Here is a 144,179-nt window from a genome sequence, read left to right on the forward strand (position 1 = left end):
TAACTGCCAGCCAAGATGGCGGCCAGCAGCCAGGCAGCTTGAAGCGAACAGGAGGCTTGCTTGCTTCAGTGACAGAGGAAGCCAACGTTTCCCGCCTGCTGCTGCTGGCCTCTGAGCTTACAGTTTAAGAAACAATGTTACAAATATAGAAGCTAAACAAAACCCCAGAAACCTGCTTTCAGCCAGCCGGGCTTCAGCCAGCAGGACCGCAACATTGTTTCAATTATAGAACAAACACAGATCCCTGCTTTCAGCCAGCCAGGATCTCAGAGCTGGAGTGAGCAGGACCACAACAGTGTTACAATTATAGAATCCAAACAAACCAGATACCTGCTTTCAGCAGCTGAGGCCTTAGAGCTGGAGCCAAGCCTCAGAGCTAAAGCTGGCCCAGAATAAAGAAAAAAAGGACAGGTTGGGAGCTTCAGTCACCCGTCAGCCTGAAAACGGCCCTCAGCTCCTCACCCAGACTGGCCAGGCACCCCAGTGTGGACCCCCACCCTAAAGGGGGTGTGACCAGCTGCAAACAGCCATCATCCCCTCATCCAGGCTGGCCAGGCACCTCAGTGGGGACCCCCACCCTGAGCCAGGACACCCTTCAGGGCAAACCAGCCGGCCCCCACCTGTGCACCAGGCCTCTATCCTATATAGTAAAAGGGTAATATGCTTCCCAGCACCGGGATCAGCGGAGCCGTGAGGCCTCCCAGGACCGGGATCAGTGTGACAGGGGGCAGCGACCAAACCCCCTGATCGCCCTGCAGCTCTGTGTGTGAGGGGGGCAGGGCCACAACCTCCCTATCCGCCCTGCTCTGTTCATGACAGGGGAAGGCGCCCCAACCCCCTGATCAGCCCTGCTCTGTGCCTGATAGGGGGTAGCTCCCCAACCCCTGATAGGCCCTGCTCTGTGTGTGACAGGGTGCGGTGCCCCCCCCCCCCCCCCCCACGGGCCCTGCTCTGTGTGTGACGGGGTAGAGCCATAACCTCCCCATTGGCCCTGCCCTGAGTGTGACAGTGGCGGTGCCCCAACCCCTGATCGGCCCTGCTCTGTGGGTGATAGAGGGCGATGCCCCAACCCCCTGATCCACCCTGCTCTGTGTGTGACAGGGGGCGGTGCCCCAACTCCCGAATCGGCCCTACCCTGAGCATGACTAGGGGTGGCATCGCAACCTCCCGATCTGCCCTGCTCTGTGCATGACAAGGGGCGGTGCCCCAACTCCCCAATCGGCCCTGCTCTGAGCCCAACCAGGGGCTGCATGTAGGGATTGGGCCTGCCTTCTGCCACCCAAGAGCAGACCTAAGCCAGCAGGTCGTTATCTCCCGAGGGGTCCCAGACAGCGAGAGGGCACAGGCCGGGCTGAGGGAACCCTCCTCCCCCCCCCCGAGTGCACAAATTTTTGTGCACCGGGCCTCCAGTATATAATATATGGCGAATATGCAAATCAACCGAACAGTGGAACGACCGGTCGCTATGATGTGCACTGACCACCAGGGGGCAGACGTGCACTCCCACAGGGGGAGCGCCACTCAGCCAGAAGCCCTGAGCTGGGCTCATGGCTGGAAAGTGCAACGGCGGTGGCGGGAGCCTCTCCCACTTCCGCAGCAGCACTAAGGATGTCTGACTGACGGCTTAGGCCTGCTGAAATTGGGTGCAGGGAGCAAACCTAAACTGTCAGTCAGACATCCTCTGAGGGCTTCTGGACTCTGAGAGGATACAGGCCGGGCTGAGAGACCCCTCCGCCCACCAAGTGCACAAATTTCATGCACCGAGCCTCTCTTAAAATATAATCTGAGACCTTATTGTGGGACAACTCAGTAAAATGGCTTCTACAACTGGACTTCCTTCTCTCTCCAATATTAACTCCCCTCACCTTTGTCTTGATCTTTCTATTCTCACAATAAACATACTGATGCTTTTGATTGCTGTGCCTTTCTGTAGACTATTCAGTTGGCCTAGATTACCCTTGCTTCTTTTGTATTGGGCACATCCATTCAGAGGATTCTTCCCTGGACTCTCCCCACCATTTCAGGCTGGAGTAGCTTAGAGCTCTCACTATGTTCTGAGCAGATTTCTCTCATTGCTTTTAACGACATTGTTATTCAATGATTGATTTCTGTGTCTGTGTCTGTGGGGCTTTCAGGTGTTCCAGGGTAAGGGCCAGGGCTTAATAATATACTCTTTAGTTGCAGAACAGTGTGTCACACACAATACCTAAAAATATCTGCTGCGTGGAAGGATGGCTGAATGAATCAATCTTGCCAACTCAAATGCCTGGACTAGTAATAAAAATGGGTAAAGCAAGTCTGACGTAAAGGCAGGGTGAGTTGGAGATGTAGTGACCTTGAGAGATTGTCCTACCAAAAAATGGCAGTCTCCACCCGGCCCTGGTCAGTTATTATCAGGAGGAACTAGAGGGCTGTGTTCCTAAATCCTCTAGTTTTTAAAGACAACCCAGAAGAAATGTTTTACATGTGGAATGTTCTGACTTTTAAAACACAAAATGGTCTAAAAGGACTATAAGCCAGATCTAAGTCTCAGGCTGACAATTTTTAAAGATTTACAATACACAAAAAGGTCAGTTTCTGTGTATCCCCAATTGTAGGTGGAATAGATTTGCTCACTACTTTACCCTTATAATGAAACATACCACTCTATTGATCCAAAAAAAGAGAGAATGTTATCATTTTTGTCATAAAGGTATTAATTTTGTTTCTCAACTTGGACTGGCATATATTACTTTTACACAAGATGGCCAGCCATTGCTTTACAAAAGAACAGTAAAAGACATTGAATTGATAGTATATATCTTAATGTTTATAAAGCAGTAAATCTTGAAAAGAAATCATTGCATTAAAAATCCTTTCAAATGATCATAAAACTCAGTTAATTCTCTCTTAAAAAAAACAGTTCACCTTTATTTAGAGATATGTCCATGATACGTCATGATTATTAAGGTTTAAACTATGTACTCTGTTAAAAACCGATAGAGATAACTTCCTAGGGAATAAGAAGATGGGATAGTGCTTGTTAAAGTTTTATAAATAACGTTTTATTTATATAAAATTTTCAGCATTTCATATTCTGACCACAGGAAAACAATATGACTGGTTCTCACAGAAATCTGATACAGCCCACTGTAGACACAGATATTCTGTGACATATTTTACATTAAAAGTTTGCATCGTATCCCATAATGTTCCCATGTTTGTCTAAAAAGAATAGTTTCCCACCACCCATTTTCCCAAAGATAACGTCATATGTTTATTCGTAACTTTGTGCCAGTAGGTCTCACCACATTCTTAGGGGTATTCATAACAGGATGCGGAAAAGCCAGTGATTCCCATCGATGATTATGAGCAGGAAATATCAACTCAACCACTCCTCACACTCTGATCACAAGCGAATACACAGAGCATATGGGTCCTTCCTAGACAGGAAGAGGTCGTTAGGGGAGGCAAGAGGAAGATACGTTTAAACAATGGACTAAAGGAAGGTTCCTTTCAGCATGGCGAAAGAGTAGGATGGCGTGTGGTGATGTTGAAAACAGAAGTATTTGAAACGGAAGAAATAAGATGGAGCCTCCCCCCCACCTCTCACACCTGTTCCGTGACCAGTGACACCAAGCCTTTGAATAACAGGTGAAGAAAGCTGATTTCACAAAAAAGAGAGTCAGTTGCATCACCCAGTGAGTGCACACTTCACAGCCATAACAAGTCACAGAGAAAGAGCTCCGAAGCCCGAGTTCAGCAGTACCTCCATGGCCTAGCACAGCGGTGAGCTCAGAGTGAGGGCTCAGTGAGTATCAGGCCTCGCTGTCCTGCCAATAAAAACCATAAACAGTCGGAAACGAGAGGAGGTAAACACTAAATACTAGTACAGCCTGGAGCCATCTGAACCTGTAGACTGGAATCTTTATGGTCTGTTTTAAGACTGAAGTACCGGTAGAGAGAACACGGCAATTTTAGGAAAGACAGTGAGGGCAGGGAGCAAGCTGGCTAGCGCCCACCCCTGGGGTGAGGAAATGGGCCTGCGATTTATGGAGGGAGCATCCAGCTATGACAGCTGGATCTGCTGCCGTCTGTCTGAGCTTGGAAAATAGAATAACTCTTGTTATTCGTTAATCAAGACTTTTGTTGATTGGTAGTATTTCATTTTTTGTTTTTAATTCCTCCCCCCCCCCCCCCCCCGCCCCCCTGCCACTGTCTGGGTGAAGCAGAAAGAAAGATTCGGTGAGATGGATAACTTGCCTCTCCTTATTGCCTGGCCCTGGGCTGCCACAAGCTGAGACTGGTCAGGACTCTGAGGGGTACTGTAGAGGTCAGGGTCTGTCCTGGGAGCCACGAAGACCACCGTATTCCCAGCCCATATATGTTTTATACAGAGTCATGCAGGCGTGGGGAACATGAAGGAGGCCAGCGTACTCGGTCTATTGCCCATTCTCTTAATAGGTTAACTTTTCATTGTTTCATTGCTCAACTTTTGAATACGATTAAGCGCCTAGTTAATACAACAAGCATAACAAAACATGAATATATGCAAATAAAAACTTTTCTGTATGGCATCTCTGAAACTGGCCCCTAAATAAATAGATAGATAGATAGATAGATAGATAGATAGATAGATAGAAATAAAAAGGAACAGTTTCCACTTTCAGTTCTTCCTGTTGAAATGACTCATGCATCCTTTCATTGCACATACTGATGTGTCTGCCTGGAATGCAGCTTCTTCCTTCCTCTTCAATTATGGGACCTCTTTGCCTCCTATCAGAGCACTTAAAAGTCACCTCCCTGTGGAATCAGATCCAACGTAGACCCAGTTCAGTGTGTCTGTTTCTATATTTTCAAGTGCATTATACATACCTCTAGTATCGCACTTAAATCAAGTGTGCAAAGTGTTCAACGTTTCTCCTGCCAAACTATGAATACTTACTACAGCATCTAGTACTGGGCAGGGGTTTACAAAATGCTTCTTTTTGCAAGGGTCTAATTTTCCTTTTATATATCCTCTTGCTATGGGCTTGGCATCTGGAACATGATACATGTTAAGTAAATTTTTAGGGAGAGAATGATGTATGGGTGCATTTACTCTTCTAGAACGCACTACGGGAACCAAAGGGGATATGGTAAAACAAAGGAGCCTTTTCATACATATGTGGTAGACTATTTTATACTTCTTAGTGTACCTGATATACTGTATGCTGAGATCTCAGCAGGTGAGCTGCTTGAGAAGGGAAGGAAGGTGGAAACTATTACAGACTTGATCTGGGGTGATTCTGAAGTATTGATCAGCAGTCCAGATGATAATGTCCAAAGGCATGAGACTAATATTACTTGGTTTACTATTGCTATGCAAAAAGTCTGATCTATTGGCTGGCAAGACAGCAGGAATGAACTGGTAGTGAGATATTGGGATACATCCTATGGTGTCATCTGAATTATTTTTTACTAAAGGCCTGGTGCATGAGATTGGTGCAATCGGGAGGAGGGGGGGGGTCCCTCAGCCCGGCCTACGCCCTCTTGCAGTCTGGGAGCCCTCAGGGGATGTCAGACTGCTCCTTACCGCTTGGCTCACTGTTCCTTAGCACTGCTGTGGAGGTGGGAGAGGCGTCTGTCACTGCTGCTGCCCTCGCCAGCCTTGAGCCTGGCTTCTGGCTGAGTGGTACTCCCCCTGTGGGAGCACTCTGACCACCACTCCTGCATTGAGTGTCTGCCTCCTGGTGGTCAGTGTGCATCATAGTGACTGGTCATTCTGCCATGGGGTTGATTTGCATATTAGCTTTTTGTTATATAGGATTAATTGAGTTTGAAAGAGGATACCAACTATAATAAAGATTCAGAAAAGGGATTACAAAGCCTAGTCAGGGAGAAACAAAAGCAAAAAAAAAAAAAAGGCTTGTATCAGGTTTGGTAGTTGTGAGATAGGCTACAGGGAAGAGTACAGCTCAGGGTGGATTTGGTTTCTGCACTAGGCCTATTTCAATTCTAAACTTCTCAGGCTAGCATATTTGCATTGGTCGAGATTAGCTGACGTTATTGGTCTTGAGCACCAGCAGCTGAGTCAGTCACGGGAAGAAGAGACTGGCTGCCTCTTTTTGGTTATGCTTAACCCTATAACCCTTATCTTACTTCCCATTAATATCCCACTTCCTGAATTTCTGCAAACCCAGACTTCTCTTTTCACATTAACTGAATACAACTTAGTTTATTTGCTATTTTTTTGGAGAAAAGAGTAATTTCCCAGTCCTAATATTTTCATTTTAGTCTTGTTACTCAAAACAGAAAAAACCCCACACTGGGTAGAGTCCAACAGTATTTGCAACTATCATTCTGTTCACACCATCGCATATGCATATATGTTTTTCTAGGCACTGCCCAGAACCCAGAATTTGACCTGATCCTCATTCACTAATAGAAAAATAATAATGCAGGAATCATAGAAAAATATGCAGAGATTGAAACATTTATAATCTGAATCAGACCATTTTTTAAAAATTAGGTAATCTGGTAGCTAAGACTGAATTTCTTTTAGAATTTGTTGCTGGATTATCGACCACCACTCCTTTTTGCTTGGGACAACAAATAAACAAACCTAAATAGAAAGAAGAGATATTTCAAAAGCAAAACTTGGTGTTTCTGGCTCAACTCTTTAGTTTCTGTTTTGTGCCAGAATGGATTGACTAAAGCTTTATTATTTGGTCCAAATACTTATTGGTTCTTGATATATAAACCATGGAGACAGAATGTGATAAAAACATTTAGAGCCAAGTAATTTTTCATAGTTAGAAAACTCTGCCTCATGTCGCTTTATTATTATTATTAGTGACCCGGTGTGCAAAATTGCGCGAGACCCGGGACCCTGGGGCTCCTCGATGGATTGCCCCAAAGAGGTGGGCCAGTGCTGGGGGTCCCGTCTTCTTAGGCTCAGCCACAGGACCCCCAGGCCTCACTGTGTGGAGTGGCCCGGGCCCCGCCCACCTGCACGCCCGCTGCACACCCAGTCTCCTTGTGACAGCATGAGGGCGAGGGTGTGACAACCACCTAGGCCCTCGGTTCTCAACCTGTGGGTCGCGACCCCTTTGGGGGTCTAACGACCCTTTCACAGGGGTCGCCTAAGACCATCGGAAAACACATATATAATTACATATTGTTTTTGTGATTAATCACTATGCTTTAATTATGTTCAATTTGTAACAATGAAATTGGGGGTCACCACAACATGAGGAACTGTATTAAAGGGTCGCGGCATTAGGAAGGTTGAGAACCACTGACCTAGGCTATTATTAGTATAGATTTCAAATGTGGGTCATGTGGATTTTTCTTCATTGTCTGTTTCTCCTGTCTCTTACAGCTAAGGGTGACATGCTGCACAATGGGAAATGTGCACTCAGTGACCCTGGCTTCACTTAAAAGAAAATCATGGCCTTTAAGTCCTGGAAATAATTTATACATTGTAAATAAATTATAAGTTCTTATTGATGTCCAGAACTGTGAAGGGTCTGAGATTTTATTTCATTTGCAGATTTACAAGATAGCCTGTCAGTTTCATGGGTGCTGGTAGGAGACACAAACCTCCTGGGTCAGAGATAAAGGACAGTTTATTACCCTACCAGTAACAGCAGCCAGTGTATTCTCATTAATATATATATATATATCTTAATAGATATATTTAATTAATATAGATATATTGCTTTATGAGAAGAAGGTAGAGGGAGAGAAAGATAGAAACATCAGTGATGAGAGAGAATCATTGACCAGCTGCCTCCTGCATGTCCCACACTGGGGATCAAGCCCACAACCCAGGCATGTGCCCTGACCAGGAGTCAAATTGTGACCTCCTGGTTAATAGGTCAATGCTCAACCACTGAGCCACACTGGCCAGGCTGTATTCTCGGGTGTTTTTTTTTTTTTTATCAGTTCCCAAGCTACAATTTGCACAAAGACATGAGAGGACACAATGGCACTGCACTCACAGTGAACTGTGTTACAGGGAGGAACTCTGAGTTTACGGAACCTAAATCTTTTGTGATGGGCTACAACCATGACTGCCCCTGTGCTCTGGAAAGAGACACTATCTCTGTCTTCCACGGCTGTTTCTAGACCAACATCCTTGAAATTGTAGTTTGGAACACAGGACAATCATTGCCTTGCACACAAGAAACTCCAGGCCCCTCTGTGAATGACTGGACTTTAGAAGTCTTTCTGAGCTTGTAATTGGCAGAGATGATATATTGATGGAAAAAATGATTTAAAAATACTTTGTAACTACAGAAAAATTATAGACTATGACTGTATGAAGAATTAATGAATAGCAATTTAACTTAAGTTTGAAAATGATAAATGTTATTTCTTAGGAGAGTAATTTGAGTAACGACTTATTTTTTAAAAAAAAAGAAGTATGCCAAAAAAGAAAAGTAGTTTAAATGGTCAAACATAACATATTTTTGCTTTCTTTTTGATAAACTATTTATAAAAGTATCATTTTATTAAACTTGTCACTTTAAATTGCATAAATACAGTTCACTCTTTAGTGCTTTAAAGTATGTCATGCTTAATGAGTGCCAATTTATGATATTCACTTAGTCCTTTTAATTCATTTAGTAGTTTCAGTGAATGTATTTACTGATTAAATGCTAAATGCTCATTTCCAGGAAGTTCAAAATGGAACTATTTTTTTTTTTTATAGAAGTATGTTGACATTTATTCCTATACGGAGAAACTATTTTCTGATTACTAAAATTCAGAAGCATTTTCACCCAAACTAAACTATAGGTACTGATTTTGTCTGAAACACTTATGCGTGTGTAGTCATATAGCTGCTCTTAATGGGAATGATTGTTTTAAGTTTTGTTAGGGCAGCACCCAAATAAAACTTTTTATTTTTAAATCATATGGTTCAATTTCTTTTAAATATTACAATTGAATAAAATATAGGAATCATCTCTCCTCCCACAATATTAAGTGAACCTAATAAACATAATTAAGCATGTATATTATTTTCTAAATAAAAATGAAATCCAGCTGTGTGCAATATTAAGAAATACTACAATTTTTCAAATGTACAGCAGTTACATCACCTGGTCTGCATGTATCACATATATTTTTACTTAATCTGTTGGTGCTTTATGATATATTACCTTAGAAAACCTCTAAAAGACATTTGCATATAAAAAATTATGTAGTTATTCAACTGCCCTTTGTCGTTCTATATTAATGCTTATAACAAATATAAAAATTTCAGTGGAAATTAAATTTCCTTTTTCCTTTTTGTTGCTTAAAAATGCTACAATGTGTTTTGAAGTTATTAAAATTGTTATTACTTGCAGAAATATTTTCATAAGAGGATTAACAGAAATTAAATTAAAATTAATAAGTATGAATACACTTGAACTCTAACAAATCAAATTGATTTTCTCTGTTACCCATCCAAATATATGCATGATTCTACATCATAACATATATCTCTGTACTTATTAAATCTTTTAAATATTATACCTATTTTTCATATGTGATACGTATTTTTTATAATAACCATGTTAAAATCCACATAAAGTCCTATTGAAGAACTTTTAATAAAGGACTTATTTTGTGAGTAATAATTTCTTTATTGTTGAACTTGTATAAGCTGATTCTAAACTTCTGTTCTTATACATAATGTTGCCAAAAACATGTTCCACATGGATTGTTTTCCTTTAGATTTTTTTACTAAATTCCAAAATGAAGAATTTCTGAAATAAAAAAACTTAATATATTTTCATAATTCTTAGATCATATTATTAAATTACTTTCCAAAAAGGCTGTTTCAATTTCTGTGTCATCAGTAAAAAGGGAAGATAAAATTTCACTTCAGTCTTGTATAATTTTGGTGATACTCTTTATATTGCTAATTAAGTATATGAAAAGTAATATCTCATATTAGTTTTAATTTGCATTTCATTATTAGTTGATTGACTATTTTTCCAAGTGTTACTTTGCTAATTATATTTTATATTGTGTGAATTATATTTCCATGAACTTTGACTATCTATTAGGGCTATATTTTCCTCAAAATTTTATAAAAGCTTTTTTCATAATATAGTAACTATTTTTTTGCTATCTTATTCAATATTGTGTTTTTCTCTCTGCCACTTTCTCTTTTTGAAATTACTTTATGATAAACTTTTTGAACTTTCTTTTCATGATGGTCTCTTCTATCTCATCAGAGTTTATCCTAGTAATTACTAATACAAGATCTTACAAGTATTGACTGCTTTTTTTCTTACAAAGCAAAATCACATACTTTATACTTTTCCATACCATACTTCCTTTTACTCAAGTGTATGTGTATATTGTAGAACCTTGCATTTTAGCAACTATAGATTTATTCCATTCTTTCTAGTGGATGCATTATATTCCATTGTATGGAAATAATTTCTAAAATGTTTGAATAGTTATTTCATCTCAGCCTTCTTTTTATAAATAAGCATAATTGTTCTGGAAGCAGCAACTCCTGCAATAGAAAGGGTATTGGCTTTGCTGTCTAACTTTGATTAAATGGCTTGCCCCAGCCTGAGACAAGTTACTTTACCTATTTAAATTTCACTTTTCTAGCCTGTGATATAAGTATAACACCTATTTTTTAGGTTATTGGGAAGATTAAATGAGGTGGTAAATTTTAAATGCCTGGACTATAGTACAAGAAAGGAGAGAACTATATATATATTACAGAAAGCCTACTTTGTTGAAATTTACTTGGATTATGATTGGTGTTATAGAAATACTATTTTAGTCCCACTATTGAAATAATAGCTTCAATGTATATGGCAAAACTCTCATGATCCTAACAGCTTTAAGGAATCTTAAAGTCATAATTGGCATATCCTAAAGACAGTTTATTTGTGAGAAATATATGTGTATATACGTATCTGAATGTAGCCTATTTATTGACATAGTTACATCTTGATGTTGGAATCGGCTAGTAGTCTCATTTTAGTGTCCCTTAGTTTGCTTGTAATCCAGATTATTGGAAATTAATGAGTGGGAGAAGAGAGGCAGCAGGCTAGGACCGTATAATGCCTACTGAGACCAAAGGAAATATGACCATTCTCTATGTCCCGTTGTTAGTGTATTTCTGGTCTTCGGACAGTCTCTTAGGACCCAACTCTGAAACACTCACAGAAAGATTACCGTCTTGATTCCTGTTAGGATCATCTGTTTTCTGTGCAAACTTTCAGTACAAACTCACTACTTTCTAAATCACAGATAGGAAAGACAGTCAGAAGACAGATGGTCCCCAGAGGGTATGCTTGGCACAACCCACAAGGGTCGAAAGTTCTTAGATTGAACCAAGAAGGCTTTGGGGATCACTTAGTCACGTACTAGAATTCTGAAAAATGTTCTTGCCTGCAGAAGTTTTTTGTTTTATGCTACTCATCCTATACACACTTTGGAGAACTTGAGCTGCTTTATTTCCTATAAAAAATTACTATATGAATATTTGTAAGCACTTGGAAGTCTTAGGGCCCACCTAGCTCCTAGGTATAAAGATACTTTGGGGATATGGAGAACGCTGGATGTAAAATCCTGATGGGAATAAGTTGAGGAGAATATAGGGGTTAAGAAGATGAAGATAATATGTCTGTACAAGAATTTTTGAAAACTTGTTCTCTGGGGGAAGTGTTTTTAAGCCAAACTTCCAGTGTCCTTCTCTTTCCCCTTTTCCATACACCCACCTCTTGAAAATACAATACAAATGCCCTCTTATCTGACCCTACTGGGACCAGTAGTTAATAGTTTAATTCGAGAGTGATTTGAAGCAGAGGATTGTGAAAAATGCTTTATCCGTAGCTCAATACTTTAAGGGCAAACTTACATTAGGATTGTACAGTCACTAATATTTTAATGTAGTGCCAAGGTTTTTTCTTGAGCATATTCAAGTCTAAGGGCCACTGATTGCTGCTTCATATCTGTCTCCTATCAACCACAATAAAATGCAGAAATTTTGATTTATAGTATCATTTTCTTAATGTAGCATAAGAAGGTAAGAACTTTTCCAAAGCCACTGTAGTATAGTTTTTTTAAAAAAATTCTTTATTGTTGAAAGTATTACATGTCCCCTTCCCCCCGTGTAGTATAGTATTTTTAAGATTCCAACTTTATCGTTGCTTTGCTCAATCTAATTATAGGGCCTTTTTTTTTTCTGAATAGACTCTCCCTTATCAAGTCTTCCCAAAGAATGCAAATTACTCTTCATAGAATTGACAAATCTCATACATTCCTACTCTATTAATTAAAATACGTAATTGATTTTTGTTGGAACTGTAAGAGCAGTACTGTCATGTACATTAGCCGTAAGCATTCAGTGTGGTAAGAACATCAGGGAGTTTGTTTTCTAAATATATAACATTGGTTAATCTAAGGCAGCAGTTCTCAACCTGTGGGTCACGACGACCCTTTCACAGGGGTCCCCTAAGACCATCCTGCATGTCAGATATTTACATTATGATTCATAACAGTAGCAACATTACAGTTATGAAGTAGCAATGAAAATAATTTTATGGTTGGGCCACAACATGAGGAACTGTATTTAAAGGGCCAGAAGGTTGAGAACCACTGATCTAAGGGTAGATAAGAGGAAGTAAGTTAAGAAAGTGTGTTGTATATGGTCATTATATTGTGCCTTTAAATTGGAGAATTCAGATATATTAAATAACTTAGGGATCTGAATTTCTACTGGAAATCTCTGACTGTTGCTTCGTGTACATACATTAAATAGGTTTGTGAAAGAAAAGCAACATTAATTAAAAACAGTGTCTAAGAATAATGATAACTATAATTGTGTCCTCATTCTTTATTGAGAGACATATCGCATATACAGAAAAATAAATGAAACATACACGTACAACTTAGCTAATAATTGGAAAATGAACTCTGTGTAACCAGTGCCAATGTCAACAAACACATTTGCAAAACCCAGAAGACTCCCATGGGCCTCTTTCCAACCTGACTTTTGTAATGATTTTTTTCTTTATTATTTACCATCCATGTATTTATCCTTAAACAACATACTGTGTAAACTTTATGTAAATGGATTATACTATTTGTATTCTTTTATTTCTTGCTTTATTTAGTCATATAATTTTGAGATTCATCAATTTAGTGTGTAGCTCTAGATCATTCAATCATTTTTCATTACTGTGCAGTATCTCATTGTATAAATGTACCGTAATTATTTTATCATTATATTATTGATAGATATTTGTGTTCTTTCTTGGTACTACTATAAACATCATCATCATCATTATTATTATTATTATTATTTTGTAATCCTCACCAGAGGATATTTTTCCCATTGATTTTAGAGAAAGGGAGGTTGGGAGGGAGAGAGAGAGACATCGATGTGGGAGCGACACATTGATTGGTTGCCTCCTGTATGAGCCCTGACCAGGGGCTGGGCATCAAACTTGCAGCCCAGGTACATGCCCTTGTCTAGGACTCAAACCTGTGACCCTCTAGTGTTCAGACCGACACTCTAGCAACTGAGCAACACTGGCCAGGGCTAAACTTTCCTATATGTATGACTTAGTGAATGTTTATTTGAGTTACTGTAAGGCTGCATTCGCAACCACTAGACAGTGACTATTTAAATTTAAATTAGTTAAATGAAATAAAATTAATAATTCAGTTCCTCAGTTGTGTTAGCCTCATTTCAAGGGTTCAATAGCCACCTGTGACTTGTAGCCATACTATTGGGCAGCACCAATTACAGAACATTTCCATCATTGCAGGCAGTTCTACTGAACAGCCCTGCTCTAGGTACATACCAAAGAGTGCAATTGTTAGGATCTGGGACACAGCTCCAGTCCTATCAGATTAAGACGACTCTGGCTTTCAAAGTGGTTGGACTAGTTCATATTCCACTCACCAGTACATGAGAATCTCTCTCCTAACTCTTCTATATCCTCCACAACACTTGGCTTAGATATTATAGTAGTTAGCTAGGGCTGCTGTAATAAAGTACCACAAACTGGGCTGCGGAAACAGTAGACTTTTATTGTTTCACAGTTCTGGGAGGTAGAAATCTGAGATGAAGTTGTCAGCAGGCTCAGTTCCGTTGCAGATTGTGAGGGAAGGTTCTGTTCCAGGCTTCCCCCCTTGGCGTGTCGGTGGCCATCTTCTCCCCGTGTCTTCACATTGTCTTCCCTCTGTATGTGTTTTGGGTCCAAGTTTCCCCTTTTTATCAGGACATCATCCTATCAGATTAAAACCCACACTAATGACATCATTTTTATCTTTGTAAAACTCCTATCTCCAAAGAAGGTCACATTCTGAGATACTGGGGTTTGGGACCTCAGCAGAAGAATTTGGAAGGGAGGTGTGCAATTCAGCCAATAACAGATATTTTAGGTGCTTTAATATTTGCAAATCTGTAGAAGTATAATGGTGTTCCATTATAATTTTAAATTTCCCTTAATTACTAAAGAGGTTGAATACATTTTTCAGGTATTTATTTACCATTTGGTAGTCTTTTTTTTAAAAGAGATTGGTCAAATTTTCTTACCTTTTTCTTTTCCTATTAGGTTGCCTACTTTTTTATATTGCTTTGTAGGCGTTCTTTTACTATTCTGGACAGTGGTGCTTTTTGATTATTGGTGTTACAATCCTGTTCTCTTCTGAGGTTTGCCTTTTACTTATCTTTTTATTGATAGCTCTTATATTTAATATATCTGATTTAATAAACATTCTCTTTATGATTGGTACTTTTTGTATTTTGTGAAGAAATCCTTCCTTATCCTGAGGGTATGAAGATTTTTTCTATATTGTCTTCCAATAGCCTTGTAGTTTTGTTTTTCTCACTTAGTTCATTTTTCTACTTGGGATTGTGTTTTGTTTATGTTAGGTAGGGGTAAAACATGTTGGTTTTTTCCAATTAAAAAAAAACAATTTTATTGAAAATTTTATTCTTTCTTCAAAAATCTATAATGTTATTCCTGCTATAGTGTCCATAGGTTTGTACTAGTATATGCTCCTTATTTTTGGATTTTGTTCTGTTTACCAACCACTGTGCTGGTATTGTACTTTCTTTATTTCCAGTGCCTTGCAGTAGGTCTTACAGGGCAAGTCTTTCTTACTTGTTCTTGTTCTTCAAGAGCTTCTCAGCTACGATTGGCTCTTTGCATTTCCTAGTTTTTTATAGCTATGTTTTGTCAGACTAAGTTCCCTTCTATTCCGGGTTTGCTAAGAGATTTCTTTTTATAAATCATAAATAGAAGTTGAAATTTATCATTTTTCCTGCAGCTGAACTATACTTTTTTTGAAAATTCCCTATTTCACAAATGATGAGCTAGATGCTTTCTATACATCATGTCTAATCTTCAAATCAGTTTTGCAAAGTAAGTGTTATTATTTCCATCTTGTAAATGGAAAAAGCAAAGCTCAGAAAAGCCAAGTAGCTTGCCAACATTTTTGGATACTCAGGAGAAGAACTAGGATTCAAAATCAGGTTTCTCTGGCCACTTCATTCACTCATCCATTAATTTTTGCATGCACTTATTCAATAAAGTATTATGGATAAACCCTTATGTTACCTTGAAATCTTTCTGTCTTTATCACCTGAGTCTGAATATAAGGAGTTTTAAATGTGATCCTAAATTCATCACTTTTCTATTCTCTGTGACCTCAATTTATCTTCACTTTCTCCTCTTCTTTATTGCTCTATTCATAGAATGGAACAAGCTAATAATCCCAGGTAAAGCAGATAAATGGGGTCCCTTCTATGTGGAAACCAGATGGCACTGCAGATGCTACAACGACAAATGGGTCAAGTAAAATTGATGCCTATGTTTAATAGCTGATGTGAAAAATAAAGTTTATCTCAGTAGAATAAGGCAAATGGATAGATGTAGTAGTTAAAGGAAGAAAAATGATAAAGGCCTTCATCATATGCTTAAACATTATTTTAAGCAACGGTGCAAAACTTCTAATGTGTTCGCTAAATTATAAGAAATGCATTGGGGCTGAATGAGTGCTGAATACATAAAGCTAGATGAACGCTTTATCCAACTGTTTGCTTCTCATCAGGAAACTCTGTGATGGTTAACAGTGTTAGATTACTAGTCTAAAGACCCAAGCAAAATATTTTATGGGTGATAGACAGAGGCCAGTGTGCCTTGTAAACATTGATTTTGTTTTCTGTCAAATATGGTAGCAATGTTATGGGTACATATACATGATGTGGATGTGTATAAAGACTAGTACAGACCTATTTCTCATTCAGAAGCACAAGTCTTACAGGAGTCACATACATAAAGGGTGTAAATGTGACCTTCATGAATCTAACCCAATAAATTCCTAAAATACCGATAGGGCAGAGTTTCTCTCACAGAATATTGCTGATGCTCCTACTCCATTCCTTGAAAAGTTCACAAAGTATCAAGTGACTTGAAGACACTAGGCGGCCTTGGCCAGTTTGGCTCAGTGGATAGAGCGTCGGCCTGTGGACTGAAGGGTCTCAGGTTCGATTCCGGTCAAGGGCATGTACCTGGGTTGAGGGCACATCTCCAGTAGGGGGTGTGCAGGCGGCAGCTGATTGATGTTTCGCTCTCATCAATGTTTCTAACTCTCTATCCCTCTCCCTTCCTCTCTGTAAAAAATCAATAAAATATATTTAAAAAATAATAATAAAAATAAATAAATAAAAATAAATAAAAAAGACCAGTAGGGAAATATCTGCCTTCAATAGTATTTTATGGCACTGGGCATTGATGTGTGAGATCCAGACAAGCTAATAATTTGACTTTACTTCAAACATTGCTCTTCTAAATATGTCATTTATTGAAAATAACTGTGTATGGCTCATTGGATATGGATTCATTTACAGCAAGATTCAAACAAAGTAAATTCCCATAGCATTTTAAAGAATTTCAATGAACCAGTTGGCATGGAACATTTTTGAAAAACCTTTTGCTGAGCTCTAAATTATGTACAATAAAATTCACCCTTCTTAATCATGTAGTTGAATGAGTTTTGGCAAATATATGCAGTCATGAAATCACCACTGAAATAAAAATATACAACGTTTTATCACCCTCAAATTTTCCTCTCTTGATCCCAGGCCCCTGCAATCACTGAACTATTTTTTTGTCCCTATAATTTTGCCTTTCCTAGGCTGTCATACAAATGGAATTACACATGCTTTTTCTTTCTGGCTTCTTTAGCTCAACAGAATGTTTTTGAGGTATATCCATGTTATCGCATGTCTCAGTAACTCATTCATTTTTATTGATGAGTAGTATTTCACGGGATGGATGCACCATAATTTGTTTACTCACTCACAAGTTAATGGGCATTTGGATTTTCCCCAGGTTTTTTTGATTTAGAGTAAAGTTGTCTAAACATTGCATACAGATATGTTTTCATTTATCTTGGAATCATAGAGTACATGTAGGTTAACTTTATAAGAAACTGTCAACTTGCTTTTCAAAGTGGCTGTACAATTATTTATTCCCAGGAACAGTGTATGAGTTCCACATCCTCCACACCCTTGACAAGCTTGATATCCTCAGTCTTTCTAAGTATTCATCTGATTATTAAGTTCAGCTTCTTTTTATGTGCTTATTGGCCATTTGTATGTATTTTTTTTTTGATGTGGTGTCTTTTAAATCTTTTGCCCTTTTGTTTTTGTAACATCTTACTGAGTTACTACAACAACAAATGAGTCAGGTAAAATTGATGCCTATTTTTAATAACTGATGTGAAAAATAAAGTTTATCTCAGTAGAATAAGGCAAATGGATAGATGTAGTAGTTAAAGGAAGAAAATGATAAAGGCCTCCATCATATGCTTAAACATTATTTTAAGTAATGGTGCAAAACTTCTAATATGTTCGCTAAATTATAAGAAATGCATTGGGGCTGAATGAGTATATACGTATATTCTGGATACAAGGCCTTTATCACATATGCGTTTTGTAAATATTTCTCCCCGTCTGCAGTTTATCTTTCCATTTTTAAAACTGAATTCATTGGTATGACATTGGGTAATAAAATTATACAGGTTTCAGGTATACAATTCTACAAAACATCATCTGTATATTGTATTGAGTGTTTACGACCCCAGTTCAAGTCTCCTTCCGTTACCATTTATTCCCCCCTCCCTCTGGCAATCATCATACTGTTTTCAGTGTCCATGAGTCTTTCTTTCCTTTTTTCTTTTCTTATTTCCTTCACCCTTCTCACCTAGCCTCCAACCCCCTCCCCTCTGACAGCTGTCAGTCTGTACTCTGTATACATGAATTTTCTCTACTTTGTTTGTTAGGTTATTTTGTTCATTAGATTCCACATATAAGTGAAATCATATGGTACTTTTCTTTCTCTAACTGGCTTATTTCACTTAGCATAATATTCTCTAGGTCCACCCATACTGTTGCACAAGGTATGATTTCCTTTTTTTTTTTTTTTTTACAGTTTAGCTGTCAGTATTCCATTGTGTAAATATACCACAGTTTTTTTTAACTTTATTCTTATTTTCTTAAATATGTTTTTATTGATTTTTTTTTTTTAGAGAGAGAAAGGGGGAGATAGAAATGTCCAGGATAGAGAAACATCATCGATCAGCTGCCTCCTGCACGCCCCCTATTGGGGATCCTGCCCACAACCTGAGCATATGCCTTGTCCGGGAATTGAACAAGTGACCTCTTACTTCCTGGGTCGACGCTCAACCACTGACCCACACTGGCAGGGAAACTCAACTTTTTAAATCAACTCATCTACTGATGGACACTTGGGCTGCTTCCAAATCTTGGCTATTGTAAATAACACTGCAATGAACATAGGGGCACATATATTCTTTCGAATTAGTGTTTCAGGTTTCTTTGGATATATTCCCAGAAGAGGAATTGCTGGGTCATAAGGCAGTTCCATTTTTAAATTTTGAAGTAACTCCATCCTGCTTTCCCAAGTGGCTGAACCCGTCTGCATTCCCACCAACAGTGCATGTGGGTTCCCTTTTCTCCACGTCCTCGCCAGCACTTGTTCTTTGTACATTTATTGATGACAGCCTTTCTGACAGGTGTGAGGTGATATCTCATTATGGTTTTAATTTGCATTTCTCTGATGATTAGTGACATTGAGCATCTCTATTTTCTGAGTGTCTATCAAGGAATAGAAGTTTTTTTTTTAAATTTTGAAATATAGCTTGTCAATTTTTAATGGTTTTAAACTATTTAAGAAATTTTGTCTAACCCAAAGTCATAAAGGATTTCTCATAAGGTTGCTTATAAAGTTTTATCCCTTACACTTGGGTCTAATATCCATAGCATGTTAATCTATTTAGATTCACCTTTCATGTTTATTTTTTTATCATTTAGTATTATACCTATATCACATTTGCTAATATAATGGTTGCTTATACAAATCGAGCTATAAAGACTTGTTCAAAAAAATTAAGATACTTCATGGCCTCAGCAGCAAAATATTTTTACCTTTTAGTAGACACTATTCTGAGATTTAGTTCTTGAATTACTGGGAATACTAACAGGGCAGTGCTGGTTTTCTTCAGCACTGGGAAAAGCTACCCTTTAGTCTAACATTCTTCAAGGTGGTTTCCAGTCTTTGACATAGTAGGCATGAGTGGAAGCCCTAATCAGAAACTGTGCGTGAAGAATTCCCTCATCATGTGCCATCCATTCAGCCTGCTCCTGGCCTAAGCCTTCTGTCTCATAGATACTGTGAGAAATACAGTCATTTTTATATATGACAACTTAGCCAAACAAGAATGAATGTCAATATACTCCAAGCATGTATGATAAATGCAGACATTTAACATTACATAAGTCTGGGGAAAATGTATATGATAAAAATTTTAAATATATGTACTGTGAAAAATACTACTCTTTCTTTCACGTCTTTAAGAATAATAACAATTAAAAAGATAACTGCTTTGAATACCTAGGCCTTCTTAGTTCTTAAATTATTCCGTAGACCCTGCCTTGTTTTCTGTTTCCTCACCTGCTCTTGATCCACTGATACCCTTCCCATTGGGGCTGTTTAGCAGAAGCCTTAGGCAGTCTTTGATGTGTCTACCCTGGTGGTGTCATCTTGTTTCCACTGCTGAACTTTGTTTTAGCGTTCCTAGGAAATAGAGTTTTACAGATATGGACTGCTCAGTGCTAAGAGGAACTGAAAGAGTTTTGAATAATTTTTTCATCTTATATAATTCACTCAGTTGCTGGCTATATACCTTGTATATACCTTGTATATAGCCAGGAACTGAGTGAGTTAAAAACGACTGTATACCTTGTCAAACAGGCTTCCTCCAATCACCAGCCTTATTGTTACTGACGTCAGCTGGTGCTGTAATTGGAGGTGGAGGTGGAGAGTGCGCAGATGCAACAGGGACCGGAGCGTTCTGAGCCCATGAAGATGTCAGAAAACAAAAAGATAAGCGATTGTCTTACTCTGCAAAATTCAAACGGAATGTAATCAGCTATGCAAAAGAGCATGGGAATAGAGCTGCAGAGAGACAATTTGGACCTCCTCCCACTAAGTGTATGATCAGACAGTGGAGAAAACAGGAGGAACAACTCCTTAAGATGCCCAAAAAGAAGAAGGCCTTAAGAGGAAAACCAGCAAAATGGGCAAACTTGGAGCAGAGCCTTAAGACTTGGATTATAGAGCAGTGCCAGGGTGGCTTATGTGTGCCAACCAAGCTGATTCAATGTCAGGCAAGAATGTTTGAAAGCAAAATGAACATTGTGGATTTTATAGGAAAGGCAAAATGGTGCTTCACTTTCATGAGGAGAGAAGGGTTGGCCATGAGAACACGAACAAAGTTAGCTCAGAAAATGCCACCAGTTTATGAGGATGATCTCACATATATAGACAGGGACTCAGAAGACAGCAGTGATACAATAGAAATTGAAGAAATTGATATGTCTGGAACTCATAGTGATGAAGAACAGAACAGTGATGCGACAGATGCTGAATAAAGTAATATGCTGCATAGTATCCTAGCAGTGGTATGTAAACATTACCTGCGGTAATTACTAAATAAAAATGTGTTCTGTTTTATGTTTAAAATATTGATAACTTAATTTTGGGTTGGAAAAGTGGGAAGCGTCTTACACTTGGGGGCGTCTTATACACAGAAAAATACGGTATTTAACAAAACCAAACAACAATGGACAACATTTACAACAAAATTGAGGATAAAGTATCTCCACAAATCCCCCTAGTGCAGGCTAAAGGGATGAGCCAGCCACAGCCACAAGGCCTGCTTGGCATCAGTGAACTGCAGAAAACAGAGGGATGCTGAGTGTGGTATCTGAGAAACCGAGGACAGGGTAGCTCACAGCAGCCAATAGGTGCTTACTGGAAGGCCCAGGCCAAACTGTGAACAGCTGCTGACGCTGGGAGGGTTCTGCTCACTCCAGGAGCAGGAGTGCAAGGAGTTTATGGTAAATCCTAAACAAGAGAGCAGTCTAATCCCTGTAAAATCTCAAAACAGCCTTTAGAGCTCCTTTCTGGAGCAGATCTCAAAATGAGGCTGGGGGCCAACACTCAATGGTGAGGATGACAGAGAGAAAGGAAAAAGAAGGTTCAAGTAAAAGTGGGTGAGCCATGAAAAGACACAGAGGAAACTGAAGTGCATGTTACTGAGTGAAAGAAGACAAACTGGAATGATTCCAACTTTATGACATTCTGGAAAAGGCAAAACGATGGAGACAGTAAAGAGATTAGTAGTTGCCAAGGGGCTTGGGTATAGTGATGGATGAATAGGAATAGCACAGAAGAATTTTAGGGCAGTGACACTACTCTTTGCTCTAACCTTTGCATTTATTAGATCCAAGTGATATCATCTATTTTATATTTAATAGGAATATTTTTATAAGATATTCTCACATTCCAAAGCCATTGACCTGGCTATCAACTTATTTAATCAAGAACTTTTCCAGGTCATTCAATTTACCTGCAAAATATTTCGTTCTTTTTATCTTAAGTTACAAATATAATAAAAGTTGATTAACTTGTATCCCCAATTAATACGGCTTTTATGCTCTATTTGAACAGACTCGTCAAACTACATTGGAGAAAAAGTATATTATCATAGATTTTACTAAAGTGTAAGCAGAACTACTCAGTCACACTTCAGAGTCAGTCCAGTTTTCTACATTTTCTATATCTGAGATGAACATAGATGTTCAGAACAATGACCCCATAGTCCTCTGAAGTCCCAAGTCACACAAAAAAAATTTATCTTGGCACAATGTGGGTAAAATGTAAGTATTCACTTATGAATACTTTCAATAATAAAGGTTAAAGCCAAAAAACAAAATGAAATGAATTATTTGGCTAGTAACTGAGTGAGCCATAAAAATAAGAGAATGTTTCTTCTGAGCACTGGAAACTTTTGGATTCCCCTCTTATGTTATGATACATTTCTTTTTCTTTTTTTTTTTTAAATATATTTTATTGATTCTTTACAGAGAGGAAGGGAGAGGGATAGAGAGTTAGAAACATCGATGAGAGAGAAACATCGATCAGCTGCTTCCTGCACACCCCCCACTGGGGATGTGCCCGCAACCAAGGTACATGCCCTTGACCGGAATCGAACCTGGAACCTTTCAGTCCGCAGGCTGACGCTCTATCCACTGAGCCAAACTGGTTACGGCACATTTCTTAATTGTCTTGACATCCTAAATGATTTTTACGCATTGATTTTCTCACATAAATCTTACAGTGAGGTGTGAACTCTCCATGGTTTCTGCTGTGCAAGTCAGGATTTCCTAATAAACCACTGATTTAATTTTTGAAAAATTATATAAGACTAAAACTTTGCTGTGAGTGGGTATGTTAAAGATGTGAGCCCTCTCTTGCTAAATATATATTGGTTGTTAATATTTCCTTCATTTGGATTAGGAATATATGGAATTATTGATCTTTTGTAGAGAATTATTTGGCCACCTGTTTTTTAAAAACTTCTTTGACATTATCAATTGTAACTCTAGAATTATCTATTGCTTGCTTTTGGATAATGTGGTTTAAGTAACTTTACACCGAATCCTTACTGCTACATCTTGTGATAACTTGAGCGCGGGTTATGGAAGCAGTGAAAGGGAGCTGGGGCTGAGCGCAGAATCCAACACTAGGGAAGGACAGGAACGTGCTGACTGCAGACTTACTACCAAAGAGCAGCTCCCGGAATAGATGGAATGGAAGCCTCCAGATAGACATGTGGCCCAGCCTCAAGGAACCTGGCAGGCATAGAGGAGGAGGGAAGAATTTTTATAGAGAGAAGATCTACCTCAAACACTGGTTAGCCCCCCAAATTTATGAAACAAAGTATGAATTCCTCAAAGGTGGTGGGAGGCAGCCTATGGGACACAAGAGATGCTTTTCATCTGATTTCCAAATTTTCAAACAGCTTCATTGAATTCTACCTTGAAGGTGTGATTAAAACCATAGTTTCAATCAGAAGGCCTAGGTTTTGGGGGGCCTGATACTTGTGTGTTTTAAGGGTCTTGTTTTAAAAAAACAGAATGAAAGTTATTCTAGAGTCCCTTGAAGAGGACCCTGGAAGCTACTTGTGCAAGTGAGAGGCTCTGAAGGTTGAGCTTCTTAGCTTTGGAATGCAAGTGCCCTGGGTCAGTTGTACAGTATGGTTGCTTGATCTGACCTTTGACCTTGCTGCTGCCTTAGCACTGTAAGTGACTGGCCTGATGCTGGTTCTTGTCCACCCAACTGTGCCTCTTCTCTTAGAATGCAGCTTGTCTCACCTCCAACCTGCAAATCTGTCTCCTGCTCAGGTCCCCATGACCAGCCCCCTTCCAGTATGCCTCAAACAGGCAGAGGAGATGGGGAGAACACTTAGGACACTTCTGCAAAAATCTGAGTGATAAGAGTTTGAATTGCAGTTGAGCAGACAGAATGGGGAGGAGAGAGGAAGAACTAGATTGGTTACAGGGGATGAAAAAAGAAAAATAATTATAAATATATGATATACAAGTGATGTATTTTAGAATTGTGTACCCGAAACCTGTATAATTTTATTTACCAATGTCACCCAATAAATTCAATAAAAATAAAAATAATACATGATGTCAATCCTAATTGATGCGGAAAAGAACTAAAAACAACTTAAAAAGAATAGCTATTTAGTTACTTCATTTTAAAACATATCTGATTGTAAATAAATAATTTCATCAAGTTGGTTAATTAGTAAATTTGAAATTGTGTACCATTATTCTTACAAAAGCTGCAAAATGTCCACAAAAATGTCCACAAAAATAATTAAATAAGGTATTACATGCATACTCTTACACACCCTACTTCACAAATACATATGGTCTCCTCTTAACCTTACATGCAGCACTGGGACTCTGTCGTGAAAAAAATGTTAATTGTGAAATCCATATTTTCCCTCAATGTTTTTTAGAACACTTGCTTTCTTAATCCAATTATTATGAATATAAAATGATTAAAAAAAGACTTTTGCTTCTTAAATTTTTCTGAGTGTCCTAGAGGCTTCTGTTTAATTGAATGTAGCAGTTTAAGTGTTGTTTTTCAGGCTTTAGAGTACTTGGTGAAAATATGTTTAACCAAGACTTAGAGGTAGTAGTAATTCAACAGAACCTTGTCAAACCCAGAAACCCCATTTGGCACTCTCAGGGGAAGTGCAAATTTCAGGGGGAAATAAATATGTTACAGGAAATGAGCAAAAAGAAATTATTTTGGGCCTGCGGTTTTCTCTTTAACAATCCTAATGCAGGATCTCTCAGCCTCCTGCCCCGCCTCCTCCAGCCCGGTCTCCTTTGGAGCAAAGGCTGTGTCAAGGAGCCCTACAGGGAAGAGAGGAGAAAGCTAGTCTAGAGCTTCGGGTTGACCTAAACTACTGCCAGAGACACCGCACCTCCCCTAAGTCTGAAAAATAGTTTACAAAGGGCTTCTGATAGATCAGACCATGAACTGCAGGGGAAGGACTTCAAAGAATGCACAGCGTGAAAGAGCAACCTTCAAAATGTCTATCTTCTGGGGGGAAAAGGCAAGAGTGATGAGAAAAGTGGTAGGTAGTGAAAGAGAAAAGAAGCCAAAGGGGGGAAGTCTTTGTCCTGGAAGACAGTAGATAACCCCCAAACTGGATGGGCAACGGGCAACCCCTTCCCCACAGCAAGACAGCCAACAGTTCACCAAAGTATCTGAACTTTGCAATTCTGACAGAGGAGGGTGCCCTGCCTAGTGCGCAAGGGGCCCTTGTAACCTCCCGGGGAAGCTGGAGCAGGACAATGAACCACGCACACTCTGTGTGTCTTATTATCGGAGCTTCCCGTCCATAGTGCAGCAGTGGCAACGTTTCTCTTTCTTTATTTAATGTCAGGTTTGTGCTAATTACGTACCTTTTCCAAACGAATCTGTATTGTTCAAGGTATACAGAGATGGAGACGCTATAAAAATGAAGTTAAGAGAAGGTTTAACACAAAAAGCAGATAGTGGTGTAGTGGTCTCTTGTTGACCTGCAGGGGGAGATAGTAATTCAGAATGGGCACACAGAGGCCTTCAGTTGTCAGGTGGTCTATGGTAACATGGTCTTAGATGGGTTGTGGGCTAGGAGTGGGGCTTGGGGGGTTGGGGGAGGCAAATGGTGTTAATTTTATTACTGAACTTAAATTTGTAGCTCTCTTCAGCATATGTGTTTCACAACCATAAACACAAGATTTGAAAATGAAATATGACAACTGCAGTTCTAAGTTTACAATCTTGTTTTACAATTTGGTACAAGTATGAACTTAAGAATTTTCTATATACCATAACTAGTCCTAGGCATTGTAGAGAGTTCGTTTTTTTAAAGTATTCAATATTAGCTTTTTTTCAGCTTTATTAGAAAAATAACACCTTTCTTTATGTATACCATCCCTGTTTCAAGTCAATCCTCAAACATTTTTTTTTTCATATGTGAAGTGGAAGTAACAAAGCCAGCATCACCAACTACAGTAAAAATTAAATAATAGCATAATAACAATTATGACTATTTATTGAATACTTAACTGTTGTCAAGAGCCAGGATTCCCAATAAAGCATGTTTTCCTTCTAAGCTATGCTCTTCCCAATATTTCCCATGGCTCCCCAGAGTTGCCTCAAGTCCAGATCCCTCAGGACTCAGTTCTCAGCAGCCCTAGATTTATCCTTAATTTTTCTGAACTTGGGACCTTGAATTATGTAGCTCCTAAAGCTTGAGAACAAAACTCCCAGAGCCAAAGACCCAATACATGAGTTCTGAAGCTTGACTCTCCTAAATGGGAGTCTTTAGCTATTTGAGAGTTACCTAAACTTTCACTTTTCAGCCCTAAGGTGTAAGTCCTAAGTGCTGAACCAGGACAGCAATGGAGGCCAGATTCCAGCTCTAACCCTGAGCCCGCAACCTCCAATTAAACTGAGCCAAGAATCAGAAATCCCCTGGAGGAGGGAATTCCAGCTCTAATGGACATCTTTCTGCTTTCTCTGCGCTATTGACTCATACAATTATGGTTCTCTCTGCCTAAAGGGCTTCTTCCATTCTTTCCCCTCTGCTAACTTCTCCGTCATTCTTGGAATAAGAGGCATCTCTTCAGAAGGCTTTCCCTGACCCATAGACTGAGTTGAAAAGTATTTGTTATTCAGTTATATAGGTCATCACACCTTTCCTTTGATAACATTTATTGCCCTGTAATCTTTTGCTTACGTCTCTCTTTTCTACCATATGTAAGTGTCTTTTCCTGGTGTGTCCCTCATGTGTCTAGCACGATGCCTGGAACTGTAAATATTTGAACTAATAACTGAAAGAATAAATACATGAATGAATGAATGAACTGTTAAGATTCTGGTGTGGATCTGAGATTTGATAGTGGTATCTAAAGTCATACTTATCAGCAAAGGAAGGCATTTCACAAATTTCATTCCTGAATAAACTGAACAATGCGCTGCATTGTCCAACTTCCTCTTTCTCTACACTTGAACTCCCTTGAACATGTGGGCTCATATAGACTTAAATCTGCCCCTTGAACAGTGGAGCTAGCCCTGTGGTAGAGGTTGAGAGTATGTTGCAGAGCTATTATTTAAGTTAATTTCCTTAGCACCATTGTCTCTGACAGTCAGCAGCTTGGGCTTGTGCTGTATGCACAATTTTAGTAATTCTGAATGTTTCTATGCCACCACACCCTCCTTCTCACCCTCAGAATCAGAGTTGTTCATTCTCATCTGAGCATCAACCTACAATGCAGATGGATGAATCTTAAAGGCTCGTTTTTAAAGATAATGGACTGCCTGAAATTGAATGTGGGTGTCTTTCCTGACAGCTTATAGAAGGGAGAAATAAGCTCAGAAAGATGAGAACCGATGGTGCATCAGTGACTCATAATAAGACAATTGCACACTTACCATTTTCTTTATGCAAATGTCTTCATCAGTGATTTCTGAAGGAGTTAATCATGGCAGTCAAGTTCACTTATAGAGTGTGTGCTGGGTGTTGTTTTCTTGGCTTCCTGGTCCACTCTCCACCATCTGCAGACTGCCCTCTGCCTCCGGGCATAGCGGTCCTGTGTGGCCCCAGAAGTTTGGTTTGGTACAGAGCATGTGGAATAGCAGAAAGCAGGAGAGTGTGGTCAGGGTACCAGTTCCCCTGGCTCTCTCCTTGAGGGTTGGCTGTTACCCGCTATTAAATGTCAGACACTCTATCAAGCAGCCCTTGCCTTACAATCACCCTTTTTAACTTCTGGCAACTGCTCCCATCTTATGCCCCTTTAGGTGTAGCTTACACTGGCCTAGACCTGGGTATTGCAGGCCACCATGTTGAGTTTCCCGAACTCCTGCCCATACATTCCCAGAATCTCTTGAGTAAACCCCTCAGATGACTCAGGTTAAGTTTACTATCTTTTTCCTGCCTGGACTCTGTCTTACACAGAAGTTGTTTGTGGAATGGGAAAATATGCGTTATGACAACTGTTGATAATAGAAGCAAAGAGTTTAAACCTTTTTATTTGATAAGATAATTGGGATATATTTTGCTTGTATTACACATAAACTTTTTAATATTCCCAAGAGTACTCTATTAAAATAGATCAAAATAAAAGCATGCACCCCGAAATCTGCTAAAGAGCATCTCAAAGAAGAAAGATGTGACACATGAAATAAACCACAACCGCAGTCTGAAAAGAAACAGTGATGTTTTGGACTTAGTTGTTTTACAAAAAGTCACGTTTCTGTAACTGTTCCATTATTTACTCTTGTTTTTATTCTCTGGCACAGTTAGGTTTCTAACTTATACACAAATTGGTGATAAAAATTGACAAGCAAAAACACGCAATATGCACAAGACATTTTTCAGTCATACTCTTGCTGGCTCCCAACTGGAAGTGACCAACAGTTCAGGCTACTTTGCTTACGAAGTAGTAGGCAGTGGTGTGATGTGTGACTGATCAAATGGGAAGTTAGTATTTGATGGAATGAGAGGGGTCCATGGGGAAAATTAGAGCTGCTTGAAATAAAATAATTCCTATCAAAAAAACTATCTGGAGGTTAAAGGGATTTAGTGATGCGTTGTAAAGATGGGTAGTTATGCTCTATATGCAATGTCAAAGGTAGGCAGAGAGAGCAGAAGAGGTGAGAGAATATTAGTCCTGCCTTCAAGAACAAGAAATTCCCCATTTCTGGATTAAAAACAAATTGCAAAGATGTCATTAAAAAAGATGCCTTTCAACTTCTTTCGTTCTCTGAAGAGCTTGCTGCTTATTTGAAATGAATATAAAATACTATGTATACATGGGGGAACGCTGTGGTTCAGCCTTTACGTTTTGTTGCTTTTTTGTTTGTAGGGTTGTACATCGTAGTGATTTGATGTCGGCTTCATAGGGAACAAACAGGCTTTGAACTTTATTCCTTTGACAAGAGGGATTCGTGCCTCTGACAGTTATGTTCAAAGTGCTTGCAATGTTCCTTTCTGCTGAGCACTGGGGATCCAGCAGTGAACGAGGCAAAACAGTCACTGCTCTCAGGCGGCGAAGGAAAACCACTTTAATTGGTTAGTACTCCTTCCACCCTGAGGAAAGGAGATGGGTATGTGACCAGAGATTCAGTAGGCAGTAATAACGGTCTCATTTTTATAAAATTAGAATGAAACTCTTTATCATTCATCCCCTAAAAGTAGTCTACAAAATTACTAGTTGTGTTGATTGTTAATTTCTAGATATCCCAGTCCAATGTTTTCCCATGGGGAAGTGTGTAGGTAATAAGATGCATATTCTGGGGTTTCCTTTATATTCACTTTCCAAGGATGAATTTAAAATCTACTCTTCTGGCTCTTCCATGCTGCCTGGAATAGTTACGTATCGTTTACATCCCTAACCCTTCTGCTTTAGTGGAATTGTACTCTAATTCAAATATTTCAAGTATCCTTGAAGCAAAGAATGAAAGTTAAGCTAGATGCTTCCTATAGTGCTTAGTCTGTAGGCATTCCATCTGGTGAAAGTGCATCAGATTTGAACAGGAAATTACTGCACATGCTCTGGACTCAAGCACACAGTCCATTCGACTCTGAGGCTAATTTGTGTTGCTGGCATTTTCAAGAGAGATGGATTATTCCATCTCTCACTGTCCAGGGCAACAGACACTATTTCACCAGCAGAGAGATTCAGGACAATGAGGTATGCAAAAACTGTTGATTTTCATGATCGAATCAATATTTGAGTACCACGGGGGCAGCTGCTAGTTACGCTGTGTTCTAGAACTGCTATTTACATGTATATTGTGGGTGATTAAACAGATTTTAAAAAATACAGAATGAAAATGTAGAAAACTAAATATTCAACTGTGCTGAATATGGCTAAATGGATGAAGAAACATTCTTAATAAATGCTTTCCTTAAATACTGGTAGAAGACTTAGCAAAAGTGTGCCCTTTAGCTGGAATGAAACTATCTCTTTTGTTGACATAGTGCTCTAGGCTGTTTCTTTTTCTAGCAGATATTTTTTTCTAGGTTACATATGCAATTAATGTAGAATTCTATACTATATAGCCTTTAAAAATCCATTCTCAGACAGGTGCTATCACCTAGCACCTCTAGGTTTGCTTTTCTTTTGCTTTTATGTCCGAAAATCAGGCTTTAAGCAACAGCATTTGTGACAAAATAATATACATAGAGCCTTTTGCTCTTCTTAGGGAGGACACAGAGGCAGCAGAGCATGCATTTTATTCAGTCAACGTGCAAGCAGCTTTCCCGTTCTCTCAGGACCCAGGCAAGGAGTATTGCCTACCTTGTGCAAGGGGTCATCCTCCTAACGCAATCGTACTTGCCTCCACAAACATTCTACATCTGGCTTTTCTTTTGACAGAGTGTTAAAGAGATAATGATAATCTGGGTCTTTTTAAAAACATCATGATGTCACTTCATATGCTTAATATTTGTGGTCCCAATGAAAGAGATAGGAGATGCTTTAAAATCGAAGATAATGCTTTGTGTGGAAACGTCTTTGCTGTTCCTTTGGAAGGATGGAAGTGATAGGTGCGAAACCCATGACTTTAGAACAAAAGAGGAAATAGCTTTAAGATTAGTGGTTTGCTAAAAATAGAACTTGTCCTTATTCAAATCAATGGGCATTTAAATCATAAATAATTACTTTAAGATTTTAGAGTTAACTCAGGCATACATTCCACCTTAGTGTAAATTTAGAGGTGTTATAGGAACAAATAAAACTTTGGAAACCAGATTAAAAATTGAGATATGAGTAAGGCTACTGATTATATTTGTTCTTTCTATAAAAAGACAAAAACCATTCACATCAATTACCATTATAGTTCTTGCTTTTTTGTGGGTCTTCTAATTGAATAACAGCTGAAAAATGGAAAAGTCAGTCTCTTGTTCATATAAATGCACATTCCCTTAGCCATGAAAAACAATGAAATCCCAATTTAAGCATTTTCCAAATTATAATTTCAATTAACCCTGGAAATAATCCTGTAACATAGGCTAGAATAATTATTTCTCCCATTTTTAGGAAGAAAGAGAGCAAAGAGGCTTGGTTCTTGGTATTTGGTACTAATTTGTGTCAATTTTATGTCTTTTTTTTTTTAGTTACATGAGAACTTTTCTTAAAAGTTCTAATTTCAGTACTTTCATCTCACTTTTAGAAATCTCACAATCCTTGCTCTTTTTCCCCTTATTTTTAATAGTTTTTTCCCTAAAGCATTATCTATGTTCAGCAGACACCTCTCCTCTCCCTAATTATTGAACTTCCTCTTATATACAACAGAAATTATAAAATGTAGTACATATAGAAGACAAGAGGGGAAATGAAAGGCTAAAGAGGTTATTAGAAGCCAGAAAAATGTCAGAGAGAAAGGAAGAGAGCTCAGAATTTCAGAAGGAAGATGATGGATGGTTGTTCTTTGGTGACCACATCCATCTGTTGACTCAGAAATAATGCTGCTGTTCTAGAATCTCACCTCCAAGGACTACCTTCTACTAAAATCAACATTAGAGTCTGGCTAATTCTGAGGGAAAATTTACTCTCTTTGTAAAAACATTAGAATTAATCATTATTTTTTAAATGGAAAAGAATATTTAAAAATCACTAGCTATTTGAGGAAAAACTCTAATGCAAAATATAAAGAACAAACAGTAAAGAGCAACTTAGGAGTAAATTCTCTGAAGTGTTCTGATCTGTGTAGTCTTTATCACAATATCTCTAAAATTAGATAGGGCAAGATAGTGTGTTCTTGAAGGCAGAAAAGGTGTTATAAAAAGAAACATTTGAAGAACAAAAAGATGCTTTTGAAAATTAAAATCTTAAGAGCAAAAATATTTTTCAAAAAAAAATGTATAGCATACAATCAAATAAGTATCCCAGAGCATAATGCAAAAACAATAAACAATTGGAAAATAGGAAAGAAAAGATAAGAAAGTTAAAAAGTAAATCCAGACTTCCAACATCCAAAAAGAAGTTCCAGAAACAATACTCAAAGGAGGAAACAAAATTATCAGAAAATAAATAGAAAATGTTTCTCAGAAAGAACACATTTTTCCATTAAAAGATTTACTGAATGCCCAGAACTATGGAGAAAAAGAGATTCCCTCCAATAAAGATCATGTAATTTCAGGTGGACACAAAGAGAATATCCAGAATCATATTTCTCAATAGCAACTATAAAAACTAGAATCTAACAGAGAAAGACTTTCCGAACCCAACGAGAATCTTTGGGGTGATACAAGATTCAAAGACAACATGATTCATTAAATATTTACATCAACCAGTTCAGACTGGAAGATCAGAAGGCTACAGAAGAGATTCCTCAAAAAGCTAAAACTAAAAATAAAAAAATATATATACAGTATGTTGAATGCATTAAAGAAAGATTTACATTGAAGAACAGACTTTTGTTGAATTAGTCATAAGGACCTAGAATGTTAAACATATGAGTACAGAAAGAGCACTTTTAACTCGTGGGCTTTAAGAATAGGGAAGCTATACCTGCAAAGACACCATGGTTACTTGTATAGCTATGACTAGCATTGCCATTGTCGTAATGGAAATACAGTGGGGCCTTGACTTACGAGTTTAATTCGTTCCTAGACCGAACTCATTAAGGAGCTCGTTAACTCAAATCACTCTATCAACTCAATGCAAAAAATCAGCCGAGAGTATCTTAAAAAACTCGTTAGTCGGGACACTCGTAAGTCAAGGCCCCACTGTAGTTATCTAACAATTACCTATAAATAGTTATCTAGTGATAATGATAAGGCTTGTACTCTCCTAGCAAAAAAAAGGCCTTAAGACATAAAATTATGACTCAATAAGAAAAAAACATCCCCACTGTAGAATTTTGATCAGAAGAGGAATCACAGACTGAAGATCCACATTGAAGCCTGACCACTTCTTTGAAAACTGTCTCCATCATAGAATTCCTTCCCTCCTTGATCACAATTGTCTCAAATTTCCAATAATGTGATAACAATACCTGGTAGAGTCCAAGCATGAATGGTCCCTGTCAATGAAATCCATGCCATAGCATGTACTTGGTCCCTCTCCTGGAGAAAACTCTTCACCTGAATCTGGCCCCGACCCCTGTCTCACCTTCCCAAACACACTATCACCTGACTCCTACTCATCCTCCTAATTTTTGCAACTCACTTTCTCCTATAAGCCTGGTTAGATGACCCTGCTATTTAGGTTTATCATGAAAATTAAACAGCTGATAACAAGGTATTGTGCTAATTGCCCATTTCCCGTTAGAATACAAGAGTTATAAGGGCAGAAATGTTTCCCTTTTTTTTCCACATTAGTTTTTCTGGGCCTTATACAATGTCTGGCCCTAGCATAGGAGGGACTCAATAGGTATATGTTGATTTGAATAGATTTGCTATTTTTCCACTTTTTAAAAATATTTTCATACTCTATATCATAATGGTGACTGCCTGTATGTCTTTTTATGCCTATACCATCTGTGATTGAAAAACGTGTATTAATATCTATGTGAATGGCACAGAGAGAATATGGGAATCGCCAGTCTTCACCCCAAACTGGAATGTTAAAATATTCAAAGTGCTTGACTTTCTTAAAGGAGAAGTTCTTGGAATCCATGAACAAATAAATGCACATGGGGAAGCACAAAAACCTGTGTCAGAGTAATCGTTCATCCGTCGCGAGGGGTCTGCTGGTCAGCCCTGGCAAATGCATCTTGATTTTATATTATAGTTGGTCCAGAGACAATGAGACAACATCTAATATACTTGAGGATTGCATTAGATGGCAAGTCATTTGGCACACTAAATTGCTCTTAATATGATTTGTTCACATTTTTTTCTACTTTATTACAGCCGAGGCACCGACAACAGACTGGCCCACCGAAGGCAGACAATTCTCCGTGAGAAGGGGAGAAGGTTAGCTAACCGAGGACCAGCATACATGTTTAGTGATCGCTCAACAAGCCTATCTGTGGAGGAGGAACGCTTTTTAGATGCAGCTGAGTATGGCAACATCCCAGTGGTGAGAAAGATGTTGGAAGAATGCCTCTCACTCAATGTGAACTGTGTGGATTACATGGGCCAGAACGCCCTGCAGTTGGCAGTGGCCAACGAGCACCTGGAAATTACAGAACTTCTCCTCAAGAAAGAAAACCTCTCTCGTGTCGGGGATGCCTTGCTCCTAGCTATCAGCAAAGGTTATGTTCGGATTGTGGAAGCCATTCTCAGCCATCCAGCTTTTGCTGAAGGAAAGAGGTTAGCAACCAGCCCCAGCCAGTCTGAGCTCCAGCAAGATGACTTTTATGCCTACGATGAGGATGGGACCCGCTTCTCCCATGACGTGACTCCCGTCATTCTGGCCGCCCACTGCCAGGAATATGAAATCGTGCACACCCTCCTGCGGAAGGGTGCTCGGATCGAACGGCCTCACGATTACTTCTGCAAGTGCAGCGAATGCAACCAGAAACAGAAACATGACTCCTTTAGCCACTCCAGATCTAGGATTAACGCCTACAAAGGCCTGGCAAGCCCAGCTTACCTGTCTTTGTCTAGCGAAGATCCGGTCATGACAGCATTAGAGCTTAGCAATGAGCTGGCAGTGCTGGCCAACATCGAGAAAGAGTTCAAGGTGGGTCTTTAACAATAAGGACTTCACTCTCCACAGGTCACAGTCACGGTATATTTACAAGCTCCCACTGTGTGCTCAGCACTGTGAAAGTTACTGTGGGCAGTAGGCATTTTACTTTTTTTTTTTCAACAAGCTCTTTGTTATAATTATACGTAATAAAAGTTGTCATGGCAAGCATTTAGAGGTATTCTGATATACAGTGGACGTTTTACAGTTATTATATCTAATCTTTACCACAACCTTGAGAAGCATTGCTTCCTTTTTAAATGGATAAATGGAGGTATAGAAAGGTTAATAAGTAAGGCCCAAGATCCACAACTGGTAAATGACAGCTGGATCAGAATCCAGCTGTGCTGTACTCTGAAACCTAGGTTCCTTCTCCTATAAAACACTGTTTCTGTCTTCAGAGCATGGTGATCAGTGCTGCTGAGGTCGGAAAGATGAACAAGCTGCAGGAGGTCACAGTTTGACTTGAGAGACATAGGCTCGTATTAAAAATATTCTGGAAAGAATTAATTTCACATCTATTATTTGTGCATTTGAACAAAACTGCATACATTAAACATCATTGTTTAATATAACAAATATATACAAAATTTGAAAAGTGAATTTTGAATATATGGCACAACTCTTATTGGAAATGAATTTTTAGTGGGATTAATTGTGTTCACACTTTTGTTATATATTTAATGAAATTAAAAGGTATATCTTGCTAAGAATATCGTGGTGAGGCAGCTAGCATGTTACTTTAGTTTTTGTTAATAAGACATATAAATTATTAAAGATTTTATAAAATAAAATTTAAAAAGCATTGACTATAGGTAGAATAAATATTTCTTGATATGATTCAATAACTGCCTTTCTAAATTACACTTAATGGATCGGAAAGAAATCACATAGAAGTTTTATCCACACGTGTTAGCCTCTGTCCTAGGAAACTTCTGGGCTCTGGAATACATTCCAAGTCACGTTAAAAAGAATCATCTTCACTAATTGTTGTCTACCTTGGCCATTTGAGATGCCTTTTATTCTAGCTAATGATACACTCCTAAAGATGAGTGTCAATACTAGTTTAGGAGAATCACACACACATTTAAGTACATGAACAATTTATTTTTATATTCAGTATTCCCTACTGAAGCCTTCTCTGCCATCGTCTCATTAGACACTCATTCAGTGTGTTTTTTGACAGTTGTTGGAGAATGAAGGGACAAACATATTAAACAAAAGTTATCATTGTTCCTGTCACCACACAGCATCATGCTTCTAAATTCGGAACACCCTAACATGAACCAGCACATTGTGTTTCTATCACTAAGCATTAAGTTCAACAGAGATGTGTATTAGGTCAGGGAAATTCAAGGACCCCTCAGGGTCGATGGGACCTGGATTAATCATTAAAGGGGGATTCCTTATTGCTGGCCACATGGGTGGGTAAGAGTGGAGAATTCTTTTGTAAAAGGGCAAAATATATATATTTTAAGGAAATCAGCTTGAGGAAAATTGAGGATCTGGAAATTGATTCTCTTAAAGCTATCAATGTTCTATGGTCCCTGGAAAGTCTTCGCAGTTTGAAGGCAACTAATCTTTTTTGTGAGTCAGAGTATATGATCTTTCACAAAGATTTTTGTAAGCTCTAATGTATAACTTCCTAAGCTTCTCCCAGACTCTCCCCTCCATAGTAGCCTGAAGTCCAAGCATGTCAAACTCAAAGGCTAACATGGGCCAAATAAACAAGGTTTAAGTTTATGTGGGCCGCAAAAAAACAAAAGCTTCAATTTTCACAGAAATATAGGTTTATTTCGATAGAGACATGCTGAATACAAAGGGCTGAAATAAATGAGTAATCATTAACTTAAAATAATAGAACATTTTAATAAAAATTAATATTTTTGTCTTGAACATTAACTTACCAGACACTGAATAACTGCACAAATTAAAAAGCATAATGCAAATAAATCTATTTTCCTTGTTCTCTGAAAGCAAAATATTTCCTGTTGCACACACCAAACAAGTCAGTCCAAGACTAATGACGTGCCAATCAGCTGCTAAAATATTCGCTGCTAGTATTAGTGGAGAGAAATGATGTGCCTGCGTGTGAGGCGTGTAAGGGAAATGAATGCAACACGATTATAGTAATCAGTCATTAGTGAACGTTGTAGTTCGTTATTAATAATCTACACTAATAAAAGAGAAACATGGTAATTAGCGTACGACCGCTACCCTTCCCATTGGCTAATCAGTGAGTATATGCAAATTAACTGTCAGCCAAGATGGCGGCCGGCAGCCAGGCAGCTGGAAGCGAACATGAGGCTTGCTTGCTGCAGTGAAGGAAGACTTCAGCGTTCCCCGCCTGCGCTGCCAGCCTCTGAGCCGGCAGTTTGAAACTTTGTAACAAAACCCCGGGATCTCAGAGCTGGAGTTATACATTGTTTCAATTATAGAAAGCAAACAAACCAGCGGAAGCCTCAAAGCTAGAGCCAGAGTTAAAGCTGGCCCAGAATAAAATAAAAAAAGAGAAAAAAAAGGAGGGGTTGGGAGCTTCAGTCAACAATCGCCAGCCTGAAAGCAGCCCTCAGCCCCTCACCCAGACTGGCCAGGCACCCCAGTGGGGACCCCCACCCTGAAGGGTGTGTGACCAGCTGCAAACAGCCATCATCCCCTCATCCAGGCTGGCCAGGCACCCCAGTGGGGACCCCCACCCTGATACAGGTCACCCTTCAGGGCAAACCAGCGGGCCCCTAGGCCCCTATCCTATATAGTAAAAGGGTAATATGCCTCCCAGCACCGGGATCAGCAGAGCCTCGAGGCCTCCTCGCACCGGATCAGTGTGACAGGGGGCAGCGCCCAAACCCCCTGATCGCCCTGCGACTCTGTGTGTGACAGGGTACGGCGTCCCAACCCCCTGATCGGCCCTGCTCTGTGGGTGATAGAGGGCAGCGCCCCAACCCACAGGAGCAGGCCTAAGCTAGCAGGTCATTATCTCCTGAGGGGTCCCAGACTGCGAGAGGGCACAGGCCGTGCTGAGGGACCCCACTCTTCCCCCCCCCCCCCCCCCGAGTGCACAAATTTTTGTGCACCGGGCCTCTAGTTATGTATAACAGGGCATTGTAAAAAGTTACGAAATTTTTATTAAAACGTTTCTTACATACTGTTATATTGGCTGGGCCACAAAAATATTCATTGTGGTCTGCATGTGACCCACGGGCCAGGAGTTTGACATGCTTGCTATAGTCCATTAATAAAAGAGGCCAGAGGAGTTGCTATTGAGTTTCATGGGCAATTTTAATCTTGCACTTTGAATCTCTTAAACTGAACAAATTGCATTTATTACCCTTGTCACCAGGTCTGTAGCTGGCTCCATGCAGAGGTGCAACTACAGAAATCTAACAATTAGATGAAACCACAGGAATAAGAAGAAAATTAATAGGCCTGAGGGACTACATGTCTTTAAAGAGAATGGAGAGAAATGAAATTCAAAAGTTTTTTACCCATTCAAATTCAACTTTCATATTAAATTTCTAACAATAAATTTTTGCTTTGGGCACATGAGATCTCAGCCACCTTAAACTTGGGCTAAGTCTAAATTTTGCAGCAAATACAAAATCAATAATAATTATAATAATAAAAAGAAATACCCACAACTTACCTTTTTGATAACAAAGAGAGCATGACTCCTGGCTTCTCTCCTTGACTCAAGACTAAGCTCAGATAAGGTAGAATAATCTCACAGACAAGGAAATCAATACCAGGGATGGTTTTGTCAGCAAGTTCATTCTCCTAAATTTCTAATTTTCTTTTAGCATCTCAATATGTACCTATGACTTATGTCTTCAAACCCTTTATGAACTTATTGATACGTTAGGTCAGTGGTCAGCAAATTGCGGCTCTCGAGCCACATGTGGCTCTTTGGCCCCTTGAGTGTGACTCTTCCACAAAATACCACGTGCGGGCGTGCATGTATAGTGCGATTGAAACTTCATGGCCCATGCCCAGAAGTTGGTATTTTGTGGAAGAGCCACACTCAAGGGGCCAAAGAGCCGCATGTGGCTTGTGAGCCGCAGTTTGCTGACCAGGGCTTAGGTCATTTGTGGTAACAGACAATGTTATCACCTCTTTATGCTCCAGGGATTGTCACCTTCCCTGTCATTCTGGATAAGTAGCTTTCTGGAGCTTTTGCAGATCCTTCATGTCCCCCCAGAGATCTGTGCCCACTCATGCACGGCCCTCCAGCTGCCTCTGCTGTTGACTTTGAGAACTGGGAAGGTAGAGAAACTCCTGCTTCGTCTGTTTTTAAACCGTTGCTATGTTCTGGTGTGCAGATGTTCAAAATGTCTGGCATTGTTTGAAAGAGAAATATTCTCTAAGAAACTGACTGGGCTGAAAAGTAGTTTTTGTTAGCAGAAAGGCAGTGTAACTGTTATCAGACCTTAGCAGGGTGACAAAGGGTGTCACTAAAGTACTCAGTAGCCTACAATGTGGAATCACAGCATCAGAAGCACAGGGCTGGGATCCAGGCCAAAGAGAAAGGAGGCAAAATACCTTTTTTGAGCTTTATGAGTTATTCTAAGTGATTTACACTATGACTTTATGATATAGCAGCCATTGCATTCTCCATAATTAGGGGAAATTCACAGAGGGCCAGAAAATAAAGTAACGTTTCTAAGATTACATAGCTATTAAGCAGTAGAGCAAGAATAAAAACCCAGGTATGTTTTGTACCCAGCCATGTTCCTTTCTTTACATCACTCAACAAAATTTTGGATTACCTCCTGTGTGCCACAAGCTGCACTAGGATGTGGGGACTCAAACATGAGTAAGATCTATAATAGTCATTGCTGTGAAGGATGTTTGAACCTACTTGAGAGAGGAAGATACATCCTATATAATAAAAGCCTAATATACTAAGTGTCCGGTTGACCAGTCGGCCGTTCAACCAATCAAAATGTAATATGCTAATGATATGCTAAGGCTGCTCAACTGCTCGCTATGATGTGCACTGACCACCAGGGGGCAGACAGTTGACTGGTAGGTTAGTTTGCTGCTGGGGTCCGGCCGATCAGGACTGAACGAGATGGGCCAGACACGCCTTGGAGCCTTCCTGTGGTCCCTCCTCAGCTGGCCCCAGCCCTGATAGTGCACTGGTGGGCTCCCTTGGCCTAGCCTGTGCTCTCTCGCAGTTTAGGACCCTTCGGGGGATGTGGGAGAGCTGGTTTCGGCGTGATACTGCAGGCCAGGCTGAGGGACTCCACTGGTGCACGAATTTGTGCACCGGGCCTCTAGTAATCCTAATAATTACCAGGAAGTTGGCATTCATATTTGGTATAATCTTCCTAGCAACCGTGAAAGTGGGTACTCGTATTATCCTCCTTTTACCCTTGAGAATTTTGAGGCTTTAAGGGATTAAGTCATTTGCCCAGAACCATGCAGCTAGTTTCAAAGTGGTTGCTATTAGTTTCAAACCCAGGTCTGCCCTTCTTCAAAGCCCGGACAGTTCATCAGTGAGAATTAAGGCATGCTCTTTCCCTGTTAATGTCTATCAACAAACTTCGATCTTTATACAAAAAGAAGAGCCAGACATTAAAATTACAGACCTTAACATCTCTTCTACTGTGAAATATGCAACTAAGATGACCCTTTGAAAAGATAATTTTACCAGGGATATTTTTATGTCTTATAATCTCTTAAACTCAGCTCTGTTAGCCCATTATCAGTCATCTTTTTTCAACTGAAAGGTTAACAGGCGAGCACCCACTTCTGATTCATAGTGTGCGGTGCGGGTATGTGACCCAAAGACCTGACCCAGAATTAAATCAACCAGCCAGCTTCCCTTTTCTTTTCAAGGAACCAAATTCCCCGCTGCATCTGCTAATGAACTGCTGCCAGCATTTCCTTCTGAGTGAGCTTTCACGTCAATTTGCGAGACCTTAAAATATGAAAACATTTGTAAATGGATCCCCAAGGTGAAAGAAAGAGCATAGATTTCTAAAAGCAGAGTCTTATTTTTTATTTTTTAAAAATGGAGTTTTGTTCCCCCCCTTGAGAATATGTGTTGAGAATCAGCAGCAACTTGGAAACAAGGTGTGAAACAGCGCAAAGCTCCTGCGCTTTACTTTTTGTCCATGTGGATTCTCTCAAAAGCGTCACCCACAGGCGATGGGTCATACTCTCTTTTTATTTTTATTTATTTTATTCTATTGATTTTACAGAGAGGATGGGAGAGGGGTAGAGAGTTAGAAACTTTGACGAGAGAGAGAAACATCAATCAGCTTCCTCCTGCACACCCCCTACTGGGGATCGAGCCTGCAACTGAGGTACATGCCCCTGACCAGAATTGAACCCAGGATCCTTCAGTCCTCCGGCCAATGCTCTATCCACTGAGTCAAACCAGCTAGGGCTCGAACTCTCTTTTTAAATGTCTAATTTCACCATGAGCCTTCTTAGGGTTTTACAGAAGCCCGACTTTGACGACTACACCTTTGCCTTTGAATGACGATGGCTACACCCACACTGAGCTCTGCATAGAGGAAAGATTAGGTGCATTAGATTTTGTCAGAGCTCCATGGGCTCTTAACAAATGTCAGGAAATGGTCTGTTTTCGGATCTTTCCTTTGATGATATAAAATAAAATAATTTTATTTTATGGGATGCTTTGCTACATGCTCATCACCACGTGATGAACTTTGCATGTGTGATCTCTTTAACACTTACTTAATTTCACTAAACCTCAGTTTTCTCATCAGTAAAATGAAATCAATGAGAGCGCCTGCCTCATAGAGTGGTTTTAAGATCATGTGGCTAAAAAGCAGAAGACCTGGGATATGATTAAAGGAATATTTATCTCTGAAAGTCTAAGTTTCTAATTAGAGTCTAGTGAATGAATATGTACATCTGCATGTCCACATTTCAGTGTCTGGCCCCACGACCCTAACTGACTATTCCATGGAAAGGGTAAAGCTGTTTCCTTGTACCTCTGTTTATACTATCTGACCAGATACCTTGTTAGAACTGGTTGAAACCATTCTCAGCTAAGAGATCATTTGTTTTATCCATTTGCTTTTATATAAACTGTCTGCACCTGCAGTTAGCGATGTGTAGCCTGTTTATAAGTTACTAAACTGAAAGGTCACTTGGCATGGTTTGCAGAGAGGAGCCCTAGTAGGTGTTTCCCACATTCCCGGTATCGGCTCTTTTCCTATAGGCTTCCCCAAAATATCACTTATTGACTGATGCCCAGAGGCAATCACATTTTCCAACATATTTCTTTCTTGATCTTTCCAAGGGATCCTTTCATTCCAAAGCATATTAGTGGCTTCAGGATGGGGGAGACAGCTACCTTTGAATCTGCAGAGCTGGCTTTAAGGGGGACACTGCCACGGAAACTGTGTAAACTCAAGGGACCTTAGTTTTTTCATGTGCAAAATGGGAGTAGTGTTTGCCCTGTCTGTCTCCCAGTTCTTCAAGATGAAAGTAGAAAGCAATATACAAAGAAGACATAAAGTAACATAATTCCTAAAGGCAAAGAATAGGGGGCCAAACAGCATTAGGTTGTAAGCCTGATTTTGACATTTAGTGGCTGCAGGGTAGTTGGACACATTATTTAACATAACAGAGGAAAAGACTGTGGAGATTAAATGCGATAATATAATCCTCTCACAGTGCAACAAGCTCTAGCTAGTAGGTTTCTTGATTAACGTTGGGCTATAAATGGTCTTATTTCAATGTAATAGAAGAGAGAGGAAGGAAATATTAGAAAAGACCCAAATGAACATGTGAATTCATGCTGTATATGTTTGACAGGCATTTTGGTGTTTAAATAAGATCTGCATTCTCTAAATCTTGCCAGCATAATACTAGGGCATCAGTGATAAATGACAATGAAAGCATTCTCATTAAACTTTCTTTTCCCCAATTTGTAGACTTTATGTTAGACTTGCCTTCTGACCCTGTGTTTGGCACATAAAGTTCCTCAATAACTATTTATTAAATATGTAAGTGACATGTGTTTGCTTTTCTCTGGAATCGCTCCAAAGTCCTGTTCCTCAAGTGAAACAACACAGTTTACAAAGTCTTCCAAAGACCTATCAAGTGTCTGTTATGTGCCTCGCTGATGAAGTTATGAACATAAGAGATATGATGTATGCAAAGTAGTGGGAAAAGTTGCTTATTTTTTATTTCTCCTGAATCAGCCGGTGTTTTTGATAACTTTGATTATGCTTTAGACACATTTCCGTTTTTAGGATCTGAAGACAATCTTTATGGTGCTAAGATATTTCAGAGATCACTCAGCAGAACAGCAACGAAGCAGTGTTAAAAGAACAGCAAACTGAAAACAGTTTTCTCTTTGTTTTCTCCACAAACCAAGTGACTGATAGATTCCACTGTATATCATAGCAAAAGGTGCTACATCAACATTATTGTTTTCTGCTGTTGTTTGTTTTGTCTTTCCTAGAATGACTACAAAAAACTGTCGATGCAGTGCAAAGATTTTGTTGTTGGACTCCTTGATCTGTGCAGAAACACTGAAGAAGTAGAGGCCATTCTGAACGGGGATGTTGAAGTACACCACAGCGGCAGAGACCACAGTCGTCCAAATCTCAGCCGTTTGAAACTTGCCATTAAATATGAAGTAAAAAAAGTAAGGTCAGGCATGAAGCCTATTTACATTATTTCCGTTTGTATTGGTGCTAAACAAGGACGAAGGGTTGGTTGGCATCGTTCAATTGAGCTGGGTTTTGGCAGATTCTCTAATGAATCCTGAGAGCCTGTTTATGAGATACCTAACCTACCCTGAACGACAGTCTTTAAAAATATAGGCTTCCTTATGGGTGATTCCACTTTCCTGTACTTCACTAGTGACATAACCACGACTTTCGTGTGCCCAGATCACAAGGCATCGTTTTTTAACCCAACTCCAGTTCTCGTTTGTTGTTATATTCCCCTTCCTCCAACTGTATCTTTATTTGTGGAATATGTTCACTCCCTGTTTTTATGTGGTTTACCCCCGCCCCCCAAAATTCTTGACTGCTTTCTTAGGTTATGTGTCATATCTTTTAAAAAAAGTTTTTAAAGCTAAGTTGCACAATAAGTGTAATACATGCTTATGGTAAGTTTTCAAATAGCATAGATGTATCCTCTTTCTAGCTTCCCAATTCATATAGAAAGTAGTGAATCAACATTTAATTTCTCTCCACAAATCTATATCTTAGACATCTCCACATATCAGTAAGTAAACATCCACTTCACCATTTCAAAGGTTGCATTGTTATATCATTCTCTTCATGTAATCAGTTTATTATTTAAGGGTGTTTATTATTTTCTTTAGGCTGGTTATTGTTCTTACAGGATGCCACAGAAAACATACTTGTTTATGTAGCTTGCTTACATGCATGAGTCTTATTCATGAACAAAATTCCCAGGTGTGTAATTATGGCAAATTTTTATTTTTTAATTGCAAAACATTTGTTAAGTTTCCCTTCAGAAAATATGCACCGTTGACACGGGCCAACAGCATATGACAGGGCTTATTTCTTCCTCTCATATTGGTTATTATTAACCGTTTGAGTTCTCGACATAAAATAAAACAAGCGCTATCACGCTGTTTTGGTCTTTTCGTACTCATTTAGAGAAAGCGCGGTTGCGCTGTTTGGGATTCTTCGACAGTGTTTTTTCAGTACCCCCTGGGACTCAAACGAATCGTATGTTTTCTCGACATAAAATCTCAGCAGCGCGATTGCGCTGCTTGGGACTCAAATGGTTAAACATTACCATTCTGAGAAGATAAACATCATATTTTGTTTTATCTTTGAGGCTAACCATCCTTAGGAATCAATCATAGTTCCTCTAAATAACCTGTCCTTTATCTAACATTTTAATATTCTTTACAGATTTTTTATTTAAGGTTGTTGCTTTTTGTATATTAATAATGTTGACCTCTGTCCTATGCAGAGATCATTTTTAAAAATAAATATGTGAAGTAAATTCATAGACACAGATAACAGTATGGTGGCTACCAGAAGGAAGGGGTGGGGAGTGGATGAAGAGGATAAAGGAGGGCAAATGCAGTATACACATGATGTATTAGAGAATTTACATCTGAAACTTATACAATGTTATTAACTAATGCTACCCCAATAAATTTAATTTACTAAATTTAATGTGAGAATTAAAAAATCTAAAAAATAAGCTTTTTTAATTGAAAGAGTTTATGACACAGAAATAGAATAGGCAGTCCATAAACTGACCTGTTTATGTAAATGAGAATTTAATATAAAATAAGTTTAGTGTTTTAGGCCAATATATGAAAGAAGGTATACTTTTCTTAAAAAAAATATTTAAACATCTGGACTAGCAGGGTCTTTCCATTATTCCTTCTAGCTGAAAAAACCACCTGTATATATATATATATATATATAAAAGCCTAAGCGACTATCTGACTGGCTGACTGGTAGCTATGATGCGCAATGACCACCAGGGAGCAGACACGCTGACTGGTAGCTATGACATGCACTGACCATGAGGGGGCAGATGTGCAATGCAGGAGCTGCTGAGCTGTGGTGACTTGGCAACTGCGGTTCTTGGGTGACGCACCTGGAACCAGAGAGGAGGGAGCCTGATTCCAGCGTGTGTCACCCGAGAACCACCCTCTCATAATCTGGGACCCTTTGGGGGATGTCAGAGAGCTAGTTTCAACCTGATGTCTGCAGGACAGGCCGAGGAACCCCACCTGTGCATGAATCCGTGCACCGGTCCTCTAGTATAATTATAAACATCCTTGTGTAAAACATTGATGGATCTTTTCACAATATTAAATTTCAAAAAAAATTTTATGCTTTGAAAGAAAGCCCATTTGTTATGAAGGGAATGTTTGATAAATTGGAGTCTCCTAATTTGTCTAATACATATTAGAACATCCTGCCATCTTGCTTGCTGTCAACTAGATGCTTTATGTTTGTTCCTTAATTCTAACAACATTTTTCATGGGAAAGAACAGAACAAGATATTAGAACAAAAGAAAATAGTTTATGCTGAACTTTAATCAAGCTGTTAAATGTTTTGTCACTTTCCTGCTAGTTTGTAGCCCATCCAAATTGTCAGCAGCAGCTCCTCTCCATATGGTATGAGAACCTGTCCGGCTTGAGGCAGCAGACGATGGCGGTCAAGTTCCTCGTGGTCCTTGCTGTTGCCGTGGGACTGCCCTTCCTGGCTCTCATTTATTGGTTTGCTCCGTGCAGCAAGGTATGTCTGTGAACGCCGGACCTCGTCGTTTCCTAGGAGCATGTCTAGTTGAACATCTCAGAGGCGGTCGTGCACGGAAAATTCCCTTCCCAAATGAGCATTTTAGGAAGGTCATAGTTGGGCTTAAGTAATCTTACAGTTTTTTGATGTTACAAAAATAAGATATATTAGCTAGGAAATAGAAAAAGAAATGCAAAGAAGGGAACATTCACCTGAAATAGCATCACTGTCAATGTGCCAAAGAAAGGCTCAGTTACTATGGCAGTATATCGTCCTGTCTATGCGTATCTTTTTATAGTTTTAAATGCGGCTACATTGAGCAGGTATTTCACATCTTCCACACTAATAAAAGAGAAACATGGTAATTAGCGTACGACCGCTACCCTTCCCATTGGCTAATCAGCATATCCTTATGCAAATTAACTGTCAGCCAAGATGGCGGCCGGCAGCTATGCACTGAAGCAAGCAGGGAGGCTTGCTTGCTCCACTGACTTCGGACTCCAACGTTCCCCGCCTGCCGCTGCCAGCCTCTCAGCTGCAACTCTAAGCAACTATGTACTATGTTGCAAATAAGAAGCTAAACAAAACCCCAGAAACCAGCCGGACTGAAAGCCAGTTGGACCGCAACATTGTATCGATGTTTTCAGCAGCCAGGCCTCAGAGCTAAAGCTGGCCCAGAATAAAAAAAAAAAAGAAAACAAGGAGCAGTTGGGAGCTTCAGTCACTCGCCAGCCGGAAAACAGCCCTCAGCCCCTCACCAAGGCTGGCCAGGCACCCCAGTGGGGACCCCCACCCTGATCCAGGACACCCTTCAGGGAAAACCAGCCAGCCCCTATCCATGCACCAGGCCTCTATTATATATAGTAAAAGGGTAATATGCCTCTCGGCACCGGGATCAGCGTGACAGGGGGCAGCGCCCAAGCCCCCTGATCACCCTGCGGCTCTGTGTGTGACATGGGGGAGCTCCCCAACCCCCTGATCGGCTCTGCTCTGTGTGTGACAGGCTGCGGCGCTCCCCAACCCCCCACGGGCCCTGCTCTGTGTGTGACAGGGTAGAGCCATAACCTCCCCATTGGCCTTGCCCTGAGTGTGACAGGGTGCAGCGCCCCAACCCCCTGATCTGCCCTGCTCTGTGTGTGACAGGGGGAGGTACCCCAATTCCCCTATTGGCCCTGCTCTGTGCGTGACAGAGGGTGGCGCCGCAACCTCCCTATCGACCCTGCCTTGAGTGTGACAGGGGGCGGTGCCCCAACCCCCCAATCGGCCCTACCCTGAGTGTGACTGAGGGTGGCATCGCACCCTCCCGATCCGCCCTGCTCTGTGCATGACGAGGCGGTGCCCCAACTCCCCAATCAGCCCTGCTCTGAGCCTGTCCAGGGGCTGCAATTAGGGATTGGGCCTGCCCTCTGCCACCTGGGAACAGGCCTAAGCCAGCAGGTCGTTATCTCCCGAGGAGTCCCAGACTGCGAGAGGGCACAGGCCGGGCTGGGGGACCCCCTTCCCTCCCGAGTGCACAAATTTTTGTGCACCGGGCCTCTAGTAACATTATAAAAGATAAACATGTTTCCTCTCTTTATTTTTCCTCTGGCAAATTTGACATGAATTTTTTTTCCTATTTATTTTAGCTAATATGACCCTTTATTTAATAGTCATTTAAATAAAGGACTGTCGTATTTAAAAAACACACTAATATAATGTAGATGCAGTGAAGAATATTTATTTTAGGGACAGCCTGGATAACCTTCTTCTTCTTTTTTTTTAAGCCAAATCTATTTGCCCAGGCTTTGCTGAAAATATGTTCAGATGGATCTGGCCTTTCATTGGTGACAGAACAAGCTTGAAAAATATTCAGATGTTTGAATTCTGTTAACAGGCACAGACATTTGTCTGTCCTGCGTTGCCAGCTATCATATTTTTCATGCTTTGGAGGCCGCATTTCTGGAACTGTTTAAGTTACAACTCCGACAGACTGAAATAATTCTACAGCTACATGGCAACATGTCTGCGGGGCCATCTATTTATGTGCTCTGCAGAAATGTCAGTTGAATCACATGCTGGTCTGAAACAGCGGCATGACTCACTTTCAAACATTTGTAATTGTGGGGGTGCACACCAATACCACCACTACCAACATATTGTTTTATTACTTAGTCACATGTGTGGTGCTTTCGCCTAAAAGGGACTTTTCTCAGCAGCTTTTGGTAGAAACCTGATGTGAAGCCTTTTCCTTTTTAAATATGATGTGAACTTCATAATTACCTCTGGTGATGATGATAGGAACTGCTGATATATTTTATGAGTGTAAAATCTATCGTCCTTACAATACATAAGGCCCCAAATTTATCTCTAAAATATAAAGGTTGAAAAGAATGAGACTTACTAGCATTAGGAATTTATAGCAGATTTTCTTCTAGAAAGTTATAAAATTTTGTCTTCCCTCTTTCATAGGAATACAGATTGCACTTCGAAAAAACATCTAAATCGTCCTTAGTAGAACAAAGGTCATATCAATGTATACAGTCTCTGTTCTGCTTCTAGTCACATTTCAGAGATTGAAGATGAATTTAAAGGGGAGGAGTTTCTGAATTATATATTCTGAGATCAGTTGAATTATAATAACTTTTCTAAGCTGAGTAATTGTCCTTCCCCCTATCCAGTGAGTTCAAAAGCGTAATGTGTTCCAGAGAGTTTGGTGTTTTGACAGCGAATATCTTTGGCAGTCCTTAGAGTGACACATTACCTACATTTTGATTGAATCCTAATTAACCTTATTTCCTTCACTATTTCTTCTTCCCTGGCCATGTTTCTGTCTGGCATCTGTTTTCCATCCTCGTTTATGAACACTGAGGCAAATAATCAAATTAAAAGGACACTGTCAAGGTATTTTCTTCTCATATTAAAACCTCTTTTACTGACTGTTCTTTAGCCTTTGAAGCATGATGGTAAAATCCATTTTACAATTTTTCCATTTAGCAATGAGCATAAACATTATTTGCAGGTTGCAGAATTGATTTTTTATGGGGGAAGATTGCTTAAGCTACATGATGCTTTTATTTAAAGTACTATTTTCCAATACATCCAGGCAAGTTCAGCCAGAGCGTACTGTAGGCCTGTGCACCTTGACAGAGTCCCATTTCTGTTTGAAGTTGTTTTTCTTTTTTTAGATTGGCTCTCTTCTCCTTCCAGAAACTTTTTTTATTTTGGTCCTTACTCATTCTGTTTTCCCACTATAATCTAAATGTCAATGGCTTTATGCTCATTACAATAAAAATAGGTCATGCTGTGGTTTAAAATTATTTTAAGTTGGTGTCAACCTTTTCTGTTCCTATTGGTATTTGGTAGTTAGGTGTTTGGTCATCAATAAATACTTGAAAAGAGTATGATCTATAATATTTAGAAGCAGGTATTTGTTTCAGTGTTTCCACTCAATAATTTTCCAGGTACATCAGTTGTTTACCTCATGCATTGATGAGTCCCTCACTTTACAGGTTTTTCCCCCCCCAGAAATTTGTTTACATCTCAGGAGTCACAAAGACAAATTTTACTAAAATGGAAAAATCGCTTAAACTCCTAAAGTCCATGAAATGGTACCAAAATCTGCCTTAGTTTAAAGAAAAACACAACTCTCAGTGATTTTGTTGGCGGTGGGAAAACAGCAGCAGATATTAACCAGCAACCTCCAAGACAAATTATAACAAAAAGGTTTATTTAGATAGAAATGGGCTCAGAAAACAAGTTAGAACAAGATGAGAGAGAGAGAGAGAGAGAGAGAGAGGAACCCTGGGGAAAGAAGAGGGTGGGGAAAGGCAGAGGCATGCTGCATAGAGAGAGCCTCCCTGGGTCCTCCGTCCTGAGGGCTTTTATCTGAGGTCCCAGGGGAAGAGCTCAATGGAGCATTCATCAGCTTTCCTGGTGCGTCTCCTCAGGGCATGGTCTCCGCTGATTCATTAGTCAGTGCCGCTGGTCCTGATGTCTGCCTTGGTGTCACTACCCCTGCTTTTGCTGCTATTCTGCCCTGAAGCTGAAATACAGCTGAGGCCTAGATGTCATCTCCAGGGGTCAGTGCTTAAGGAAGTGGTCCTGCAGGGCTTGTAGTTTTGCCCTGTGGCTAGGCCCCTGGAGCGCTCTGCACCTGGCCCATCCTTCCTGCCCTGCTCATGCCTATCTAACTGCCGGCTACAATTTGTAATAGGAAATGGAGGATATGAATATCCAAACGCACCATTTTAGTTTCCTGCCAACCAATTTTTAGTTTTTTTATTTGTTTTCTTTTTTTCTTTGAACTAGAGCGTTTAATAAGCAGCAAAAATACCTGGTTTGATTCTCCTCTCTCTCTTCTGAATAAAATAAAGGTGTAATGTTACATAAAGGCCAGTAACTCAATGAAGGTATGCCAGCCAGGTCAGGGGTGAGGCACAGACCAGACACCCTGCCCTGAATAAGTGAACATTGACTGGGTGGGTGTGTCCAGGACAGCAAAACTCAGGTTCTAGAGTTCATTCAGACTGTGGCCCACTCTAACAGAGCTTTATTCTCAACTCTGTTCTACACTCCATCCTTTTCTCTTCTCCTTCTCCTTTTACTTTGCTTTCTCCTCATATTTTAATTTGTGCTCTCTTGTGTTTGGGATATCTTTATATTTTGAAGGCTACCTCTGATTCTTTCTGAAACAAGGCAGAATATAAATACATATGCCATGGATTTCACTACTAACAGTCAGTGCCCCATCCCAGTTTTCCACAGCAGAGAAATAAATTGAAAATTTTTAAAAATTGGTTTAAGATTTATAATAGCTTTTTTTCCAAGAGGAACTTATTAAATCTTGTGCTACATTTTTATTCAACAGAAAATGAAATCCACTTTGCTACATTTTTATTCAACAGAAAATGAAATCCACTTTGTTTCCCATGTGTTTTAACCTGCCCTCATTTGATTATTTGAGAGTTCTATTTTAAAAAAATAAAAAAATACTCTGAGTCAAATAATGAGCATTTTTATGAAAGTATGGTTTTCAGAGATGATTTTCATAGCAGATTTTCACAAAGTGACTTTAGATTGGCTCTACAATATATCTAGCTAGATGGATCCATTGGTTTAAAACTATAGAAAGATATAGACACAGACATACACACACACATATGCACACACTCTCATGCAAATATCCTGATGTCTGTCGGTAATGTTTCCCTCCACGTCCCGGGTGGTTCAGGGTTCAGTATCTGGAAGCGGAGCCGCACACAAATGAAGGAGAAAAGATAAGAGATAATTTGGAAATATTGGGGGACCAGGCGGGTAAGTCCAATTCAGGCGGAAGGACTTCCACCCGAGCTCAGACCTTTTATAGTCTGAGGTAAACAATGCAGTGGTTACCATAGTTACAGTTCTTGTGAGTTTCACTTGTTTTGACCATGTTTACACTCCCTGCACTTCCCTCAGCCCATTAGCTTCTCAGGTAAGATCTGGGGAGTGTTATAAGGTCAAGCCTAATTATGCTAAGAGGACTGAGCCCTCTAAGCTGGGACTTGTTTGTGACTTTGCCAGCAGGTCAGTCCCAGGCTCAACCCTATATCGTTTTCCCACAATGTCTGGCCTAAATTCAAGAGACAAGGAACTGAACTATATGATTTATTCTAGCCTTAACTTTTAAGATTTTGAAAACTATATATTAAAAAAAAAAACTTACAGAAACAGAGTACATTGATTTCATTTCTTCCATACAGCATTTAGCTATTTAAAGTCTTTTTAAAATTTTTCAACTTTTTTTTTCCTAACTACATATTATATTAGTTTCAGGTGTATAGCATAGTGGTTAGACATTTATATAACTTACAAAGTGATCCCTCTAATAAGTCTAGTACCACCTGGCACCATACATATTATTGACTTAAAAAGAACCTTTTTTGTTTTCTCTAAGAATTTACATGTACTTATATATATATCTTAATGATAAAATAAGAAATTACTTTGCAAACCAAATTAACTTTGAAACAAGAATGCCTGAGTTCAAATTCCAGCTCTACCATTTAGGAGTTGTGAGACCTTTACGTAGATTTCTGGATCTCACTTCTTCAGTTGTTTTTTAATCAGTAAAATAGGTATTTTGGTATCACCTACCTCTTTGAATTGTAATGATTATATGAGTTAACAGAGTAAAGCACTTAAAACAGTACTTGGCACATAATAAATACTGGCTGTGTTGTTGGTATTAACTTGGGAATTTTTCTGTAATAATAAACTCATTTGAAAGGCTGTTGAAAGCTCTGGGCTCTCTCCTAAGAAAACAACTGCACACACATACTGAGTTTTGCTGCCCATGTCAGGGGATGCATAGAGCCCCCTGAGACACATCCCGGCCACGTACCACCCTCTGCCCCAGCTAGAGTTTGTGCATCTCAGATGGAAATGAATCCTGTACTGTAGAGGCACGAGAGCTTTTATTGTCTCCATATCTCATAGGAAGAATTTGATTTTCACATAATTTAGGAAATTCACTTATTGCCACTTAGCTAATGAAGGAATGAAACTGGAACTTGAACCTAAAATATGGGGCTTTTACCCCAGCGTCATTCCAGGACAGTGTCCCAGCACATTATGGGAACTGCCCTGCCGTCCTCTCCTCAGAGGTTCTTTTCCTGGTACTCATGACTTCTACTCCATTTACAACATCACCAAAATACCAACATCACATGAGGCCCGACTGTCCCCACGTCGGTGAAATATACGTGAGGACAACATTGCAAAGTAGACTCCGCGTGATATTTTTTAATGCTGCTTCCTCAACACTTCATGCCCACTAAATTAATTTGCTTTTTATGAATAATAATGATACTATGCTCTGCCTTTTGTCATTATATTTAAAAATATTTTATCAGTGTTATATAATGTTTTAAGAATTTACATATTATTTAATAGAAAAGTTCACTTATTTAATTATCCACCCAGACCATCAACATACCAGTATGTAGATGAGGATTGTGACCAAAATTTTATAGCAGCATAAAGAATTATTCCCTCATTAGTTTTATAAATATACACCATCGCCTAAGGGGAACATTGGAGTACACAGGTGGTTATTCTTATGGATATGCGTGTGTGTTTTGCAAAATATACAACACAAAGCTAAGATTTTCTTTTGGTGTGTGTTATGGCAGATGGGGAAGATCATGCGTGGACCGTTCATGAAGTTCGTAGCACACGCAGCCTCCTTCACCATTTTTCTGGGTCTGCTAGTCATGAATGCAGCTGACAGATTTGAAGGCACCAAACTCCTTCCTAATGAAACCAGCACAGATAATGCAAAACAGCTGTTCAGAATGAAAACATCCTGCTTCTCATGGATGGAGTTGCTCATCATATCCTGGGTAATAGGTAAAGGCTGAGTTTCCGTCATCATTTATTTTTGCAGCCTTAGCAGTTGGACTAAATGCCACTGATTCCTTCACACACCAGTCATACAAATATATGCAACATGACACAATGCACCCCACACCATGATTTTCTTTTAAAGCAGAGTTAGTTTGGGTTCATTATCAGTGTCATAGTCTTCTCACATGCCCCCCAAGACCCCCAAGAAGAAAACAAATAGGATAGTATTAATCAAACCCCATCAGTGATGAAAAACCACTATTCATATTTTGGGAGAGCTGTGACATAAAGCTTAAAAACAACCACATGCTTTTACATTGAGATTTAATAGGAACTCAAGCTGATAGGCACTTATTTTTGCATTTTTGGAACATTACATACCAGAGACTGTTTGGATATTTTATTTAATTTATTGATTTTTTTTTGTTTGAGAGAGATCAATTTGTTGTTCCACTTATTGATGCATTCATTGGTTGATTCTTGTTTGTGCCCTGACTGGGAATCAAACCCTCAACCTTGGTGTATCAGGATGATGCTCTAACCAACTGAGCCACCCAGCCAGGTTTCAAAGCTCTTTATATACATCAAATCACACAGTCTTTCTGCCTCCGCTTTCTAATCTGTAGCATAATAATACATCTACCTTACAGCATTATATTATCTTTAGAGCTCCCAGGTGGTAAGTGAAAAAGAGGGAATGCAGTGTTAATAGCCACAGTATGTGTCAATCAATCATACATATGACTTGTCATTAATATAAGGCAAATGGGAATGATATTTCAATTGGATATTTATGAATGAACATATTAAGTGCCTTTGTTAGGTAGTGAGGATATTGAGGTGAATGAGACGCAGTCCGTGCACTGAAGTCTGGGAGCAGGTCAATGAATAAACCTGCCTCTGTGGAGAAGATTTAATGAGCACACAGGTGTTTTGCTTTATTTTATTTTAAGAAATGTAAAGCGAGGGAGCAGGCTTTTTCTCTACTGCCCTAGAGGCAGAATGAGCACCAGCCGGTCCACACAGAGGAGATACTTCCTGCACATTCAACGGTGGGATGAGCAGCCTTCAGAATAGTAAGCACCTCATCTCCAGACAAGTTCAAGCAAGGCCTGGTCCCCACAGAGAAGTGTGTTTCAAATTATGCTTGGCAGCTCCCGGGGCCTCGCAGGGCACATAAGACAGGGAATCTTTCTTCAGGTGGAATAGTTCGCTGTGTTTTTTTTTTAAGCTTTAGTAATATATTTTTACCAATAATTCTACGAGAGAGAGAGAGAGAGAGAGAGAGAGAGAGAGAGATGGGAAAATGGGAGGAAGGAGAGGAAGCTTTGAAAACAACTAGACCACATGAGTTTAAATGTCCCATTAATCCCTATGCTTCAGTTCGCCCTCGTCTCCTATTAAGGAGGCTGGCAGGAACCCAAGGACCACAAAAGGAAAGCTGCCTTCAGATTTTTCTCATCCCTGTGCATAGTTTTGTGGTTGAGGGAGGAGGTGTGTGTGTGGTTAAGTGTATACATGCAGTATATTCTGTTTTAAATTTGATCCACTAAAATATGTATGAATTTAATTCTAGTCACCTCTTAATATGGAAAAATGCAAAATAAAGTAATGAAGTTATCTTCTCATCCAAGCACATACTCCGTGATGCACTGAATTCTAGTTTAGAGAAAAGCACATAGTAAATTGTTAGCAGGCAGAGATCACACACATGGCGGGTTCTTGGTTAGAGGTTCATGACAAACAGGAGAATATGGGGCAGGTGGTTGCTGGGAGGAAGAGGAGATTAATTTCTTTTATATATATATATATATTTTTTAATATATTTTATTGATTTTTTACAGAGAGGAAGGGAGAGAGATAGAGAGTTAGAAACATCGATGAGAGAGAAACATCAATCAGCCGCCTCCTGCACACCTCCTACTGGGGATGTGCCCGCAACCCAGGTACATGCCCTTGACCAGAATCGAACCCGGGACCCTTGAGTCCGCAGGCTGACGCTCTATCCACTGAGCCAAACCGGTTTCGGCAAGGAGATTAATTTCAACTAGAGGACTATGAAAGCCTTCTTGATGGAGGCAGGTTTGACTGGTTATTGGAATCCAAAGATTATATTCCTCCACAGGGCTTTAGGAGGAAACAGGACATCAGAGAGTAGGGTATCTTAAAGGTAAGAGGAGTAAAGTCCCTCCTTTTTAATAAAGCAAGATTCTTCAAATTAAGGAAGAAAATATGTACCAATCATAGAAATTTAAAAATAGTAAGTGCTCAATAAATTTTACTTGTTATTTTCCCCAAGTGCCAGACACAATAACATGAAGTTCACATGAGTTGTTTATCTCATAACAATTCTATGAATTAGGTGCAAACTACTATCATACCCATTTTACAGATTGAGTTTTGTAAAGTTTAAGTAACTTGCCAAAGATTACAGGGCTAATAAGTAGAGGGACAAGGTCAAATCTATGGAGATTTGATCCCAAAACCTATGTTCCTAAGTACTACACTAAATTTTAGAGAGAGTGTGCAATATTATTAATAATTCCACCAGCAAGAGACCACTGCTATGAATAAGATCCTGAGTTCCTTTTAGTCTTTTATTGTGCTTGCTTTAAACATAAAGTCCTGGAATATATAGCGTATTTTACTTTTTTACTTAATGTGTTTAAATGCTTATGACAAACATTTTCCACCATCTTATTCCAGGTCTTCCAAGAAGGAGGTGCAAAGACAGGATTAAATATATGACAGGTTTTTTTTAAGGGAGATTGAAATTTTATGAAGGGAGATTTCATGTGGGAGAAAATGGGGAGGAAGCTGAGGAAAGGGGCAAGGGCTGTCAGACTGGGATGTGAGCCTGGTTCTGAGGGAGGGAGAGAGGGAAAGGAAGTTGGGAAGAAGCATCCTAGATCTCCATGCAGTCAAAGGGAAGTTCAGTAAGGTTGTCAGGAAATCCTTGAGCCAAAATCAGCCATCGGAGTAATCCCATGTCTCCCAAGAATGGGTGCTCTCACTCGGGCTGGGAGCAGCCCCTGGAAAGCATCGTTGTGGGGCCAAAATGGCAGTAGATTTCAGAATGCAGTCGCTGAGGCCCAGGGCCAATTAAATTCTTGGTCTGTGAGGTCTATGAGGTACATTCTCATGGTCACTACCCCATGGCAATGAAAATATTAGTATCATATCAAATGGCTGTGTGTGTGTGTCTTGGTTATAAAGAATACTACAGTAAACATCTTCTTAATATATTTTATGTATAGTGTTAATGGATCAAATAATGGTTTTTTTTAAAGCATCTTGATGAGCTTTGTCAAGTTGTTTTCAGATAAGGCTCTGATATTGCTGGACTGTGCGATTTGGGGAGACACGGGAATTATGGATGAATGATTGGTTTGAGGCCAAATGCTGAAGGGTTTTGAATATCAGGTTGAAGTCTTTCAAATTTATTTTGTTTCATTGAAGAGCATAGGCTGGAATGAAATTGAATTGATAATTTAACCCCTTTCCAATGCAGGCATGATATGGGCTGAATGTAAAGAAATTTGGACTCAAGGCCCCAAGGAATATTTGTTTGAGTTGTGGAATATGCTTGACTTTGGTATGTTAGCAATCTTTGCAGCATCATTCATTGCAAGATTCATGGCATTTTGGCACGCTTCCAAAGCTCAGCGCATCATTGATGCAAATGATACTTTGAAAGACTTAACAAAAGTCACATTGGGAGACAATGTGAAATACTACAATTTGGGTGAGTTTACAGTATACAGTCAATATACATCACTTAAAATGTAGAATTTTCTTCTAAAAGTACATGGCAATAGTAGTTTGGTTATTACCCATTCTCATTGAATTATTGGTTAGTTTCCAGCTTCTCCAGAGTATCTATATCTGAAGAAGCATGTGTTTTGTCTCTTCCTTCTATTTTTCTTCTGGTTGGAAACATCTCTTAGTCACAGGAATAATCTCACTGATCTCTTGGATCAGTTGGCTAACTATCAGACTCCATTGAGAATGCTTGCCTTGTGTCTTAGATTTATTTTCTCCTTGTCTCTATTAAACACACTACTCCTTGTTTTCTTATGTCCGGTTTGTTTGTTTTTGTTTTGTTTTGTTTTCAGATTCCACATATAAGGGACATCACACAGTGTTTTTGTCCTTCTCTGTCTCACTTAGCATAATGTCCTCAAGGTCCATCCATGTTTCACATATGACAGGATTTCCTTCTTTCTTATGATTGAATAATATTTCATTGTGTGTATATCACATCTTCTTTTAACCATTCATCCATTGGTGGCACTTTGGTTGTCACCCTATCTTGGCTGTCATGACCAATGCTATAATGAACAATGGGAGTGCATAAAAAACAAACAAACAAAAAAACCCCAGTATACATTCGAGTACCATTTCCAATTAAGACTTATAGATTATTTGAAAGCAAGGGAATTGTGGGAATCTCTGAAAGGGCCCTCAATAAATGACACTACTGTTTCCCACCCAGGCTTTGAACTAGTTGAGAAATAAAACAAAAGGTTAATGTGGAGGTCAGATCATCACCTCTACTACTGATAAAGTTCAGGGTAGATGACATAGTTTTGAGTCCTTAATCCACGGGCTCAGCAATATTGAACCCCCAGAATTAAGCAGACATATCTTCAAATTTCCAAACAATAATGGTCAGGACAGTCCTCCCCTAAGAGGGGGATGGCAGCATGTGCCTGACCATGTGAGCGTCCTCCATGGAGGGCCAGAGCAGAATTCACAAGAAAAGGAGGACAGAGCTGAGCCAGGTATGCTCAGTTATCCATCCCAAGTCAACAGTCTGATAAGTCATTCCACCTCCCCAGGAGGAAAGCGACTCAGGATGGAAATAGGTTCAGTTATTTGCCCAGGGAAAATCCCTTCTTGTGGAAACATGGAGTGGGAAAAATAGACTTCCTCTGTACACTTATTTTAAACCCTCCGATAAGAAATCAGTTAACATATTCATTGATATCTCTACCAGTTATTGGCTATATCACATAAGGATTTATTTTTTATTATTAACTTGCAGTATTTCTTTTACCACTTAACTACAGTTTTTAATATACAGAATTTTATAAAGTTAAAGCGATCTATATGTTTATATGTAGTACTTATATTCAAAGCACTATGTATATGTTCTCAAAAAGGAAACTAATCCACTTCTCAGCAAGTAAACAAAGACACATTTATAATAATATTATTCCTTTTTATTACACATTGTTTTGGCATTTTTCTTATGATGCTTTCTTAATTGGGTTTTTGATGACCTAACATAGTAATATATAGTAATTATATCAGGTCATCAAAATTAATAAATGCATAATTGCTCATTTTTATGATGAAAATAGACTTGAGTAACCCATAAAATTACTTTAGTAAATTTAAATAACTACAAGTATTCCACAAGCCCCAAAACACATAATAGTGTTAATCATAGTTTAAGATTAAATAATAAATGCTACCATTTATTTAATGTCAACTACTTTCTAAACATGGAATGTGTATGTCTTTGTATTGAATTCTCACAACAGATGAGAGCGATAGAAGTGGTATTATCTCATTTTCAAGGATGGGAAAATAAAAACTAAGAGAAGTTAAATAATTTGTCCCAGCTTTCCTAGGCTAAAACTGGAATTTTTATATGTACTGAGTTTGTAGTTTGAACTCTTAACCATTATGCTATTCTCTTATGGAAAATTGCCAGCAAACCAACTAGGAGGGTAATTTGCTCAATAAATTCACAAGCTCAATTAGACCTGATGCTTAAAGAAGCCCTTTAAGAACAGGGAATTCCATCGGGAACTAGATTGCTAATGTAATTACATTCTCAACCAGAAAAAGTCACTTAAGTAAACAGCTTAAAGAAACTCACCATAACTCGTGTCTTCTTTTTTCCTAGCCAGGATAAAGTGGGACCCCTCTGATCCTCAAATTATATCTGAAGGTCTTTATGCAATTGCTGTAGTTTTAAGTTTCTCCAGAATAGCTTATATCTTACCAGCAAATGAAAGCTTTGGACCTCTGCAGATATCACTTGGAAGAACAGTAAAAGACATCTTCAAGTTCATGGTCATCTTCATCATGGTGTTTGTGGCCTTCATGATTGGAATGTTCAACCTCTACTCCTACTACATTGGTGCAAAACAAAACGAAGCCTTTACAACGTATGTGATCTCTCTCACATGTTTTGATGATGGTGATTACAGATGAAAGAAATATGAGCTTAAATGATTACAGATTTAATAAATCGTGTGTAAAACAAAACGAGACCTTCATGATGTATATGTTCTCAAATGTTTTGATGATGAAGATTGCAGATGAAATGAATGTTGGCTTAACAGTGTTTGCATATGTTCATGGGACAAATAGTGCTTTGATTTTCCTCTTCAGCAAAATGAGATTTGTAAATGAGTTGAAAGAACTAAAAAATATAAGCACCTTCCCAATATAAAGTGATAATAGCTAACACTTTTAGAGCCAGGTAATGTACTATGATTTTATTATTTCCATTTCACAAAAAGAGGAAACTAAGGTTCAGAAAGTTAAATACCTTGCTGAATGTTGCTGCACAGCTGCCAGCATTTGGAAAAGCTGGGATGTAACCCCTTGTCCACTGACTTCAGCATCTGTGCTCTTAACTGCTGGGGTGCTGACTGTGAGCACAGCTGCTTTCCTAATTTAATTTGTCAGACCATATTGAGATCTGAATTATCAACAGTGACAAGAGTTTTGGCTTATGTTCACCATAGACACACATGTTAGTTTGTTTTAATGAAGTATGTTTGGAATTGATTACACAAATATTAGGTCCTCAGTGTCACCATCAGAAGCATCAACTGGAGCATAACCTATTGTTACCCATATTTTTGTGAAGTGCGGTTTATCAGAGAAATGAACAAACAGGCTTAGCTTTGCTCAGTAATTATGCCTAAAGTATTGAAATACCTACCAAGACATGTCAGTGATTTTGATAACAGTGTATATCTGTAATAGTCTATGTTTATATTGTCATATTTTCCTTAAGACACATACTATTGTTATCTACTCTTTATTGCATATAAGTGGAAGTATAGATGAGCAGGAAACTTAAAGGGGCTCTAACAAATTGAACTGTTATTATTAAGTGATACATTTAACACTTTTATTGCCTAAGCTATGAATTATTTAAATGTTAACATTTGTAGTTTTGAAGTCATGTCAATAACATTTATTGAGTACTTACTATGTGCCAGATATTGTATGCTTCGTATGCACAATATTATCTCATTCTTGCAACAATCCTGGAAATAAAAGTTATTGTTCCCATTTTATAGAAAAAACTGAGGTTTAGGGAAGTATAGAGTTTTTTTCATGACTACCTAATAATTTGCAAAGACATTAAATTTACTCACTTTTATAATGGAACCACTGTCAGTTATTTATATTCTTCATTATTTCCTTTCTCTATCTTTTTTCCCCCAGAGTCGAGGAGAGTTTTAAGACACTGTTCTGGGCTATATTTGGACTTTCTGAAGTGAAATCAGTAGTCATCAACTATAATCACAAATTCATTGAAAACATCGGTTATGTTCTTTATGGCGTCTATAACGTTACAATGGTCATTGTTTTGCTAAACATGTTAATTGCAATGATCAACAGTTCATTCCAGGAGATTGAGGTATAATCTTTATACCTTTGTGTACTGCGTGCCTACATGTTTTAACTATTGTGTACTCTGTGCCTACATGTTTTAACTATTGTGTACTCTGTGTCTACATGTTTTAACTCAGCAATGGTGATGAAAATCCAGACTTCTTTCCCTCCTTTGTTCTTTCCCTGTTTTATATAATTGTTTGACCAGTAAGCTAGTCTTTGTTTCCAAATGTAACATCAGTGGATGTGTTGGGGGAGTAAGACATAAGGAGGAGAAATGCTGTCTGATTCTTCATTGTTAAAAAATTTAGAACTGCTATATCAGTTTTAATTTATATTTTATTCAAAAATGTATTGCTTATGAATATCACTGCTATCCAAATCTTTCTGTATGTCTTTTTTAAATCCTTACCCAAGTATATTTTTTCCATTGATTTAAGAGAGAGTGAAAAGGAGGGGGAGTGAGATAGAAGGAGAGAGAGAGAGAGAGAGAGAGAGAGAGAGAGAGAAACATAGATCTGAGAGAGGCACACCAATTGCTTGCCTCCTGCCCTGACCAAGTATGTGACCTTGACCGAGAATCAAACCCGGGACCCTTCAGTGTGTGGGCTGTTGCTCTAACCACCGGTATACTAGTACACAGGCCAGGGTCTCCAAATCTCTTTGAGTGAGGTTCATAATTGACCTTTTCTCAAATTTAGAATGATTATAAATTTTTATTACAGAAACCTCGGCCTGTGAGTTAATCAAATAAGTCATTTGTTGCACAATAAAAGAGTGAATAATTTTTATAGTGCTTTTTAGAATGTAGGCAAATACATTTATACATTCCAGTGTATTTATAAACACATGCAGATTTTGAGATCTGTAGTCCTGTTAGCCTGATAAAATTTTAGACATATTTAGGAGAGTGTGTGAGTAGAATCAACCCTTTGAAAAATTCCTGGAGCAGTCTATGGGGTCTGGGAGTGTTTGCAGACGTCGTTACTTTAGCGAGGCGCACAGTGTTGGAGATATCCCAGTAAATTTGTTTATGCATCTCCCTTGCTGATCTGTCATGTGTCTTTGTATAGGATGATGCTGATGTGGAATGGAAGTTTGCAAGGGCCAAACTTTGGTTTTCCTACTTTGAGGAGGGAAGAACTCTTCCTGTTCCCTTCAACCTGGTGCCGAGTCCAAAGTCCCTGTTTTATCTCTTACTGAAGCTCAAGAAATGGATTTCTGAGCTGTTCCCATGTCATAAAAAGGGTTTCCAGGAGGATACTGAGATGAACAAGGTAATTTGACTTGATAATTGTTTATTGTATTTTAAAATGCTGTGGCTATTTAATTTTTTGAAATATGTTTTGTTTATTTTTTTAGAGAGAGGAAGGAAGAGGGAGGGAGGGAGGGACAGAGGGAGGGCGAGAGAGACATTGTTTGGCTGCCTCTTTCACGCCCCCGACTGGGCATGGAGCACACAACCTGGGCATGTTCCCTGACTGGGAATCGAACCCCTGACTGCCTGGTGCATGGGTTGATGCTCAACCAATGGCCCAGACAAATACTATGGCTGTTACAACTACTGTAAAAAGAAGCAGTCCATTATAAAATGCCCATTTATTCCTTATGTAGCCAGTTAGCTCAGCACGGTCTTTTGGCTTATGTCTGTTTAACAGGAGCACATTGGACATGTCCTACTTAAAAGAATATAAGAAAATTTCATGAAATGTGACTAAAATAATGTAATACATTATTTGGAGCAGATACTGAAAGGGAGAGCTTTTCTGGGGCCCGTTTTTGCACTTGTGGCCATTTGTCTCTCACCTCACTTTCAATTTATACAGCTAGGCAAAGCATCAGTAGCTGATTATGACTTGGGGGAATTTGACTCTTAAGTAACTTCTACATTGGAAAGTTCAGAAATCAACTCCTCACCTGCATTATGGGAGACTAGGCTTGCAGTAAGTAGTTGAGGAAATAAAGATGTAAGGGTACTAATTGGAAACAAGAATCCCATGAGGCAATGCAATCTCAAGAAACCATGAAAGAGGTATATTGCTTGGATGAAGGGCTAGGAGGATCACAGTATGTTCAGAAATGTTTAGAGCACATGTGGAATGTTGTATATAATTGTGTGTGTCAGTTGGGTGGGGGGGGGGGGGGGTTACTCCACGCAAAAACCCCTGCTGGGTGCAGAACTCTACATCCGGGAGGACTAGAGGCATCCGGAGGAGGAGTACCTGGATAGGGACAGGTATGGATAGGATGTCAGATGATGGGGAATTCAAAGAACTGGCTCTTTCACTGGAAGAAGGAGGACTGAAGGGGAACATGAATATCTTTTGAATTCTCACTTTTGACTCGGAAGTACAATTGTTTTGTTTCTGTCCCTTCAAAAATAGGAAGAGAGGCAATAGATGAAAGTTGCAAATAGTTCAGTTTTAGGTCTATGTAAAAACAAACTTGAAACAAAATCTGCCCAAAAGGGTGGTGGGCTGTCTTATGAAGAAATAAGCCTCCTATCACTGAAAGTAATCAGTATGCCGGACGGCCGACATTAGAATACATATAGGAGATCTTCCTACACTGGGTGGTCAATAAAGCCAAATGTGTAAAAGGTCCTTGCAATTATAAGATTTTGTCATTGAATAAAAAGAAAACATTCTAATTCCTGCTCCATTTGCTACTTGGGGTTCTCAAGGGAATAATAAACTGTCTGAGCTCTAGTTTTATCAACTGCACTATGGCAATAAAGGTTATATCTACATTACGAAGATCAAATCAAGTCAGTATGCAAAAGTGCTTTGAGAATGCCAAAGCCCCTTTTAAATATCATTACTTTTACGATTATTTTGTGTTAGAATTTTGGAAAAATACGCCATTTATGCCATTTTTCCAGATGTATAACATAGAACTTAGTGGGTTGAGTAGCAAAAACTTTCCTTACTTAATAACATTGTGATTAGAGCTGCGATCTGAGAGAATCTCATGTGCAGAGGACATGTCTAAGCACTTACCAAAGGGAAGACCCCAATAAGAGTATTTTTCTCCCATTGAAATCTACTAGAGGGTTAGCCCAGACGGCCTTTAATGTGAAATAAAGAAAGAGTAAAATTGGCTTTGTAATCCCAAATGTACAATTAGCAATTATGCTCATTTTATTATCTCTCTTTAAAAGAGAAATGAAGAAAAGAAATTTGAAATTTTGGGGAGTCATGAAGACCTTTCAAAATTATCACTTGACAGAAAACAGGTAAGATCACCTTTAAAAATATGAAGTCATGCATAGGCTTATCCTTTCAGAGAAAAGAATAACTGTTCAGAAGCAATTTTAAGAAACAGACATTAGACACATTGAAGAATTTAACAAGTTTAACAATGCCCAAAGAATCTGCTCCCACCAAAACCGATTTGGCTCAGTGGATAGAGCGTCGGCCTGCGGACTGAAAGGTCCCGGGTTCGATTCCGGTCAAGGGCATGTACCTGGGTTGCGGGCACATCCCCCGTGGGAGATGTGCAGGAGGCAGCTGGTCGATGTTTCTCTCCCATCTATGTTTCTAACTATCTATCTCTCTCCCTTCCTCTCTGTAAAAAATCAATAAAATATATATATATATATATATATATATATATATATATATATATAAAAGAATCTGCTCCCGAGAGCTGGAAATGATGTGCTTATTTAAGATATATTAGACACATATTTCTTATGGATGATGGGACATAGGAATGATGTAAAGGAGAAGAAAGTAGAAACAGAGGAAGCCACCAGGGACTGATGGAGGTGGGATTAAACTAGCGGCAGCTCAGGTGGAGAGGATGCACAGCCAGAAGAGCTTCCTCGTTTGTCAGTAATCCAGAAGCTGTCGAAAAAGTCACCACGAGAATTCAGTGACTGTCGTTGATGGCACAGTTCACAGTGAGCAATGTGCCTCAGACATGCGCTCCTCAATTTGGAGTGGCAGAAACCCCAGTGATGGGAACATTTGCTTCCTTCTTGTAACGTGCATATAGAGGTGCAAGAAATGCTTATTGATACAGGGAAATTGTACATGAATTAATTAGGGGAAGGCCGGTGTATCAGAAGGATTTGCATTCAGTTGGACATAAAAAACCAAATCATGGTATTTTACAAGACAGTTGCTTTTCCCCCTCCCACTTAACTCTCCAGGGGTGGGCACTACAGGGCTGGTGCTGGGTCTCAGTGATTTTTTTGGACTTTTGTGTGGTAGTGAGATGCAAGATGACAGTTTCACTTGCAGCCATCACACCCACTTTTAGACGTGAAGAAGGAATAAGGGCAGAGGAAAAGTGGGGCATGCCAGCTGACTGCCACCACGCTCAGAAGTGCTCCCAGCGATTCCTGTTGTTATATCTCATTAGCCAGAACTATGCTACAGAGTCACTCCAGGGGACACAAATGCCGAAGAGGGAGGCTTTTTTGTTTTGTTTATACACTGTGTTTCCTCCGCCAACACAGTAAGAATATCCATAAGTATTGCTATAGTAAAAACATTGAACTAAGTACTTAGAAGATTGGGATCTTATCACATCTCTGCCTTTTTAGCAATTCACTTAACTTCTATAAACTTCAGTTTCCTCATCTGTAAAATAGGGATGATCAAGTTATACAAACCCATCACACAAGACTGTTAGGGAGATTACAATGGTACTTTGTAAATTACAAACACTATGTAAGTGTAAAGTACTTGTCATAGAGAAGTGGCTCTTTTGGTTATTTGGGTATAAATAATTCAATAAATATTTTGCAAAACCAGGTCAGTGTAAGTTTGATTTTACAGTTTTCCTGTAAGAAACTATTTGTGCTAAAATTAAGATGAATACATGACACCCCAAATCATCAGACACATATGAGAAAAACTCAAGGGGAATCAAATGCCTTTGTTTATGATAGAAATTATAGTATCTCTCAAATCAAATGATATTATTTAGTATCTCCAAAAATCTAGAAAATTAAATTTTATTGTAATAACCTGAAAATACATTTTATATATATTTAAAGATGTGTATTTTTATTTTTTATTTATCTTCATTGTTAAGTACTATAGATGTCCCCTTTAATTTCCCCATTGACCCATTCCATTCTGCTCCCACTGTCTCCCTAGACCTTCACTTCACTATTGTCTATATCCATGGATTATGTCTATCTATAATAATAAAAGTGTAATATGTTCATTAGACAGACATCTTTACAGATGTCCTTTCTTCCAGACAAAGCCGCAGTGGGGGGGGCAGGGGGAGGCAGATGGGGGCCGGGGCCAAGGCCCTTGCATGAATTTTGTGCATTGGGCCTCTAGTATGCATATAAAATTCTTTGGTTACTCTCTTCCCAAACCTCCCCCACCTTTCCCTCTGAAATATGTCAGTCTGTTGCATGCTTCAATATCTCTGGTTCTATTTTGTTCATCAGTTTCTTTTGCTCATTAGATTCCATATGTAAGTGAGATCATGTGATATTTGTCTTTCTATAACTGGCTTATTCACTTAGCATAGTGAAATCTAGGTTCCTCCATGCTGTCTCAAAGGGTAAGAGATCCTTCTTTTTTACAGTTGCATAGTATTCCATTGTGTTTATGTATCGTAGTTTATTTTTTTATTATTCATTCATCTACTGATGGGTACTTAGGCTGTTTCCGGATCTTAGCTTTTGTAAATAATCCTGCTACAAATGTTTTATATCTTTTAAACAAGGCTTGGGTCACCTTATACTTTCCAATAGCACATATTTTAATCCTAGATGGAAGCAAACTCTTTAAGAGCAATGCTAAGCATGTGGTATCTGACCCTGGTGTGGACTAACAACATGTTGATTCCAGTATCGGTTAGTCATCTAGAGACCCTTTTGTGTTTATTGTGGGAACCATGGAGATGTGCCATTCATCCCTTCTTGCAGGAGAGAGCTGCTCCAAGTGTGGTCAGCTGACAGCCTTCAGTGTAGCCTCTTTGGGACCCCCTTCAGCATTCCCCCAGGGGCCATGCTCTTCCGGTCCTGGGCATCTGTGGTCATCACAGGACGCCTTTGGGAGCAGCCTTAGAACTGCGCTCCCTGTTGGGCAGGCTGACTTTCCCAGGCAATCTGTTTACCTTCCCTCTTTCCCAGGGGAGCTGAGCCTCACAGTCTGGAAGCTTTTCTGTCTTCCCTGAAACCCACTCCCCATTCTCTCTCACAGGCATAAGTCTAAAACATTTCACTCTTCTAACTTGGTCTTTAAGTTTGATTCCTGGGGGACCAAATCAACACAGTGTGTAATATATTTGCCCTTGCCATGAAAGCTTGTGATGAACTGAAGTTGAGGCACATTTTCCATAGCTTGCTTTTTTGTGATATATGAACAATACATCTTCCTGATAAAATGTTTTTTTTAAAGCAACTATGTATAGTTCCAAACATGTTTGCCTATTGTTGCTGAGTTGGACTCTAATATATGCTGAGAAGATCTCTCATGGTTCTTTCTTCCTTACTCAGTTCACGTGGCTTTTGCTTATTCTTTTTCATGAAGTCTCCATCTAAAACGACAGTTTGCATTTCACTCGGTTCTTCTTTTTGATTCCTTGAAGGTTAAGGTGATTAGGTTTCTCAAACGTGCCCTTCACATCTGCTTCAGGTACACCATGGACATCAGTAAGATGAGCCCTATAAATACAGTCAAACCTCGTTTCTCTGTCTCCCATCTCAGATAATTCGGTTCTCCACCAAGTTGTTCACAGAAAAAATGTCTCAGTTGTGGACCAAAACTTCATTTATCAACCTGACAAACCTTTCATGCTGACACCTCAGCATGACAAAAAGCATCTCTCAGGCAACAAACAAAGGAGAGATTGCTTTTGTTGCAGTGAAATCCAATGATTAGCACGATTTTAAAACATAAAGAGCATTAATATTGCTAAGGGTGTGAAGTGCTCACAAAATAACAAACACAGGCAATTGAATAGGTAGAAAAACTATTGTTGATTGGATAAATGAAAAGCAGGTAGACAGTAATAGCATTTTGGAGGTAGTGATATATGAAAAAATTGTTTAAGGCTAATAAGGGGTGGTTTTGATAAATTTAAGAAAAGAAGTGTTTATTTCTAGATTAAACAGTACATTAGATATGTACTATATAAAAGAAAGGTTAAAGCAGGAAATCATTTGAAGGTCTGGAATGGATTAATGCAATTTACATTATTTCTAACGGGAAAAAAATGATTCGGTTTTCAAACAAATCACTTCCCCAACAGCCTTCCAGAATGAATTAAGTTCAAGAACCCAGATCTCACTATATACTTTTTGAAACAAAGTAAGCAGACCTGTTAATTATTTTTGACCATATCCTCCTGAAGGTCACTGACGTCGGCGGTTGCTGGCATGAGGGTTTCAGATATGCATTCTGAAAGGATACCGTAAATTAAAAGCTGATCCCTGCCACACAGTGTTACATGTGTAGCCTGAAATGCCAAGAAGCTTCTGGAATAGCTGCTGTGCTCCAGCTCCAGAACAGATCACTTTCCAGTTGTCACTTTCAGAGTAGGTGTTTACATCTGTGCAGTCAGCAACATGGGGAAGACATGCAGGTGTTTACACCTGTGCAGCCAGCAACATGGGGAAGACATGCAGGTGTTTACACCTGTGCAGCCAGCAACATGGGGAAGACATGCAGGTGTTTACACCTGTGAAGCCAGCAACATGGGGAAGACATGCAGGTGTTTACACTGTGTACAGTCAGCAACACGGGGAAGACATGCAGGTGTTTACACCTGTGCAGCCAGCAACACGAGGCAGACATGCAGGTGTTTACACCTGTGCAGCCAGCAACATGGGGAAGACATGCAGGTGTTTACACCTGTGCAGTCAGCAACACGGAGCAGACATGCAGGTGTTTATACCTGTGCAGCCAGCAACATGGGGAAGACATGCAGGTGTTTACACCTGTGCAGCCAGCAACATGGGGAAGACATGCAGGTGTTTATACCTGTGCAGCCAGCAACATGGGGAAGACATGCAGGTGTTTACACCTGTGCAGCCAGCAACATGGGGAAGACATGCAGGTGTTTACACCTGTGCAGCCAGCAACATGGGGAAGACATGCAGGTGTTTACACCTGTGCAGCCAGCAACATGGGGAAGACATGCAGGTGTTTACACTGTGTACAGTCAGCAACACGGGGAAGACATGCAGGTGTTTACACCTGTGCAGCCAGCAACATGGGGAAGACATGCAGGTGTTTACACCTGTGCAGCCAGCAACATGGGGAAGACATGCAGGTGTTTACACCTGTGCAGTCAGCAACACGGAGCAGACATGCAGGTGTTTATACCTGTGCAGCCAGCAACATGGGGAAGACATGCAGGTGTTTACACCTGTGCAGTCAGCAACATGGGGAAGACATGCAGGTGTTTACACCTGTGCAGTCAGCAACACGGGAAGACATGCAGGTGTTTACATCTGTGCAGCCAGCAACATGGGGAAGACATGCAGGTGTTTACACCTGTGCAGTCAGCAACACGGGGAAGACATGCAGGTGTTTACACTGTGTGCATCAGTCCACATGCAGCACAGACATGTTATTTTAGCATTATTGATCTGTTTATGCTGGGTTGAGTGAGACGTGGCAATGTTAAGAAATCAGTTACATGTCCAGGAACTCTATCCTTGAACTTTAATCAAGTCAGAGGCTATCTTTTGTTGTTGTTGTTAATCCTCACCTGAGGATTTTTTTTCCCCATTGATTTTTAGAGAGAGTGGAAGGGAGGTAGAGGAGAGAGAGAGAGAGAATAGACACATTGATTGATTTTCTCCTTCACTGGGCCTGGAGATCGAACCTGCAAGACCCGTATGTGGCCTCGTCTGGGAATTGAACTCATGACCGTTTGGTGCGAGGGGCTGACACTCTACATACTGAGCCACCAGCCAGGGCAGAGGCTATCTTTTTAATCCTGTGGTGAAACAGTCACAGAAAGGAGTGGTTTCGATTTGTCCCTTTCACCAGGACCACTTCTCTGGGTGAGTTTGTACAAGTCCCCAGCCCTCTTCAGGCCTGTTGAGTTACCACCCCTGGCAATGAGGCCTGGAAACTGGCATTTTAATAAGACCTCAGGAGATTTGGATGCTCATCTGGGTGTGGGAATCACTGAGTATTTCATCCCCTGAATAACTTAGTCATGATCTTGGACTTGTCAGTAAAAAGCAATCTTTGTAAAGTATCTCCAGAATAAATGAACTAGATTAAAACTAACCATGAAATAGGCCCAAAGCCACAGAGCAGATATTTATGACTTTTGTATAATAATAACAGCCACGGACACTTGTAGAACACCTACTGTATGTCAAGCTACGTATTCTACCTACCTTATCTCTATAATCCTCACATTAGCTCTAGGAGGCTGATGATACTATTTTCCCTATTTTATACACAAAGAATGTGAGGATTAACAGAGGTGAAATGACTTGCCCAAAGTCCCATTTCAGACAAGTGACAAAGCCAGAATGCAAACTCACATCTACTTGATTCCAAAGCAAGAGGCTTACAGGCTCTGTACCCCATGGCTTCATGTCACACCTGCATTTCCTGCTGACTCATATATTGTCTGTACCTTTGAGTTCATGGTTTTGCTCCTGGCCTCAGGCATTTCAGCTGTGGGGGATGGGAGACTTTCAGAACTGTTGCCATGTCCAACCACATAATAATTTCCAACAACTGAATGAAGCGTACTTGTTCCTCTTAATAAATAACAAACAAGGTATTGAGTGTTCCTCATTCTGATTGTACAGAGTTGAGAAATGTTAATAAACTAATTATTAGAAAATGAACCAGAGAGAAAACATAAAAATACAGGAAATGTGGTAGAAGGTATTTTAAAAAGGAGAGGCAATGACTCATTCAGAATTGGAGTGTAGCCTGGCTGGTGTGGCTTAGTGGTTGGGCATCGACCTATGAACCAGGAGGCCACACACAGTTCAATTCCCCGTTAGGGCACATGCCCAGCTTGCAGACTCGATCCCCAGTGTGACGTGTGTGGGAGGCAGCAGATCAATGATTCTCTCTCATAATTGATGTTTCTAACTCTCCTTCTCTCTTCCTCTCTGAAATCAATAAAAATATATTTTAAAAAAGAATTGGAGTGTGCATTTGTGCACTAATCTGTTGTTATAAAGCTTTTATTCAATGCTTCCTGCTTCTACTCAACCAGCTTCCCCTCCCCACTCCCATCACATTGTACTTATTAATATGATCTATACTTATCCAGATCCCGAAGGTTGGAATATTATTCATATTGCAAATTGAATTCTCTTGACTTTCCAGTTTATTTCATTAGTGTACATAGACACAATTATATGTTAGAATTTTCTGCCACCAAGTGGTAATAATGCTTCTTTGCACATTGGGTAAGTTCCTCCTTACATGCTGTTTTTTGGATTATTCCCTTTTAACATGTGTTTATTGCATACCTGTTATGTATTTAGAAATGGATTAGAAATTTTTCTTAAAAATGTTTATTTGTATCCACATTCATGTCTCAGATTTAGAGCAGCACTAGTCACATAAAAATGTTCCAAATAACTTTATAAATGTTTAGTCATATACCATTGCACTATACTAGTGGTTCCCAAACAAGGGTGGTTTTGCCCTCCCCAATCCCCACTAGCATCCCAGGGCGCATTTGTAATAGAGGCATTTTTGTCACCAGAGAGGGTCACTGTTGCTGGCATAGAGTGGGTTAGGGGGCATGGATGTTGCTAAACATCCTGCAATACACAGAAAGCCCCCACAATAAAGAATTTTCTAGCCCAAAGCGTCAAAAATGTCTTGATCGAGAAACCTGGAACTCTGTCCACTGCTTCCACACCTGGGAGAGCTGCGGGTTAGGCTGAAACTGTATGAACACACTGTAACTCTGGTCACTGACTCTTCAAGATCTACCCTCTGGAAAATCCACAGACATACACATTCTTAAGTGAACAGAATACTGTTTTCTGTTTTCCTGACACTGTTACTTCCTCTGTATCACCCAGTGTGTTGCTTTGCAAGGCATCTGCCTCATGGCTTAAAACTAATTCACTGTATTTCAGATGTACCTTTTTTTAAAATTAAATCTTTATTGTTCAGATTACATTTGTTCCTCTTCCCCCCCCCCATAACTCCCTTCCTCCCAGTTCCCGCCCCACCCTCCACCCTCACTCCCCACCCACTGTCCTCATCCATAGGTGCACGATTTTTGTCCAGTCTCTTCCCGCATCTCCCACTCCCCTTCCCCCCCCAAGAATAGTCAGTCCATTCCCTTTCTATGTCCCTGATTCATTATAATCACCAGTTCATTCTGTACATCAGATTATTTATTCACTTGATTCTTAGATTCACTTGTTGATAGATGCATGTTTGTTGTTCATAATTTGTATCTTTACCTTTTTCTTCTTCTTCCTCTTCTTAAAGGATACCTCTCAGCATTTCGTATAATACTGGTTTAGTGGTGATGAACTCCTTTAGCTTTTCCTTATCTGTGAAGCTCTTTATCTGATCTTCAATTCTGAATGATAGCTTTGCTGGATAAAGTAATCTTGGTTGTAGGTTCTTGGTATTCAGCACTTTGAATATTTCTTGCCATTCCCTTCTGGCCTGCAAAGTTTCTGTTGAGAAATCAGCTGACAGTCGTATGGGTATTCCCTTGTAGGTAATTGAGTCTCTTTCTCTTGCTGCTTTTAAGATTTTCTCTTTGTCTTTTGCTCTTGGCATTTTAATTATGATGTGTCTTGGTGTGGTCCTCTTTGGGTTCCTTTTGTTTGGGGTTCTCTGCACTTCTTGGACTTGTAAGTCCATTTCTTTCACCAGGTGGGGGAAGTTTTCTGTCATTATTTCTTCAAATAGGTTTTCAATATCTTGCTGTCTCTCATCTTCTGGCACCCCTATAATTCTGATGTTGGTGCGTTTGAAACTGTCCCAGAGGCTCCTTACACTATCTTCGTATTTTCGGATTCTTTTTCCATTTTGCTTTTCTGGTTGGGTGTTTTTTGCTTCTTCGCATTTCAAATCTTTGACTTGATTCTTGCGCTCCTCTGGTCTGCTGTTGGGTGTCTGTATAATATTCTTTATTTCAGTCAGTGAATGCTTAATTTCTAGTTGGTTCTTTATCACAACATCGAGGGTCTCATTAGATTTCTTGAGGCTCTCATCAAGTTTATCGGCAGTTTCTAGCAAATTATTGAAAGCCCTCAAAAGTGCGTTTTTTAGCTCTATATCCTCCATTTCTGTCATGTTTTTTTGTCTCCACATTTTTTGTGCTTTCTTGGTGCACCCCCTTGTGGTCTTTTTGCGCAGTCTTGTTGTAGTTAAGCCTTAATTGTTGTCGGCAATACTAGGGGTGAATTGACTTCCAGGCTAACTGGCTATGAGAGTCAGCTCTGTCTGCAGTGGGAGAACTTCTGTGCTGAATCTCTAGGGCGGTGCTAATCCAGCCTTTGCCTGAGGCTATCCGGCAAATGCTTCTGTGCAGGGCTTGGGTGGGGCGGGTCCCGGGGGATCTACAGGGCAGGCGGAGGGAGCAGTTATGGCTGCTCTCAGTTTCGTCCCCAGCGGCTCTGCAACCGCTGCAAACCTCAGAGAGAAAGCTGCCTTCCCGCTTCTCCCGTTTGAGTCTGGGTCCCTAGAGACTCGCCCGGATCTGGAGCTCAGAGTCTGAAACTCCCTCCCGATTGAAACCAACAACCGCGCCCTCCGCCGCCGGCTCGCTCCACGGGCACCTCCGCACCTTAGTATTTCACCTCTGCACTGTGCCTCCTCTGAGTCCCGGTATGGATTTCTCTTTACTTCTAGTTGTAGAATCTCTCCTCAGCCAGCCTTCCTGTGGTTTTGGGTGATGTCCGTTCCGTCTTTTAGTTGTATTTTTGAATTGGTTGTTCGAGGTGGCAAACTCCGGCATTAACCTATGCCGCCATCTTGGTTCCTCTCCCATATGTATCTTTATCATGTAGTTGAACTGCAGCCTACTGGTTCACGAACCCAGAGAGTTTTGTAAGTGCCTTGTATAGCAAGGTGTCCAGAAACCAAGTGAGGTCCATTAGTGACCCAATATCACTTATTTCACCAACCAGCAATGCTAAGCACTTGCCATCTTCTGGGCAGTGCTGGCACTAGGGACATTGGGATGAACTAAAAAGTCCATCCTTCTATACAGCCTAGAGAATGCAGATAATACACATGGAACTAAGCCAGTGAATATAGTAATTGTAAGTCTTGAAGTATGTTATGAAGGAAACAATCAAGAACTATTTTTCATGGGGTGGGCAAGAAAAGCTTTCCGATAAGCTTGTGTTTTAAGCAAAAATCCAAAGGGTGAGCCATGGCCAGTGTGGCTCAGATGGTTGGGCGTTGTCCTGTGCACCATAGGGTTTCTGGTTCAGTTACCAGGCAGGGCACATGCTCAGGTTGCAGGCTCGATCCCCGGTAGGAGGCATGCAAGAGGCAGCTGATAGATGTTCTGCTCTCACATTGATGGTTTTCTTTCTCTCTCCCTCTCCCTTCCTCTTTCTCTAAAAGTCAATAAAAATATGTTTGAAAAATCCAAAGGTGAGAGAGAGCTCGTCATCAAGGCAAAGAGCCAGGAAAAGAGCATGTTAGGAATTGGAAACAGCAAACACAAAAGCCTTAAGTTAGAAAAGAGCAAATAAAAGAAGTCCTGTGTGACATTACTATAATACTAAGTTGGTTTTTTTTTAAAGGATTATCTCGAAAAGCATGGTGTGTCATGGAGCTGCCTTAATTGGGGATGATTTGGCATCATCCCCAATCAAGTATCAGGGACCACACATTTGCCTTCAAAAAATCTATAGGAAGCAAAATTTTTTTTACTTTCCAATTTCCATGAACACCCATGGATGTACTGGTAGCTTCTAATAAAAAAAAATTAGCATCAAATTAATGATTTTCAGAGGTTGAGAATTCATGAATAGTTGGTAAAGGATGTGCAAAGATTCCATTGGTCTGGACCTTTTCTCTCTGTTTATGAACCTGTCCTTACTCTCAATGTTTTCTCATAAAAACAGGGATGAAAGTGAGCTTGAACCTGGCCATCACATTTAATGATGTCCTTAAGGTGTAAATTACAGTTTGAAAGCCAGAAATAATTATGGCATTATGAAAAGAAATGAATAGTTATATTATTTAAAAATAAAATATATTAAAGTTATATTATTAAAATAGGCTTAAGCTTGCATAAATTTCACACGTTCATTCATTAGAAGAACTTGAAGGACTACAGAGGTTACTCGATCACCCGCTTCATTGTCAGAGACATAGTAGAGAGCTTTAGCACCTTGCCTAGTGTTACACAGCTAACTTGTAGCAGAAGCAGATTTGCGTCTTTAGGTCTCTGGCAGGTGCTCTTAAGAATCTAAGCTGCCTCTCTTTGGTCAGTTTGGTCAATTGTATAATTTTACCTTCATGTTTTTCAAAGTAAATATAAAATAATGTAACACTTTACTGATTTTTTTTAGAGAGGGTGAAGAAAAAAGAAAATAGCTTTGTGAAAAAATGCTATCTGTACTATCAAAATTACAAATGGTTTTTTATGGATTTTGTCAGCCTTGTGATTTTTTTTCTATTACTATAATTCAGCTAGACCATCATTGTTTATGTTCTTCGTTAACACCCATAAGTTAGCACAGAACCTTACATATAGAAAACACTTAATACATGCTTGTTCGGTGGATGGATGCGTACATAGCTGTTTTAATTCAGTATGCAGGCATTTAAAGATCAAAGCTGTAATACTTTCAGCAGTAAAGATGAATTTTAAAAAATAAAAGTAAAGATCAAAGTATTGAAGTCAAGGATTTTAATGGAGTCTCATTGAGCTGTACCTATAGCAACTTAGATGTCATTGGGAAATATCTTTGAAGACAATCTTAAAGTTTCTCATCCCCTGTAATCAGTTGTGTACCCAAAACATAGAAATTTGGAGCTGCTCTGTTTCACTTGGGTTATCCTTGTTTTTTGTAGAAACATATTTTTCTCTTTAGAAAGTGACTTGAAGGATTCTTTAATCTTCCTCTTAGCATGTTAACATGGTACATTAAAACCCTTATTGCAGATTGCTTTAATTTTTTATTTGCCCATTCAAGCAAATATATTACTTGAAAAGTGCTTCCCAAATTGGATACTATACAGATCCTAAAATTTAAATGGATTAATTAGTGTTTTCTTGGCACCTGAATTCTGTCCCACAACAGTCGCATCTTGGCATTTCTCAGGATCCCCAGCTTTTAGTCAATCAGGATTTCTGAGGTCATCACCATTATTTCCCCAATTCATTTGCCTCTTCCTCTGTCACAGATGTGTCTGTGGGAAGGTTAAAACATGATTCTCATGACAACATGATTGAAGCACAAAAGTCTAAAAGACTCCTCAGATGACCTCTAATAGCCATTGAGAGACTGAACACACCTTAAGTGTCTGTGATTTGTCTTGGAAGATAGAACAATAAGCAAGTGTAGTGAAAATGGTACTACATATATCTACATATCTATATATTGATATATAGAGATGGATATGTTTATTTATATGTAAAACTGTTAGTTCATTTACAAATCTAATCATATTTTTAAAAACTTAGATAAGAATCAATTTATAATTTTTGTTTTCAAATTGCAGCTTGGTATAAGAGGCTCAGAAGATTTCCAGTTAAATAGTTTCAATAATCCTCCAAGGCAGTATCAGGTAAGCATGAATTTTTAAATAATAAGACTAGTTATTTATAATATATAGAATTTCAAACCATGCAATTCTTTAAGTGAAAATGATTATATTTTTCTCAATATCAAAATAATGTATTCATTCATCAAGTATTTATTGAGTAACTACCCTGTACCAGGCACTTACTAAGTACTGGAAATACAAAGGTAAACGAAATAGATGAATCCCTGGCATCGTGGAACTTAGAGTCTTCATGCTCATTGTAAAAAGTCTACCCTTATTAAAATCACAAAGAGGAGAGTAAAATCCACCTCAAACCCTAGCACTGAGGAATGAAGATTACTTAGTTTTGCTGAATATTTTGCCAGATGATTATATACATGAATATAATTTTACATTTATTAATATTACTAGTGGCCAGGTGCACAAAATTTGTGCACATTAAAAGAGCATTAATTAGAGGAAATATTTTAATATTGTTATTTGTCCTTTCACTATAATAGAAGTGTCAGAGATGAAAGAACATTAGCAAAATGTATATGAAAATCTCCCTCCTGTCAGAGTCTGGGTCACTCTGCGGGACCCAGAGTCATGTCCCCGCCCACCCACGTGCATCTCGAAATCACGCAAGACCCAAACATGGCCGGCCCCACCCCCATCAAGCCCCGCAGGGCTGGGGGCACAACCTCAGGTCTCCTGGCTCCAGCGTGAGGGTACGAGGGCATGAGGGCGCAAGGGTGTAACAACCATTGCATATTAGCTCTTTATTATATAGGATTATATAAATGTATGTATAATATATAAATGAATTAATAATACTTATATGATGAGCAATAGTTTTTTATTTCATAAAACATATTCATATTGATTTTAATGGATGTATAATATTCCTTTGTACAAATATATGATAATTTTTTAAAATCCCTGCCCTGGCCTGTGTGGTTCACTTGGTTGGAGCATTGTCCCAAACATCAAAAGGTGGTGAGTTCAATCCCTGGTCAGGGTGCGTGCAGAAGACAACCCATTGATGTTTCGATGTTTCTCTCTCTCTCTCTCTCTCTCTCTCTCTCTCTCATTAATTAAAAACAAAAAACAACCCTGGCTGGAGTGGGTCAGTGGATTGGGCATCGTCCCATACACCGAAAGGTTGCTACTTCAATACCTGGTCAGGGCACATGCCCGAGTTCCGGGCTCCATCCCCAGTGTGGGGAGAGGGGGCATGCAGGAGGCAGCCTGTGGTGTTTCACTCTCACATCAATGTTTCTCTCTCCCCCTTTCTTTCTCTCTAAAATATCAATAAATATATTTTTAAAATAAAGTAATTTAGAATAATCCCTTATTGATGGACATGTAAGGGTTTATGTTTCCACTATTATGTAGCACAACATGAATATATTTATCCATGAACCCAATTACACACTTGGAACAAGTTCTTGAAAGTGGAATTTTGCTGTCTACCACTTCCTTTTGGGCTTAGGTAATTTAGCTATATCTTCACTCAGGACTTCCTGCACATGTGCTGAGCCTCCTACCTTTCATGAAAAGTATACAGTAAACACACATCCTTATGGAAGAAGCCCTGGTACTGGAGGAACTATTACATTAAAACTGGCCATTCATAACTTAGAAAGCAAAAATCAAGGCTGGCTATGTCTTTTGGTAAGGGAGGGGAATAAACATCTGAGTTTTCCCCCATTTGCTTAATTTTCCATTTCCACCAGCAATGCTGCATACCTTTAATCTGTCCACTAAAAGCCTGTGTCTTGCCCTAATGCTTTTCAAGTAAAATACAAGCAATGAATCAAGGATTAGATGTTGGTTTGGAACTTGCTCTTTCCTGCAGAATTAATTTTTGAATCATTAATTCAGGTGATTTATGCATTCCCTGGCAGGTAAATCATCTTCATCTTTGATAGCAATCACTTCTAAAGTGCTTGGAAAAGAGACAATGACTCAAATTTATTCCAGATGAGAGATTTGTCATCAACATAAAGCTGAGGTGGATTTTTTTTCTCTTTCTAGAAAATCATGAAAAGGCTCATTAAAAGATATGTTCTGAAAGCCCAGATCGATAAGGAAAGTGATGAAGTGAATGAAGGTGAGCCAGGGTGTGGGCTTGATGCAGAGCCGAGAGAGGGCTGGAGGGAAGGGCCTGGGAAGAGTGAGCTTCAAGAAGAGAATATGGGTTCTCACCAACTGCCGATACCAGTAGGGTCTCAGGCAATAGGCTATGTCTACATAGTTGAGGGCAGATGCCACTAGTTAGATAAGTAAGGGTTGTTTTTCTGGGGGGCTTGGAGGGAGGAGGAAGTGGTTAGGAAAAGTGAGGGGTTGTTCCTCCCGAACCCCCAAACACTTGCCACCAGTGTTTTCCTTTAATTTACTCTCAGAGTAAATTATAACTTTGCTATAATTTTTTTTCTATAATCTTTTCATTAACTGAAATACGTAGCTGACAAAATAGAAACCTGCTCGTTGGGAAGTTATTTCCTTCAGAAGGATTCAATATACAGATGTGCATGGAGTTGGGACTGATTTCACTCAACCCCAGAACTGCTAGTTACTCTGCATTACGTATTGACAGTATACTTGTCACTCTTGTTTTTTTCAAAGGGGAACTGAAGGAAATTAAACAGGACATCTCAAGTCTCCGCTATGAGCTCCTGGAAGAAAAAACTCAGAATTCAGAAGATCTAGCAGAACTTATTAGAAAACTTGGGGAGAAATTACCATTGGAACCAAAGCAAGAGGAAAGCAAGAGATAATGCAAAGACTCCCCTAAAATCCATATTTATTTGTCCACTTGAGACCATATTATTTTCTGATTTATTTTTTTAAGTGACAATGTGACCACCTTTTAAACAAGAAAATGTTCAAAGATAACTTGGGTCATGCTATCATCTAGGACCCTAACATTTAATATTTCTCATGGGTGAATGTCATCATTCAGGCTAAATAGTGCAGATTACGATGGAAGGTCTGCCAGTCGTTTGGTGCTTGTTTTACAAACTGCTTTCCGGGTGTAACCTGTGATGGTGTGATTGCTGCGTAGTATCTGCCCGGGAATCACCGCAGCTGGCAGGGGCATTTCCCCTGATGGTGACTTCAGGCACTTCCTTGCCTGCTCTGCGGATCCCCTGTCATCTAAAGAGAAAGCCACCTGTGACCATTTAGAGAATGCTGTTTAATCACCTGTCCTGCTCAGCCCCCACAGAAGATGATTGATAATGTCTGTGCAAAATGGGGTTAAATCTTTCCTAAATGTTTTGATTCATCTCTTTGAAAACATTATATTTACCATGAAAAAGTACTTCCTCCACTGAACCCTGGAAACGTCCCTCAGGTGTGTGTGTGTGTGTGTGTGTGTGTGTGTGTGTGTGTGTGTGTGTGTAGGAAATGCTCACTCTATTTTCTTTTGCAGTGGATATAAACCCTCAAAAGTTCTTTACATTATAATTTTTTTTGTTGTGACTAAACAATTGTGGTCATTCAGTCCAGTTATAGCACAATTTGGGGCCATTTCTGAGGGCCTTTGCAGGTGAATTCCCAGATTTGGCATCAAATATAAAGGGGAAAAAAAGTGCTGAAGGAACTTGCAAATGCTTATCTCTTATGGTCGTTATGTTCTACCCTCCTCTCAAAATATATGAAACAGAAGTTTACATTCGTGTGCATTCAACAGTAGGTTATGACTGACGGGTGATGTGAGGCAGCAGCTCAAACAAGGAAAAGAGAAATGAAGGGTCATCCGTTCAACTTCCCAAAGGCTGTCAACATTTAGATCAGTGGTTCTCAACCTTCCTAATGCCGCGACCCATTAATACAGTTCCTCATGTTGTGGTGACCCCCAATGTCACTGTTACAAATTGAACATAATTAAAGCATAGTGATTAATCACAAAAACAATATGTAATTATATATGTGTTTTCCGATGGTCTTAGGCGACTCCTGTGAAAGGGTCGTTCGACTCCCAAAGGGGTCGCAACCCACAGGTTGAGATCCACTGATTTAGATGATGCTGGGCATTAGCTGAAAGTGCAGCTTTAAATTCAATAAAGAGGGGCTTCAAATGCAAAAATGCAACTTCATTTTAAAACTAAAATGTCACAGAAAATCTGTTCAGCCCCAAATTTGACAGAATTTAAATCAAAGGACTTTTATGTAACCAGCAGAAAATATAGCTGAAATTTTGTACTCAGTGATTTTGTATTTGTGGGTATTACTTATTAAGTTATTTACTGACACAGAAAAGGTCTGTTTTCAAATGCTTTGTGACAATATTTGAATCAGAAGTTGCAAAAATCAACCTCATACCAAATGCTTTATCAGCTAATTAAAATAATCCGACATCCACAAAGCTTGTGTTGTGCATGTGCCAGATGGGCCTCCGTGTCTGAAGTCAGAAGATCTTCCTCAGAGAGCAGTTGGATCAGCACCTCTTCTCATTTCTTTTTCATTGAAAGAAGTAAAGAGCACCCCACCCTATTTTAAGAAAGGTTTTAGAGAGCTTAACTGAAGGCACAATGTCAATGGATCATCATGAACACAACTGTCCCTCATACGTCTCAAGACCCCTGGTAAATCCTGGATTCACACAGCAGCCAGCTTAACCTTTAGAAATAAAGTGAGTAGGAAGCAGAGATGTAGTTATGCAAACTGCTGTCTTTCTCTCATATTTCTCCTCTCCAATGTGGTGCTTTCTGGAGGTTTGGCTGCCATGAGGATGGAGCATGCTACCTGGCACTGACTACCCAGCTGCTTTCTGGCTTGGCCCCTCCTCAGGGCAGACCCACCACCAGTGAACAAAGCAACCCTGTGTTTGTACCTCCATGCCTAGTTTTACTCTCTGCCATTCTCATTAGTCTGAAACTTAGAAATAACACAAATTTGATGATTTTTACTAGGCATCTACACTAATAAAAGAGAAAGATGCAAATTGACTGTGCCTTCATGAAGCCCAGCAGCCAATCAGGAGAGAGTATGCAAATTAACCCAACAAAGATGGTGGGTTAATTTGCATATGCAGGCACCAAGCGGCAGGAGGTGGGTGGCAGGCATTCCACACAGCCCCAGTCACTCTGGGCCTCTGGGCAGTGTGGGAAGGTGGAAAGGCTACTCAGGCCGGAGCGAAGGTGGTGCCGGCAGCCAGGAGAAGGAAGGTCCATTCTTGCATGAATCTTCGTGCATCGAGCTACTAGTATGAAATAAATTACAAGAAACTTACCTGCTTAAAACTTTGCCAGGGATTGAAGGGAATAGAAAATCAGTGTCTAACCTGAATGAGCTTGCCACCAATAAAGAAATGGGAGTTAATACAACTGCAAGAAATGTTTACTGAGCAGCTACCCTGGCCCTGGCACTGTGTTAAATGCTTTCCATACAGTATTTAATCTAACTCAATGCCTACAACAACCGGATGAGGTAAATTCTATTTACCTCCATAAATGGACAAAACTGAGGTTTTTAGAGGTTAAGTAACTCACACCAAGAGTGTCAGTGCAGCCGAAACTGGTTTGGCTCAGTGGATAGAGCATCGGCCTGCGGACTGAAAGGTCCCAGGTTTGATTCCGGTCAAGGGCATGTACCTGGGTTGTGGGCACATCCCCAGTAGGAGATGTGCAGGAGGCAGCTGATCGATGTTTCTCTCTCATCGATGTTTCTAACTCTCTATCTCTCTCCTTTCCTCTCTGTAAAAAATCAATAAAATATATATTTTTTTTTTAAAAAAAAGAGTGTCAGTGCAGGAAAAAAAACCCAGGCCTATCTTGCAGCAGACCCCTCACACTTCCCTGGGGTCTTGGCTGGCTATAATGGAGTGTGGTTGTCTCATTGTGACACTTACATTTTAATCCCTGGGTGAGGACACACGGGCTGTACCTGAAAACCCTAAGTTCCATTACATACCCAGTTCAGAGACAGGCAAAAGCATTAATCAAGCCTTTGGGTAAAGAGAAGATTTGGCTTCAAAAGGATTGTAGTTATTTTAAAAAGCATGAAAATGAAGATGTATAGTGAGTGGGTGGAGATAGTGTTAGCCAGGCCAAGAGGTAGGCCTGAGTGGGATACTAGGAAGCTTTTCAGAGAGATAGAGAGAGTGTTTATGTGTAATGACTCATTGAGGAGAACAGATTGACTAAGTGGGAAGTCTATCCCACCCATCCAAGCTTATTCCAGTAGGAAAGAATATTATCACCATGTAAATAGTAAAAGCAAACCATCCATCCATTAACATGCAGGGTTGATATGATAGTATTTGCCAACCACATAGGCTGACAGGGGAGCTTCAGGTCATGGAAGAGATGTACCTCCATGTGCCACATTCGAAGGTTGGTCCCCATCTGTTCTGACTCTGACAGACAGACACAGCTTCCTCCTTTACTCTGAAACATTCCTGAGTCAAGTTCCAGGCTGTCCCTGCCATTCTGTTGAATGGTGCTTGATATGAATTCCGACGCTGTCAGAGTCTCTACCCTTTGATGTAGAGTGTGCAGACGGAATCGATGGAGGAGCAGAAAAGTATATGAATTTATTAGGCATATCAAATGAATTATGTGTTATACTCAGGAAACATCCAATTAGATTTCCCAGTGAGCAGACTCAACAAAGGTTGGGTAAGAGTGGAGCCCAGCATTCTACTGTGGATGGAAGTTGAAAATTCAGTTAAACATTTGTTATCATATAAAACGTTGACTCATAATCTGAGTCCTTACTGTTGTATGTGACTGGTTGAGGTGAGAGATATACCATGAATTCCCTGAAAGACCAGGCAAATGTTATTTTTTTCCTTGAGTCATTAGAATGGCTGCTTGAATTTTCTTCTTTATTCTGTATTTACAGCAATAGCCATAAACGTTTCTGAAGACACTTTTTGAAACATTTTCCCAGATCAATTTGATGATAACACCTATTCACAAGTCACAAAAAGCTTTCCTTTGGAATCAGTTTTTGCAGGGATGTTTATACAACAGAGTAAATAGCTAGAGAAACTGACCAGCTATGGGATAGTTTTGTTCTCATATTAGTATCATTTGATGGATAATCAATTTATGCAGTGTAAGCGGATTATAGGGATATTGATTCATGGTTTTCAAACTTCATGAAAATGATGTAGCTAGTTGCCACATTACTCAATGGTAAGGGGAATTGTACCTACTCAAGAGGTCATATATTCATAATAGTCCTAGTATTACCCAAGTATAATGTTATCTAGGGCATCGCTGTAAAAATCAGAGAAAAAGTGGTATGTATAGACTCTAAGAATTTCTCCTTTCTTCTGTTTCCAGTATCCATGCTATAAGCACAGCCTTTTCCCACTGATGAACTGTCGGAACAGTGCGTGATGGGTGGATAGACAGGCATGTCCTCTAGCACAGGCTCAGGACAGCATGAATTTTGCTTTCCTGAATCATTTGAGAAAACCTTGGTGATGGCATTCAGAAAGTGAGTCTTGAGCTTCACTGCCCTGCATTTTGTCCTGATCATTGTCCATGAAAATAGACTTTCATGTCGCCATCAGAACAATCTCAGACCAAAGTCAGTTCAGGTATCATCATGTCTCAGACTGAAAGAGCGATGGGTAGTGCTGTACTTTTGCATTAACCTTTTCAGTATGCTGTGATTCAGCCTTCTGACATTTACCCTCCACTCTCTTTCAGAAAATGGACTATCCCTGAGAATAATTGGAAAAGGTCAAATTTTAGTGTTGCCTTATATTTCAAAAAATATTAATGTCATATTGCTGCTACTATCTGTTGACATGTAAAATAATATATACACAAATATATGCATATATAGTTTGCCAGGATGTAGAATATATAATATTTGCTATATATATATATATATATATATATACAAAGATAATCTTTAAAACTTTGTTATAATCCCAGAGGAAAACATTATGCTGCAAATATATATTTTTTGTTTCTTTTTTCACTTGTCCTTTCTTTTTTTCTTTTTTAATTTTAATGATTTCAACTTCTTTCTAGTCTCTATATAGTATCTACCTCTTCTGCCGAGTTCTTTAAAGCCCAGCAGTCTAGAATCTGGAGCCAGAACATGTGGGCTTGAATCCCAGCTCTAGCAATCATCAGCTGCACAATCTTCACTCAGTTTCTTAACCTTTCTGTGCCTTGTTATTCTACAGGTAGAAAACCAGTGTCATCTCCCATGTAGAGTTTTTGTGAGGATAAAATGAGTTAATACACCTTAGGGTCAGAAAATAGTGCTCAGTATATGTCAGCATCCAACTAATGTTAGCAATTGTAGAGGAAGAATGTGACTCTCAAATTCCCTTTTCCACTCTGTCTTAAACCTCATATAACCTAATGAAATTTGGGTTTCAACTCGTGTTTCTCTGGTTAATTGATACATGGTGTTTGGAACACTGTTTTTTAAGAAGGATTCCAGGGTCCTCACAGGGTCAGTGGGATAGAATGACATTGAGACAATTAACAATGCTTGCCACATAGCCAGTCAATGAAGGAAAAATACCACATGATCTCATTCTTTCATGGATAATTAAGACCATTACAAACTTTTGAACAATAATAAATACAGTGGCAGAGCTGCCTCAAACCGATTGTCGGACTTCAGTGGTAAGGCCAGGGAGGGTTGGGGGACAGGAGGGAGGGGAGTAAGAGATCAACCGAAGGACTTGTATGCATCCATATAACCATAACTAATGGACATAAGACACTGGGGGATAAGGGAGGGCAGGGGCTTGTCAAGGGTGGGGGGGAAAAAAGGACACATATGTAATACCCTTTGTAATGCTTTAAGCAATAAAAAATAATAATAATAAAAAAAAAAAAAAAAAAAAAACAATGCTTGCCACAGACATGGAAAGTTGCTTCTTAGGCCATATATTTGCCATCACCCTTGAAGAAAACGAATCATCTTTGAACACTATTTGGGAAAATTTTAAGACATTTATTACTTTTGATTGTAATATTTTTGTATCATTTTATAATAGGATCATAACCCCACTCATAAAATTTGTATTTAATACCTATTGTAGTTATTTCAGTGTGCTGGGTAATGCCAGTAGCAGTACTAGAAACAGAATACAAGTAGTCAATTTATAAGCCACAGACTTAATTCATACAAGCTGGGTCCATTAGGCCTATTTTCATTTAGTCACCCCAGATAGCAATACAGTGCTTGAGAAGAGATTCTTCAACATCCACAAGAGGGAAAGTGAAGCCTGGACTTGTTAGCTTTAGTTTGCCTGCTACAGTTTATGGTTTCATCATATTTTTTAGAGGATGTACCAAACCCATGTAAGAAAGTTTGGGTACTGCCTAGTCATTGGGTAGTTTCTAATTGATGTCTTAGAGGGTAAGCAACTTGACTCAATCATTTCATACTTTTATAGAATATAATTTTATTGATTTCAGAGAGGAATGGAGAGAGAGAAACATCAAAGATGAAAGAGAATCATTGATCAGCTGCCTTCTGCATGCCCCCTCCAGGGGATTGAGCCCACAACCGGAGCATGTGCCATGACCAGGAATCGAACTGTGACCTACCTCCTGGTTCATAGGTTGATGCTCAACCATGGAGCCACACTGGCAGGTCATACTTTTGTTTAATAAGAAATTCATCCTTTGACTTAAGAAGGTAAAGTAAGTAATGAATTAACCACATGCCAGTTTTTCTTTATTAATTCATTTATGGGTCTAGCCCAGTGGTCCGCAAACTCATTAGTCAACAGAGCCAAATATCAACAGTACAAAGATTGACATTTCTTTTGAGAGCCAAATTTTTTAAACTTAAACTATATAGGTAGGTACATTGTTATTAACTTAATTAGGGTACTCCTAAGGCTTAGGAAGAGCCACACTGAAGGGGCCAAAGAGCCGCATGTGGCTCTCGAGCCACAGTCTGCCGACCATGGGTCTAGCCTATCAACTTTCCTCACAGACATGATCAGCCATTATTTATGATTGGCTAATAGGTCAGTTAACCCCTTGGCTGGTGGCAGGAGTTCATTTAGCCTCATTAATGAGGAAGACACAGGCAGAATGTCCAGAGTGTTGCTTCTTCCTGATGCTGTCCATTCTGAGACCTAATTCCTTTTCCTCGTAAATCCCCAACTCAGTTGCGTTTGACCCTAAGATACATATAAGCTTTTCTCTCCTATAAACCAATGACTTCTGACTTAAGAGCTCAGAGAGGCTTTTATGTGAGGAGAAGTTAAGGCGCTCGACAGCCTTTTGAATGACCATCCCTCAGGACAACTTACAAGTCCTGAAATATTGTTTGTGGTCGTTGAAAGCTTTTACTATGTCACAGAATCAGAAAATATTTTTTGTCAACTTTCTCCCCTAAGCACTCTGGGCTGAGGTTGTGACCTTGTGGGAAAGAAAAGATTTCTTCCAGTGATTCACTCATGCCCAGTGTTAGAGAAAGAATCCAGACTAACTGCAACCCATGTGTTGCTGGCTGCAACCAAGGAGACAATCTGCATCATCTCCATTCCTCCACCACACAGAGACCAGGCCTGCAGCCTGCTGGTATTTTACAATGCGTCATCAAAATTGCAAAAATAGTCATATCAAGTGCGTTATCAGAAAATTAATGCAGTGCTCAGTGGGTTCTGGCCTGTGCTTTACAAGAGCAGTAGTTCATGCGACTTTCATCCCAATGGCTTTTAGACCCAAGGGAGTTCTTGGGACTTATGGCTGCCCAGCAATACATGATTTATTCAATCATTTCTCTTAAAATGCAACTAAAATCAGAATCAGTTCCTACCCTCAAAGTGCTTTCAGCCAGACACAGGAGTTAGTCATGCAGCCTGTAAGTGCTGTAAAAGCCCCAGAAGGAGCCCGGAGGTGGGGGGTGCACGTGTATTTCAGGTCGGAGAGGCTTCTGGTTGGAAGTAACATGCATTTGGAGAAAGCTGTTGAAGCATTGTTACCCCCCTCCCCGCCCCCCCTCCCCAGCCACCCGGAACAACAATGTAGCATGCAGCTTGTCTTCATGTCACTGTCTTTTTGTTTGTTTGTTTTGTTTCTGTTAATCCTCACCTGAGGATATTTTTTCCATTGATTTTTAGAGACAATGGGAGGGAGAGAAGAGACAGAGAGAAAGAAATATCAGTGTGAAGAGACACATTGATTGGTTGCCTCCCACACACACCCTGACCTGGGCTGGGGATCGAGCTTGCAACTGAAGTGCATGCCCTTGACCCAAATCGAACCCATGACCCTTCAGTCTGCAGGCCGATGCTCTATCCACTAAGCCAAACTGGGTAGGGCTTCATGGCACAGTCTTAAATAAAGTTCCTCATGCCCAGCTGGTGTGGCTCAGTGCTTGAGCATCAACCTATGAACCAGGAAATCACGGTTCGATTCCCAGTCAGGGCACACGCCTGGGTTTCAGGCTCTGTCCCCATTTGAGGGTCGTGTAGGAGGCAACCGATCAATGATTCTCTCTCATCATTGATGTTTCTGTCTCTTTCTCCCTCTCCCTTCCTCTCTGAAATCAATAAAAATATATTTTTTAAAAAAGTTATCTATAATAATAAAAGCATAATATGCTAATTAGATAGGACATCCTTCCGAACGTCCTTCCTGACAAAGCCGGGGCTGCAAGGGAAGCCCAGGTCCCAGGTGCCTGACAATGGCCGGAGGGGAGCCGGGGTCCTGGGTGCCAGAGGGAAGCTGGTGCCAGCAGCCGGGGGAAGGAAGGCCTACTCTTGCATGATTTTTGTACTCTAAATAAATATTTATTTATTTTTAAACAAATAAAGTTCCTCAGAAGGAGACCTGAATGAGATGAGTATGAAGCAAGTGCTCCCAGGCCCAGAAAAAAACTGATAAAGAGCAGAACAGGGAGGAGAACGCCAAAGAACTGTGTCATCCGGGCAAAATCTTGCTAAGGGTAACTTCAACCTGGTCCTGCAGAGGAATTCTGAAGTTCTGCCCCTGAGCTCGGCCTTCATGCTCATTGCCCATCAGTCCTTGGCTGAGGGCTGCCCCTGGGCAATGTCACTGCCCAGGCCCTGTCAGAAAAGGCTCCAGCAGCCCAAGGGCACTCTCTGGAGACAGCAGCAGATGCAGGCACTTAGAAGCAAGAGCATGCTGACGTCAGGGAGGGACACGCTGGGAGGGGTTGCTGGCATCCGCGATGCCACACACTCTGAGTGCAGTGCCAACCCAGGACCGTGCTCATTGGAACCACAGATTGCATCAGAATTTCAAAAATGCCCTTTGGTTTTCCAATAGCATTTTAGAGACAATTTGAGAAATAGTAACTGTTTTAGAGTCTGCAGAGGAGATGGGTGGGGTCCTCTTAAAATCAAATGGCATCTGGGTTGCTAGGGGTTAAACCAGGTGATGTCTGTACCCTCCAGAAACTGGGCTGTTTCCACAGGAGGCCGCCCACTCTATTCAATGATAGGTGTTGGGAGTTACACAGACATCCTGGACCAACATGCCTCGTGAGGCAGCTAGGCCCTTCAACGTGCTTACCAGTTGTCATTTCTTTAAGTGGAGGTATAATATGCTGCTTTGAAATGTAATTTTAATAAGGGCAATACAGTAATCAGTTATGAATATTAACTTGAATGGATTTATCTGGACCTCTAAATAATGAGACCCAGAATTGCTAGCTTTAGATGAGATGCATCTAAGAAAACATCCAGAATATGAAGCCATTCAACTAGGCTTCCTTATAACCAAGAACACCATAGCAGAGTCCTGGCGTAAGGCACAGGAGAAATGTGGTAGATAGAAACAAGAGCTGAGGACAGCCTTCATAAAATGCATCAAGGAGCACCAATGACTAAGTTTTCCTTATATGGCCTATATCTCAATACTCAAGTTCCTTTTGCCACCAAAAAAAAAAAAAAAAAGATTTTGCATGACCCATGGAGACCCATAGCCTAGAGATTTATTTCATATGCATTTTCAGAGTTCCCAGGACATATGAATGCTCAAAAATATTTGCTGAATGAATACATTTGTTGGATGCATTCTGTGTTTGATGCCACTCGCTACCTCAGTAGGGCTTACAGCCACGTCCCAGGAGAAAAAAAAAATGGAACCGGTCCCAGCACAGAAACTCCCCAGGGAAATCATTTCAAGTCTTGCCCGTCAAACCACTCTGACATGGGCATCTCAGTGGCCTTCTCTAGGCTCAGTCAGCATTGAGACGTAGCGAAGGGCAGGGATCTCTAATGCTTGCGGGAGCTATCCCTGCCTGGCTGCCATGGGATCTACCTACAGATGGACAGAAGGAACACATGGACTTGCTTGATTTCTGCTCCTTTTTTCACTTTTGAAGACTTTGTTTTGGTCCAGTCATCGGAGTATCACTTTTCACCCTCACTGGAAGACAGATTAGAGGTGAGACGAAGTCAGCCTGGATGACATAGCACCGTCAGAATATCTGGGAAGAAAGAGGCAGCAGGAAGTAGCCTTTGTCTCTGTTCCCTGGGTCCCTTCCATCATGAGAGAAGGGGAGTCACCCTCGCTGTACACGGAACATCCTGAGACTATGGTGCGGTGCAAAAATGATGTCTCTGAAGTGTTATAAAGTTGCTCCACAGCGCGGCCTGTGTGACGCAGTGGTTGAGCATCGAGCTATGAACCAGGAGGTCATGGTTTGATACCTGTTGGCACATGCCCCACTTGTGGACTTGATCCCCAGTGGGGGGAATGCAGGAGGCAGCCAATTAATGATTCTCTCTCATCATTGGTGTTTCTATTTCTCTATCTCTCTCCCTTCCTCTCTGAAATCAATTATATATATATATTTTTTTCTTTTTAAAGTTGCTCCACAGTGCAGGGCACCCAAATCCAGTGATGGAATTCAAGTGGTGGAATTCTACCCCTTAAGGGTTGTCCTGAGCTAAGATTAATGAAGACTATCATCTACCAAAACCTCATTTACAACTAATGGGAAGAAAGCAAATACCAACCCAGCCTTTGACTGGTTTCCTGGGAAGAGATATTCTGTGGGCCCTCTGCCCGCTTTAGCTTTTTCCACTCCTTATTCCTCCTTCATTCTTTTTTAAAAAATTGTGATATATTTGACAAATGACATTATATTATTAGTTCCAGGTGTATAACATAATGATTTCATATTTGTACATATTGTGAAATGATCCCACAATAAGTCTAATTAACCTCTGTCACCATATATAGTAACAATTTCTTTTTCTTATGAGAACTTTTAAAGTCTGCTCCCTTAGCAACTTTCAAATATACAATGCAGCATTGTTAACTATAATCATCATGCTATACATGAAAATGGGCTCTTTCTGTTCCCACTATGCCTGGCCGCTGGTCAAACCACACGGTGTTCTAACTGGACCTGGGAGGTCGCACTGACCCAGCCCGGGCAGGCTGATGACAGGGCCTGCAAGGAGCCAGGCCGGAGGGCCCCGTCTGCTGGTGCTGACATCACGTGGCAACGTGGCTCAGACAAATGCACATAGAAGGCCTCAGAGACAGACCTGGAGGAAACCCCACAGGGCCACTCGCCTCCTCCCGTTTGAGCTTGGAGCAACGTTGACCCTTTCTGTAGCCCATTGTCCTCAGCTGTTCAAAATGTCTCTCTCATGAGATCAACTGAGGATGCATGAGAACAAGTACAAGAAGCACTTGGCCTTTGGGGATCTTAAAATTGAGCATCTCTGTCACGAATTGGGTTCCACAGACGTCTTTTACCTCTTGTCCGCCCAGACACCCAACCCAATTCCGAGAGGCCATCCATGCCTGTAAATAATCTCATAACAAGCCCCAGGATGTGCGTCTGGGCCAATAAAGACTAGGCTGAGGTGTGAGCTGATTTTTGCCAGGGAATTGGGGGAGGGGAGTGGTCTAGAGCCACATCAAGGTACTTACACCCCAATCTTGTCTATAGCCCTTGGGAAATCAGGATCCTAAGGTTTGCCTTCAAACTCCATATATATATATTGCCTTCAACGTTTGGCCACTCTCTCATGGGGTCAGAGCCTCATGCTGGGCTTTCTTTTCTTACACCCTTAGGTCTGGGTGGGAGGGGCCTAGTCATTGTGCTCCCAATCTGATGCTTATTCCTCAAAGTCAGCTGGGTGACCACCCCACAGATAGGAAAGACTCTATTGCTAAGTCTTAAATGCATTGGCACTCCGAAAGCCGGCTGAGCTAGAACCTCCCCGTTGATGTGTGAGCCCCTGTACAAAGACGTTGAGGCAGGAGCATGTCTGGTGAGCTTGAGGAATAGCAAGGAGAAGTGGAGGAGAGCGGGCTTGGGATAGCGGGAGGGCGGGGGAGAGCAAGAGGAGATGAGATCAACAGGAAACCAGCACTGGACCTGTGGGGGAGGGCCTTGAAGGCAACAGAAGGCTGCGGCTTTTACTCAGAGTAAAACTGGAAGTCATAGTAGGATCTTTTCTTAAATGTTTTTATTGATTCCAGCGAGAAAAGGAGAGGGAGCGAGAGAAAGAAATATCAATGATGACAGAGAATCATTGATCGGCTGCCTCCTGCAGGACTCTTACTGGGGATCAAGCCCACAACCGGGGGATGTGCCCTGACCAGGAAATGAATTGCTATCTCCTGGTTCATAGGTCGACACTCAACCACTAAGCAACACTGTCTGGGCCTCATAGCAGGATCTTGAAGTTAGTAGAAGCAAGACTGTTCTCCAGTGACCTGCCTGGGCCTGCTTCTTCTCCGTGTTTCCCAGCAGCTGAGCCCTTTCTTTCTGATCTTAGCCTGACCATCATCCCCTGAATGGCAATTTGCTGTGCAATTGTTGGGAGCATCAGAACATCTAGTCAAAGACCTGTAAGGTCATGTTCTCTGCAAACCTTTGCTCTTGACCTATCTGCAGGAACAGAACTGGATCAATCACACCCATTTATAATTTCTCTGGTAATAGCTACACCCCCTCCACTCTGCCTCATTCCTGCAAGCTTCTAGCGGAATCTTTCTTTCTCCTCTTTCCTCCATCCTTTCCCCACAATTCTCTGGAAATGGACTATTTTTCCCCTAACCTGTCCTGAAACTGGCACAGTCTCAAGCTAGTGACAGATACTAAAGTGACTGGTGATTAATGGGAAGATCCCCTGCCCTCCTCTCTGCCTGTTTCTATCAAGAAATGACAATAAAAGGAGCATGGTGCTTGCCTCAGTAATTATAAGCCTAAAAGAGAATTGATTTTAAAAAAAATAAATAAATAATCTTGTCTTTTGTCTTCTTCAAATTCTGACTGGAGCCAGCATTTCAGGGCAGAGGAATAGCACTTTATAACTCTGAAGCAAGCCTGGGCCATTATGAGCCACCATTCCCCAGTCACTGTCTAGCGCCACCCTGTGGCGGAGAAGGGGCTCTGCATGCAGTGCTTGTGTTGGCTGGCTGGGTCCCAGGAGCAGCTTGTGTTCCAGCATCTGGAGCAGCCTGCCCAGAGGCCCGGAGGCCGGAGCACTCTGACACGGGCTGACTTGCTGGCTTTGATGCCGTCACTGGTAGGCTCTGCTAACTCCGCTCATAACCATGGCGTTTGAGACCGGGCCCTGGAGGTTGTCTGAAGAGTGAAGGCCATTATGGCCAAGCACAAGTCTTTACATCACATGATCTCCCACAATGAATGAGGCTGTGCTGTGATGTTGGATTCTGCAAGTAACGGTGTTCAAATATAACATAAAATACATCTAAGATTTAAAAGATTTTTAATGATAACGTTTAAATTTTATTATTTAAAAATCTTTATTTCTTGTAGAAGACAGTCATATTAATGACCAATAGTTATCATTTCTTCAATGCATAAATGTCTCTAGGTCTCTATCTGTATTCTCTCACGTAACCTTCCTGACAACCCTACGGACCAGGTATTATTGTTTTGTCAGAGATGAGAACACTGAAGCTCAGCTAGACCAAATAATTTGCCCAAAGCCATACAGCTACTATGTGGTAGAGTCAGGAATTAAACACAGGTCTGTTTGAAAGCTACAGTGAAGCAGGAAGAGTGCAGGTGTTGGAGTGAAAAGGCCTTTAATTCGCATAGCTGTGGCCTCTGGTGTGACGGGGGTGGCTTGCACCTGTTTAATGGTGTTACACAGGGGATGTGACAGTGTTCCTCCAAAAGAACTCGAACTCCCACTTCAGTTGTCACCCTGCACACTGCCACCGCCCACGGAGAGCACTGGTTCCCCGGGGAGCCTGTGACAGCAGAGGCCTGCAGAAGCCCAGGACACAGAGAGAGCCCAAGACAGGAAACTAACAACAAAAAATAGCCTGTTCAGACTAGACTCTTATTTTTCCTGGTGATACAATTTGAATTCTATTCTCTTCCATTTTCTTATCACAGGGGTTAAAACAAGCCCCAGGCTCCTTAGTAAAAAGAATTTGGAACCTGAGCTCTACCATTGATCCAAGATGTACACAGAAGGTTCTAATAAGTGTATAGAGCAAGTTGTGTTTAATTACTCAATACTTCATAAAAATGACTAAAATGTTTGTTAAGAATCACGGTGTCTCCTGATTATCTATACTAATAAAAGGGTAATCTGCTAATTAGACCAGATAGATTGGATGTCTTCTGGATGTCTGTCCTGACGAAGTGGGGGCCCAGCAGGGGGAAGCCACCTGTGGTCCCAGGTGCCTGTGGCCAGCCAGAAGGAGGGAAGCCCGGGTCTGGGGTGCCTGCAGCCGGCCTAGGTGAAGCCACCAAGAGTCCCAGGTGCCTGCCTGGGTGAAGCTGTCCGAGGTCCTGGGTGCCTGCGGCTGGCCAGAGGGAGGGAAGCCCTAGTCCCGGGTGCCTGCGGCCAACTGGAGAAGGGAAGCCTGGGTCCAGGGTGAGGGGGCCGAGGCAGAGGTGGTTAGGGGCAATCAGGCAGGCAGGTGAGTGGTTAGGGGCATCAGGCAGGTAGGCAGGCAGAGCAGTTAGGGGCGATCAAGCAGGCAGGCAGGCGAGTGGTTAGGAGCCAGCAGTCCCAATTATGAGAGGGATATCCAATTGCCGGTTTAGGCCCGATCCCACAGGGGTCCTGCTTCCCCCCACCATGCCTAAATTTTGTGCACTGGGCCTCTAGCATTCACATTCATATATTTGGATCCCATTTGACTCTTTTTTTTAAAAAATATATTTTATTGATTTTTTACAGAGAGGAAGGGAGAGGGATAGAGAGTTAGAAACATCGATGAGAGAGAAACATCGATCAGCTGCCTCCTGCATATCTCCCGCTGGGGATGTGCCCGCAACCCAGGTACATGCCCTTGACCGGAATCGAACCTGGGACCTTTCAGTCCGCAGGCCGACGCTCTAGCCACTGAGCCAAACCAGTTTCGGCTCCCATTTGACTCTTAAAGTTGAATTTCTGTTACCCAGAGGAAGAAAAAAAATAGATGAGCAGTCCCCGGGAGAACACTTGTTTAATGTGCTATTTTTTTCCGTGTGCTTCCTGAGCTTTCTTAACACATTTGCTTATTTTAATCCTGACAGCTGTCCCCATATTGAGGTTTAAAGAAAAGAAGTAGCAACCATTATTCTTGCTTGAGACCAGGATTCTAATCAATTTTTTTTTTTTGTCAATACCAAGGCCAGTCCTTTATGTGTGCAAGTACATAATAGTGAAAGGAGACGCTATCTCCAAGAAGAAGAGTGCTGAAAGTAATCATCCTCTGGTCAAGTTGCTCCCGTCTATCCGCAGTGAAGTTGGGTAAAGAACAAATAGTCTTTCAATGTACCAGGTAAGGACAGCAGCAAAAAGCATCTTGACAAAACCAGCCACGAGGGGGTGCCATTTCCCCTCTCTGTGGTTTGGTAATGCCCAGCTTGCCCAGAGGAGGAGAGAGGTCCAGGCGAGAGGTTCCCAAACTTCTGAGGACATAAGGCCCCTCAATCAGCTTCCCATTAAATCCAGGGGATCTGTAAGAAAATTTACATCTAGGCAAATAGGGGTCTATGGATACAGGTAATTTGATACCTTTAAAACTGTCTTTGAAGAATTTTTTTTTTCTCACTAGAAAATATATAAAAATGAATATATAAGATCCAGGAGGGAAAACAATAGCTCATGATGGCTTTATTGGAATAGGTTTAATTTTCTTTTTTAGACAGAGAGGATTGGTGTGTGACTAATCAGTTCCTTTCCCAGTTTTGTGAGAGAGTTTAAACTTTGATATAGAACAGCGATGGCGAACCTTTTGAGCTCGGAGTGTCAGCATTTTGAAAAACCCTAACTTAACTCTGGTGCCGTGTCACATATAGAAATTTTTTGATATTTGCAACCACAGTAAAACAAAGACTTATATTTTTGATATTTATTCTATATATTTAAGTGCCATTTAACAAAGAAAAATCAACCAAAAAAATGAGTTTGCGTGTCACCTCTGACACGCGTGTCATAGGTTCGCCATCACTGATATAGAATGAGCTCTAATCCAACCCACCAACCACTGCCACCATAAATCTCACCCAGCCACCTTACTAGAAGGGCTAGTAAGGCAGTGGACAAGATAGGGATTTCTGTCTACAGTGAGCACTTAATCACTACTGGTTGGATGAATGAATGAGTGAGTGCATGAGTGAGTGAAATCTCGGCTTAACTACCCTCAAGAGTAATAAGTAATCACCACCTTCCCAAGCTACCCCAACTGCCATGGTCTTGAGCTGTCCCACTTGTGTACATTCATAGTGATCATGTCGAAGATCAAGCATAGATGACATTTGGATGTGTCCTTTTGTGGCCTGTGGTTACCGACGCAGCCCTGCACTGAGATGCTTTATACCAGTCGACACCTGATGAATTGAGTAGTAGAAACTGGCTCTAATTAGGAGTAATGGGTGAAACCGAGTCATGGAAAATTGAGCATAAAGCTGTTTATCAGGGAGAGGTGTAATCACCTCCCATCAGTAGCAGAGGCTACCCCCAACATTAATTCACTTAGAAAAAGAAGTAGTGAGGCCCAGAGGCCTTCTCACAGGGATGCGATGAGCGGAAGAGAGAGGCAAAGGGAGCACAGCAAAGAAGCCCTAATGGGTTTTCCACATCGAGGTTGATTGACTGTTGAGAGAAGAAAGAACAGTTTGTACTATTCGTTTAGCTTGAGCACTGTAATTTGTGACAGCTATAGGTCATGTATCTATTTTCTGTCTGACGAGGACAGGGAGCAGCTGGGAGCGGGGACAGCCTCAGATTGGCTTGCTCAGGCTGTGAACTATGGAGACAGAGCCTCAGTTTTCAGGCTGGGCTAGAAAGGAGGTAGGGTGTGTGGTTAATGCTTGCACATCTGCAGAAACATAACTGGAGTTAGCGGGTTCCAGGCTGCAGGTGGGGAAATCAAACTGAGTAATTCTAAGACCTGTGTCAATAATTTCCTCTGAGTGTAAAAAGGAAGTAGGTTTTCCACCTCTGTCGTTCCTTTCTCCATTCCCACTGTGGCCACCGTAATTCAATTAAGTCTAACAGACATCACTGAGCCGTTATTAAGTGCCTGGCACTGTGCTAGACCCCGAGGAAGTGAGATGAATGTGAGTGCTGGCTGAGCCTCCAGGATTCATTAATACGGCAGACAGATGAGTAATCAGATAGGGTGGCACTTGTGATAGAGATCTATGCACTAAGCTACATGATGCAGATAAGGAAACCATTTATTATTTTACTGTAGAATACAGAGAATTGTAGGAAACCTCTCCAGTTTGTGAAATGTGAACAGCAATCTCTAAGAAATGCAAATGGATTTTCAGCACAAAATTCAGATTTCCCCCTCCTGTAAATTGATTAGAAAGTAGCTGACAGGTGACAGGGCTGTCTCATCTACTCGGTATAGGCTTCTTCCAGTATGCCCCTGGCGCACCCCACCCCTCGCCAAGGTATAACCTCCCGGCTTTGATGGCCCCCCCTTTGCATCTGCTTCCCCCCTGCTTCCCCATGGGTACCAGTAAGGTCTGTGCACCCAACTTCATTTTATTTCATTCTTTTTTTCCTCCCACAAAATTGTTTGTGATTTTCATTTTATTTCCTTTGGACATTAAAAAAAAAAAGATCCTGGAAAATGTGCCACATTCTTATCTTGTGCCAGAAGTGCCAACATTTCCCTTAGGGAAAGGCCATTGTCAAAGATCCACGTAGTTAACCCACCAGACAAGCGAGGGCACAAAAGCGACAAGATGCTGCACAGATAAGGGAGTGATTAAAAGGGGCCCTTCAGATGGCCCAAGGCACCACGTTTCCTGACATCTTCCAGTTGTTGTTTACATGCTCATTAATTCTGTCCTCATTTCCCCTGACCCTCTCTTAACTGCACCTTCCACCAGCGCTGGTTTATAGGCCCTGTCCCTGCCCGCCTGCCTCCTCCCATAAGCTGTCAAATGACAAAACTAAAACAATTTAGTAATGAGCTTGATGTCCATTATTCAAGGGAAAACAATCCAGGGGCTGGGGGAGTGCCGTGCTGAGAAGCAGTGGAGCATTCCTCCTGCGGGACGGAGGCAAGGGCAAGTTCTGGAAGCCTTAGAAGTAAAGCAGAAACAGGGCAGGGTTGGCTAGGAGGCCGCGGTTTCCTTATAAGGCCAGCAGGTCCTGTTTTCTAGGGCAAGGTGAGCTAACCGCAGCTGAGATGCAGGATTGTGACTGGTGTTTGTTATGTTTCCTTGACACCGGGCATTTCTCGAAAATCCCGGCAGACTTAGGTGTAGATTTGTGACATGGGCTGGACCATTGGGGCAGCCTCCATTGCATGGGTCCCAAACTTTATCAAGACCATGACAGAAAAAAAATGGCAAAGAGGAAAGTTGCAATGTCCCATCGCTATAGGAGAGGCAAGGTAGCTCACTTTGGGGCACTGGTGCACAATAAGCAACAGAAGGTGGAAAACAAGTTCGTGTGTCTGGGAAAATCTCATCTGTGAGGAATAAATCCATACTCTCAGATCCTAGTGAAAAGAAGCAAGTGATAAATACATAAACACAAAAAATATTGAAATAAAAGAAATTGCATGTAACCGGTGACTATTCCACCATACCGCAGCAATTTCCTATACAATCCTGGACAGTCCCCTGAAGCCAGTATCCCCAAGCTGGACATGGGGTCTTTAGACATGGAGTTATGTCCAACTGTCAGACTGGGCCTCAACCCTGTAAGAAACCCAACAACAACTGCTCCTGCAAGGGTACTCCTTCCAAAGCCTAGATCCCTGGAACTTGCTTTTGAGTATCAGCCAAGCACTTAAGTCTTCCCGTTTGATTCAGGCTGCCTTCCCTCCTTGGACCTTCATGCTCATCTCTGTGAAAATGAGCCCCAGAGAGGAACTGGTGAAGATGTTCACTCGCAAGCAATCCAGGTTACGTTTAGACAGTAGCACATCCCAGGAAGCTTCCGAATGCATATGCATCCCGGCGGAGGTTTGCTGCACACAGTTATGATGTGCAGTAGGCCTCCTACAAACCACCGCGTAGGAGGCCCTCCAACAGAAGGGCAGCGTGGACTCTTGGCTGTTACAGCTTGTCAGACAGTTTATTTAGCAAAAGCTTGGAAGTTTTCATGTTACCAAAGGGACTATTCAGGGCCATAATCTGTTCCCCACCATTGCCAAATGAATTCAAACTGTGACCTGTTTTTCTCAACCACCATGAGTTCTGTTTTTTGATGGGACCCAATTGTATCTGAGAAAAAATGGAACTAAAATAATGAACTGTACACCCTCCCAGTCTGGAGCTGGCAACGTGTAAGGGCGAAGACAGGGACTCAGTTAAACACGTCTGTTGCCAGAGAAGCATCCAAGGCTTTGGAGTCAAACTGTTCCCAGACTTGCTGGCTCAGCGGCAGGAAGCTTCACGGACAGGACCAGCAGGCAGCAGCCTCATTCCAGCCGAGACTCCTCAGACAGGGGACGGCACCCTCCATTCCCTTCACCACTCAGCTTCCCTTTGCAAATGCCAGTCCCTGAGGCATTACTTGTGGGAAGTTACCCTGCAGAACCCGGGGCAGATTCAGTGAGTTTTGTGGCAAATAATCTTGGCAAATGTTACATACTCTGTCTTCCTCTTGAAGATACACAATGCTCTTCGCCATCTTAAAGACAATGAGAATTCTTGAAGTCAAAATGTTTTTCTTTTTTTTTTGTATTCCATTACATAATTTCTTTAGTCCAGCATTTTTTTAAATTTAAGCATTGTTAAAAGATAAACGGAGGCATATTAAAAATGTTGAATTTATTTGAACAAAAATCAATTTGAATCGGGCACTGACAAACTAAAGTGGTTAGGAGCACTCTAACAGGAGCCAGAGGAAAGACTTTACTAGACAAACTGAGAAAGAATAAAGGAGGAATTATCTGATTGGCTATAAGCCTAGCTGGCTGTTTGTGATTGGCTGTCCTTAGGTTTCTATTTCTTCATCTTGAGGCATTTACAGGCTTGGATTTTGGTTTGCTTATTTAGTCCCCCATGGCATTAGAACCACTTCAGTCTAATGGCCTCCTTGTTTAATTAACTGAACCCCATGGAACCATTTTTTTTTTTTTTTTTGCGGAATAATTGTTACTATCTCAAGGAATCAGTGTTCGACAGTACATATTTTAGAAAAGGCACACAAAAATCATGTGTGCTTCACACAGCGAATTAACATATACAACTACTCCTGGGTGAGAAGGGGGCCATAGAATATTTGTATAAAACGTTGCTCTTAAGAGAGTCAGGGGTTGCTGTGATGAAGGCAGGCCCTACTGGCCAGGTGATTCCTTGCTTACAAGTGAGGGTGTCCTTGGTGGAAGTCATTGCTAATTTTGGCTCAAATGGAAGATGATTGGCACCGCGGTGCTCTCCCCTCCAGATGTGTCCATCAAACCCCAAGTGGGCTCTTCCTGTCAGATCACAAAAGCCCCGGGCAGGACGGATCCTGAAACCTTATCAGAACCACACAATGATTCGCCTAGTGTGGCCATCTGTGGGTGCAGGCCTTGTGGCTCCCTAATGGGCCACCTACAACACGATTAAGAATAAAAGTAACGGAGGGAGGGAAAGAGGAAAGGAGAGACCACACAAGACTAAGATCAGCTTTTGTTTTAATGATCACCAATTAAAGCTGATTTGGAATGGGAGGCCTGAGGATAAAATGAGAGCCCTCTGGCCTGGGAGGCCTGAATTGGAGCTTACATTCTTCAATCCCTGCCATAGTCAGAGTTATAATTTATAAGACTGCTGTGGAGGGGAATAGCCTTGGGAAATAGAGTTCTGAGTCTGAGAGCATAGGGGTAGCTTGGGGACAAACAACTCATTACTTGAAGTGTTTACCGGAGATTTGAGATTCAGTGAAAATATCCAGGGGAAAAAAAATCCTCCAGAAAAACAAGTCCTTATGGAGTATCTTACTCTTTCTGGCTTTTTCCCTGATAAACTAACACCAAAAGGCCCCTCTGTGTTAGTTTGGACCCTCTTAAAAATGGACTTAAGATGGGCTTAATTGCTCAAGAGTTTCATTGGAGGAAATGCCTGTAAGGGTAAATGGAAGGGGGAGCTGAGAAAGTGGGCCGAGAGTAGCATCCTCGAGGGAAAGGGGGAAAAAGGACCATTGGGTGGGAAGAAGATTTGGCCTGCAGGAAACTGCGGCACAGCCCTAAGCAGGGTTCCAGCCAGGCCAATGGGCAGCATTCCAGCCACAGTTGCCTGTTGAAGGATTCCCATTTCTCACAAGAATGGACCTGCAGTTTAGCCCTGCTGTTCTCGAGTGGCACAGCCTTACAGAAGCGTGGCCTGTCCAACTTTATTATTGGTGCTCTGATAGGCCCCACTCCTAAGGGGAGATTTGGGCTGTGTGGTCATTTGGTGTCCCACGGTCAAGTGTTCCATACCAGGAGTTGATTCTCAAAAGCTGTGTAATGAAGTCTCTGCTGTAGAAGCCATAGCCTTGCTCCAGAATACCAAGGGTCTGAATTGTGATTCTCCCACTGGGTTTACCACAAGCTTCATAACGTGTCATTTTCCTACCACTGGCTGGATTATATGACCCACAGAGTCAGATAGACTGTGTTGCCTAATGGGCACGGTTGTTTGCATGGTAGCCTGGGTGTATGGCTCTAAGCCTCTCTCAAGGCTGGTAGTCTGGCATGTCATCTGGCACCTGGGCAGAATCAGCACTCCTATGGGTGGAATTCATTGCCTCTAGATCCCAAAAGGCCTAGTGAGCCCTGTGCTTCCTTCTCTGTGGTAGGAGCAGCAAGATGCAATTTGTCTTGTACTTTGGGAGGGGTATGTCAGTATATCCCTGGTCTCTTAGAAATGTCACTGAAGTGGCAGGTCCCTGAATCTTCACAGGGTTTATCATGCACCCTCTGAATTGCATGTGTCTCCACTTACTAGCTGCCTCTTTCTTGTCCTACTGAACAGCCTGATGCCACTGATGTAATGGATCAGTGTAATGAGGTCTGCCACTCAGCTGAGCTTCTGGCACTCTGCAGTCTAGCTCCAGGATCCATCTTCTTTCTGTAGAGGCGAGACTGGCAAATTAAATGAAAGCAAAAAAATAAAAAATAGGCCTACCTCAAGAAGCAAAAAAAGTCTCAAATAAATAATCTAACCTTACACCTAAAAGAACTAGAAAAACAACAGCAAACAAAGCCCACATTACATAGAAGGAAGGAATTAATAAAGATTATAATGGAAATAAATGACATAGAGACTAAAAAAAGCAAAAGATCAATGAAAACAAGAGCTGGTATGCACACACACACACAATCAGAAATAAAAGAGAAGTAACAAAGGACCCCGAAAAAATACAAAGGACTGTAAGAAAACATTATGAACAATTAAGAATTAAAGGGAAGAGACTTTAGTCATAATTCTTAAACCTGTGAATGCAAGGAGACAGTAGAGGGAATTGAGTGGTAAGAGTCTCAGACTGTGCACAGTTCTAAGAGAATTTCAGCCATTGGGAAGTTCTCAAGCAAAGCCACCTATTAAAGGAGACGTGTTTCGTAGGAATAGTCCCGTTCAGTTCTCTGATCATGCTCATTTGTTAGCTGGGGAGCCCATGGGAAGCGTGGTCCTAGCCCGCAGCAGCTGATGCCACTAATCAATTATGTTCCCCACAGCAGGGGATCCGAGCGGCACATTTTCATGGCCTCACATCCTCTCTGGTACTGTGTAGCTGCCCTGAAGACCTGCCTGACACTGAAGTGGCTTCCTGGCGAAGTCTGTGTACACCCTGAAGAGGCCTATTCTATAAACAATAAATTACCCCTATGACTCATTCCTACCAATGACTCTCCAAATAACAGGGGAGGGAACCAAGAGGCACACGGGGAATGTAGATAAAGTGGTAAATGAAGAAGGAAATCAAAACAGAAGGATGGAGCAGTGCCTCTTCTCTGTCAAAGTGAACATCCAAAGGCAACATGGAAGCCAGAATATGAAAAACGGCTTATTCAGGGTTAGCCAGAGAAGTGGCAACGGCCAGCAGAGAGAGGACTGTGATAGCCACCAGCCCAATTTAGGGAAGGCACATGCTGCCTGCCTTTATTCTGTCTTGGCATTGCTCTGAAGAGAGTACTTTTCTCGGAGGCAGATGATGCTTCTTCTAGTCCGACCCAAGCTGAGAGGGCAAGGAAAAGGCTCCACCCTACTCCACCCACCGATTAACAAGAAAAACCAGGAGGTGGCTAGATTAATCCCTAGTAGGAGCCTGAAGTTATTTGGTTTGTTTTTTTGTAAAAAATATTTATTGATTTATTTTTTAAAATTTAATTTTTTATTAATCTTTTAAAAAATATTTATTGTTGAGAATATTGCAGAGGTCCCCCTCTTTTTCCCCCCATTATACTCCTCCACCCAGATCCCACCCCACTGTGACCTTCACCACACTGCTGTCTGTGTCCATGGGTAATTCATAAATCCACATAAGTTCTTTGGTGAATCTCTTCCTGCCCCCACCCCCTTCTCTTTGATATCTATCAGTCTGTTCCATGTATTTGGCTCTATTGTATTAATCAGTTTATTTTTATTTATTTTTTTTAAATTTTTTATTGTTTAAAGTATTACATTTGTCTCCTTTCCCCCCTTACCTCTCCCCAGCCACCCCCACCCACAAGCACATGCCCTCACCCCCTTAGTATCTGTGTCCATTGGTTATACTTATATGCATACATACAACTCCTTTGGTTGATCTCTTACTACCCTCCTCTCCCCCCCCCATCCCTGTCTTCCCTCTGAAGTTTGACAGTCTGTTCGATGCTTCTCTGAGGAGACTGAAGTTTTGAACTCAATAGGCTTTTAATAGACAAAAAAATGACCAGAATGTTAAAGAATCTGCCCAATATGCCATGAAGAATCCTACTTCTGGCAGGAAAGAGAGAGTCAATATGGACTACCAGCAGTGAGTGGAGAAAATTAAAACCATTTCAAGGATATACCCCATCAAATTGAAACAATTCAAGAACTAGTTATAAGGATTTGAAGTTTTTCTCAGGACAAAAGGTGATAGTGAAATTTATTTATTTATTTATTTATTTATTTATTTATTTATTTATTTTCCTTACCTGAGGACATGCTTGATGAGAAAGAGAGAGAGAGAAGAAACATTGAGTTGCCTCCCCCACATGCCCAACTGACAAGAATTGAACCTGCATTCTAGGTATGTGTTCTGACCAGGAATCAAACCCACTACCTTTTGGTGTCCGGGACAATACTTCACCCAACTGAGACATACCAGTCAGGGCGACACTGAACTCTTTTAAAGAAGGGGGTGGTTTGATCATATTCACAATTATGGAGTTCTATTCATTTGCTACACTATGGAAAATGGGTTGTAAGTGAAGTAGTTTCAATAGAAATAAAATAAGTAGATGCCATTTTTAAATGTGAATTAAATTAATGTGATTGGGGGGAGGGGAAGTACAATAACTTCAATGTTTCCAGTTTGAGCACCTGTGAGATGGCAGTGCCATTGACCTAGATGAGGAACATGGGGAACAGCATATTTGAGGAAAAGGTAATGATTTTAGTTGTAAACATGCTGACTTTAAGTATTTGTGAGAAAGTCACTTGAAAGGTGATGTTCAATTACCAGCTATCTATACTGATAGACTTCAGGAGGGAAGAGCAGGATTGGGATAGAGACTTCAGTTAAAACATTGAGCATGAGTAAGAATAACCAAGGGGAGTGAGAAAGCTAAAGGTACCTGGACAGAACCCCGATGAATGCCAATATTGAAAGGGTGGACAATGAAAAAGAAGCTGCAGATGAAACTCTAATGAGTTTGAGAGAATTAGGAAGGACACAGGGAATGTGCTGTTCCTATGAGAAGAGATGGTTTCAAGACGGGAAAGGAGTGGTATGCGCTGTCAGTATATGGTCACAACATTTGAATGTACAAGTGACTTTAGATTTAGCCAAAGAGGAACACATTGATGATCTTTAAGATTATAGTTTCAATGGAGCTGAAGAAGCTGGGACCAGACTACAGAGGGTTGATGAGTGAATGGAAAGTGAAGAAGTAGTGACAATAAGTGTAGAAAACCACAATATAGTAGCTGGGAGATTACTATTTTGAAGAGAGGTTATTATTTTTAAGATAGGAGAAATTTAAGTATGTTTAAATGCTACTGATACACAAGTTGAACAGATGTGAGAGATGGGTAAAGTAGAAAGTAAGTTACCTGTGGAAATAAGAGGACAAACAGGAATACAGATGGAGAGTATCAGTAGTTAGAAAGGTGATGTCTTTTTATTTAATGGACAAGAAAAAGGAAGAATACAGGTGTGGATTACATGACTGTGTGATTCTGATGGGAGAGATTTTAAGGAATTAGCATCTGTTGTCTTTCATTTCCTCTTCAATGTTGGAGACATGGGAACGTTTTTATATCCAACCCATTCTGTGGCTCCTACCTCTTCATCATACTTCCATTTTTTGCCCTTCCCTAATATTTATATTGAATCCTTTATGATTCCATGTGGATTTTTAAAAAACAATATCTATTTTTTCTAGGGTGACCATACTTTTCTTCCAAGCTAAGACACTTTGTCCTGGATAAACAGAAATATAGGGTCAATCCCAATTACATACTCACTCTTTTTAAAGACATTTCCTTAAACCTCTTTGATCTAACTAAATCATGGCAACTTTCTCTGAAGGCCTCTTTTACAAGCACTGCTTATTCTCTTACACTGTATATAAGAGGAGGTCAGAGGTATAGCCAGCATCCTACTAATTCCCCAATGACCATTTCATGCTATAGTTCCATTACCATTTGAGGTTCACACATCTAACCATAGTATCTTCTCATCATCTTGTCTATCACTAACCACTCCCATGGTTATGTGGTAGAATTGGGTCCCAACTGAGATTGTTCTACTCACAAATTTTAAACCTTGAATAAACCTCTGAGGCAGCGATGATTTTTGCAATCCCCTCATAACCTTACAACTAGTGTAGCTCCTCTTCACCAAGATGATTTAAAATTTCTTAACAGTATAGGCCTTTTCATCAGACTGATTGCTAATGCCCATGAAACACTCCAGGAAAACTGACCAAAATGAAATAATCAAAAAATAAATAAACAAACCTCAATAAATTTACCAAACTGGAAATTATCTGACCTAAATGCAATAAAATTTAAAAAGAATTCCAAAGTATATTAAAAAAAATTCCTATCAATTCAATTAAAAAACTCTCCTAAATATCTTTTTCAAAAAATATAAAAGAAAATATCAAAACATCTGACATTGATAATTCACATACTATATTAAAGTCTACTGAGTATGACTAAATCTGAGACCATAAGAAAATTCATAGCTTTCAAAATTGACTGTTTACATAATTTTTAGTGATATAAGGATTCAACTAAATAAATGAGAAAAGAGCAACAAAATGAATACAAGAAATAAGAAGAAAGGAAGTAATGATTTAAAGGTACACACAATAAAATAGATATGACACTAGCTAACCTAAATGAGAAAAAAAGAAAGAAGGCAAAGACAAAAATATTGAACACTAAAAGAAAAACATGGATTCTATCAGAAATTACTAAGATTACTTTGAAACACATGCAAACAGATTTGAATAAACAAATAAAATGAATAAACTTATAAGGAAATAGAAATTATCTCATGTTAGGTTATTTTAATAAGTTTTTTTATTTCTTGCAGTCATTGGTCTATTTAGGTTTTTAAAAAGTGAGTTCCTCATAAAAGGCCTACATAGCCATTAAAGGGTTTTAAGCAGAGGAGTGAAATGACCATTCATGTTGGCAGACAGTTAAAGTTATTGCAAGACACAAAATAAGGATGTTGGTGGCTTTGACTTGGGTAGTGGCAGTGGTTGGGGGGGGGGGGGAGGAGACATATGTAATACTCTTTGTAATACTTTAAGCAATAAAACAAAATTTTTAAAAAAGGCATTAAGCAAAATCAACATGACTGGTGATTGAGTGGATGAAGGGAAGGGATGGGATTGCATACAGCAAATTTAAAAAAAAATATTGATTTGAGAGACAGAGGAAAGTGTGTGTGTGTGTGAGAGAGAGAGAGAGAGACTGACTTGTTGTTTCACTAATATATGCATTCATTGGTTGTTTCTTGCGTACCCTGATCAGGGATCAAATCTATAAGCTTGGCAAAGTGGGATGATGCTCTAACCAATTGCGCTACCTGGCCAGGGCCACAGCAAACTTCTTATATTCATTTCTTCACTTATCACTTGCACTTAATCTTCTTCATAGCCCTGCTACCTAGCGTAACATTTCTTGTATAATAGATATTCTGTGAACTGTTCATTATTTTATGCAACAAGTACAGGGTGGGGCAACAGGAGGTTTACAGTTGTTCGTGTGGAAAATAACATAATAGTTGATAAATAATAATACAAGAATAAACTACATGTTTCCCACACTCACCTGTAAAGTAAACCTACTTTCCCTTCACCCTGTATTGATTCTCAAATAACAATGTAGAGATGCTGATTTATTTTCTGGGTGTTACTAATTAGACAGTAAAGGTTATAAAAATTATCTAAATGTAAAAATGGCCAAGGAAATAAAGAGGTTTGAATAAGCAGACCACAACTCCTGAGTTTTCATTGAAAAGGACTGAGGTTAATGCATTATCAGAATTCTAAGAACTTGCATGGGGTGGGTGACATGGGGATGGCCATTTTCCACAGAAAAAGCCTATCACCTCAGACGTCTGATCCTATTCACAAAGACAGTAGAAAACATCTGTGAGTGTGCCCACGCTGGATAAAAGCATAAGCCCAGGTGAATGAATTTGAAATGACTTCTGGGATCTTAAAAGCATATTAGAAAGTGCATAATGGAAACACATGAAAAATCCAATAGCCTGAGATTCGACCAGGATACAGTAAAATCTCAAGTTGTACTCAAAATTCATAAACTTTGTTGTTGTTTTCTAATTTTCGTAACCGAAAGCCTTCTCTGCTGCCCAGCCAGGGTTCCTTGACCTTCCGTGTGAGCACTTCACTGTCAGGCACTTACACAATACCTAAAAATGACTGGATTTTTAGTCAGCTTCCCTGCATTCGAGCTTGAACTTCCTAAGGACAGCAACCATGTATTATTTATTTTTATGTCCTCATGGATAGTATTTGGCACACAAGCAATGTTTAATAAATTTTGAATAAATGGAACTCAGTGTTCACTGCTCTCCCCCCCGCGCCCCCCCCCCCCCCCACACAAATATCTTTAGGTTGTCAAAAGAATGGGGTGAATTGAGAAATATATGCAGTTTAAAAATGCTTCTGTTGTTTTTATCATGAGCTACTGTCAATTTAAGGCTTACTCTTTTATGATTTAGCCACCTCATTTCTTCATTTTTGTCTGAGGTTTCTCAATCTCAGCACCATAAACATTTTGGGCTGGATAATTCTTTTTTTTTAATCCTTACCCTAGGATATGTTTTTTTTAAAATATTTTTTTATTGTTTTCAGAGAGGAAGGGAGAGGGAGAGATAGAAACATCAATGATGAGAGAGAATCATTGATTGGCTGCCTCCTGCATGCCCCACACTGGGGATCAAGCCTGCAACCTGGGCATGTGCCCTTGAGTGGAATCGAACCTGGGACCCTTCAATTCACAGGCCAAAGCTCTATCCACTGAGACAAACCAGCTGGGGCTAGGACATGTTTTTTTATTGATTGGAGAGAGAGAGGAATGGAGAGAGGGAGAGAGAGAGAGAGAGAGAGAGAGAGAGAGAGGTGAGAGAAACATCAATTGGTTTCCTTCTATAGCACCCCAACCGAGAATCAAAACTGCAATCTAGGTATGTGCCCTGGCTGGGAATTGAACCTGCAACCTTATGGTGTCCTATGGGAGGACGCTCCAACCAACTGAGCCACCTGGCCAGTTTATAGGTTGTTCAGTAGCATCCTTGGCCTCACCCACTAAACATCAATAGCACACTCTGGTTGTGACAATCAAAAATGTCTCCAGCCTGGCTGGTGTGGCTCAGTGGTTGAGTGTCAAGCTATGAACCAGGAGGTCACGGTTGGATTCTCAGTCAGGGCATACACCCAGGTTGTGGGCTCCACCCCCAGTAGGGGGCGTGCAGGAGGCAGCTGATCAATGATTCTCTCTCTCCCTCTCCCTTCCTCTCTCTGAAATCAATAAAAACATTTTTAAAAAAATGTCTCCAGACATTGCCAATGTCCCCTGTGGGGAAAAATCATCCCAGGTGGAGAACCATTGCTTATGTCTGCCTGGGATTTTATAGTACAAAGTAGTAAGAAAAACAAAATAAAACAAAACCAACTCTTGTCTAAGACAGGTCAACAGGCCTGCACAAGACCACAAGACTCAGAAGTGAGAGTGAGAGAGAGCCAGAGCCCAACCCTTGGGTGGGTGACAATGGGAATGAAGCGAACTCTAAATGTTTGTGGTGGGGAATTACATGTGGTGAAATAAGTAAGAATATCTGGTATAGTTCTGGTCCCATTGGCTCTTGGGAAACACCTGTTGAATCTGGGTGCTGATGTAGGATGTCTTTGGAAAGATGTGTACATTTGCAAAAACAAAAAAACAAAACTGGCAACACAAGAAATGCTTTTAGCCTGTTCAACTGCTTCAATGGTGGTGTTCATATTCCAATATTTCTAGTTTTCATCCTCTGAATCTTTTCTCCAGTATCCCAGTCACTACACACGGCCCATGCAGAAATCACAGCACGTCCATCCATGTGCCTGGGGAAGAGACACCTGTTAGTAATGTCAGCATTTCGTTACAGCTCACTATGTCTGCCATCACATGGCTGTGCTACCACGTGAAGAAGACTTTCTAAGTTTCCTCTTGGAAATAAGACCATAAGTGACTGCATCTTTAGAACAATTTCCAAAAGAAGGGTTATATTATTTATATCAACACAGAAGTTTTCTGGCAACGCGGAAGGAAAGCATAAAATGGCTTGTTTTTAGTGTGTGGATTCTCTCACTTCTTTATCTTGTGATACCATTTAAAACAAATAGGATGATAGCCTTAATTATTTTTAATGGAATTGTTCTCTTTGGTCATATTTTAATTTAGGCACTGCCTTATTAAAGTTTATGTTGACGTAAGTGGAGCTTCATTATCACTCAAGTCAACATTTGGCAAAGTGTACATGAGCCTGAATGTATTATATTTTCTAGAATGCTTTAGCCATCTTTACTTTTGACTTGGATATGAAAAGGGAATTAGGGAGAGGAATTAAACCTATGTTTGTGGACAAGTCCTTAAAGAAGATAGTGAATTATTAAATAAAGAAATACTGTCCTTTAAATTTCATCTTTCAAAAAGTTTTAAATATTTGCATTGATCAAGTCTAAAACAAGGAGAGATTTTAAAATATATACAAGTGTGCAACGTGGCATTTTTCTAGAAACCTGAATGTGAAATGATTTGTCAAACTGGATATATAGCTGAAGTGGCAGATTCTGCCCATTTCCTGGCCCAGGCGTGGACATGAAAGGTCACGCCGTCCTGCAGAGCAGGTCTCCACGGCCTTGGGTGTACTTGCGCCTGCTGTGGGAGAAAGAGAGAAAAAGGAACTCTTCTCCCTCGCTTTCAGGCAGGGCAGCTCATCTCTTGGCAAGCCTGCTGCATTTTTTTCTGGTTGTAGAAGCAGCCCACACAGAATCCTGGAAACATTACCGCCCTGGGACTTTTCGGAGTCTGAGAAGCATTTGAGATCATATTTGAGATAGGAGCTATCCACAGGCTAAAAGGCAGCTCCTTACTCCTGCACAAGTTCAGGTTTTGAATCTCCACCGGCCTTTCGCCAGCCTCCCACCCCTGGCCTGGATGCAGATGCCTTACAATGTCTCCTGCTTCCTTCCCGGCGGCTGCCTCAGGGGCTCTGCCAGCTCGCCTTCTTCCAAGTCCCACCAGGGCCAGACACTACCTCCACCTGTCCCAGCTATCTGCCCGCCCCCGGAGTGTGACTTCTTGCTTCTCATGGAAGCCCTTATACAGAAGCCTGGCTCCTTTTTTTCTGTATGAGCAGGGACCACAGTTGCCCGTGCTTGAAAATGTGCCCCTTTGAAAAGGGTATTTGTAAGAACTGTGATATGTATGGGGGCTTTGCATGCTTAAGACGTATATCTTTCTTCACCATCAGTAAGAATCGAATACCTTGCTTTTGTAGTCATCAGTACTAGAAGCTGTATTCACACTGATCTAAGCTTCAAGAAAGAACCAAATACCATTCTCATTTAAGATGTCATTTTGGAGAAAAACAGTGCTGTTTCTGGTAATGTTTTCTCTTGTGACAATACAGATGTCTTCACGGGGCACCCTGGAGATGGCCAGATGTTATCTTGCCAGCAGCAGGATTATTGAAGCTACTTGTTGCTGCAGGACTGTTCGCTCACAGCTGCAGTGAACTGGAAAGAATGAAAACCCAGAGACGGACTAGCAATAATAATCAACGACTCCTTCGATAATGTCTTCTTAATTTTCACATAATCTTTTAAAATAGGTGTAACTATAATCCCTATTTTAGCCAAAGCATAAAGCGGTTAAGAGACTTGCCCAGTATCTGAGAACTAATAAGTGACGGAGGCATGATTAAAAGGAAGTGTCTGTGTTCTGCACCCCTAGGTTCTCCGACTCCAGGCTACCTAGGTTCATACAAGTCCACGTTCTGGAATTTAGCTGTTACTTCACTTTTCCTTGCCTCAGTTTCTTCACTCATTTAAACGATAGGTGGCAACACTTCCCCAAAGAAGACTTCTGTGGAAACGAGAGAGGCAATGGACATGGAAGGGAAAATGCTCAGATTTGAAGATACATTATTATTGTGAGGACAGGATGTGATTGTGCTGCAGTGTCGAGTTTATGGAGATGCTGTGGAGTGGGTTCCAAGAGATGCTTTTAACAACAGAATTTAAGAGTGTGTCTTCTACCTGTGTGCTTTGATTTTGGTCCCATATTATTTGGTGATAGAGTTGAGTTTTAGACAAAACACCTTGACACAGGCTTCGGCAGCCCAGATTCATGGTCAGTGTGTCACTCTGGTCCTTGCAGAGGGAACAACAAAGGTTGGAGCAACACCTGGCATGTTTATCACGGGTGGTTTTACAGTAAAAGCAAATCGGCAAGGTTTGTATCTGCAGAGAGAATTTAAACTAATGCTATTTAATACTATTTGGAGACATTAGATACTAATGTGCTTTGAAGGCTGCTGTGATTCTTCGAAACCAGCAGGCACTGGCAATATCACAGGGCCAGTCCCCGAGGGAAATAAGACTTAAAACAAGAATGCTTGAAAAGCAGTGGTGAAGGCCAATGTTAAGACCACGGTGAGTGCCATTTCATAGGCATGGAAAGAGTGGACCCTCCAAAACTGACCAGTGCAGTTATTGCCCTGCCTGAGAGTCTCCCGAGAGCACTTCTTTGGTCTAAGGATAACTTCCTTACTGACTTCCCTTTCAAAAGAGAAGTCCTTATAGAGGGGAGTCCCCGAGTTCTACCAGCTTCATGGTAATTTCTTCTGTTTCTTCGATGGTTTTATTGAAAGTGTCTTGTAATGGAAATAGAGCTTGTTTCTAAGTCAAAAGAGCTGGCTCCACCCTAACCGGTTTTGCTCAGTGGATAGAGCATCGGCCTGCAGACTCAGGAGTCCCAGGTTCGATTCAGGTCAAGGGCAAGGTCAAGGGCAAGTACCTTGGTTGCGGGCACATCCCCAGTGGGGAGTGTGCAGGAGGCAGCTGATCGGTGTTTCTCTCTCATTGATGTTTCTAACTCTCTATCCCTCTCCCTTCCTCCCTGTAAAAAATCAATAAAATATATTTAAGAAAACACACAAAACAACAAAATAGCTGGCTCCCTTTCAAATTTCAGCCTTGCCACTTTCTAGGTTTGTGATGATAGGCACTGCATCTCACTGTATTCCTCTATGTAACAATAAAAACAATAGCTGCAATGTAGATGGTTTCATGTAATTCTGACAACATACTCAAGGTAATGCCTGTAGTCCTGGGCTTCCTATATAAGAAGCATTTGGTAAATTGTTCCCAGTCCCCCTTACTCCATTTTAGCTCCCCAAAATTATTCAATTTCAATGTCAGAGAGCCTGAAGAAAAAAGGAAAATGGGGAGCTGACATGGTGATCACCTTAGGAATAGTCATGTCAGTTATACCCCAATTTAACCAGTTTCTCCTTTCTAGGGTTAGCTGGAATACTCCAACGTATTTTTGGCAGCCTTCTCATGCTGGAGGGAAAGATTAGTATTTAGTTACTTTTAATATTTAGTTAATTTAGTAATAGCACTTAGTATGTAGGAGCCGTTAGTACTTTTTAAACAATGGATCAGCTCCCCCACCCACACCCCCACCCCCACCCCCCCAATCCCTGGCTTTATGTTATAGAGATGAATGAGGTAGAGCACCTTCCTTTAAGGAGATTACAGTCTTTAGATAGAAATTCTTAACATTTCAGGTTTGACACAGGCTGGACAAAGTTTCTTGGTTGTTTTTGTCTGTTTGTTTTTCCTCCCGGACATAATACACAGTAGATCGCATTGGATCAACAAACCATCTTTCCTTCTGTTTTTTCACACTGCAGTTCCTCACTTCACACAGTGAAAAATTCTGGAGCCCCAACAAATGTGCTGGTGGTGGAGAAGCTTCTTCCCAAGGACAATGCTGGCTGGCTCCTCCTGCTCCCAGCTTCCCTCTACCTCATGCTGTGGTGGGATGCCCTGGCCTTTGTCAGGGAAGTCTACCAACCATGAGCTCGGCCTTCCATACCGTAGTGGTAGCCTGGCCCCTTCCAGAGCTCAGGACTATACCACCTAAGTCTGTGGAGCCAGCACATTTTCTGTGCTTGCAGAAATTCCATCATGTGATAGGTATGACAGAAACAAAAATAAACAAGACACAGTCTGTCATACCGGTAGTCACCTTCTAGTGAGAGGAGGTCAGAGAATAAACAAGAACATATGAAAACCTAGCATTATTTCCTTCAAGGCATTTAAATAATTCAAAGGGGGCTGAGAAAGAAAATAAGCGGAAGACACTTTCTAAATAGGGCAATCAGGAAAAAATGAGATTTCAGCCTAAAAAGAACAAGTCATACAAAGGGCTAAGGAAAGAGCAACCCAGGTGGAGAAGCCACAGGTTAAAGTTGCTGAGGAAGAAAAGCTTGGTGCATGTAGAGGAAACCCAAGGGGGTTGAGGGTAATCTAGGAGAACAGCAGTTGGGGAAGGAGGTTGAGAGGTGGTGGTCTGGGAATGGAAGCTATATAACTGCCCCTTCTTCATTGAACAGAGTAGAGGAGAATATCTTCCCATAATCCTCAGGTCAGGAAATCTGGTTCTTGTTTTGAGGTTGGGTTTCGGAAGGTAAAGGTCTCCAGTGCCATCTGCCACATCAGTTTCCCTTGAAGATGCCCAAGGGCAGGTAGGATGAGATAGGCTGCCTTGACCCCCTGCTCAGTTCCTTGAAGGAGCTGCTCTATCTGCAAGACCCAGCCTGACTCCTTGATTATGCTTCTGTTTAGCCTGACAGCGCTTCACCACAGCTAATACTGAGTCCAGGAAAGTGAGCAATGACACTGGAATGTTTTGGCATTGGGCAGCTACTCACCAGTATGGCTTAGTGGTTCTCAACCTTCCTAATGTCGCGACCCTTTAATACAGTTCCTCATGTTGTGATGACCCCCAACCATAAAATTATTTTCGGTGCTACTTCAAGACTGTAATTTTGCTACTGTTATGAATCGTAATGTAAATATCTGATATGCAGGATGTATTTTCATTGTTCACGACCCACAGGTTGAGAACCGCTGGTAGAAGGAATATTGGACTCTAGTTTATTAGAGTGGGAGTATTAAGGACCATTTCTGCGAACTTATCTAGGAGATAAGTTCTGTCTCTCTCCTCTTCCTAAAGCTCTTGCCTCATGTCCAAGCACCCCCAATTTCCCCGTCTATTCTGTGATTGACTGCTCTCTGTTACTAGCTCAAATCTGCCATCACTGGGAAATGTTCAGCTTAGGTCAGGACGACAATAATCTACAATAATCATCCCTAATGACCCCATTTTGATCAAATCTTTTTTCTTAAAAGAAAAAAAATTAGCTTACAGTTGAAGTTAGGGGTGGGAGGGCTCATTGCAACATATCGCACTAAGATGTAAATAACTGAGATTCCACTTCATACCTTCCCAAAACATTCCCATTTTTGGATAATTATCCAACACCTCACAAAATAATTCTTGAATGGTAAAACTCTAAAAGAGGTAAGTTTAACTTTGTGCATATTAAACTTAGTTGGGTTCAATCAAAGATTAAAAACTACTGACTAGACTTCAAGAACTCACCTACGTTTTGATGCTATTTTCTCACTTCATCGTCACCTGATTCAAATCTGATAAAACATTCTTTTTAGGTAAAGACAGACAGGTAGTGGCAGACAATCCTAACATAATTTGAAAATTTTTATGGAGTTGGCAGAGTAGCATGACCCAGGAGTTAAATTGAGTCAAGATTTTGACCAGATTAGATTTCTGATAATAATGGGAAAGAAGGCTGAGAACAATTTTGAAAGGAAGAAGCTCATTCCTTACATTTGTTACTTTCATCTTTTCCTTTAACAGTCCATCACTCCCCTCATTCCAGGCTTTTCTGTTCAGAAAACTTTGCTTTATTCTTAGTTGGAGCTCAATTGAATCTCTTCTTGAAAGATTTATCATCTAGCCTAATTACTCAGTAATAAAAACTTGGCTTTAAATACCTTTTCTTACTCCAAACAGTATTTTTATTTTATATATTTTTTTATTATCTGCCCTAACATCCTTCCAAATTTTACACTTTTGCTATTTATCCTAAAGAAAAAAATAGGATGTTCCCAAGGGGACTCTGATCTCTTTATCTCTGAATTATCAAAATCTGAACATCTTTCAGCATGTAGGACATTAAACACTATGAGGTAACGCCTTAATTCCTGAAATTCAGGCTGTTAGTCTCAGGAAAGAGACCAAAAATCAAGCTGTAAGGTATCATTCATGCATTTTAATGATGTACCAAATTTTTCCTGCATGAAGCTATCCTGCTTACTGAAATTTGTTGTTGTTTTTTTGGTATAAATAGTGGAAATTCCAAGGTCCCTGTAGAAATTCTACACTAAATAAAAAGATGCTTCTCTATTTAAGTTACTTGCAAATTTTAAAGAAAGAAGCAGATAGCTCATGTACCCTATCACCTTTTTGGGGATTAAGTCTGTTTAGACAAAGCTTTGGGCACTCTGTTTAGTCTGGAACAACCCTAGGGCAGCCACCACTGCCAAACATGGCTCCTCTCTCTATATTTAAATAGTCAACACATGGATATTCCCACTAGTGCTGTTGTGATTATCATTATGTGTCATGTACTTTATTATACCTCATTTAATATTCACAGTATATTCTTTGATGTAAGCAGTATATTTTTTGCTTTTTTAAAAAAATGTATCTTTATACATTTTATGTATTACAGATGTCCTCTTTTTCCCCATTGACCATTTCTGAGCCTGCACCTCCTCCCCTCACGCTCCCCTCCCCATCCCAGACCACACTGTTGTCTGTGCCCATGGGTTATGCATAAATGCATGTAAATTATTTGGTTAATCTCTTCCCACACACCCACCCCTGCCTTCCCTCTGAGATTCCACAGTCTGTCTCATGCTTCTATATCTCTGGATCTATTTTGTCCCTCAGTTTATTCTGTTCTTTAGACTCTACATATGAGTTAGAGAATGTGATACTTGTCTTTCTCTGACTGGCTTTTCCTTAGTATAATACTCTCCAGGTCTCTCCATGCTGTCTCAAAGGGTAAGAGATCCTTCTTTTTTACAGCTGCATAGTATAAATGTACCACTGCTTTTTTATCCACTCTTCTTCTGACGGGCACTTGGGCTGTTTCCAGATCTTAGCTATTGTACATTGTGCTGCTGTGAGCATAGGGGTGCCTATATTCTTTCTGATTGGTGTTTCGGGTTTCTTAGGATATATTCCTAAAAGTGGGATCACTATGTCAAATGGCAGTTCCATGTTTAATTTCCTGAGAAAGTACTTTTTTAATGCTACAGTTAAGGAAAATGAGGCTCAAAGAAGTTAAGTAATCTATCAGAGATCACAGGTTAAAAAAAAACAACCATCTCCCCCTAAAACTTGCTCTTTGAATTGTGTCATATGAGATCTCTGGAAGATGGCATTCCAAGAATACTTAGGAACACAGAAAAGTAAAGCCATGTTGAATCTAAGGACCTGGAATTAAATAAATTTCACAGTTTCCTCTGTGTGCTTAATGCCCCATTATAGTCCTAGAACTTCTCCATCCACCTGGAATTAATTTTCCATTCTTAGTAAGTTCAAATCAGATTCAAGGCAGAGTCCTCAGGTCTGTTTTCATTCAGTCTAAACTGTCCAAGTTCAAGATAAAATTAAATCTGCTTTCAATAAGTTGAGTATTTGATTCATGAATACTCATTTTTGATCCATTGTTTGTACATCTTTTTGCTGCAAGAAGTCCCATTCAGACTGGCACAAAGAGCAAATGTGTCGTGTCACATAATAATAAACTCAGAAGAAGTGTGGCCTCCTGCGTTGGTTATTTCATCCTCAACACTCTCATCAAGGACACAGGCTCTATGCCTTTCCCTCTCAGTAACAGAATGCTGGAGCAGAGCCAGGAGTCACCTCCAGAAATAAGGTCTTGTGGCAGAAGATAAACAATCTCTCTATATTGACCTCTCTTAGGAGCAATACAACTTGTAGATGGGGGATGGAAATCTCATGATTGGTTGGGGTGTAATGGGTGTTGAACAATCAAAGACATTATCTATTTTAACGTGTAGACTGTGTCTACCTAGGAAACAATTTACACTTAACCATAGCTCTCACATATATAATTTCATAAGAATGCTGTTATGTGGCTATTACTAGATCCCTAGTTCTACAGATGCAGAAACTGAAGCTCAGGGAGGGTGTCTGTTGCTAGTGAAATTGCTGACACAGTGAATAAAGCCGGAAGGGCAGGCTCTTTCGATTAAAAAAAAGGGGGGGGGGGGTGGCAGGGAATGTTTTCAGATGTGATCTCTGAATCCAACTTTTCTCTTCAACTCTATGGCTAGAATGAACTGTCTAAGGTAAATTTGTGAATGTATTTTTTTCCTTCCCTTATTTAGAATTTCCTTCCCAAATTCTAAACCAGTGGTTCTCAACCTCTGCTGCTCATTAAAACAAAAAACACAACAAAATAAAATAAACAAAAACACTGGGAATTTACATAAAAATACTGGTGCCCATGCCTTGTCTCATACAAACTAAATAAAAATCTTTGGAAAAGAGATATTGAATTTTTAAAGGCTTCCCCTAGGACCTTGTCCTTGGTCGGCAAACAGCGGCTTGCGAGCCACATGTGGCTCTTTGGCCCCTTGAGTGTGGCTCTTCCTAAGCCTTAGGAGTACCCTAATTGAGTTCATAACAATGTACCTACCTATATAGTTTAAGTTTAAAAAATTTGGCTCTCAAAAGAAATTTCAATCATTGTTGATATTTGGCTCTGTTGACTAATGAGTTTGCCGACCACTGCCCTAGGTGATTAATACTAATTATTCAACTATTAACAAATAAAACCCAAGCGTCTATCTTGAAACATAAGACTCATCATGACCTGATCCCTTCTTCTTGTGCTACCAATGAGTCTCTCGTCTCTCCATCCTGGTCCTCTTGAGGGCCTATACCTAGAAGAAAGGATGCCTCCTAAAAAAAATACAATAATAATAACAGGAAATGTTTTCCTGAAATTGAGAAAAAATAAAATAAATTAATTTAACAAACATTTATTAAGTGTTTTCTTAGTCCTAGGCATCATGCGAAGTGGTGAGAATACCGAGATAATAAAATCCAGCCCCGGTTCTCTAGCAGTGCCCTCCTGTCTCTGGTCTCCTTAGTGTAGCAGGTTAACTCTTGATTCCGAGCCTTTGCACAGATCTGTAGTTTTGCCTGAAATCCTCATTCAACCACTGCCTATCCCCCACTGTAGCAACTTCATGAACTTCAATTCAGCCTCTCTATTGTAGCTCAGATATAACGTCTTCCAGAAACTATTTCTGGTTCCCACTTCGATAGATAGAGATGAAGAGAAGATCACTCTTTTGATGTTTTCATTTACATATTCAAGTGCAATACCAAATTCACATACCAACTGAAGTAAAACTGAGTGTCATATCTTCTCTAATGAGCCAAGAGCTTTTTAAGGACAGAGACTGGATTTTATTATCTTGTTATTCTCATTTGCCTGGCACTAAGGAACCACTTAATAAAATGTTTGTTGAATTAATTTCTTTTACTTTTGTCTCAATTTCAGGAAAACATTTCCTTTTATTATTATTGCATTTTTTAGGAGGCATTCTTTCTTCTAGGCATTCTTCTAAAAAAAAAAAAAAGAAAACAGAGCAGAGCACATTTTTATTTTGTATTCCACCTGCATAAAGTTCAAATGTCAATGTGTTTTTTGGTGCGGTTTTTTTTTGCCATTTATCATTCAATTTTAGCAAAAGAATGATATGCTGACTTACTCTCTCTTAGCTCCACTATAGCAAATAGAAAAGAAATCGCTCTTTCCTTTAGAGGAAAAGTCATGCTGTCACCAATATTAGTAATTTGATAGAAGTCCACTGTGTTCTCGTCTATCACTTTTCAAGTTTGGGGCAGGCTGGAAAATCTGACAGTACAAGAAAAAAATCAGGGTTGTCTGAGTACTGTGCACAGTTTTTTTTGGTAATTTATCACTGAAAGTGGCAACCTGATTTGTGAATGCTAGACATTTAAATGTAAAGGGTACATGGAGAACTAGGTGGAGTTTTTGTTTGTTTGTTTGTTTTTTGCTAAATCATAATTTCAACCTGTTTATTATTTTTTAATTTTTTTCTTTATTGATTAAGGTATTACAAAGGTGTCCTTATCCTCTTATTGACCCCCTACTCCCCCTCACTCATGCCCTCACCCCCCCTCCCCGGTGTCTGTGTCCATTGGTTAGGCTTATATGCATACATGCAAGTCCTTTGGTTGATGTCTCCCCCTTACCCCCACCCTCTCCTACCTTCCCTCTGAGGTTTGACAGTCTGATCAATGCTTCTCTGTCTCTGGATCTGTTTTTGTTCATCAGTTTATGTTGTTCATTATATTCCACAAATGAGTGAGATCATGTAATATTTATCTTTCTCTGATTGGCTTATTTCGCTTAGCATAATGCTCTCCAGTTCCTAGGTGGATTTTTTAGAGTCTTCCAGCCTAGCTTTGATGAGAAGACTCTAACAATCAGAGAGAAAAGTCCGTCTGCAATCCCAAATTGAGAGGGTTTGTAAAACTGTGAATCCAGAGGAAAGGAAAATCATCCAGAATGGCAAAAGGATTAATGACAGGACATGAATTCCTGTGAACATAGTTCAACTCTTTATAAAGGAAGACTGAAGTTTTCTTTATTGGTCTTGGCAGCAATTGTTTGGCCAAGACACTAAAGCAAAGGCAACAAAAGCAAAAGTAAACAAGTAGGAAGAAAGAAAAGAAAAAGAAACGTCTAAAGTAAAAGCTTCTGCACAGCAAAAGAAAACAACGAAATGAAAAGGCAACCTACAGAGTGGGAGAAAATATTTGCAAACTATATATCTAGTAAGAGGTTAATATCGGCAATATTACAAAGGACTCATGTAATGAAATAGCAACAAACAAACAAACAACAACACACACACAAAACAACCACATCAAATAATCCAAAATAAAATTGGGCTAAAGATGTGAAAGATATTTTTCCAAATAGTAAGGCATACAGATGGCCACAGTTACATAAAACATTGCGCAACATCACTAATCATTAGGAAAACGCAAATCAAACCTGACAAGCTATAACCTGACAACTGTTAGGATGGCTAGTATTAAAAAGACAAGAGATAAAATGTGTTGGCAGAGTGGACAAAAGGGAATCCTTGTGTACTGTTGGTGAGAATGCAAATTGCAGCAGCTGTTACGGAAATTAGTATGGAGCTTCCTAAAAAAACTTAAAAATAGAATTACCATATGATCCAGCAACCCCAACTCTTGGTATATACCTGAAAAAAATGAACTCAGTATCTCCACAAAATATTTTCACTCTCATATTAATGGCACTATTCACAATAAACAAGATATGGAAACAATGTGTGTCAGCAGATGAATGGATAAAGAAAATGTGGCGTATCCAAGGTGGGGCAGAAGTAGGTTTATAGTGATTTGTATTAAAAATTATACAATAATTAATAGATAATAATATAAGAATAAACCCTGTGTTTCACATATTTGCAACTATAAACCTACTTTTGCCAAACCCTTATGTACACAATGGATTATTATTCAGCCGTAAGAAGAAGGAAATCCTTTTATTTGTGACAACATAGATGAACTTTGAGGACATTATGCTAAGTGAAATAAGCCAGACACAAAAAGACAAATTCTGTGTGATCTCATTCATATGTGAAATCTAAAAACTCTAACTCATAGAACCAAAAACACAGCAGTGATTGCCACGGGCTGGAGGGTGGGGGAAATGAAGAGATGTTGGTTAAAGGTTACAAATTTTCAGTTGTAAGATAAGTAAGTTCTAGGGGAAATTAAAAACAAAATTAGTCATCAGAGATAAAAAGACCACAATGCAAAAACAGTACACACTTATCAGAATACCAAAAATTAAAGAACTGACAATTCCAAGTTTAGGCAAAAATGTGAAATTGTCATATTTTGTTCCCGAGAGAACAAACTGGTGCAAACACTGGAAAACTGTCCAGCAGAATCAATAAGAACATGCACCTACTCTATGCCCAAGCAATCCCATGCCTCGAAATATAACCAACAGAGCAGTAAATGTGCACAAAGGGCATGTACGAGCATGTCACACAATGCTGTGTGGGATAGCCCCAAAGTAGAACAATCTAAACATCCATCAAGGAGGAGTAATTTCTAGTATACTCTCACCATGGGATCTGTAAACAATGAAAATGACCAAACTACTGCTACACACATGGATGAATAATGATCAGAACAAGGAAGAAACCAAAGAATACATAAAATTACTTGTAGAAAACCTGAAAGCAGGTGACACTAATCCACGGTGTTAGATGTCAGGATAGAAGTTATCTCTGGGAAGAAGGAAGAAGGAACGATCAGTAGAGGACTTCCAAGTATTCTCTGCCTTAATCTGCCCATTGGCTATTTAGGAGTGCCCAGTTTGTGGTAATTCACCAAACTGAAAGCTCGTGAATTATTAATCATCTGCATATTTCAACAAAAATTATTTAAAAAATTATAAACAGTAAAAATATCTTTAAACAATGAGGAAAAAATAAAGACATTTTTAGATAGATATAACATAGCATGGAGCTTGTTATAGCAAATCCTGACACAAATAAGTTCTAAAGGATACTTTTCATTTAGAAAGAGATGCCAAACACAATGTCTGAGATGCAAGAAGAAAAAGTGAACAAATCTACTGTTAAATATAGAGATAAATTTAAACAAATATTGAGTGTTAATAATAATAGTAAATAATATCCAGTTTTTAAAAAGATGAAAATAAATGTATTAGATAATAGCATATATTTTGGAAGTGGGTTTAAATGAAATTAAAGTTTTCTAAATTTTTGTTTTGTTTAAAAAGCAAGTAGGACCTTGAATAATTTTAAATGATTTTTAAAAATTCGTTATTAATTCTACAGAGAGTTAAGGAGAGAGAGAGAAAAAATTAATGTGAGAGAGAAATAGCAATCGCGCATGCACCCTAACCAGAGATTAAACCTGCAACCTGAGTATGTTCCCTGATTGGGAATTGAACCTGACACAGTCTGATGTAGAGGATGATGCTCCAACCAACTGAGTCACATCAGCCAGGGCAAACTTTGATTATTTTTAGATTTTGAAGAGTTAAGATGCATAATAATTTCTAGGCCAGCCTTTCACAGAGTGAAAAAAAGGTGTAAAACTTCCAAAAAAATAGAGGAAAATAGAATAAAATAACACCCAATCAGATCAAGGGAAAACTAGTGAGGAAAGGAAATAAAAACTAAAAACACACAGAGCAAATGAAAAGCATAAATGATATCCCTACAGACCAAAATAATCAGTAATCATAATAAATATAAATAACTTAAATTCCTCAGTTTAAAAACAAAACAAAAAATGCAGATTAAATGATATAAAAACCAAACCTAGGTATACACTCGACACACACAAACTATTTAAATGATAAGGATACAGAAAAGAAGACAATAACTTGATAACAACTGCAAGTTCAATTCACCAAGATGAATTAACTATTTTAAAAATTAGTCATTTGAAACAGTAGAAGATTTTCATAGACATTTATTTCCTCTTTTCTGTGAATTTTCATTCTACATATGTTAAGGATATAATTGTATATTTCCCTACAAAGCTGATAGATTAATAGATAAAAATCAGTGAGGTATAGAAGGTTTGAATAAAATATACTAAATTTGATGGACATAGCATACAAAACACTGAACCACAAAACAACAGGATATACTTCTGTTTTGTCTAGTCCACATAGAACATTTACAAAAATAGACTGAAGACTGGACAATAAAACAAGACATATTAAAAAAAAGAAAGGGACCATAGTGATGTTTCTCTGACATCAATAATGTTAAGCTTGAAATGATGATGAAAAGATAGCTAAATAAATTCTGTATGCTTGAAAATTAAGAAACATACATCCAAATAATTCAAATGCCTAAAGCAAATCATAATGAAAATTAGAAAATATTTAGAGTTTAATAAACACTTTATATCAAAATATGTGTGATGTGGTTAAAGCAATAAGAAGTAAACTTCAATGACTTAAAGCTTATATTAGAAAATAAAAATGGCTACTATTTATTGAAATAAGCATCCATCTTTAGAAGTTAGATAAATAACAGCAAAATAAAGCCCCAAAATGGATAGGCAGGAAGAAGTAATTAAGGTGGATGAGGGGAAATCAGTTAAAAATTAGTGAAATGTTTAGCTGGACAAAAGCTCTTTAGTAAAATTGGAGATGGAGAAATGAAAACTAAATCAATAAATACTATGAGGCAGAGAAAAAGCTCTGTGGATCAATTGATGTGGAAGAATGAGAAGAAGAGGGGTTGTAAGTATTATTTCTCAATCCTGGAATTAATTTAATTCCTTTCCACTGGAAATTGATGAACAACTTGCTCAAGCATAGGAAATGGAAGTTGAATGAAAACATAGCCAACATTGTGCCATTCTATATATTGGGTCTTATTAAAGTTCTCATGGCAAACAATTGAACTGCATCTGTTAATATTTTCATTTGCATTAAGTCACCAAAAACTGGCTTATGTATAAATAAATGGAAATTTCATTTGGCTTTGGCATTTTATTTTATTTTATTAAAATATATTTTATTGATTTTTTACAGAGAGGAAGGGAGAGAGACAGAGAGTTAGAAACATCGATGAGAGAGAAACATCGATCAGCTGCCTCCTACACATCTCCCACTGGGGATATGCCCGCAACCCAGGTACATGCCATTGACCGGAATCGAACCTGGGATCCTTGAGTCCGCAGGCCGACGCTCTAGCCACTGAGCCAAACCGGTTTCGGCTGGCATTTTAAATCTATATTTTTCCTAGATTTCATTTCAAACTTGTTAAGTTTGAGTTGTTAAAAAATACCTACAAAATCTGGGCAAAATGTATATGATATCAATATTCTCCTATCCCCAAATGGCAAATATAGGATGAAGATATATTTGAAATTCATCAGCAGTGTTACTGAATTAAATCTGACTTTTTTTCTCATAGTTCAGTTACTTTCTATTATTATGTTGGTGTGTTTTCTTGCCCAACAATGAATATGATGCAGCTGAAAACAGGAACTTGGGAAATGCCAGTCTCATAACTTACAAATCCTGATTTCAATGTGTTCTGCTTATTAACTTATGAATCACTTACAACGTAGAATTCATTACAACGTCAAGTAAACTGTAATAAATGATTCAGATATGAAGACAATGTCCTCAAAAACTCCTTCCAAATCAAAGCCAGCAGGCAGTCTTCTGACCTACAGATTAGTGTTTTATCTGGGGTAACACAAGGCTGAACAGAGAGTAGTCTCTATCCTTTTAACCGAATAGTCTTGAAAAATAAACCTTATCAGAAGAGGAAAACATAAATTGTCCAAGAGAATTTCCTATGAATAATAAGTTTATATGAATACTTGTTTTTTACACGAATCTTTCATGCCCGTCTAATCATACACAATGGAGAAATAAGTAAGTAGAAATGCATTATTCTGCCATGTTAATTTTGGACAGCAACATTAGCCAGTGTATCCTGAAGAATATGTATCCACACCTGGCTGTCCCTTCCTGGTGAAACCAGATGGCTATTAAGAGTAAAAGTATAAATAAAAAAAAGAGCTCAGGAAGAAGAGAATTTTAAGTCATTTATAGAAAGGCAAGTGCATTGTAAGAATATAGAAGGCAAAGTTAAAGACACAGAAACATCACTTCTTACAATCCACTCTCAAATATTCAGGGATTAAAAGCAAAGCTAGTATGCTTTCAAGATGGCTACAATAGGAGGGTTTCGAATTCACCTTCCAAGCACATACAGAATTTACAGCTACATATGGAGCCATTTCCTCCGAAAAAAAAAACCTCACAAAACTAGATGAACATCAGGGGAATAGAGAACAACAACACCCACCATGTAGAAGCAGTAGAAGAGGTTGAGACCCATTCTCACATTTTTGCTATACCCACACCCCACCATTGGAAGGGAACTCACAATCCCCACAAGGGCTGTACTGAAGAGAGAAAGAGTTCTTAACCAGGTACCACTCCCAGGGCACAACAGAAAAGCAAAATAGGGTGGCACCCAGTCTTTTGGAGAAAGGGGTGTATTGGCTTATTTTCATAGCTACAGTGCAGGCTTCTAATTAAACACACAGCTAAGGGCTGACTGTAATCCTCTCCAGAGACCTTAGAGGTAGACACTATCTCCTTGCTCTGCTCTGCTGCCCTCCAGAGAGTCAGAATCTCCCAGAGGGAAGATTAAGCATGTGTCTAATTACCTGGTTTTTATGTCTTGAAATAATGATGAAAAGATAGCTAAATAAATTCTGTATGTTTGGAAGTTAAGAAACATACAAACAAGTAATTCATATGTCTAAAGGTAATCATGATGAAAATTAGAAAATATTTTATTACTCAGTTTTGTGGCTGTCACCCAGGGAACACTTCTTTATTGCCTGGCTCTGGTGGCCAGCTAGGCTTGCTTTTGGGAGGTCACATGGAACTATCTATATATATAAAAGGCTAATATGCAAAGCGTCCCCTTGGGAGTTTGAGCGGGAGACCAGGAGTTTGATCGCTCGTTATGATGTGCACTGACCACCAGGAGGCGGTGCAGAATGATGGAAGGCCCCAGCCGGCAGCCAGAAGGCCCCAATCGGCCCTGATCACCGGCCAGGCCTAAGGACCCTACCCATGCACAAATTTCATGCACCAGGACTCTAGTAATGAATAAAGAGAGAGTTCTTGGCAGCCTATGAAAGCCAGGGCACAGTGCAGAGGCAGTGGGCTGAAATACACAGTCTTTCTGTGAAAGAGGACTATTTGCTAATCTTAAAGCTTCAGTGTGTGGGACAGGTTTCGGGGTGACACACATCTAGGGCTACTAAGATGTTCTCTGTGGATGGAGACTGGCCGGCACCGTTTTTGTGTTATCCCTCCGCCTCACTTCAAGCCACCAGTATCTCCTGGTGGGGGGAGCTGGTGTACTCATCTGGATCCCTAGTTTTTGCAGTTGCTAGCCAGGGCTGCCTCTTGATCATCTCACTCTGGTGGCCAGCAGAGTTTGCATTTGCAGGTCCTGAAGAACTATGGAAAGAGAGAAACAGTTTTCAAGCAGCTGCTCCTCCAAAAGCACCGCACAGGGACAGCCGACCGAAATGTATCTCTAGCCTTCCTGTGAAAGAGATCTGTTAGCTTACCTTCAGAGCTATGGCCTGAGGGACATAGGCTTCTAATTGAACACACATGGAGGCGCAAGCTACAATCTTTCCTATAGACCGGGGAGGCCGGCAGGGGTCATCTTTGTGCTCTCCCTCTGTCCCACCCAGGTCATCCGTGTCTTTGAGAGGAGGTTGTGTACTAGTACATGTCTGATGCCCTGGCTTTTGTGTTTGCTGCTCAGAGGACACATCCCTTGATAGACCAGCTCTGGTGGTCAGCGGGGCCTGTATTCATGGGCTCAACAAGGATGGTGACAAGTAGTCCTTAAATGGCTATTCCCTTGGGGCTCAGTGCAGAGGGGGCAGGCAGAAATGCCAGTCTCTGTCTTCCCCTGAAATATATAACTTGCATACTTTAAAAGCTGCTGGTGGAGAGTCTAACTTCCAATCAGCCTGAATCTAGGTGCTGACCAAGATCCTCCCCCTTGGAACACTGGCAGGTCCTGGTACACCTTCCACTACTGTGAGCTGCTAAACATACTGTAAGCTGCTTGGATATTTACTAGTGATTGACAGACAAGAGCTGGAGCAGGTTGAACATAAGATTGATCTCCTACACAAGGCCACTCCTTCAGGACTGAGAGAAGGGGCTGTTTCTATCTTCTGCGTAGAAACCAACACAGGGAGGCCAGGAAAATGAAGAAACAAAGGAATATCTTTCACACAAAAAGACCAAGGTACCATCTCAGAAAAAGGCCTCTGTGAAATGTAGATAAGTGATTTACCTGATAAAGTGTAAAATATGACAGCTATAAAGATGTTCACTGGGCTGCCTTGGCTGCTGTGGCTCAGTTGATTGAGCCTCGTCTCACGCACTGAAAGGTCGCCAGTTTAATTCCCGGTCAGGACAGGAGCCCAGGTTGCAGGTTTGCTCCCCAGTCGGGGCTCGTGCAGGAGGCAACAGCTCCATGTTTGTTTCTCACATCCATGTTTCTCTCTCGTGCCCTCTCCCTTCCCTTCACTCCAAAAAAGAAAGAAAGAAAAGAGATGTTCACTGAAGACAGAAGAAGATACATAATAAAGGAACCACAAACAAAAACAGAAAACATGAGAAAGCAGGATGCGCCTCAGTAAAAGGGGGAAGCTAGGGGTGCCCACAAGGAACCGACAGCCACTAGCCACAGCCTTGGGGTGAACCATTGCTTCGCCCTGCCAAGAAAGGCCAAAGTCGCGCCTGTTTTGTCTTTTATGAAGTAGGGCACTGGAACCGAAACTTGTGCGTATGGCGAGGATCCTCAAATTGGTGAGCCCGTAGCAAAAAGGAGATGAGAGACGCCACATATGCGGACCTCCCAAAGGTTACTCTTGCTGACCCTGGTGATTTTTCTCAATGTTCTCTGATCCTTCCTGAGCGGGGCTGGGTCTGTATGATGCTAGCTTCATAGCTCATGATAAGGGTGTAAAGGTCCCATCTTTACTTTCGTCCATTCTTAAAGAAGGACATTAAAAAGATGACACCAGCCCTGGCCGGTTTGTCTCGGTGGATAGAGCAGCGGCCTGTGGACTGAAGGGTTCCAGGTTCGATTCCGGTTAATGACACATGCCCGGGTTGTGGGCTGGATCCCTAGTGGGGGGTGTGCAGGAGGCAATCAATCAATGATTCTCTCTCATCATTGATGTTTCTGTCTCTCCCTCTCCCTTCCTCTCTGAAATCAATAAAAATATATTTTAAAAAATAAATGACACCACCTTATTCTTCTAGCTTTCTCTCTGTTAGGTACAAGTCAATATTAATGTGTCAGATCCAAATAGATACCAGTAAGGAAAATCTGTGGCCCTGGACTTGAAGACCTTGTCTCTGTTGAGTAAAAGGGCTTATTAGAATAGGGTGCAGGTAACTATGTGGACGGAAAGAGAAGGGAGAGCATGCCATACCAGTGAAGGCAGAGTGGGAGGCTGGTGAGAGAACACTGCCTTAGGGGCTGAAATTTAGGGGGCAGATTGAGAGCAGAGGTCAGAGTAAAATATGGAAAGTCATGACTCACCAACTACACATGGAACAATAGTTCATATTGTTAATAATAATAATAATAAATTTATTAATTATATACTATGTTTCAGTTATTTTATAGTATTTTATCCTCACGAGAATAGATACCATTGTAGATATCACTATATTCATTTTACAGAACCTAAAGCTGAAACTTATTAGATTAATGTGTCTTCCCCGTGCTCCAACAGCCAATAAGTGGAGGAGGAGCTCGCACTGGAGTTTAGATCTGTAAAACTCTAATGTCCACACTCTTTTCATTACTGCTTTGCCTAACAGCCTTGGGGTGATTTAGCTAGGACTGCCATTCAAAATATAAAAGAAATGGGTGGAAATGTTAAACTTATTATGTCAAAACTGAGCTGTAACTCACCCCCCAACCCACATACACACACACATACACACACACACACCACACATGCATCACCAATTCTGCTTCACCTACAACCTTTCTATCTCAGTTGATATGATTTTATAATTTTAACTGCTGAATCCATAAACTTTGGAAGTATCTTTGGCTCATTTTTTTTCTCATGTCCCATAGACAATCTGACAAGGAAACCTAGTTGACCCCACTTTCAAACTATATCCAGAATCTGACCATTTCTCACCATGTTTCCTGCCAGTACCCTAGTCTGAGTTTCTATTATCTTTCACTTGATTTTTTTTGCAATATTCTTCAGATAAAGCAGAGTGGGTCAATAGATCTTCTCTTTATTTTATTTTATTTTTTATTTATTTATTTTTTTCGCTTAAAGTATTACAAAGGGTATTACATAAGTGTCCTTTTTTCCCCCCCGCCCTTGACAAACCCCTACCCTCCCTTACCCCCCAGTGTCTTATGTCCATTAGTTATGCTTATATGCATGCATACAAGTCCTTTGGTTGATCTCTTACTCCCCTCCCTCCTGCCCCCCAACTCTCTCTGGCCTTCCCACTGCAGTTTGACAATCAGTTTGAGGCAGCTCTGCCTCTGTATCTATTATTGTTCAAAAGTTTGTAATGGTCTTTATTATCCATGAATGAGTGAGATCATGTGGTATTTTTCCTTCATTGACTGGCTTGTTTCACTTAGCATAATGCTCTCCAGTTCCATCCATGATGTTGCAAATGGTAGGAGTTCCTTCTTTTTAACAGCAGCATAGTATTCCATCGTGTAGATGTACCACAGTTTTCTAATCCATTCATCTACTGATGGGCACTTAGGCTGTTTCCAGGATAGATCTTCTCTTTAAAAAGTAACCTAAATCTTGTCATTTCTAGGCTTAAAACCTTCTAAAGCAGAGGTTCTCAACCTGTGGGTCGCGACCCCTTTGGCGGTCAAAAGACCCTTTCACAGGGGTCTAAGACCATCCTGCATATCAGATATTTACATTATGATTCATAACAGTAGCAACATTACAGTTATGAAGTAGCAATGAAAATAATTTTATGGTTGGGTCACAACATGAGGAACTGTATTTAAAGGGCCAGAAGGTTGAGAAGCACTGTAAGGATCTCCAAACCTTGTACAGTGTGTCTACCAACCCTTCATGCCTACATTGCAGACCTTGGAAAGTAAGAAATTAAATGACTTGCCTAAAGTCAGACAGCCTGTAGTTATATAGATGAGGCTGGAACCCAACAATGCAATAAAATGAGAATAGTTTCAGGTTCATTAGTCACATCTAAATACCAATAATTTATTTAATTTATTTCATAGTGGAGAAATGTGGCAGAGGACTGTTTTTCCTACCCTAATGAAAGTTGTTCAGAAGCAGTGATGAACTTTTAATTCTAGAATCTTCCCAGGATGCTTCTTAAATAAAAGAACCATTCTTCCTCAAAATGGCCAAGCCTGTAACACGACTGACTTTCAAAGTGTATGCTGTATTCTAGATGAATGAAAGCAACATCAAAATTGCTCCCCATTATGCACAGTGAATAATACGGCTCTTGAATCAGTTCTTAAAAGGTTATATTATGGAGACACTGTCTGAAAAACAAACATTTCCTAGGTTGTCTCTGATCCTAACAATTACTTACATTCAAGAGGGTAATTTATTTTTCATTTCACTTTAGGGATTTGGTCAGAAATTGGAAAATAGATAGAATATATCAACTAAAAGCTCTTTCATCTTCTATAATATAAGTTAGTAAACAAAATCAACAAAAAATTTCAACAGCATGAGGATAGTGCCTGAGGAAGTTATTTAAATGCAGGGCACAATGTTTTCTGGTAGTTTGAATGACACTTGCAACAGAAAGAAAAGAATCTAAGTAACAAGCTTCAGTCATTGTTTATCCACTTCTTTCACGGTCCTTTAAGGACACAAAGGGAGACTGAAACAGCAATGGACTAGGATCTAAAGAACCCAATGGTTTTTTCAGGCCATTTCATCCCAAAGCAGCAGAATATGCACTCTTTTCAAGTGCTCATGGAACATTTTTCAGAATAGACCATGTTAGGCCACAAGATAAGTCTCAATAAATTTAAGAAGATTGAAATCGTATCAAACATCTTCTCTGACCACATGGTATAAAACTAGAAATCAATTTTAAAAACAACAACCTGATAAACACACAAACACATGGAGGTAAAAAGAACATGTTACTAAACAGTGGATGGGTTAACAATGAGATTAAGACACCTTAAGACAAGTGAAAATAAAAACACAACAACCCAAACCATATGGGACACAGTTGGAAACAATCCTATGAGAAAAATCCATAGCAATAAAGGCCTACTATAAGAAACAAGAAAAATCTCAAATAAACAATCTAACCTTACATGTAAGTGAACTAGAAAAAGGACAACAGCAAATCTCAAAGTGGGTAGAAGGAAGGAAATAGATCACAGTGAAAATAAATAAAATATAGTATCTAAAAAAAACACCCCGCCCAAAACCAATACAAAACATCAATGAAACCAAGAGGGAATTCTCTGAAAAGATAAACAAGATTAATAAACCTTTAACCAGACTTATTAAGAAAAAAATACAAAAAATTATAAGAAAATATTATGAACAATTATATGCTCAAAAATTGGGTAATCTGAAAGAAATGAATAATTTTCTAGAAACATACAATTTTCTAAAACTGAATTAAGAAACACAAAATCTGAACAGAGTGATTACAACCAACAAAATTGAAGCAGTAATTTAAAAAAAAACTCCAAATAAACAAAAGTCCTGTATCAGCTGGCTTCACAGGTGAATTTTGCCAAACATTCAAAGAAGAAGTAACACCTTCCCTTCTCAAACTATTGAAAAAAAATTCAAGACTCCCATGCTAATTTTATAAGGCCAACTAAGGGTCCAGTGCATGAATTTGTGCACCTTGAAAGGATCTGTGGGCTGCAAGGCTGTGGTGGGCACAGGAGAGGGTCTTGGCCCATCCTCTGTGCCCCTATGTGGCCCCTCCCACCATAGTCCCTGGTGCCCTCTCCTCTGGCAACCCTGATCCTGTGGCTGCTGCTCCCATGCACTGATGGCACCTACCCCACTTGCACCTGCTGATGGAGTGGAGCGATTGGGGCTGCCCTGATCGTCCCTCAGGAGCAGGGGGAGGTGGAGAACCCCTGAGGGGTGATCAGGGCTGGCAGCCACCACTCACACTTGCTGATGACACTGAACAATTGGGCTCAGCGCCAGGCACCAGCAGCGGATGCGAGTGGCGGCTCCAGTGCCAGCAGCGGGCGGGACTGGGGCATGCGGGTCAAAGAATTTTCAGTAACCACCAGAGGCTTGCCCCAATGACAGCAACCGGCTCCCTGCTTTGGTCTGGCCCCCCTGCTCACTTGCTCCACCATCCCACCGTAGCCACCACCCATCATGTTCAGTGCTCTGCCACCTGCTAACAACGCCTGCCATGTTCTGCATGTGCCCCCTGGTGGTCAGCGCATGTCATAGTGACCAGTTGTTCAGTTGTTCCGCCATTCGGTCTATTTACATATTAGGGTTCTATATATGTATATATATATATATATATATATATATATATATATAGAGAGAGAGAGAGAGAGAGAGAGAGAGAGAGAGACTAGGGCCTGGTGCATAAAATTTGTGCACAGGGGGGGAGGGTGTCCCTCAGCCAGGCCTACACCCTCTCCAATCTGGGACCCCTTGAGGTATGTCTGGCAGTTGGACATCCCTCTTGCAATCTGGGACTGCTGGCTCCTAACCGCTCACCTGCCTGTCTGCCCGATCACCCTTAACCACTCTGCCTACCAGCCTGCTCGCCTCCAACTGTGCCCCCCGCTGGCCTGCTTGCTCTCAACTGCCCCCCCGCCAGCCTGATCACCCCCAACTGCCCTCCCCTCCTGGCTTGATCACCCCTAACCACCTCTGCCTTGGCCCCATCACCATGGCTTTGTCCAAAAGGACATCCGGAAAGTCTCCCAGTCTAATTAGCATACTACCCTTTTATTAGTATAGACAGTACCCTAATTCCAAAACAAGATAAAGACACTACAATGAAAGAAAATTATAGGCCAACAGCCCTGATGAACATACATGCAAAAATCCTCAACAAAATATTAGAAAACTGAATTCAACAATACATTAAACAGATAATATACCATGATAAAGTGGGATGAAGATCAGTACAATATCCACAAATCAATTAATGTGATGTACCACATAAACAAAATGAAGGATAAAAATCATATAACCATATCAATAGATACAGAAAAAACATTTGATAAAATCTAACGCCTATCTATACTAACAAAAGTGTAATATGCTAATTAGACCGGACAGCTGAACAACCTTCCAGATGTCATTCCGGATGTCCTTCTCGACGAAGCTGTGGTAGTGGGGGCTGAGGCAGGCGAGTGGTTAGGGGTGATCAGGCAGGCAGGCAGAGTGCTTAGGGGCAATCAGGTAGGCAGGCGAGTGGTTAGGGGCATCAGGCAAGTAGGCAGAGGCAGTTAGGGGCATCAGGCAGGCAGGTAGAGTGGCTAGGGTTGATCAGGCAGGCAGGCAGGTGAGAGGTTAGGAGCCAGCAGTCCTGGATTGTGAGAGGGATGTCTGACTGCCAGTTTAGGCCTGCGGGATCGGGCCTAAACTGGCAGTTGGACACCCCCTGAGGGGTCCCAGATTTTGAGAAGGTGCAGGCCGGGCTGAGGGACACCCCCCCATGCGTGAATTTTGTGCACTGGCCTCTAGTTTATGATAAAAAACTTTTAGCAAAGTGGAAATAGATGGAACATACCTCAACATATTTAAGGCATATATGACAACCCCACCGCTAGCAATATACACAATGGGGAAAAACTAAAAGCATTTCCCTTAAGATCAGGAACAAGACAAGGATGTCCACTTTCACCACTCTTATTAACATAGTACTGGAAGTCTAGCCACAGCAATCATTAAAAAAAAAAGAAAGAAAGAAAGAAAAAGAAAGAAAGAAAAAGAAATCAAAGACACCCAAATTGGAAAGGAAGAAGTAAAACTGTCATTATTTGCAGAACCCTAGATTCCACCAAAAACTACTAGAACTGATAAATAAATTCAGTAAAGTAGCAAAATACAAAATAAATATTCAGAAAACAATTGTGGTTTTTATACACCAATAATGAACTATCAGAAAGGGAAAGTAATAAAACAATCCCACTTACAATTGCATAAACAATAATTCCTAGGAATAAATTTAACCAAAGAGGTTAAAAACCTGTACTCAGAAAATTATAAGACACTAAAGGAAGAAATTGAAGAAGATACAAATAAATGGAAGCATATACTGTGCTCATGGATAGGAAGAATTAGCTTTATTAAAATGTCCATTCTTGCCGAAACCGGTTTGGCTCAGTGGATAGAATGTCGGCCTGCGGACTGAAGGGTCCCGGGTTCGATTCCGGTCAGGGCCATGTACCTGGGTTGTGGGCACATCCCCAGTGGGAGATGTGCAGGAGGCAGATGATCAATGTTTCTCTCTCATCGATGTTTCTAACTCTCTATCTCTCTCCCTTCCTCTCTGTAAAAAAATCAATAAAATATATTTTTAAAAAAATGTCCATTCTTCCTAAAGCATCCTATAGAGTCAACTCAATTCCTGTCAAAATATCAATGACCTATTTCACAGAACTAGAATAATCTACAAATTTATATGGAACCATGAAAGACCCCAAGTAGCCATAGCAATCTTAAGAAGAACAAAGTTGGAAGTATCCTGCTATCTGATATCAAACTATACTACAAAGCTATAGTAATCAAAATAGCATGGTGCTGCCATAAAAACAGACATATAGATCAATGGAACAGCATAGAGAACCCAGAACAAACCACACCTATATGGGCAATTAATATTTGACAAAGAGGCTGAGGTAAAACAGTCTATTCAATAAATAGAACTGGGATGATTGGATAGACACATGCAAAAAAAAATGACACTAGGCCACCTTCTTATACTATGTACAAGAATAAACTCAAGTTGGATTCAAGACTTAAATGTTAAGATTCAAAACCATAAAACTCCTAGAAGAAAACATAGACTGTACAATTTATGACATTTCTCTTGTCAATGTTTTTTTTCTTATATATGTCCTCAGGCAAGACAAACAAAAGAAAAAAATAAACAAATGGGATTCATTAAATGAAAGCTTTTGCACAGAAAAGTAAACCATGAACAAAATGAAAAGACAACCTACTGAATGGGAGAAAATATTTTCTTTTTTTTTATATGTGTCCTTTTTTTCCCCCCGCCCTTGACAATCCCCTGGCTTCCCATACCCCCCAATGTCTTATGTCCATTGGTTATGTTCATATGCATGCATACAAGTCCTTTGGTTGATCTCTTACCCCCCTCCCTCCTGCCCCCAACCCTCCCCGGCCTTCCCGCTGCAGTTTGACAATCTGTGTGAGGAAGCTCTGCCTCTGTATCTATTATTGTTCAAAAGTTTATAATGGTCTCTATTATCTATGAATGAGTGAGATCATGTGGTATTTTTCCTTCATTGACTGGCTTATTTCACTTAGCATAATGCTCTCCAGCTCCATCCATACTGTTGCAAATGGTAAGAGTTCCTTCTTTTTTACAGCAGCATAGTATTCCATCGTGTAGATGTACCAAAGTTTTCTAATCCATTCATCTACTGATGGGCACTTAGGCTGTTTCCAGATCTTAGCTATGGTGAATTGTGCTGCTATGAACATATGGGTGCATATATCCTTTCTGATTGGTGTTTCTGGTTTCTTGGGATATATTCCTAGAAGTGGGATCACAGGGTCAAGTGGGAATTCTATTTTTAACTTTTTGAGGAAACTCCATACTGTCTTCCATAGTGGCTGCACCAGTCTGCATTCCCACCAGCAGTGCACAAGTGTTCCTTTTTCTCCACATCCTCTCCAGCACTTGTCATTTGTTGATTTGTTGATGATAGCCATTCTGACAGGTGTAAGATGGTACCTCATTGTTGTTTTGATTTGCATCTCTCGGATGATTAGTGACTTTGAGCATGTTTTATATGTCTCTTGGCTTTTCCTTTGCCCATTTTTTGAATGGCTTGTTTAACTTCCTTTTGTTAGGTTGTATGAGTTCCCTATAAATTTTGGAGATTAGGACCTTATCAGATATGACACTGGCAAATTTGTTTTCCCATGTGGTGGGTTTTCTTGTTGTTTTGTTGATGGTTTCTTTTGCTGTGCAGAAGTTTTTTATTTTGATGTAGTCCCAGTTTGGGTGTGTTTTGCTTCCTTGTCTTCTAATTCACTAATTCTGTCCTCCGCTTCTCCTAGTCTACTGTTGATGCTTTCAATGGTGTTTTTTTTTTTTTATTTCAGCTATATTGCTCTTCATTTCTTCTTGCGTCTTACATAAGTTATCGATTTTTTCATCTGTTTCTTCTTGCTTCTTGCATAAGTTGTTGATTTTTTCATCTGTTTCTTCTTGCTTCTTGAATAAGTTGTTGACTTTTTCCTCCGCCTAGCATATGCACTCTATGACCCTTATTCTGAATTCTTTTTCTGTCATGTTGCATGCCTCTGTATCACTTAGCTGCTTTTCTGGTGAGTCCTCCTTTTCTTTCCTTTGGGGGTTTCTTTGCCTACCCATGTTTGATCTCACTGACATATCTAGATGTTGAGTCGTTCAGTGGCTGCTCCCTGGGTGGCAGGGGCTCCTTGGGCTGTGGTTGCTGCTCGGATGGTTGCAATAGCAGCTGCTTCTCAGTTGGCAGCAGCTCCTCTGGTGGGTGCTGTTCTCAGCTGTGGTGGCTCTTCTGGCTGGTGGGGGGAGGCTTCACATACAGCTGCTGTTCCTCAGACAGAGGGTGTGGTGATCAGGAGGCTGCTGTTGCTTGGATCTGTGATCTGGGAGACGCTCCTCTCTTACCAGCACTGCATGATCTGGGAAACGCTCCTCTCTTATGAGCACTGCATGATCTGGTCAGTTCCTCAGGCTGCCCTCTTTAGGCTCAGTTCTCCGCAATCACAAAATCCATATCTCAAATCTCCTGGTGTCAGCAAACCCGCAGAACTCCTTTCCCCAGTCAGGGGCTGTGTCTGTCCCAAGAGACGCAGCTGTCTGCCATGAGGTCTCCCTCTGATCCTCTGGGCTCAGAGGTCTGGCAAACTTTCCTGCCCAGATCCCTGGTTTTTTACCTTTCCAGTGGAGCTCTGCCCTTCCCGGCTGCAAACTGTCTCACCAGGTGAGTAAATTGGACAATTCGGGGTGGGTGTTATTAGTTTCAGCTGCTTACTCTGTTTGCTCCTGGACAAGACCTGGGATGGGTCTGCCTATATTGCCGCCATCTTGCTTTTTTCCGAGAAAATATTTTCAATGATACATCTGATAATATCCAAAATTTATAAAGAACTTATGCATCTCAACACCAAAAAAACCAACAATCCAATTTTTAAAAATCGGCAGAGGACCTGAATAGACATTTCTGCACAGAGGACATACACATGGTTAATGGACATATGAAAGGATGCTAAATATTGCTAATCATCAGAGAAATGCAAATTAAAACTGTAATGATATATATCAGCTCACACCTGACAGAATGACTATCACCAATAAATCAATAAACAAAACTGTTGCTGAGAATGTGAAGGAAAGGGAACCCTCATGCACTGTTTGTGGAAATGCAGATTGGTGCAGCCACTATGGAAAACAGTATGGAGGTTTCTCAAAAAATTAAAAATGGAGCTGCCTGATGACCCAGCCATTCCACTTCTGGGTATACATCTGAAGAAACCCAAAATACTAATTTGAAAGAATTAGTGCACTCCTATGTTCCTTGCAGCATTTTTTACAATAGCCAATATATGGAAACAACCCAAGTGCCTTTCAACAGATGAGTGGATAAAAATGTGGTGGTACATATATACTATAGAATATTACTTGGCCATAAAGAGAATGAATTTGTGACAGTATAATAGATCTAGAGCAGCCGTGGGCAAACTATGGCCCGCGAGCCAGATCCAGCCCTTTTGAAATGAATAAAACTAAAAAAAAAAAGACCGTACCTTTTTATGTAATGATGTTTACTTTGCATTTATATTAGTTGACACAAACACTCCATCCATGCTTTTGTTCCGGCCCTCCGGTCCAGTTTAAGAACACATTGTGGCCCTCGAGTCAAAAAGTTTGCCCACCCTTGATCTAGAGGGTATTATGCTAAGTGAAATAAGTCAGTCAGAGGAAGACAAAACCCATATGATTTCACTTATATGAGGAATATAATGAACAACATAGAAACAGATTCATAACACAGAGAACAGACTGAGGGGTGCTAGAGGGGAGGTGTTTTGGGGGACTGGAAGAAACAGGTAAAGGGATTAAGAAGTACACATTGGTAGCTATAGAATAGTCACAAGGAGGTAAAGTACAGCATAGGGAATATAGTCAATAATATTGTAATAACTCACTCAGCTGGTGTGGCTCAGTGGTTGAGCATCAAGCTATGAACCAGGAGGTCATAGTTCAATTCCTGGTCAGGGTACATGTGGGATAGATCCCCAGTGGGGGGTGTGCAGGAGGCAGCCAATCAATGTTTCTCTCTCATCAATAATGTTTCTATTTCTCTCTCCCTCTTTCCTTCCTCTCTGAAATCAATAAACTATATTTTAATAATAATAATAATAATATTGTACTAATGATGTATGGTGGTGCTAGGTGATTACTAGAAATATTTGGGGCGGGGAGGGGTAACACTTTGTAAAGTATATGATTGTCTAACCACCTGCTATACACCTGAAACTAATACAAAATAATGTTGACTGTAAGGTGTAATTGAAAAAAAGGAGCCCACCTCTAAAAGAAAGGACCCTGTTTATTACCAAATCTTCCACCCACTAGCTTTGTGATTTTGAGGTAGTCATTTAACCTCTTTAAGTCTCAGTTTACTTATGTGTTAAGTAAGAATGTTAACGCTAAATAATCGGTTAAGATTCTCTTCTGTTTTAAATTTTGAAAACTGGTTGTTTGTTTTTGATTTAACAAAATATTTACTCTCAACCCCATCTCATTGCTTACCCATAATCAACATATATTCCTATGTATTCTCTACACTGAAAACTAGGTATTATCTCACATTGTTGAGTAAATCATAAAACTATTCCTCCTTCTTAGGTCAGAGCGGTCATTTTCCAGCACACGTCTAATCATGTTGTTCTCTAGATTAAAACGTGTCATAATTCAAATAGCCAACACTTATTGAGTGCTTGCTAAAATACATTGTTCCCATTGCCCTTAGGGTAAAGTTCCGTTCCTTACAAAGCTGGCAGTGTCCTCTAGGGATTAAGTTCATGTTTAACAGCCTTGTTTCTGGTCATGTCTCTTCCCAATATTCTGGTGCAACTGTATTAAATTCATTGCAGTTATTCTGAAAGGCAGCCTTTAGGTGATAGGGAGAATATGCTGTTTCCTATGCCTTCACCATTTTTCTCTTTGCCTGGTTAACAAAAATGCCATAATTCAGCTTTCACCTGCTCCAGGAAACCCATGTGGATAGGCGCTCCTCCTCCTGTGCTCCTGCACTACTCCTAGCGCAGCACTCCTTCTAAGGCAGTGGTTCTCAACCTTCTGGCCCTTTAAATACAGTTTTTCATGTTGTGACCCAACCATAAAATTATTTTTATTGCTACTTCATAACTGTAATGTTGCTACTGTTATGAATCATAATGTAAATATCTGATATGCAGGATGGTCTTAGGCGACTCCTGTGAAAGGGTCGTCGACCGCTAAAGGGGTCGCGACCCACAGGTTGAGAACCACTGCTCTAAGGTGTTAAATGACCTGGTTACCTTTCTGCTTCCCTCTACTGTAAACTTTCTGAGGGTGAAAACTATGTATTCCTAGAACCTGCATGGTTAAACTCGAACATTCGTTAAATGAAAGAAGGAAGCATGCTTTTCTTTCTTCCTCTTCCCATCTTTCACCTTCTCAATATTGTCATGTTGAATCAGAGAAAACCTAGTGAAATCCTTGTGCTCCAAATTAATTATTTTCTTTTTTTACTTCCCCATTAAGATCTATCCATTCCATGATCTCTTCTATCAGAGTCTGGATCTACTTGCCCATTTGTCCAATAGAGGCTCACATCTCCCCACCAGCTTCACGAAAGGAGTGACTTCAAGCAATGTAGGAATTGAGGGGGTATGAGCCATTTCTGACCAAGTCCACCCAAGGGCCCACCTGATTTGTCAACATGTAAAACCCCTGTTGCAGCACTGTGCACTTTTGACTTTCAAAAACATATGAGCTGTGATGTTTTCCCAATCAGGATAATTACTGTTATTCCAGGGATGGCATAGAAAAACATTTCTAATTTTTAGAGAGGTTGTTTTACTAATTATAAATATTTGCCTTACATCAGATTTTTAAAAAATTCTTCTGAGATTATAATGTTTTGTTTGACTCTCAAATTTGGATGTGGGTGTTTTTTATAATGACATAACTGACAATTCTATCCAGAGCAAACCACATGAAAAAGATTTAGTATCAGAAAACTAAATTGTTTCTCCCCAGGGGAGAAAGTATAAGAAATGTTAGGAAGAAAATTCTTCACTTCACAGTTGGCACCATGCCCTTTGAAAAGCCAGGCCTCCTTGACAGTTTGCACCTCTACTGTTGATTGTCTTCCACAGTCTTGGATTTAAGGTTGGAGAATTTTGGAGTCTAAACACAGGAAGAGGACAGAATGTGACTGCAACAGCTAATAATGTTTGTTGTAAATTTGAATTATCCTAAGGCCTCCTAAGCCTTCAAGTACTGTTTGCAAGAGACTGAAGAAAACCAGGTTGCCAACAAGAGAGCAGGAAGCTCTGATTGGCGTTTCTGGTTTCTTGGGATATATCCCTAGAAGTGGGATTACTGGGTCAAATGGGAGTTCCATTTTTAATTTTTTAAAGAAACTCCATACTGTTTTCCACAGTGGCTGCACCAGTCTGCACAAAGATTCCTTTTCCCCACCCAAGAAACCAGAAACACCAATCAGAAAGGACATATGCACCCCTATGTTCATAGCAGCATAATTTATAATAGCTAAGATTTGGAAACAACCTAAGTGACCATCAGTGGATGAGTGGGTTAAAAAACTGTGGTACAACTACACAATGGAATGCTACGCTGCTGTAAAAAATAAGGAACTCTTACCATTTGCAACAGCAGGAATGGACCTGGAGAGCATTATGCTAAGCAAAATAATCCAGTTGGAGAAAGATAAATATCACATGATCTCACTTATTTGTGGAATATAATGAACAACATAAACTGATGAACTAAAATAGATCCAGAGACATAGAAGCATAGAAATATTGAACAGACCATCCAACCTTAGAGGGAAGGTGGTGATAGAGGATGGGGTGGGGGGTGGGGGGGGGGACGTAGGGGGTGAGAGATCAACAAAAGACTTGTATGCATGCATATAGGCAGAACCCATGGACACAGACAGTAGGGAAGGGAGGGCATGTGCTGGCGGGGGGGGGGGGGGGTAGGAATGACTGGGGAGAGGTCAATGGGGGGAAAAGGAGGCATATGTAATACTTTAAACAATACAGAATTCTTAAAAAGAGAGCAGGAAGCAGATGATTGCTAGTTTGGAGGGCTGTCTGCAAGCCAGATAAACACTGACAGGAGGTGTGTTCTGTGTAAGCAAATCCTTGTGGATTTGGTGGTATTAAATCGACTTCTGAAATATGTAGATTTGGGCTGGTCATCAAGGTTTAGTTCTGCATGAGATGGTAACTTATTTGGCAGCATCGAGTATATAAGAATTATTGCAGAAACTGTTTATAACCAACAAACTTCTTTGCTCATGTCACGTTAACATAGATAAGTCCAGCCTTCAAATCCTTTGGAATTATCCCCTTTGGAGTTTAGATGACTTTTTACTTTTAGGACTTTGCAAAAATTTAAATCTAAAAGCTAGGAAGGAGGACTAAGTCTCCTGTCAAGCCACTTCTCATCTGATCCTCATCTGATCCTTCTTAGACATGAGTTCTGAGTGAACCAAAGAATTTCCTCTCATGCCCATTCACCTTGTGAATTGTCATCAGTAGCATTTGGTACTTTACATAGAACATTTACATTTATTATCTTGTTCCTATCAATATCCCTGATGTCAGGCAGGGCAGTTGTTACTGTCCCAAGTTTAGGAGATAAAAAAAACTGACTACCAAAAAAGCATAGTAATAGTAGCTGATATACCATCTTACAGTGGCAAAAAAAAAAAATTCTTTTTGAGATGCTTCAATGCTTCATTATGTTACTTACTGAGATAGTATCATGATCTGGGCATTGTGTAAATGTTCATATAATTGTCCCATATAATCTTCGCAACAATTTTATGTGGTGGGTAGTATCACAATTTCTCCCATTTTACATAAAACTGAAGCTTAGAAAAGTTAGGCAATTGGCCGTGGGTCAGACAGAGAGCTGGGTCTGATTCAGACTCTGGTCTGACAATTGCCTTGCATCTCCTCTGCTGAATGTACAAGCCTTGGCTCACAGGACCTGTGAGGGCATGAGTCAGGATCTGCACTCAGACTTCACAGCTCACTAGCATACTGCCTCCTGGAAAACTATGGGCACCTCGAAGGATTGAAGTATAACAACAGTGTTCTCCTACTAAATGATCTGTAGGAATCAATATCAATAAAATAAATTTCAAAAGTGGTCTTGTAGAAATCCTCTAAATGAAAAGAAACCCTAAGTTCTGCTTTTCTGAAGTTATGTTGGTTTGTTTATATTACGATGGTTAGTATCACAAACTTGCAGACACTCCAGATCCCCCATTAACATCATGGTAGCTGCTGATATACATTTAATTTATTTTGATGTGTAAACAAGAATCACCCAGACTGATTATTTTGTAGAGAAGACTGAGAAGAAAGCAAAGTCCCTACAAATGAGATTATAATGTAAAGATCCATACCTAAATTACAAATGTATCTTTTTCTCTAGCTAACAGGAGCACCACAAACTGTGATGCACAAACATTTTGAAGTTATGAAATTCTGTAGTAGTGCAATTTTTTAGATTTCAAAACATTCGTGCCTCCCTCCTCTCAAAAGCAAAATGGAAATGTGTGCAAGTTTTCCAAATTTAGAGGAAATTTTATGTTAAGATCTTTTTGAAAATGTAATAACACTACCTGAGATAGTTGTGCCAGGTTGCAAAACAAGAATTTGGAATGACTGGTTGAGTGCTACCTGAAACACCAGCCATATAATTTAAATAAAACGACTCATAGTAGGGGACGTTAATACACCACTGACATCTCTGGATAAATCCTCTAGACTTGTGGAAACAAGTTGCCAAAAATATCATTTCTCAAGCAAAGACTATTCATTAGCATTTAGTCCAATAAGGAAGGCAGGATATATTCATAAAACACTATAATTTTATTCAATTCTGCATATATTTATTAAGAATCTATTTTATGCTCAGAATTATGTATGGTCCTGTCTTTAATACAATGATAAATATACATGGTTTCTGTCATCTTGAAATTTACATTCTAGTGGAGGAAAGGAAATACACATATAGTTGAAAAAGTTAAGTGAAAAATAGTGACTTAAATAACATGATGTGAGAGTACTGAAGCTGAAAGAAATCAATGCCTGGGAGGAAAATCTGGAATCGTTTCTTGGAGAAGATAATACTAGAATGCCTCCTACTCACTTATAAAACAAGGGGGGAAATCTCTATACCAGGGATGGCGAACCTTTTGAGCTCGGCTTGTCAGCATTTTGAAAAACCCTAACTTAACTCTGGTGACGTGTCACATATA

The 144,179-nt window shown here is 40.1% G+C and overlaps 1 protein-coding gene across 1 annotated transcript; it reads left to right on the forward strand.

Annotated features, from left to right (window-relative positions):
• The first annotated feature begins 33,811 nt into the window (after positions 1 to 33,811).
• On the forward strand, positions 33,812 to 81,226 carry TRPC6 (transient receptor potential cation channel subfamily C member 6). The gene is made up of 12 exons (XM_070425915.1): positions 33,812 to 34,582; positions 43,035 to 43,220; positions 45,656 to 45,820; positions 52,972 to 53,188; positions 56,697 to 56,930; positions 59,103 to 59,367; positions 60,665 to 60,860; positions 61,909 to 62,112; positions 63,996 to 64,070; positions 76,465 to 76,530; positions 78,529 to 78,604; positions 79,120 to 81,226. The coding sequence occupies exons 1-12, from the start codon at positions 33,896 to 33,898 to the stop codon at positions 79,269 to 79,271; spliced, it is 2,523 nt and encodes an 840-aa protein (XP_070282016.1). The 5' UTR covers positions 33,812 to 33,895; the 3' UTR covers positions 79,272 to 81,226.
• Positions 81,227 to 144,179: the final 62,953 nt, after the last annotated feature.

This window comes from Myotis yumanensis, unplaced genomic scaffold (assembly GCF_028538775.1).
Source record: "Myotis yumanensis isolate MYYU_CA2020_CCGP unplaced genomic scaffold, mMyoYum1.0.hap1 SCAF_10, whole genome shotgun sequence".
NCBI classification, from domain to species: Eukaryota; Metazoa; Chordata; class Mammalia; order Chiroptera; family Vespertilionidae; genus Myotis; species Myotis yumanensis.

Bases quoted from the DNA above. Each gene is read 5' to 3' on its own strand.
- TRPC6 (XM_070425915.1), top strand. From the start codon at position 33,896: ATGTTTAGTGATCGCTCAACAAGCCTATCTGTGGAGGAGGAACGCTTT. The intron at 62,113-63,995 runs GTAATTTGACTT...TCTCTTTAAAAG, and splicing joins AGGATACTGAGATGAACAAG to AGAAATGAAGAAAAGAAATT. The intron at 64,071-76,464 runs GTAAGATCACCT...TTCAAATTGCAG, and splicing joins TATCACTTGACAGAAAACAG to CTTGGTATAAGAGGCTCAGA.